Source organism: Lycorma delicatula, chromosome 5 (assembly GCF_047948215.1).
Source record: "Lycorma delicatula isolate Av1 chromosome 5, ASM4794821v1, whole genome shotgun sequence".
NCBI lineage: Eukaryota > Metazoa > Arthropoda > Insecta > Hemiptera > Fulgoridae > Lycorma > Lycorma delicatula.
Genome location: NC_134459.1, coordinates 82,086,502 through 82,208,397, shown reverse-complemented (window position 1 = coordinate 82,208,397; position 121,896 = coordinate 82,086,502). Strand labels below are relative to the sequence as shown.

At 28.6% G+C, this 121,896-nt stretch overlaps 1 protein-coding gene across 4 annotated transcripts; it reads left to right on the top strand.

Moving 5' to 3' along the window:
* The first annotated feature begins 3,179 nt into the window (after positions 1-3,179).
* On the top strand, positions 3,180-77,136 carry LOC142325131 (uncharacterized). Of its 4 annotated transcripts, none has more exons than XM_075366497.1 (9): positions 3,180-3,373; positions 5,080-5,783; positions 13,823-13,905; positions 27,721-27,762; positions 38,315-38,409; positions 39,528-39,644; positions 45,561-45,796; positions 71,150-71,288; positions 73,646-77,136. In XM_075366497.1, the coding sequence occupies exons 1-8, from the start codon at positions 3,354-3,356 to the stop codon at positions 71,239-71,241; spliced, it is 1,389 nt and encodes a 462-aa protein (XP_075222612.1). In that variant the 5' UTR covers positions 3,180-3,353; the 3' UTR covers positions 71,242-71,288; positions 73,646-77,136. The 4 variants fall into 4 exon arrangements, with proteins under 4 accessions (XP_075222612.1, XP_075222614.1, XP_075222610.1 ...); XM_075366499.1 differs by lacking the exon at positions 73,646-77,136 and adding an exon at positions 69,843-69,936 and having other exon boundaries at positions 71,150-71,235; XM_075366495.1 differs by lacking the exon at positions 73,646-77,136 and having other exon boundaries at positions 71,150-71,857.
* The last annotated feature ends 44,760 nt before the right edge of the window (positions 77,137-121,896 follow it).

Genomic DNA, 121,896 nt, shown 5'->3' with positions numbered 1-121,896 from the left:
GAAATGAATTGGACAAATAACAAAAATAAAATCTTGGCCATGATGTTTAATTGTACCTGTTATCTCAAAAGTGTTAATGTCAGGTAAAAGGGAGGAAAAATTGTAGGTAAAAAAGAAAGCAGGGCGTCACATTTTTTATTTTTTGTAATTTAATGCTCATCCTTAGTTCTAATTTAGTTGAGTAACTGGTTTATCTCAAAGTGTTTATTAAAATGATGGTTTATTTGCCTTGGAATCTATGTTATAAAGAAATTTAATACATTTAAAAAAAAAATATTTTTTTGGACTTATTTATAGAGCAACATTCAGAGCTGCTGAGAGTTAAGATTAAACAAATGAGCGTTGAAGGGCTCAAGCTATATATCAAGCGTGTGAAGCACACTGATAGCTGCTAGTAAGTTATATTACATAAAAGGTAGCAGTATAATTTAATAATATAAATAACAAAAGACCCTTGAGATTAAGGATTAAAAGTAAAGGTTGGATAGTGAAAAAGGAATGATCTACTCACAGATATTCACTGGTTTGGTCTAATGGTGAAGTTGTCACAAATCAGCTGATTTAGAAGTTCAAATCCTAATAAAGGCAGTTTATATGGATTTGAATACTAGATCGTGGATACTGGTGTTCTTTGATGGTTGGGTTAACCACACATCTCAGGAACAGTTGATCTGAGACTGTACAAGACTACACTTCATTTACATTCATGCTCTGAAGTAATACCTTAAGGTGATAACAGAGGCTAAACAGAAAAAGAAAGATCTACTCACAGATAGATAAAAAATCCACTTACAGGCAAGGCCCCTCCTATTACCCATAATTCATTACTGTGCATTTCTAGTAGGACATTTATTGGCGATAATAAATAAATCTATTCTGTATGGTACATAAAAATACATAAAGTTAATGTAAAATAAAATTATAAATATTAGAAGATAAAAAATAGGTGTGTTAAAAGTCCATATAAATTATTTAAATACGAAGGCTAGAAATAATGTTAAAACATTAAATATAAAAGCTGTTATGGAAATTTGAGACCAATATGAGCATGTTGAATGGAATTTAGACAAAGTTAGTTTTTTTGTTTTGTCAGGCGTGTTACCAATTTCCACCAGGCTATTGACCCCCCCCCCCACTCTTTCTATAAATCATAATAAAGTATTATGTTGAGTTTAAAGAGTTCTGTTGTCAGATTTTTGACTATTTTTTTTTTTTTTAGCAAATATGAATGTTCATAAATATAAAAAATAATAAGTTAACATTGAATTTTATAAGTTTAGATCAAAATGATTCATGTATGGATATCAGATAATGATATGACAGCCCGGTTTTATATCTAGAAAACCTTTTAAGGGAGTCCCAGAGGTGACATTTTAAGTGTTTCATTAAGGTGCATCAGATCAGTAGGTCTATAAATTTATTACAGAATTTAATTGGTTAATGCATAAAAACTTGTTAACTGATAAAACACAGAGAAATTTCGCATTAACAGGCTACAAAATTCATTAATGGGAATTCTATACGTGTGATCAGCAATGTTAATACACCTGAAAAGTGCAATGCATTGATTTTGCCCATACTTTTAAGTAAGATGGTTGTAATACATCCTGTAAATATTTTTTTTTAGCTGCTATTGTACAATTTTACACTCCAAGAGAATATGGTTGCCCAACTCAATCAGTTACACTGAAATGAATTGCTTATTTATCAAAGCTGAGAGAAGTCTAAGATTTCTCAAGTTAATGTCTTGCTCATCTGTTTACACAGATTACGATTAAGTCATTTATTTACCGGCTTCCGTGGTGCGAGTGGTATAGTCTCGGCCTTGAACCGGAGGTCTCGGGTTCGAATACCGGTAAGGAATGCCATTTTCATACGGTACTTGTCATTCATCTGATCCTCTGAAGCAATTGCTAACGGTGGTTCCGGAGGTAAAATTAACTTTATTTTATTATCTGCGTTGCAATGGTTAAGTTGGTAAAAGTTTTTGTTTTAAATTGCTAACGGAACGGAACGCAAAAGTGGCGGGAGTTTCACAAATTTCTCTCTTTGAATCGCAGAGCCTGGACAGTGCCCCTTGCTGCTGTGTGATTCTGTTAATCCGCCGTGTTTCAGGTGTTTATTTTAATGTTGGGTCTAAGTTTAAAGTTTTGTTTTAATTTTATGGACGTATTTGTGAATAGCGTTCCATATCCATTCGGACCAGCGTTCTCAAACCCATTTCTGGGTCCGACCGCGGGAGACGGCTTTTAAAACCTGTGCTCCTGACGTAATTCCCCTTCAGACCGTCCACTGAAGTCCTTTCGGTGCTAACGCTTCATAGGCTAGCAGGAATACGCCACAACGGGGCACTAATTGTTTGGAGGGAGCAATGCGCCCCTTCTCCGGAGGGAGTCGCAATTGCTGATTTGATTTAATTAAATTGCTAAGAAAAGTTGACTAATATTTAAGAAACCATGTGCAACACGTTTAACAAGGCAGCAATCGATGGTAGGATAAATATATTTTCGTTTTAGACTAGTTATGAAAGACCTTTAAGATAAATGAAACGGGACTAAACATTTTTACTGGCGCCTAGTTTTACAGTACTGAACTTCCTAATCTTAAAACACATTAAACACCGAAATTCTTATTTGTGCATATACAGCTATAATCAAATACTAAATTGAACATTAATCTACAAAAATGTAAAAATTAAATTATTCCTAAAAATACAATTTTAAAACCTTATAGTTCAATTGTGTAATTTTTATGAAATTGTAGCCTAGAAAATGAAAAGTTTTATCAGTGTACTGAGGTGAGAAATGTAGGAGCTGATGATTTCAGATGTGTATGTGAAAAAGAATACAGTTTTTGTTGTCGATCTGTAGGCTGTACTCGGTCCACGTAACCTAAATAATTTCATCTTACCACTCTTAATAGCGCTACTGTGAGTATCCTCTTTTAATAGTGTTGTTGGGGCATGAACAATGACTATCATTATCGGAGAAATTCATTTTTCGTTGCGGACTTTAATGCTCATTAACCATGAATAGATTGTAACATTTTTTTTTTAATTGATGTATTTTATTGATTCAAGATATTTGGCAGCGTATATTATTAATTCTTATTTACAGTTTCTACGATATTTTACTTTGTAATGTTGGCTATCATTAATTTAACTGAGGAAGGTTGGCGACTGTCTGGTATTGATATGCGTGTTGTCAGAAGTTAATTCATGTTCCGTTATTTTTGACTTTTATTTTAATTTACTGCACAAACTTTTAGGCTGCATTCACATTTAATAATATTAATTTTTTTCTACGATAAAGGAATGTTAAGTTTTTCAATTATTAACTAATTAATTCATCGCAATGGAAAAGTATGATAACAGGTTAGGATGGCCTTTAGTTTATTTTTTGAAATAATTTAATGAATAGTTCTGTTTTTTTAAATTTAGTTTTTCATGTCTATACTAGTTATTATACTGGTTTAACTGTTCAACGTTAAAGATTTCAGGTGTACATTTGTTTAACTACAAAATTCTAAGTTTTGGATTGTGTTACAAAAGAATGTATGAAGTAGTTAAATCTTCGAGGTAGAAAAATATAGTTATATTAGGCTTGTGTAAAGTGGACCAGTTTTGCATTATTATTTACCTGAAGATTCTGGGTATTTTAAAACTTGAAATATCTTAAATTCAGTTTTGTAAATCCTATTTAGATGTAGAATGTATTTAATATATTTGTCATATAATTTTGGATTTTACTTTAAAGAATTATGAATAAGGTCTTCATTGTTTTATTGGGGAAGGTTTTTTAAAAATATATTTCTATATGCTCATTGAAGTATTCAATATTCTATCATTTAATGTTGCTAAAGCCTTTTTATTGTTTACCTGAAATAAAAAGATGGAAACATGTAATAAAGAAAGCCACATGAAGATAAAACTTAGTGCAAGGAGCTAGAGATTGTATGTGTATATCTTAAGCAACTAATCCTATCACAGTTTCCTGTCAATGATCTTTGTATTATATGAGTCATTTTATGTATACTTGTTTTTATTTTTCCAAAAATTATTTTAATTCTATGATATGGCATGTTAAAAATTTATTTAAACATTTAGAAATAAATTTGTTTTTTCTCTGATAAAATAATTTTTTTTAATCTGGGATAAAGTGAAAATAATATATATTGCTGTATATCTGTAATAGTTAGTTAATCTGCAAATGTTAGTACGTGAACTCATTACCACGTAATTAGTACTCATTAGTACGTTATTCATTAACCACTGCTATGTTATTGTGTGTGCCTATGTACTGAATTGAATGTTTGATAAAAATAGACATTCATTGTGTTAAAATGATATTTTCATGAATTTTGTGTAATTGAATTAGAATAATGATTAAATATATTACAAGGTGTAACAGACATTTTTTTTTAAGCTATATTTTTTTTTTGTTATGATAAATATTTTTTACTTATCAAAATTTTTATTTAGCAAGATTTCTGTAACAATTTCTCTTTGATGGAAAATAACTAATACAAACATAACATTTTTACAAAAAAAAAGTAGTTTTGTAGTGAAATTAATTGATTATAAATTGACAGTAGACAGCAGCAGTGTATTTATTTTCATGAAAAAATAAAAGAGCAAATACTACTTGTTTATATTACATTATTTAAAATAAAGTTATTCAAATACTTAAAAATGTATTTGGATAACATAATAATAATTAAAAATTAAAATTATCTCATGAACCTAAATAAAATGTTTTATATTGGCCATACTGAACAGTTGAGTTATTGTACTCAACTGTTTTAGCACATATCCTTACAGTTTAACTGATTGCCTGATATGACAATGTTGTTTAACTGCACCTTTTCATTAATCTCTGATTTCAAACTTTAGTACAAAAAAGTGCTGGAAGGAGTTTGGTTGTTGTTTGACTATGTAAGTTCGACTTAATTAATTTCTTCTGTTTTAATTTTTTGTTTGAATTAGAGTTTTGTTAAAAAACAAAGTACAAATTGGATTGAAAATGTGTCATTTTGAAATGGAGGGAAGTTTTTTTACTGAGTGAGTTTTTTCTTTTTTAGGCAGAGATTGACGGTTCGTGGAACTTCACCAGCTAAAACATACCGTGAGTTGAATGGAGGTGGACAAGAAGTAGGGGGAAAATCTCGGACAAAGAAAAAAATTAAGAAACATTCATTACAGTCATCTCATAAAGACTGGCTTAATGATCCACTTACAGAATTTCAAGCAGGAAGTTGTTGGGTGCCTCAGGGTCAACAAAGGTTATTTACTGCTATATCAGATCCTGCCGTTTGTGGATACCCTATGTCATTAAGTTATTCTATTGATCAGTTTTCTCTTCCGATGTTTCCTGTGTATCATGCTTCACCATTGCCTCATAAAACCCCATACAAACCATCATTACCTACAGTTCACAAACAGAGAAGATCTAGAAATCATGAAAAAGTGCCTCAGGGTGTAGATGAATTTACTAGCCTACCACCAGTTAATATCACAGATTTTGAATCAGATCATCAGAGAAGGTTTAGTGATCCTGGATTGGCAAATGGCCCCTTATCTGATGAAGAATCTGGTTCTGGTGATGAATTTGATGATATATCAAGCAATGAATCTCAACTTGCTGACAGATTATCACAAGTTATAAAAGACAACAAGAGATTAGAGACTGAACTTCAAGAAACAAAACTACAGTTACAAGAACTTAAAATGGAAATGACAGAATTAAAACAGATTCGATCAGATTGTGAACCCGGAGTAGTTTCTGGTAAGTGAAAATTGTATACTTATGAGCTGGTTTATTTTGTTTTAAAAAAATTTCAATTATGGTTTTTACAGAGTTTGTATTTTGTTTTAATTTGTTTGCAGCATTTATTTATGTAATGCTGCTGTTCCCATGCCATGCATAAAAGTAATCTTGTTTATGTATGTTGTCAAAATTACTGGTAAATGTGATGTATTTGGCCTCTTATACATATTTATACTACATTCTTTTAGATACTTTTTAAAATAATTTGTGAATTAATAAAGCCTCAGTAAACATAATTTTCTGTAGTAATGTGTTCAAGTGTTTTGGTTAGTTACATTTTTCATCTTCCTTATTAAAATATGTGCTAAAAGCATGAACTAATTTGTAATAATAGAACAAATTTTACTTAAAACTTATCTTATTGTAATTTATACTTTTACACTTGTTTTTCTTATCTGACATGATATTAGTGAAATTTAAATGTGTTTTTTGGTTTAGTTATTAAATTCTGAAATCGGTTACATATGTTTTGTGTTTAAAGGCCTACTGTTGTTCTTTATCTGCTACTAAGGAAAGGAGCAGGTATGAAATTTATATCAAGGTGTGTAAATTACACATTACTGGAATTTTAGGTATTATTGTGAGGGAGGTAACAAACATGAGAATATCAACTTACTTTATACATCCTTTTATTTAAAATCTCAAAATCTTATTTTAGAAAAATATTTGGATGTTTCTATTTTATTTCATCACTTGAATAACAATGTTTGCAAACATTGCTATTCAAACAATGGTTTGAATAACAATGTTAAGCATGTAATTTTCCAGGTTTATTACTTTAATGATAATGGGAAAGAAACTAAAATAATTTGCTGACTTAATTGATTTTACAAATAAATTCGTGTAACTGAGTTTTAAGAGATTCTTAAAGAATGGCTTAATATAAATTATACCAAACTAACGTTGTTTTAATGCTTTAAACTCAGGGGCCTTAATAGTACTCATTGTAGATATACAAGTAGGATAGTTTCTAATTTCCACATCACTTCATGCCCTCTAGCCAAGTTCAGTTGTTGACTATCAGAAATTTAAAAAAAATTAATCAAAATCAATTGATTAGATTTAAAAAAAAATTAAATATTTTTGAAAAGTGTTTAAATTTAAACATAAAAAAACACTATCATTTTTATATTGTAAAAAGGTTTGCAGTTACTTTTATACTATTTCAAACTAAAAAACTATATAACAATAACTTATTTTTTAACTTGAGCAACTTAAAACGAGATTTTTATTTTCTCATCATACAGTTTTAAGAAGAACGTAATTTACAGACATTGAAATGTTACTGTAGGACAAAAACTTATATATCTGTTTGGACCAGTTGCACAAAAGAAATTAGTTTATTTGTGTGATCATGTTTTCATCACAGTATCTAGTTAAAATTTAATATTTCATTTATTCACCTTTCATATTTGAAAAATTTGTTCTATTTAGATGTGAAAATGTATTATTTGTAATTTTTAGGACCAAAAATTAGGTAGCAATGTGATAACACGATACAGTATATATGCAGTTGGGTGTGTGCATGTGCGTGTGCGCGCGAATATATAGATAGAATACATAGATGGTTAATCTGTGTTGAATAGAAAAAAATCAGTTTTTAAGATACATGTTAATGTATTTTCAAGGTTAGAATAAAAGTGTATTTTTCTAACATAATTTTAATTGGACTCAAAAAATGCATTTATATAAGTTCTAAAAATCATAAAAGATTATGTGACATAGAATTTTAGAAAAATATTGTTGAAACATTTCTAAATGCTCATAAAAGTTTCCAAATTACAACTTTTTTTATTTTAATTTAGATATTGTTAACTTTCTAAAGCAATTTCAAAATTAAAATTCGTATATCATTTTTTCCCTATTTGGCAACATTATTCATTTAATCAAGGCTATATTTAGCGAGAGAGAGCGTGAGCGAGGGAGAAGAATTTATTTATCTGATCAAATTATGATTTATTCTTGAAATATAATTAGAATAAATATTAATATAAAATTCAAAATAAAATTTAGAGTTAAAACATATTTGGAGTGGCTTAATAATGCAGAGAAAATTTATATATGAAAAATAAGCTAATTTAAAAATAAAAGATGCAAACTTATATAAACAAACTTAATGAACAATTAAAATTGCTTGACTGCTCTATTTTCTGTCAAAAATTTATTTAAATCAGACATTCCATTTTGACTTTTGATTCTAAATTTAGACATCAGCACATTTGACTTGAATTTTGGGCACTTTTAATTCGTACCCTAGAAATATACATTTGTAAGTTTTCTAAAAGATGGATTTAATTGCTGTTCGATCCAAATAAAAAAAAATTGATCTTCTTATAAAATATGAATACATTAATGTCAAAAGGTCAGATCTTACTTATAAGATTGGTTTAGTCTGCTATAAATTTTTATGACCTTTCAGGTTCTTTATGAATGTTATCTAGTTATTAAGTGAATAATTAAATATATTTTCTATATTTTCATTTTACAGGAATTTTGTTTAAACTTAATATATTTATATTTATAGCTTCATTTTTATTGTTTTGCACCAATATTTATTTAATTATTTGATTATTGTTTCTGATTTTTTCAGAATAGGTTTTTGAGCAATTTCCATTTTTGGTTTTATTTCAGTAACCTTTTAGCACAGCTATTTCTTTGCTTTCAAATAATTTAATACCTGTTAAATATTATTCTCAAAAAGTATTAGAATAGCACCAAACAATTTGTATTCGTGTAATAGTTAGATTTCCAAACAAAAGATTAATTACTGTTAATAATTACTAAGTTACCTACCAAGTTATGAAAAGGATAATTACCAGCTATTAACACCATTAGTATTTTTGTGTTATTTTCAGAGCAATCATTACGATAATTCTATATTGTTACAGACAACATCAAACAGTATGTCAGTGTTAGTGCCACATTTTCTGTGCCTCAGTTGATGGCTGCTTTGTAGTATCATATATCTTAATCAAATTTATTTTATGTTTTACATCGAATAAGGGGAAATCTCTCTTTTTTCTGTTTAGCCTTTGGAACCACCATAAGATTTTACCTCAAGAGTATGAATGAGGATGATATGTATGAATATAAATGAATTGTAGTCTTGTACAGTCTCAGGTCAACCATTCCTGAGATGTATGGTTAATTGAAACCCAAACACCAAAGAACACTGGTATCCACAGTCTAGTATTCAAATCCGTATAAAAGTAACTGGCTTAACTAGGATTTGAACCTTAGAACTCTTGACTTTGGGAAATCAGCTGATGTGCGATGATGAGTTAAATCACTATACCAGCTCAGTGGGCTGAGGAGAAATCTCTACGAGGCACCATTTGTCCGCTCAAATGATAGGGTCAAGCTCTCGCCAACTAAAACCTCTCTTTTTCTGTGACACATGAAGACCAGACCAGCTATAAGCGTAACACAGTCTCTGGTGGGATTACCTGTCAGAAAGGGGAACAAGAACTCAGCATCAATACCCATGGGTATTGACTGAACACATACATCTGCATCTGAGCCTGACCTGGCCTTATTTTTCTCTGTAGCCTCCAGAACCACCATCAGGATTACTTTAGGGGATGAATAAGGATGATATGTATGAGTGAAAATGAAATGTAGTCTTGTACAGTCTCAGTTTGACCATTTCTGAGATGTGTGGTTAATTGAAAACCCAACCACCAACGAACACTGGTATCCATGATCTAGTATTCAAATCTGTATAAAAATAACTGCCTTTACTAGGATTTGAACGTTGGAATTCTCGACTTCGAAATCAGCTGATTTGTGAAGGCGCATTCATCAACTAGACCAACTCGGTGGGTTAACCTATCTGGCCTAATTTAACCTAATTAACACCGAAAAACTCCCCCCACTCTTGCAGCCTGACCCCATCTCAGAGACCACATTCCATCTCAGTGCTAGTGAGAATAACACCAATTATTTTGTCTGTGTATGGCAGGTCAGTTACCACCCTACACCGCACCCTTGGATTCATACACCTGTTGCACAAGAAAATTACATGCTTGACAACATCAAGGGCGCGACAAGTCATCCTTGCTGCCCCCTCTAGTGTACAGATATGACCTCAAGCAGCCATGACTCTACAGAGACTGAGTAAGAAAATATGTCCGTCTCTGGACTCATTCAAGGGTCAATCTGTTACACTGTGTGTTCAGGGCTTGTACAGGCAGGTGCCCATACAGCAGGATTAAGTTCACAACACTGGAGTACACATTTCATTTCTGGGAACTTGTCCCATACATGTTTCTGAAAAGCCTGCTCAGCATGACCAGTTTCTTATCTACTTTAACCTTTGATCTTATGTCTCCTAAAAAAAACATCCCCGTCTAGCCATACCCCAAGGTACTTAACCAAAGTAGCGGAAAGTACAGAGACATTTTATACTTAGAAGGCGATGCCCCAGTATCTGTTTCCAGCCATGACCAACACCTTAGTCTTCTCTGGGGCCAGCTCCAGTCCTTTATAGAGTAAGCAGCCTCTCACAAACTCGGCTTCATTATCCCTGGCTATCACATTCTGCTCAGTCCTACCCACCATGATCAGAGCAAAGTCATTGGTGAAGGCGACTGGGGCAGCACCCTCAAGGAACTTTAACCTCAGGACCGTATTATTGACAATATTCCACTGTAGGGGTGACAGCACGGATCCCTGCAGGACACCCCAATCAATCATAAACTTGGCCTTGCCATTAATGCTAGATGCGATGATAGCAGTGATAGGATTGAAACACCCTCCTCACAGAGGTGTCAGAGGTGATTCGAAGATTGACAGCCATAACAGACCGTTGAAGGCATTCCTGATATCGAAGAAGATGAGCACCAGCATTTTCCTTTCATGTCGCGATCCAGCAACCGCACTGTCAATCATATTCATTAGGCTTTTGACAGTACCAGTTATTGAGATGCCTGTCTGAAAAACATATACGTATATTATTAAATTTTGCACTGTTTATGTATATAAGTTATAGAACATACATCTACATTAGAAATATCAACTCGTCATTAAAAACAGGTGAAAAAAGTAATAAAAGTAGTAAGATGAGTAATATCACAACTTTCACAAATAAAATTTGTTCTTGAGAGTTTATAGCACAGATAATTTTTGGCTTATTCTTATGTTCTTAAATATTTTAGTTAAATCCAAATATGACCTCAAAATTTACCCCAAGGGCTTCTTTTTTCTTATAATTATCACATATAAAATGAAAATCGTTAAAATGATGTATTTTCTTTGTTAAAACTAAACACTTGTAAAGGTTTGTTGTTAGCTAATGTTTGTATTGCATTAATAATGAAATATGAAAGTCTGAAAATATTTATAAAAGAACCATTTTTAAAAGTGGCTCACAGTGGAATAATTTGAAGGAGTGCCCAATGTGACTGATAAGCTACTACATCATAGAATGACATTGATACTGTCGTGTGTTTCGCGGCTCGATCAGGATATTGAGAAGTTGAGAGTTTTGAATGTTTATATAATTACAGTTTATTGGTTTGAAATGTTCATAATTACACCCAGAAAAATTAATAATAATAACAGTAATGGTAATAATAAGTGACAATTAATAAACACAAATATTAATATAGTAATTACAACCACAATAATAATCAGGATGATAGTAGTAATCGATAATGATATTACATGTCAATAATAACAAATGAAAAAATCAAATAATTATTAATACATAATATGGTGTATGACATAATATTTAATATAATCAAACCAGTAAATATGGCATAAAAACAGAGTGTAATCAACAAAGAATAAAAATCAAGCTATTGCATATCAAATAGTGATGAATGCCATTAGTAAATAATAAATAATAATTACACACAAGACAGAGTTCAAAATAAATAATTGTTCAGAATTTGTTCCAGGTAGATAAATGGAAAACTAGACCCATTAACAAAAGAAATTGCTAGTCTTAATCTTGACCACTAGCCTTATATTAACAATCCTATAGTGTTCACTTGTAAATACCTTTGCTATCTACCCTAACAGTTTATGAATGAAGTTTATTGCATTAATTTCTTTCACTTATACACTTATAGTTTTACTGTAACTCACCGATAGTATTTCTTATTTACTGGAATTACTTGTGGTGTCATCTTGCTTGTACTGAACTGGATTCAAGACCCTCCTCGCTGGACTGATGTCTCACAGACTCACACCTATACTCTCCCCATTGGACCGTTGTTGTAATGTCTTGCTGGACTGATGTGCAGATCTCTGCTGAATCCACACAACTTGCAGCCTCTCCTTACTGAACTGCCTTTGTGGGACTGATGCCGTAATGTCTCGCGGACTGATTCTAATAGAACTCTTTTTTAGCTGGTCTTAATGGGCTATTTATACTTCTAGCCTCTTTACCTGCTGGTCTAAACCCATCTACTAGCATGAGAACAGTCAACCAAGTCTTTTGTTCCCATGAATTCCAAACCTGGTCTCTTCTGTCCGTACAATAGGTGTTAATTATGTGACAGCGGGCATTGTAACAAGAGAGTTGTAAAACAGACCTAATCTTTATAAAAATGGTTCTCCTTTATGTCCCTTTCTGAATTCCTCCAATTATTATATTTTCTACTACTATCATAAAAATTGGTAGGAATCTGTTACTCAGGTCTGTTATATCGGTCTTGTTACAATACTAAATGTTTACTGTGACTCATTCCTTTTAAGAAAATTAATTTATCACAGTAATATGATTTAATTAATAACTTTTATTAATGATTTAATTAATATTGTAATTTCAGTCACTATTTTTACTTTGGAATAACCCAGATCAGAGAAATCAGTTTCGTTCTGGCTTGTTAATACCATTGCGATATGATCTGTTGTATTCCTAAATTTTCTGATACAGACATGTACTGTTTATTGTGCTTCATATTTATTGTTTTTTTTGTCTGTTAGTAATTTATATAAAAATGACCTGTGGTTTTGTAAATTATCCAAAAATGTTTGTTAGGGGCATGGTGAATTAATTTCTAAATCTCAAAAAAGAAATATTAATTGTTTAAAAAATTTCATTATCTCTTATTTTGGGTCAAAATAGGAGATCATGGGCCTCTCATATCAGTTATAGTTCTTATGTAACTTTTTAAGCAGCTGGCTAAGTAGGAAGCTGAACAAAAAACAATATGCCTTTTGCTGTTCCTATGGTCAGGAGAGATCCTGAGGACCACTCAGCAGACTTAACATTTTTTAACAAAAATTTCACACAGTTACATGTTCCAGTTCATGATGTTGAACAATGAATGATTGAAAAATCATCTCTCATTACAAATTAGTATTCTAGACTCATTATTTCAGAGTCAATAATATTTTTAAAATAATTATTAAAAGTGGCCTCATTTCATAAATCATTGTAAAGTCTAACTAAATAATTTTTATGAGTAAAAAAATAATGCCTAAAAAGATGTTGCAGCTAATTGTTTTAGTTAAAAATTAATACTATTTAAATTTTAATTAAACTGCTTCTGTTAGCTATGTTTACAATATATGGTTTTAAAGTATAGCATGATGCTTGATGCAAATTTAGACTGTATTGTGTGGAAGTATAATATATTGTATTTATAGAATATGAAATAGAATTTATTCTTGAAGCACCCATGTATTGTGTAAAATTAAATCTGTGATCGGTAAAACTGAACAGCAAATATGACAAAAGAATTATTTTTTTTTGGGAAGCTCAAATATGTATTGGGTATATTTGATTGAAGCTTATTATGTGCAATCTTTGGGAGGAACTGAGAGTGCCTGGACAGTTCACAGGCTGTAGAAAAAAGTGTCAGTTTCTTTTTACCAAAAGATACCAGTGGAGGGTCCTGATGGAGCCTGGGGAATGCTATCATATGGAACTTGTCCAAGAATAAATGAGTGGAGTATAGAGAAACCAGTGACATTAATTATATTTGATTTTGCCATGTGGAAAATTTGAATTAATTGATATTTTATTGTAATTAAATATTTTTCAGACCTTGTCCGTGATGTTCGAGAAGCAATGAAAATTCACCAAGAAGCATTTCTATCAAGATTGCATATGTCATATTTATCTAATGTAAGTACACTAACTAACCTTACAGGTTTATAAATTTTAGGTTAATGAGAAAATTTAAAGAATTTTTTAGAATATAAAATGAAAGTACAGTGTACATATAAGTAACTAGTTTTGAAAAAAGGGACTTTAGGATTAAATTTCTGAAAATAAGCATTCTACAGAATCTTAGAGGATAGAATGGTAAATGGTAAAATTTTACTATTTCTATTGCCAAAAAAAATTAATGAAAATGTTGTTATTAACATAGGTATCCAAACAATTTATTTCTGAATTACAGCTAGTGAAAGGTTTTGGCTCAATTTCTGCTGTAAAGGTCAAATGCTGTGCTTAAAGTCTACAAAGACAATTTATTGAGTAAAATTAGGATTTTATTCGCAATCTTATATGAAAAATTGAAAAAAAAAATGAGTTTCAGAATTATCTTTCTGTAGTTTCTGAAGAAATTGTTATGAAACTTCCAAAAATTGTTTGAAAAGCATGCATTTTTACAAACTTAACAGTGAATGTTTGTAGTTTTTTTTTTGTAGCGGGTTTCCACCAACTCCAAAAATATTTTATGTTAACTTAGTTATGCAGTAATGTGTTTATGGCAACCCAGTTGTGCAGTAATGAGTCCATGTTCTTTCAGTATGCTTGTCTGGGAGGGTCTAGTTAGTGGTGTGTTTGTGATGGGATGTTCATTTTGAATCAAATCAATCACCTCCGTTTGGATATTTCTCATCAGTCAAAGAAACTGGTTGACCACTGAGAAATTACCCGCAATATTTGCTCTACCACCTTCTGAAGCACAAAATGTTATTGCCTATCTACAGATTTTACTTCAGTCAATAGTTTCTTCATGACTGTGTATGTCGTTAGTGTTTGTTTTTTATCTATTAAAAATTAAATCACTGCATATTGTTTTAGACGCATTGACATAGAAGGTGGACTCGACCCCATAACAATGACGATTGAGACAGAGAGAGTGTAGATCAATGTATTTTGAAATGTTAGTGTAAGATGGAATGAAACTGTAAGATGGCAGCACCTTGTTTTGTGTGATATTTTAATCTCTTATTACATTCCAGTGTTCATTACATTTCACCTGCTCCTTATAGATGTAAAGTGGCAATCAAGTGTATTCAGCATCACAACCAGCAATGTCAACAAAAAGAAACTTAACGCAGTTGTTTCTGCATAATCTGGGACTTTGGTTAAACAACATTAAAATATATGATTGGATTTCAAAAACCAATTACACTGATAGACAAAAAAACGTTTTTAATGTTTCTCTAAGTGTGATACCATTTCTTGAATTACTTTTTTGCATACATTACAGATCTGTAAATACAATTTTTCTATCACTCTTAGTTTTAAATAAATTACACTTCAAAAAAAATTATGGGAAAATGTAGTTAAAATCTGTCAAATTTATAATTTTGCCTGGCCATACCTGTGTTAGAATGATTTTGCTGATGCTTTTCTTTTATAAATAGTCTCAGGCACGTCCCGAATTAATGTCCAGCAGTAATTGGCTAGCATGTTAGTATTTAATTTCTTTTTATAGTGGCTTTCCATCGCCGAAATGTCTTGGTGGAAATGTTCACTGTGTTTGTCACTTACGTCTCTGAGGTTGTCCGGGAAATAATCCAGATGTGAGTGGAGGAAATGTATTTTCAAACACATATTACATCCCATAGCTCTGTATGAAGTAAGAAGTTGATAGACAATAATCGTGGTAATTATCAGATTTTTGTTTGCCGAGAAAAGTTTTGCAAACGTCTTTAAATGAAGCCCAAGCTGCACTTTCTACATTATTTAACATTGAGTTAAGTACATCATCTTTGACCAACTCTTTTATTTGAGGACCATCAAATATTCCTTTAATTTTCCCATCAATTACATTTGGAAATTTCTGCCTGATGTATAAAAATCCTGGACTATCCTTATTCATTGTTTTTACAGAATTTTTCGTTAGTCCTAGCTTGATATTGAGAGGGGGTAAAAATATTTTTTTGGGTTCAACTAAGGGCTCATGAATAATATTTTTCCCATTTGGAGTTAAGTTGTCTTGTTTCTTACACTCTTTGGCAACGTTTATCTCTAGTTCAGCTGTCCCATTCGCAAAGAAAACACATGTACTTAGTATAGCCTAACTGCAAGCCAAACAAAATAACTATAACTTTCAAATACCACATATGTTCCAGCTATATTTTTTATAATTTATTTTTTCAAAATGTCTTTCATCACATTGTATATCTCTATCAAATTAATACCATAAGCGATTGGTATTGAATGATATTTGTTACCATTGTGTAGTAGAACCACTTTTAAACAATACTTGGACAAATCTATGAAAAGGCGCCAGTCTTCAGGTTTATGAACTTGTCTTAAGTGCATCATAAGCTCATCAATATTTGTGCAATAAATCAAATTATTTTCATCAAGAAAATACTGAGAAAGTTCTTTTTGTCGGCTTCGAAAGCCCAACATTTTTGTATTTTTTTGAAGTAACTTCCAATCTTGCAGTCTCAATCCTAATATTTCAGCTTGATTTTTTGATAAATCTAAATCTCTAACCAAGTCGTTTAATTCACCTTGTGATATAAGATGTGGCTTATTGGAAGATAATTAAAAATCAAAATAATTATTGTCTTCTTCAGTACTACCTCACCCTTCATCACTGCTTTCAAAACACATTCACAGGTGGCTCAGGAACTGGAATAATTTCACTGTGAGGTACAGGTCTGATTGCAGGTTGCAATGAAGGATATTTTACAGTATGATATGAGATTTTTTAGAAATTCCAGACACACTAGTTAAACAAAAGTAACAATCCTTTGTTATCCTTTTTTAACATGATCCTTTGGTTCATGCCATACCATAGGTACACCAAATGGCAAAGCCTTCCATGTACCTTTCAGCCATCCTCTTAATATACAGAACAATTAGTGCATACTATATGAGGAACTCACGTCTTATCCAGATCACCAATTTCACACTGAAAGTACAAATGACATGCTTTTTTAATTAAAGGTGTCATGTTTTTCCTATTTGATTTTACGGTAAATTCACCACATACATAACAAAAGGCATCCACATCATTTACAAAATTTTGAGGCATTATGATACTGCACTGTTAACAAACTTGACAGCAATAAGACTGAACAAAATTAATTCATTTCTAAATCCTGTGCGTAATTCAAACAACACAGCTTTGTTTGCAGCTACATGTTTTGACCTGCACAGACATGAACTTGTTAATTTTGTCCATGAACGCTAACTTCTCAGTATTAGATATGATGTAATATGTGACTATGATATGAATTAATTCTTTGTCTAGTATTGTTTATTTATAGTTTACAAATTATGTTAAAAAAGTTAAACAATAAAAAATGAACCAAAAAATACAGTATAGGAGCTTAAAATGCTAATTATACATTGAAAAATGAAAAAAAATCCTTTAATTAAAATTTAAAAATTTTTCAAAAATGATGGGTGAAAGAAAAATTCTGAGTTCATATTCATTTTCAGCATCGAAAAACAGATTAAAATCTTGTATTGCATGTTAGGAAACAAAAATTATGTTTATCAGTGTTATTAATTGTTTGTAAATAGAAAGTTTGAAAATAATTTGCCCAGATCATGCCACTGAAGCAGGCGGGAAAAGATATCATTACTACAATAAAAGTAGTCATAAAAAACAGATGCTATTGAATTTTGCTAAAACAAAAATTATAGTTTAAATTCTAAGTACGTTTGTGGCTAGCACAGTGTTAAGATGAATTTTTTGTTTGGTTTGTAATGAAAAATAGTCATGAATTTTTGGTTTTAGTGAGTACATTTGTTTTTATAGCAAGTGATTCAGATGCAGCACAGTATGGTTTAGAATTTGTAGTAAAATAATTTATGTTATTAATATGTATTTTGGTTATTTTTTTAAAGAGATTTTTATTTAATAGGTTTAAAAAAACTTATTCTATAACAATTTTCAAGAATGAAAACTATTTTATTATACATAGATAGTAAATAAATAAGTATTTTCTTTCATTCATGTTTTAGTTGTTTAAGGTTGTAATATCGTGTTTGTGTATTTATTTTATGATAGTTGTGATATCTGTGATATTTGTTTAATAACTGTATTTATTAGTAATAAAACTTAATTCAGTTTTTTTTGTTATTACATAAAAACTATAAAATTACATTAGTTTGTGACAGCTGCCTTGTTGAATGCTCAGTGTTTGAAAATAATGGATGATTTTGTACACAGTAGGCTTTTGATTCCTGGTGTAGCCTAGTCATTTTTTACCATTTATTTTTTAAATGTTCTAAATGCAGAAAAATTTGAATTTGAATAGAAAATTATTTGAAAAATTAGAGTGAAACTTGTGTATAATAATTTTTTATTATGAATTCTTTACTAAAGTTAACAAATTTGAATAAAATAATTGATTTGTATCGGTTTACATGAATCTGCATTACAGATAAAATGGATTTGTTTCTCTGGTATAATAAAGACTGGCTTGCTAATGAAGTAGTGGAAATAAAATGTAGGAATGTGGTTTGGCATTTAATGGATATATAGTGATACTGAATTTTTATAAATACTATGTCACTGAAGGGTTTAGTTTCATTATAGCAGAGTTGCCCTATTAATGCAAGCTTTACATTATATATTTTTTTAATACTTTTGTTGTCTTAATTTTTTTCTCTTTTTTACTTCCTTGTACAGGAACTATTGTAATCGCGAAAAATTTCGGTTTTCAATTTAAATGGAAATATCCATTTTGACCATCCCTGAACCCATTTTGGCTAGTTTTGGCATGACATTTGTATGTACGTAGAAACATCATACTGAGATACATACGTATTTATGCGAGATATGTATATATATATATGTATGTATCTCACGTAACTCAAAAACGATTAGCCGTAGAATGTTTAAATTCTGTATTTAGGACTATTGTAACATCTATTTGTGCACCTTCCTTTTTGATTGCAATCGACTGGGCCAAAAAAGCCCAAAATCCAAAACATTAGGATTTTGGACTTTTTCTTAACTGCAGAATAAGCCCTCTTTGAAAGCTTTTCAATGATATATCTCTTATTTTCATTGGTTCCAGAGTTATAGCCAAATAAAAGTTTAGTTAATGAAATATTTGGATCTTAAAAGGGGAAGGCACATCGGCTTGAATCAGACTTCATATACATGTATTTTTTTAACTTTTTTTTTTAATTTGAAAGTAAAGTATTTATTCATAATTATTAACCTCTGATTTATAAAAAAAAATAAACAATAAATAATAATAAAAGTTATTAGTGAAATGGAATTTTATGTACTTTTCATTTTAATTCAAAAGGTTTTTACAATCAGAGGTTGATAATTATGAACAAATCAATATATTTAAAATTAAAAAAGAAGTTAAAAAAATATGTATATGAAGTTGGATTTGAACCAGTGTGTGCATGGTTACAGATGTGACACTCACACCACATATCTAATTGAGCGACATGAAACAAAATTAATATATAAAGTAATATAAAATGCTGATATGGACTCCACAGAAAAATGTGATACAATGTGGTGTTCTTCACAATGTAATTGTGTAACTGTCCACTTTATTAAAGAATTGGAGTTTTGTATCTCACTTTCAAATGAAATAAATTTAAATGAAGTACAGCAAAAAATATCTATATGTAATTTAATTGGTGTACAAGGAAGTTATTGATGTGGACACCACATCAATTTTTTTATCTTGTATGGTGTTTATTATCTGTGAATCTTTTTGTATTACTATTTATAATTTTGTGTATTATTAGTTCATTCATTTATAATTTGGTCTATTAGAAGTCTTTGTTACATGTTTACAATATCAGGTAGTTATTGTACTAACAGTCTTACAGTTTGGTCAGTGATCATTTCTTAACCTTCATTAAGTGCTTATAAAAGAAAAGTCCTCAGTTTTTGAAAAAGTTTGTTAATTACTGAATTAAGTGAATCTTGGTTTTTCATTTGGAAGCCCCAGGTTCAATCTTGATAAAGCATGAATTTTTTTAAAATTATTAACTTCTGTTACATTCCTACACAAAAGCTTTTAAACTTTTGCATTGTACCATAGTGCAAGATCAAAGACTGAAGAGAGGAAACAAATGTGATGAGACAAAAATTAAACAAAAGAAATCAGTACTAGTATTTACTGTAAATTTGTATTTTATTTTAAATAGTATCCTTAAATATTAAATGTTTTAAATTCATAAATTATTTGTATAATTTATTATACCAATAATTTATGGGGGAAGTTCCATCAGACTTCAAAAAGAGTGTTGTTGTCATGATACCAAAGAAAGGAGGAGCAGATAAATGTGAAGAATACAGAACAATTAGTCTAACTACTCATGTATAAAAAAAAATTAACTAGAATTCTGTACAGAAGAATCGAGGGGAGGGAGTGAAAGAAGTGTTAAGAGAAGACCAGTTTGGTTTCAGGAAAAGTATAGGGATAAGGGAAGCAATTTTAGTGCTCAGATTAATAGTAGAAGTAAGATTAAAGAAAAACAGATCAACATACATGGCAAATATAGATTTAGAAAAGGAATTTGATAATGTAGACTGGAATAAAATGTTCAGCATTTAAACAAATTTAGGGTTCAAGTATAGAGATAGAAGAACAATTGCTGACATTTATAGAAATCAAACTGCCACTGTAATAATTGTTACTGTTACTGTTAAGAGCATAAAAAGAACAAGCACTAATAAAAAAGGGAGTCAGATAAGGATGTTCCCTATTCCCATTACTTTTTAATCTTTACATAAAACTAGCAGTTAATGATCTAAAGAACAGTTTAGATCCAGAGCTAACTGTGCAAAGTGAAGATAAAGATGCTATGATTTGCTGATGATATAGTAATTCTAGCTAGAGCAAAAGAGATTTAGAAGAAACAATGAATAGCATGGATGAAGTCCTATGTAAGAACAACCACATTAAAATAAGCAAGACCAAAATGAAAGTATTGAAATGTAGTAGAAATAAAGTAGATAACCACTGAATATAAAAATACCATGAGAAAAGGCTGGAGGCAGAAGAATTTTGTTACTTGGGAAGTAGAATTACCAAAGATGGACAAAGCAGAAGCAATATAAAATGCCGAATAGTACAGGTGAAATGAGCTTTCAGTCAGAAATATTATTTGCATACATCAAAAATAAATTTTAACATCAGGAAAACATTTTTGAAGTGTATGTTTAGAGTGTAGTTTTATATAGAAGTGAAACTTGGACGATCGGAGTACCTGAGTAGAAAAGATTAGAAACTTTTGAAATGTGGTGCTATAGGAGAATGTTGAAAAGCAGATGGGTGATAAAGTGACAAATGAAGAGGTGTTGTGGCAAATTGATAAAGAAAGTAGCATCAGAAAAATATACCTAAAAGAAGAGACAGACTTGTAGGCTATATCCTAAGGTTTCCTGGAATAGTCACTTTGACGTTGGAGGGACAGGTAGATGGGAAAAGTTGTGCCGACAAGGCAACATTTGGAATATGTTAAACAAATTGTTAGGGTTGTAGGATATAGGGGGTATACCAAAATGAAATTACTGGCAGTCTAGTTAGGGAATCTTGGAGAGTTGCATTAAATCAGTCACATGACTAAAGAAAAAAAATTCTTTTTTTAATAAATTACTTTTTTAAATTTTGAAAATACTTTAATAAACAATTTAAAGAAAGATGATAACTAATTTTGCTGTCATTAAATTTTAGATTAATTAAAGCATCTCAATAACTTATTCATTGTTTAACACAATTAAATTATACTATTAAATACAACAAAGATTAAATTCTGATATTTAATACAATAAAAATGAAATTGTAAATTCAAATTTTTTTTAGAAAATAGTTTTGGTAATGGAAATTTATTTGTTAACAATAAATTTGATAAAAACAACACATTTGATGGACAAACATACATAAATTTTTTTTTTTTTTGATTAGGTATTTAAAGGTTTTTTAAATCTTTTTAAGGTGTGGATGCCATTAAAAATGGTATTGTTAGAAGTAACTTTACTGAAAAAGATGCTGATGATTAGCTCTGAAAAGTCTTTGAAAAAGTATTTTCCAAATAATTTAAAAGCAAGAGGTTAAAATTCTTAGTTATTGCTTAAAACTTAGTTCTTCTAACACAAATACAAATCTATATAGACTTATGTAGTTCATTACTTCCACTGTGTTTTGATTGTAAGCTGCATTTTTATAATTAATGACACAGATTTGTATGTGCAATACTGTGTGCATATAATCATGTAGCATATACATGATTTTAATAATTAAACCAAATCTGCTAATAATTTTGGTGGAAATATAAGGTGAATGAAGTTATCAATATGGTATTGTTTATTAACTATATTTAAAAGAGAGCACTGAATGCGCAACTTGATGCTTTATGAAATTTTATTTTTGAAAAGATTTCTAGAAAAATTTATAAAACAAAAATTATAGTTAGTATAATTTTTTATTAATCTTTTTGTCAATATATAATTTTTTATTAATCTTTTTGTCAATATTTGAGTGAGAGTTCCTGAATTGCCATGCACTGAAATGTTCTAGAAGCTACTAAAAATAATATTTTGAATTTTTTTAGTATTAAACAAATTTGCTGTAGAATAACATTTAACAAAAAATAGCCTGGAATTAATAATTTTTATAATATTTAATAATTTTACATAACAAAAATGAATATTATTGTTAATATTAATAATTTTTTCTTTTTTACAACTAGTTAAAAAGTTTCTGTAAAAGTAATCTGGTAGGTTTTGGTTTCAAGTGTCTTTTTTTAATTTTAAAACTCTAGTTCGTGAAATAGAAAGCCACAGAAACTTGATTCACAGAGCAAGGTTAAATCTAAAATTAAAATTGCTCATTACTGAAAAATACTTAATAAATTTGCAATTATACTGTATACTGTTATGGCAGATGTATTTAAGGTAAAAAAACAAACCGTGAATTGCAAAACTTTCCTGCTTATGCTGGTTAAGTTATGCAATTCATTTTTTCAATTCAATCATTTTAAACTCTATTTGTATTTTTATGATAAAATAATTATTTTTTATTGAAAAAAGTAATCAAAATTATTAATTTTTTTTTAGATTTTTATGTAAAAATGTTTATTTATTTAATTTAAAATATATATTTATTTTTTGTGAAAATATGTACTTTTTAAAAAATAAAAAATAAAAATTGTTACCATAGATCATTGGAGTTGAATGAGCAAAGCATTTATATACTGGTTTGAAGGCCTACTCATGTAGAAAATATGGATACAAAAAAACTTCACCCATTAACTCCTTTTCTGAAGCAAGATAATAGTTAAAAAAAGAAAAAGATTTATAATCATTTGTTATTAAATAAATTTTTCTGTAATTTGTGATCTTGACAAAAAAAGCTTCCTTTTGTAAGAAAAATTGTTTGCTTAAATGCCCCATTAAAGATTTGGAATTTTATTACAGCCAAAACAACCCCTACTTCTTTTTCCAATTTTTGTAAAAAATTAATACATTCTTTTTCACTGAAGGTAGTACTAATAGTACCTGTCTATAAAATTTGAAGAAAATCAGTCACTGGAGTCCAGAGTTATCAGACCAAATATAGGCCATACATACGTATATATGCACAAACATCCATCTGACAAAAATAGATTTTTTGGAGTTCAGAGTATTGGAATAAAAAATCTTTTTCACAAGTACTTACAATTTGTTTAAATCTATTTTTTTTTTGTTAAAATAAAAAAATCTCCTTAAGATACAAAACTTAAAAAAGACCATTTCATTTTAAAAAAAAATCTCTTCTTGACTGATTGTTGTATTTTCCCGTTATTGCTACTGCTGCTTGGTATAGTAAGTAAAATATATTGTCATAGCTGGGAAAGTAAAAGTAAAAACTGAATTTTACTTTTCAAATTGTATTTTTTTAAATGTTGACTGCTGATTGATAATAGGAGAATGACGTACAAAATTTAAAAAAAATTGATTGTAAATTTTGAAATTTTTGTCATGTATTTTATTTTTGTGTAATTTATAAAATTGTATATTATAACTTATTTTTAACTGCAGTTACAATATGCGTTAATTAAATTCAGATAGTTACAAAGTAAAATATTCCATATGCACATTAGAGATCATCCTACATCTTATGTAATGCATGCAAGAACACCAGGTGTTAATAATTTACACTATGTGTGTACATAAACTAACAATACACTATTGCTATAACAATAAATGCAGTGTGTCTGTATTACAATTGAATTCAATAAAAAATAATAAAAAGAATAAATTTTAATTAAAATTGTAACTGAAATACTATATTATTAATTTTATAGTTATTCATTTGTTTTCGTATAAAGTGTTGTTAAAAATAAAGAACAAGGCTATATTGTTATGGTTGAATATCTGAAATTAACAAGCAGGACTGGTTACAATTTTTATTTTAATCATAAGTATGGAATTATATTTAAAGTGAGTAGTTAAAATAAACATTGTTTTTTTTTCAATGTTGGTTCAATAAATTTTTATTAGAATTCAATAGTCAATGACTTTACTTAATGGCCAAGCTATAAAAAATAATGTTTGAATTATTTTTGTGCCTGTGTTAAATGCCATAATTGTAACTGGGTTGTTGATGACCAGACATGAGATGTTAGTCACTTCGAAATGGTACAACTATTTTCTTTAATAACCAAACATTAAGTGTTAGGGTATCTGAAATCCAGGTAATGATCCACCTTGAAAGGAACAATTTCATTCTGTGGACAGGATGTATAGCAAATATTTAGCCAGTCCTGTGTATATTAACTATATAGGATTGGCTGAATAGTGAATGTTATTTATCTCTGAAAAAATTGCTTGTACCTCAGGTGCTTTGACTGTTTTCTATATATATATATATATATACGTTTAAAGCAATAAATTAAATGTACCCTTTTGTAATGAATATCTTATTACTCATATTGTCTCATAGAGAAGAAAAGTTATACATGCATAGTACATGCATAGTGTTTTGTTAAGGAATATAATATTGCTCTGTCCTACCAATTTAATATGCATTGTATATCTACTTAATTTGCCAGGGTTAGGTTATTTTGGTCTATACCCAAGTATAGGCTGTACAAAGTTGTGAAACAAAGGTATAAATACAAAAAAACTGGAAGGTCTTTATCAAAGTAGGTTAAGTTTTTGATGATTATAGGAAACATTTTAGCTTAAAATTGCAATTTTATATTTTATTGTTTCCTGTGATATTGATTATTATATAGAGTCTGGCTCATCAACTTATTTGTCTTTCTCTCCACTTGGGATCTGGCTAAGTCCATTATAGATCAGTTGGATGCTTCTACAGGTTAGGGATGAGTGAGGGTTTTCATTAATGAACACTGAGCCTTCTTGTCTAACTACTTATTATCTGGAGGTAAAGTAGCTTGTTCAAATATTTGAGCTTATTAATTCAGGCATTTGAGCTGACATATGTCAATGACTATCCTCAAACTGAATAAAAATATTCCAATCTTATAGGAATCTTGAAATGGACAGTATTCTTTGTTTGAAGGACCTTTGAAGCACCAATGAGTAGATTGTCTACCAAATTATAATAGGAAAAATAAATGAGAATATAAAGTTAAGTAGGAACGGTTTTGAGACTTCATCACTTTTCATATCTGATTTGTAGTGCTAGATGCTTATTAAATTCAGTTTGTTAGCTAAAGTATTATTATATATTCATAATAATTTAGCTGAAGTACAGTGTTTTTGTTCAAGAGGTTTCTTTTAGTTTGAATTTGTGTTTATAAACACTGACTTATTTTAAAATGACATTAATATCTTAATGACTTTTTTCATTTATTTTATGTACAATTTAATTTTTAATTAATTATATTCAACAATTAATTTTTTGTCTATTTAAAAGTAAAAGCAGAAGTTATTGCTGATATTAAAAAAATATAAAGCTGTTGTAGAAATTATTAAATGTCAACATTTCCATCACAATTTGTTCAGGATAATTACAGTTAATATAATTATTTATTTAAATCTTGTAGGAGGTTGATTAACAACATATTTCTGTTGCTTGTGAGGATTATACAGCAAATGCAGAATGTGGTTTTTTCAGTAAATCCAAATACATTCTGGGACTACATTAAGCAATTTAACCAATCTTCCAAACCAAGTCCTGATTTAAAGATTTGTTAGATAGTGTATTACAGAATAGACAAAAATTATTTGGTAAAGCTTTTCTTTGAGCAGATGAGTGATGGTTGATGCATTCGGTTGATTTTCATGTCTGTGTATGGGAATTGCAAGAGGATTTATATTAATAGTACCCTAAGTTTAGTCATGGTACCAGGTCTCATTAATTTTGTTGCTTCCATTACTACACACCATTACATTTTACTGTTTCCATTACTAGGATGAAATTAACAGTTTTTTAAACAATTTAAACCTAAGTTATCTGTAGGTCCAGATTTAATACCACACTGTGAAATTATACCCTATCCATATCTATTAGTTTATTCCCTTTTGTAATTTTCAGTAAATCTCTTCAATATTATCTACATCCAGAGGTTTGGAAAGTAATTGAGATAACTTCTGTCTTTAAAAGAAGTCGTGAGATATCAAATAATCGACCTGTTGCCATTTTATTTTGTAGAAAGTTTTTGGGACAATACTTTGCAGAGGGAAAGTCAAGTGTTATAAACTTTTGCCGTAACATGCCGTCAAGTTTGTTATACTGCCTTCTGCGCATGCTTGCTTAGAGTTAGTATGACTACAGTTAGATGTGCAAAATTTGATCCTAAGTGCATCATTTACCTTCCAGCCAATACATTGTAAAAATGTCTGCTAGCAGTGGCACCAAGGACAAACAATGAGCAGTGATCCGATTTCTCTGGTCAGTTGGTGTGAAAGGGGCTGAAATTAATCTTAGACATTTTTCACAATACGGGTACAATGCTTTATCAGTAAAAGTGTTTTTTTTAGTGAATTGAGAAATGGCTGGATGAGTGTGATGCACGAAGAGAGAGTAGGACACCTGTCAATCTCCACCATGGATGACAAGGTTTAGCAAGTTCGAGAAATGGTTCTGGTGAATAGTCAACTTGCCTAATAATGGCAGCTTAAATAATGTTTCTAGTCCATTTATATGTTTCATTTTATAATACTTATTTATATTAGGTGTTTCATGTTCTTTATTCTAGGCTGAATGAATGAGTGATAAAATTCCTTTCCCCTGATTCAGTTGGTAGACTTTTATAATGGTTTTATGCATAAATATCCTTATATGGATTTGCTTCAATAGGAACCAAATATTTTTTTAAACTACTCATGTTTGCTGATTTGTAGTGTTTTATAATAATTTAACTTTCAGTTCTATTGGATTTTCATATTTTATATTATTAAATGCTCACTTTTAAGTGCACAATGTGTATTATTTATTTACTATGCTATTATAATTATTTATAAAATGATTATATTTTATAATTTGTTATTCTTTGCAAGAGAAAGCATTTTAATGTTTATTTTATTTTATTTGTTCCATTTTGTTTTTAGTTGTTCTTTTTGTATTTCTTACGAAAATTGTTGTAAATAGATTTAAGTTTATTTTTTTGTTATTTGCATATTTTTTTTTTTCAAAATTTGGTTTTAATATTATCAAAGGTGTTTTTTACATTATTTTCTATTGATACTCCTGAATTTCTATTTTGGTGTTTTTTGTAATCCAAGATCCCCTCCTGTTGGTTTTTGATGGGAGGATCACTGTAAATCAAATAAATAATTAACAAGTTTTTGCTTTGTTTCAGGCTGCTAATAAAACTGTATCCAAAGATTGCGAAGACCTCAAGGTGAGTTAAAAGAAATACCTATTATTATTGTTTTTATTGATAAAATAGTAAAACTTTTCTTCAAGCAGGATGTTTCTTAATTTAGGGTGTTCAGTGTGTTAACATAATATGTTATTAGTATATTTATATATCAGTGTTGTAGTCAGAAAAATATACATATTCTTAATTTTTAAAATTGGATTTAAATTGTTTACCTCATTTCATTACCTATGGCTGAACGAAAACATTTAACTTTTAAGTCCTTCTGCATGTGGTCTTAAATTGTTGATTGCAAAATGCCTAACTCTGCAGAACGTTTTCGCATTGATTTCATTGGTGATTGTTGAATCAGCAGTGCCTCCACAACAGCACATGTCTCAGCTTGAGTGCTTGGCCTCCCACTGTGTGGTGCATCAAGAACACTTCCTCTTATAAAAGCCTTGTTCTCCCGTGTCAATAACATTTGCTGTGATGATGATGATGATGATGATGATGATTTCCCAAAATGCACAAGAAGTCACTTATAATGTTCTCCAATGTTTTACCAGACGTTTATGGACTCACACACAAGCTAACAAACACTCTTTGCACTTGTATTCCCCATTATTCCACACTTGACTATGACTAAGGTCATCCCACCATGAATGAACACACTGGACAATCCCCGTCAAGATTTATCCATCGTACCTATTCCAGCAGCAGTGAGCATTACCAATGGTGAGAATTGGCAGGAGTAGAGCCTGATTAAGCTGGATTTATTACAGTGAAAGGGTGTTCCCAACCACCTCATTTATATAAAATTTTTCTGTGTTTAAATATTTTATTTAAAATAACTATAACTGTACATAATTAAAACAAATGTGATTTCTGTTCATCTTGTAAACAACTTTATTTTATTTTGTTTGTGTGAAAAAGTTGTGATTGTTTATATGGTTTCAGATATTTTCCCTATTATAATTCTTTTTCAGTTCACTATTTTCATTAAATATGTAATATAGCATAAAAAGTAATAAAACTGTTACTACCATATTTGATTTTAAATTGTCACTGCCAATATATACAAAAAAATCTTGCTTAGTAAGGTAAATTATAGTAGTGAAAAGTTCTTCAGAATATCTGATTATATTATTTCAATATTAGCAAATTTTATTTATTGTATGATTACAAAACATCAGCTTCTTGAGTATTTTATTATTTTATTTCTGATTTTTGCATACGTTACCATATTGTATTTGTACATTGTTTCTTGACTATGTCTCATTTATACAAGTTGCTGTATTAGCTATTTTTTCTTCAAAAATAGCTAATATTATTTTTGTTGATTTATGTATTTCAAATCTATTTTTGATCACAATTGAACTTTACTGCAGAAAATATTACATTTTCGTGAAGTTTGTATCTGCATTCATATTTACGTATATAAATATGAGGTGCAGAAGGACAGAAGTGCTCAGAAATAAAGGTTGGTGAGGGAGACAGAAGTGTCTGGAGTGGGGTTTTAAAAAGAGTTTATTGACTAAGTTAAAGAGTTTATTTTAAAATTTCTCATTTGACTGTAGAATTGATGGAAAGTGTTGGCAAAAAGCTAAAAATGTGTGAACTTAGAGAGCAGTAATTTTTTAAAGGTATATATTTTGATTGTGTAAATAATTTATAAATTGAATTATTAAATAAATTTTTATTAAAAATGTTGGAAAAAGTATTTCTCTGACAGTAATAGATATTTCATTTTAATGGTTAATGTTTTAAATTGGCCACATTATGTTTCTCATCAGTCTAAAATAACCGCATTGACCAAATTTTATGCTAGTTTACTGTATTTATGTATAGTATTTATTTTCAGTAGTTTATATGCTGTATTTATAAGTAAACTGTTGAATTGGGATTCACTATTTAAGTACCTAAATATTGTCATACTTTTCATTACTATTAAATGATTTTATTGAAGAAACGTGTAGTAATTTTAGATTTTGTTCCTTGTTATTTGTTTATCAATTTTATTTGTTTATCGGTTAGTTCTTACAGATTATTGTGTGGCATAAATTACTTAATATGAAAATTTTACTTTATTTTTTAAGATTTATTTTAAATATAATAAATAATATTAAATATTATTTTCAGATAATGTATTATTGTATTGGCCCCTTTGTTTCATTTGAGGCAAATATAATAGTAAGTGATATAGATTGCAATGATCATCAATACCAGCAGCATGGATGTAGTGAAACGCAATGTTCTTTTAATTTTGGTGATTTATGGAAATCTGTTTTATAATTTGGGTTTCTGCTGTTGGCATTTTATCATTATCTCATTCCCTTTAGTTGCTAGGTATTTTCTGAAATGTTTGAGGTGTTTCAGGACCATAAGATTATAAGGCTAAAGTTTACCATTATTTCTGAGCACCCTTCTATCCTTACCCATCCATCTCTATTTTAACCTTTTCTTATTCCTTTCAGTTTCTAGAAATTCTCTGAAATGTTTTCAGGTGTTGGAGAACCATAAGGTTATAAAGCTACAGTTGTTTCTGAGAACCTTTGTAATGTTTTACAAAGTTTAATGATAGACATCATTATTTTTTTAATTCAGACTATCATCTAGCTGGACAGTTTCACCTTACAAATGAACATATTGTACATCCTAAGGCAGCTGTTTTTAGGACTAAGTTAATAGCTTTGTGTTTGGTTTTGCTTGTATAGATTCATTAAAGTATTCTTATACTTGGGCTGTGGAAGTTAATCAAAACATTGGTCTTGTTGGGATTCTCTTATTGCTTGATGGATTTTATGGATAGATTACTGATGTGAGAACTGGAAAAAACCTGTAATGTTGTTAGGTTACTTTAGTCTGATTTAAAATTAATTAAAATTAAAATTATTTTTGTAATATTCATTGGTTAGTACCTAGGTAATAGTTCTTAATTTTATTGCATTATTTTATATGCTTGCTAAAATTACCCAGCTGTTAAAATAAGTTTCAGTGAAATTAAACCATTGGTTTTTTATAATATGATAATATTATCTAATTAACAATTATCTATTTGTTATTTAAATTGTTGCTATTACATTGCAATAAGGATGGTAATCTCAATGCTAATAATTTTCAATTGATTAAAAATGCAGTATATTTAATTTCTCTCTCACATGAACCCATAAATTTTTAAGGGGGGAAGGTTTTACATGTTGCCACCCATTTTTGAACCCTTATCTTTGAATATCATTCTAATCTCTAAAATGATGTTATATTTCATGATTTATACTTTCATTTTCAGTTTCAGTTTAATAACATTAATTTGTTTCAAACTCAAAGAAAAATAGTAAAGAAAATTGATTATTTATAAATTGGAATATCCTATTTCTAAAATAATCCCTATTTTTTATTCAAAAATGATCGTCAATTTTAATCCTTCAGTTTTTGGAACTTTGTGATAAAAAGTAGAGTAATTTTTTTAATTTACGTTTTAAATCGGCCGTTCTTGTTTTTTTTCTTGTATAATTACTAGATATATCATAGGTCACTAAATAAAATAAAAGGAGAATACTGAATGTAAATATATATTTAAAAAAAATTTCTTTTAATGTGGAAACAAATATTAAAAATGGTAACAAATTTCCTAACAGTTCAACATAAAATAAAAAATTTACCATTATCTGGTATATATATTTTTTTCTGGACAATACTGAGTATTGTTACAGATAAACAGAACTAAGCTACTATTCTAATATTACACACAAATTAGAAAAGAAAAGAAATCATGTTCTACTGAAGAAAATAAAATATGGCCTTTTTTATTGCTTGTGTGTGCATGCGTGTGTGATAGATGAGTAATGAATTTTGTAGTTACGGCTGACTGGGATTCAAACCCAGAACCTTCTGGATGAAAGTCAAACACAACCACTCTGCCATGTAGTGTTGTAATAATTACACGTATGTAAACAATAAGAATTGACTTCATATTTAGATTTTATTCTTTTATGCCTGTAAAACAATAATAAGCTTAGAAAAATATTGAACCGGTACCTTTTATTTGACATATTTTAGATAGTTTTCTTAGGACAGTTCCATTTTTTGTGAAAAAAAAATTAAAGAAAAAAGTTAATTGCTCTATCCTTTTTTGGAATCTACATTTTAATTGCTCACATTAGTATAAGTTGAGGTACCTTGGTTATGAGAAGCATAAAATAATGGGCATTGTGCTATGTTGATATATTTTGAATTACAATTTTAGTATATTAGAAAGTGGTATTTTCTTCTTTTTCTTTTAATTATGTTGTTGTCTCATGGATTAATTTCATTTTTATTGTTACTCATATTTAGTATATGGATTGTGTTTTAAGTTTCCAAAGATAGGACCAAGTTTCAAATTTTGTACTAATCAAACTGTTGCTCTGAAGAAATTACAATTCACTGATATTTTTACTTTATCGCCTACTGCTATAACAGAGCTATAGCTACAGAAAGTCAAAGAATGGTAATCGGTCCAATTTGGGCATATGCGGTTTTCACTGTATCTTTACATTTTGACAACTAAGGAACCCAAAAACCCCAAAAATTGGATGAAAATTTTCTGGATGTTTGTATGTATATATGTTCAGTGTTGCCCTCTAAATCACTTTATATCTCCTGAACTGCTGAACCGATTTTGATAAAACTTTTGTCAGATTACTTCTTTGTATGGGGCATTGATGCCATTAAACGTTCAACTTAAAGGGGGTGAGGCTGTAGAGCAAGGTTACCTTCAGTATCTTGAGAATTTGCCTAATTAAGGTCTTGCATTTCTTAGGCACATTTGTTAACTATTAAAAAATAATATTTGTAAAAAAAAGTAAAATCACACCACCCCAAAAAATGCTTTAAATAAACTAGTGGCTAAATGGGTATATTGTGTCAATAGTACCTCCTTTCACCATAAGGAGTGTTAATGTACAGCTGCTGTAGTTGTCTGCTTTGTTGTGACATCACAGTTGAAAGGTAGAATTAAATAAATGAATAATATTTAAAGTGTAAAGGAAGTATTTAAAATAGTTGCTAGTAGTGCCATATGTGCGTGAATGAAATATTGGTCCAAAGATTTACTTTTAAAAGCTCCTAGGGTTGAATCCCTCAGCTTTTTATTTAAAACCTCTGTAAATTCTATATGTTCCATCAATTAGTGTTAGTTTATACTTAATAAAAGGTTGGAATATTTAATTCCAAACACACAGCATATACACAAATAAGTAGTTCTTATGATTGTTTATAGCTGGGTATAATTTCCTTGTTATTAGCACATTTGTAGTTAATTTCTGGTCTCTTTGTTTTTGTTATCTGTATTTTTTATTTTGTTTAAGTAGTGTTTAAAAATACCTTTTTTCTCAGTTGCGTGATAGATTTGCATGTTGGTAAATTCTACGGTTCATATTAATTTTTAGTGTGGAGTGTTTTCATTTTGTTTCTATAAACTGTATTGGGGTAACCTACTCATTCTAGTATTAAAAAAAAATTGTCTGGTTATTTATGTTAATGTAATAAAATCTGGATTACCAATAATTATAGAACTGAAACATACTGTACATCTCCAAAAATTATATATGTCTACAGCCTCAGGTTTTCCTGAACAAATGGAAATTGGCACAAACTGCTCCTTTTGATAAAAATGGTGATATGAGTTCTGTTAAAAATTAACATAGTTCAAATATACTGTCAAGAGGAAAGGTGGTTGATCATATCACTTTTGCAAAAATGTTTGAAACATTTATTTTAAATAAACTCTTCCCTCTCTTGAAAAATTCATATTTCAATTTTCTGAACATGGTGTTATTCCTAGATTGTCTGTTAATTGTAATTTAATTAATTTTTTCTACTAATTTGGATAAGGGCATACTAAACAGTAAACAACACAGTTTATAGTTTGGTGTTAATGTAAGCTTTACTGTACTTTTGTATATTTACGCTGTTGTTTATTTTTTATACTTTAATTATTGTTTTGTAAATTCTACGAGACATTAAAAAGACCCTATTGCTCTTATCTTGATTAAAATTTATTTGCCTCTCTTTTTTTGCTGTAATCATTGCTTATTTCAGCTTCATAATTGCATATTTTTTGTCTACCTAAATATGCAATTAAATTTTATAATTTTATTCAAAGGTAACCTGTCAGATTAAATCAGCATATAATGTTTTGGCAATAACAAAATTAAAAGTATGTCGTAGAATGTTAATATAATTTTTAAATAACTGCATTCATGTAGTTTCAAGAGATTAATTTTTTAAGTGTTTCTTTGCTTCATTAGTGTAATTTTTATATCTGCCATCATTTTTATAAGGTCTTTATTTTTAAAAACATTTTTTATTTTTACAGTTTTGGTTAAGTTAGCTTATCTTTACTGCAGTTACCATTATTTAATTATCCATAGATATTGTTTTCTGTTAATTGTTATCTACTTCTGTTTCTTGTAATCTTGTCCTTCACCATTGTTATTATCATGATGTGATTATTTATTATTTATTTATAATTCTGTTTCTAAAAAATATAACAAAACATTCAAAATATATTTATCAAACAACAATATTCAAAATTTACATAAAAACCTGAAAAATAAATCAGTATATAAATTTTTCTCCCATAGTGAACTTTTCCCAGCTTTATTATCACTATTTTTCTAGCCATTTTTTTCAATTCTGATTTAAATTTACTGGATAGAAGCAAATCTTTTTTAATTCTTTTGGAAGTCTATGGAAATTAACAGCTACATAGGATGACAAAAATTTCCAGATGAAGATTATTTATCTGTGCCATCATTTTATTTTTATTTTTTGCATTGTGGTGATGTTTACATTTACCAATCTGACATTTCATACATTACTTCCTTATGTTCATGGAACCATAGTCAAGTTGTTATTTCAAATAATAAGGTTTCTACAATAATTACATTTGTAATATTTAAATAATTACAGGTTTTATATTTTTACTGTACGTAAATTATTTTCATTAAACCTTTTTTTTAATAACTATTTTAAGGCAGTTGAAATACTGCATTTATCCTTTCTTTCTTACTTCCTACAAAAGTAAGCTGTAAGTAACCGGGGAGTAAATAAATGCATAAATCCTCAGAGCCACCTCTTTGTTTCCAAGTCTAGAAATAGTCTTAATTTAAATATATCTGAATCTGTTTTAGATGTAAGATGTATGTTTTCTTCTTCTACATCAAATTTCTGTCAAACAAACATGCTCAAAGCTTTATAAAATTGCCTGAATTACTACTATCATGTATAAAAATTATAGTATCTTATGCAGCAGTATCCCTCTTGCTTAATTTGAGGTGGATGAAATTAGTTAACCTCTTATTCATTTTTTGTTATTTTTTATTAAAATACTACACAGCGGAATTCAAATATGTATTTATATCAGTTTTTAATTTGTCCATAGCATTACTGTATTTTCTATAGCATCAAAAAACCAGAACACCTCACAAGAACTTTTCCTCTATTTCATTAATACGAGGTGTGGCTATTAAATAACGAGACTAATGCTGCTACAGAAGAACTGCACATGCACCAAATTCGTATGACCGATAGCTGTGTAGCATGAAGCCTTTTCTTTTGATTGTTGCTACTCCAGTTTCTGCAGACCTATTAGTTTGGCTGTGGTCTTCGTTTGGATAACATCTGTTTTTTTGTTTTGCCGAAAAAATTATAAGTGTTTTATTAGAGCAAAGAATTGTGAAATTTCATATGAAACCATATGAAACATGAAATTTCATATGAAATCGCTACTGAAACTTATCTTTTATTAAAAAAAGTATATGATAATGATTGTTTATCACATGCATGGGTTTTTAAGTGGTGTAAGCATTTCCATGTTAGCTGAGAAGACGTTGAAGATGAAGTTCGCCCTTCCATGTCAAAAACAGATAAAAATATTGAAAAAATTGGTAATCTGATCTGGTCTGACTCTCGATTAACTATTCTTGTCTTTATTCAACGTCCTTGCTCAACTCCATGAAATAATAAGAAAAAAATGACTCGAATTGTGGAAGAACAAGTCATGGGTTTTTCATCAGAGCAACGCACTGGCTCATTTTGCATTATCTGTCAAGATGTTTCTAGCCAAGTATAACATCCCAATGTTTGACCATCTGCCTTATTCGCTTTATGTGGCACCATGTGACTTGTATCTTTTCCCCTAGATCAAATCTGCATTAAAAGGAACAAGATTTCAGACTGTTGAAGCTGTGAAAGAAAAAGCGGCACGCGTCATGAAAAAGCTCAGAGAAGAAGACTCTCAGCACTGTTTCAAACAATGGAAGATTTGCATGGAGCTTTGTATGGATAAAGGAGGGATGTAGAAGGGGATAATAACGAAATATATATAAATTTAAAATAAATATTTTACAGCATTAGTCTCGTTATTTAATAGCCACGCCTTGTGTACAAACACAGAGGGAAGCCAAAAATTGTATGAGTTACTCTCATCCTCTGCCCAGATTACAATTGTCTTTGAAGGAAAAAAAATAAATTCATCTTTCTATGTATAATTCTGTACCAACTTGAAAGTGGATCAGAGTTATAAAAGAAAAGAGGGGTTTTGCAATATTATATATGAATGTATATAAAATATACATGCACATGTATATGTATTTTATATACATGTATATAAAAATACCTTGATACAGAAATGATACAGATATCTGGATCTCTGGATAAATGAAGTTGGGTTTTACTGTAGTAAACTTACTACGGCTTAAAAACAAAAATAATGTAGTATTCTCTAATTCTTCAGTTTTTTTTTTTGTTACTGTTGGTTTTGATAAATTGTAAATTATATTTAATAATTTTGAATTTAATTTTATTTTTTTATTATATTTAATAATTTTGATCGTTCTGAAACAAGTTTGTGCAGGGTTTGGCAGGGTTGTTATAATGTACTTGTTAGAATTTGTATAAGTTCTTCTAACTTCTTGAGGGAAAAATTGTTGTTTGATTCTGAATAAATTAAAAGTTTATAAAAATAATTCATATAAGCATGTGAGTGGTAGGTTGGGGGTGTTTCTACATTTTTTAATGTGAAGTTATTTTTCAGCATTAAATTTTTTTAAAAATGTTAAAAATTGTGTATTTATTTTTTATACTGAACTGTTTTCCATAAAACTGAATAATTTAGGAACAACTTAACATTCAACTGGATGTTATAAAATTAATTAAACAGTATTTAAAGCTTAGCTGATGAATGAATAATAAGTTTGACCGATTAATGATTTTATTTTGTTTACTTTTAATAATTAAAAAAAATAAATAAATTGAATATTTATTTATTATCATCTTTTTGTGTTTGTATTTGTATTATTATAAATTTAACAGTAGAAAATATAGTTTTAATAAGTGATGTAAAAGCTTTGTCTGTATAAATAATAAACCTCTATTTTATGAGAAGACTATAAAAAAAAGGAATATGCATCCGTGAAGTAAAGCTGTACTCAGCTTTGTTTGTTTAGGTCTATCTTGGAATTACTTTCCCTAAAAGATGGTAACAGGGATACTGGTTGAATGGGAGGGGATAAGAAAGAGAGGAGGAAGGCAATGAGGCTAATGGACAGATCTGGCGATGGATCACTCGGCAGTGAAATTCGATATAGCCACTACTGCTGCATGGCCCATATTGCTGATGAACACATCCACTTACATAGACCAATATTGACACGGCCATAACCAAACAAGATTGGTTGTGGCTTGGCTACCCCCTCCCACTATTTCCTCCCACTCATCACCTATGCTTTACGTAGGAAATTCTCTTTTACCCATCACATAAACCTATTTTCTTCCTGTCATTTTCCCTCCCCCCTCACCTCAAAACATAAGTTGCTTCTACTCTTATTACTTGCACATTGCATTTTATATTGTTTGTCTTTTAAGTTTTTTATTGGTTATATGTTAATGAATTTATGAAAAAAATATGAGTGGACAGTTTATATCTTTCTCTCCAATATTAATGATTACAATAATATTAAAGTAACTAGCTGTTATTTATATATTACTTGCTGTATAACCTGTATGTGATTATATTTTATTGAATTTTCTTAGAAATCTCTTTCAAAATAATTACTTATATTTTTGAAAATACTAATTTTTTTCTGTTGGCTGCAGTTTTATATCATTTTGTCAGAAACATGATTACACCTTAATTATTGCTAGAAAAATGTGTTGTAAATTTTATTTAAATCTACCTTTAATTCTTTAGGTATAGTGGATTTAAATTTGGATATGTGAATTTGGTGACTGGATTCAATTTTTTAATAATTCATTAGCTGCTAAAAAAAATATTATCTAAAAACAATTGCACATCTGTACTGTAATTTAAAATTTATACCCTTTGATTATTATTTTTTTAATTTTCTTCAAATAAGGCTGATGCAATTATAGTTGTATTGAGTTTGGGTTGTGTTATTATGGTATTGAATTGTATAGATTAATTTTACATAATAATTGTTTCTTGCTATGGTGTTATATTGTTCAAATTAAATTATTTTTTTTGTCCATGATTTTCAGTGTGCTTATTTTTAAATTGATTCTTTCAGTAACCTGAATTTAATTATTTCAGAAAAAGTTAAAAGAAGTTACCAGTGATCGAGACTTGTTACATGAGAGGTTGACAAGATTAGAAGAGCAAGTTAAAACTGTAATGGTTCATAATAGGTTGGTTAACTGATTTGCTTTATATGAATGATTTTTTAATTTAAAAAAAAAAATTGTTTTAGTTCTTTTGAGGTTTTATCCATCCTTCAAATTTTATATAAAACCAGTTTTACATATTTTGTTGTATAGTATATTATATATAAATATTAAAAATGTGTGTAAAATACTTAAAAATAATTTAAATGTAATTCAATGTTATTTAGGAAGTATTCATGTATGAACTTGAATGAAATGGTCTTAATCATCATCTTGTATTTTAGTTAGTATTAATACCATTTAGATAAAATCTAATTGTTTTCTTGCATTCAGAATTATTAGTGATTTATTAGGATATTTTAAAAATAAATTGTACTTTTTTTAATTGAGACTGGTTTTTATGAATTCTTCAAATTAAAACTGTTTTGTCGTAAGAGTAAATATTTGAGATGTGCCCTACGTAGTTGTGATTATTATTGATAAAAATACCATGTGCTTCTAAAAATTAGATTTTTTAAATATGTAAAACAAGGAATATTTTTATAGTTTTAATAAAACCTAGTTTGATTATTGAGAATGTTGATAATTTTCAGATGTTAACTGATTTGCATGTGCTGTTAGGACATGCATGTCCTCCAGATTCTCTTTGCAGTGGATGATATAAGCTGTGTTCAGTGCGAGCTGTATTTGTGCTGCTATTTATTTGCTTTAACCTTTACTTGATCGTAGTATGAGTATATTCATTCAGTTTATTAAATTCTAGGTTTTATTTTGGTATGAGTTATATCAACAGCTATGTACCTCAAAGTGTGACTGCATATTGCATATAATTTTTTACAGATATAAAAATGTGATACCAAACAATAAAACAGAGAATTTCTTAGATTTGGTGAATTGTTTGGAATATCCAAAAGCGATTTTCTTAAGTAAATATTTTGTAGTAATTCTTAGTGAAGATGTAGAGTATAAAAATTTTATTTGTTATATCTTTTAGGAAATTAACAGTTACAAAAGTTTGCAGAGATAAATTGCTATAAAACGTTTGTATGAAATTTAGATAAATTGCTTGTTTACATGTTCTTTGTTTTTGTATTATAACTGATTGGTTTTCGCTGATTTTTAATTTAGTTTAATTTTTTTAGTGTACAAGAATCAAATCAACAGGAACTTGTTATATTAGAAAATGAAAAGTTGCAACTTCGTAGAGAACTTCAAGAAGCAGTTGATGCCCGTAAAGCTGCTGAAGCTAAAGTTCAAAAGTAAGTAAAATATATTTTAGATTTTATTTATTAGTTTTTAGGTTTTATTAGGATTCTTTTATTATTTTAGGATTAAAATAAATACTTTAAAACATCTTATTTACTTATTTTAGATTGCAAATGATAAATTTTAATTTTTCAACATTTAGATTTCAGTTATCATTTTCACCCCTGAAATGTTTACAAATTTATACACTTGCTTTACTTGCTGTTTTTAATTACTATTTTATTTTTTTAATGATAACATATTTAAATTTTTAATTTTTGTTTTATATTTATATGATTAATATTTTGATGTAATAAATAAGTAATATTTTGTAGTATTTTATGAAATAACAAATTTTAATTTTTAAGATGTTACTGTATGTTGGGGTATGGATTAACTCAAGATTGCCTCTGGCAGTACCATGTATGACTTCCTTCAACAGGATATTAATATTGGTCTGGTGGTTTATGTAACTACATTTAATTTCCTCTTTGAGTGGATGCTGTCCCCTCTCCTTTACTCACCTTAATTTCTTACTGTTTATCTTAATTATTATTAATATTATTGCTGTTTTAATTAATGTGTGTGTATTGGTTGCTAGTTTTTCTACTTTTTACATCTTTTTTTTTTTTTTATAAATACAGATTTGTTGATTTATACTTAAAAAAAAGAAGATTGCTTTGTAAACCCTTAAATTATTATCATGGTAAATAATATGGATATTATTGTTTTAGAAAAAAGTAGGTAAGGTAATCCTTTACTGTGCTTATGTTGATGAAATTACTGGCGTTACCATGATTTATTAAAAAAATTAAATTGTGTAATCAATCAAATAAATATATAAAGATGTTTTAAACACTTTTTAGTGTTTATATATATATATATAGTGAGTCAAAATATGGAAACTCTTCAGCAACTTCAAAAACCATTTTAGGTAGTATATTGTAACTTTCAGGATAAGGTATCTGTCAACTCTTTACCTTTTGATAAGAAATAGAATTTCAACCTCTTCTTGTGGGATGACCCAGGGGTTGTAACTCAAATATTTTAAATATACACACAGAGGGCATTACCCTTTGTGTGTTGCATCATTTTAAAGGTCTCTTTAAAACAAGAAAAATACTATAAATAAAAAGTTGGTACAATGGCAGTGGATAAATTTGGATGGCGGATAAAATTTGGATTTTGAAAAAACTATATTGATAATAGCAATAATTTAAGAAACTGTTATTGCAAATAAATAAATTTATAAAAATTTGATTAAATGGATATTATCGAATAAATTTATTTATAAAAAAAAAAAATATTTATTAAGCAAAACGTTTGCTAATTTACTTGCATTTCATATTAATAAATGTTCGAAATGTTCTCCTTCTGTTGTTTGACAGTGTGCCAGTTGGTTACAAAATGATAAAACTACATTATTCAGTGATATTTTGTGCTGATTGGCAAATTCTATTTTGTAAATCATTGATATCTTGGAGAATATTATATGATAAACAATATTTTCATGGAAAGTAAACCAATGATGACAAGTTGGGTGATCTCGCTGGGCATTCTACTTGAGCCCTTCGGCCAATCCATCTTCCAGGAAAAATGCATTTAAAATTTCATGTACCTGAAGACTGAAATGAGATAGTTCACCATCTTGTTGAAATAAAATGTTTTGGAAGTTGGAGTCATCCCAACCCCCATAGGAGAAGACAACACCTGCTTGTGATGATTCTGATCGCCCCCCCCCCCCCGTGTCTAGCCCTGATGGGTTTTAATGGAGGGAAATTGGGGCCAACAATGTTTGGAATGATATGTTTGAGAAGCAAAGCCTCTATATCACTGTGTTTAAATTTCCATCAGTAAGTATAGGCCTTATCAATCATCTACTAACAAAACTGCCCCTACATTTACTTTGACTGGATACTGTGTATGTGCCTCACATTACCAGTATGGATTAATAATATCAGTCCAGTATTGACAATTATGGTGATTTACATTGCCATTATAAAAAAAAAGTGGCCTCATCACTAAAAACTGTGTTTAATAAATTAGGATCTGCTCAAATATTGTTCATCATTATTTCACAGAACTCAACTCTTTGATCATAGTCATCTTCATTAAGCTCTTGCACCAGACAGATTTTGAAGGATTTGAAATTTTCACTTTTTAATGTTTGAATAACTGAACTTTGGCTGGTGTTATGTTCTTTTACTGCTGTTCGAGTCCAGGAATGAGGATTCTCAATAAATTCTTTCTTAATCTCTAACGATTTATTATAGATTTAGGCCTCCTTGGGTTTTCCCTATTTTCAATGCTCCCTGTTTTCTTCAACTTGTTTGTTGGTTTTTGATACTGTACCTTTTGAAATAGCTTTATGATTATTAAATGTTGCATTGAACAATTCACAGACCTCATTATATTACTGAAATTTAACACTAAAGCTCCTCATCATTAAAAATGTGAACCTCTCCTGTTCACCAAGTGACATGTTGATAGCAATGTTAGCAGGTAGTATAGAAAAAATTAATTCAGTAAAAAACAATTACAAAAAGGTAAAAAATATGTAAATAACAAAAGTGGCTTACAAACATGGTAAAGGTAGACAAAATCAATTAGCCAACTGATCACAGTAAATTTTCATAAGAAACTATCAGAGTAACGATGAAACGCTCTAAATGGAATACTTCACAACAATGAAGTAAGCTTCATTTTTGCAACAATGGTACGAGACCATCAATGATAAGCTTGATCAGCATGATTAGGTGACTATATTTTCATTTATTTACTCATTAAATTGGGAACAAAGACAATTTGTTTGGTTAAAAAAATTTTTGTTATTTTAAAATAAATTTTAATTAAATTAGATTAAATTTTTAATTTAATCCAGTTTAATCTCTTTTTATTTAATTTTATTATTTGAACTTATTAAAATTAATAAAATTCAAAATCCAGACTTTATCCCGCCATCATTTCGGGTAGAGGTAACGTACCAGCTTTTTATTTATACTATTGTTCTTGTTTTAAAGAGACCTTTAAAATTATTATTTTACAAAGTTCATTACCATTTAAAATATTTTGAGTTACAACCCCTGGGCCACCCCCCAAGAAGGGGATGAAATTTTATTTCTCATCAAAAGATAAAGTAGTTGGCCGATACCTTGTCCTGAAAATTACAGTATTCTAACTGTTGAGGGGTTTCCATATTTTTGACATTCTGTATACAGGATTACTAGTGATCATGAATATTCCTCTAAACTTAGAAATACTTTACAATAAAAAAAAAATACTAAATAGCATTACATGAAAAGGATGTTTTATACATTATTGAAAAGTTATAACTAACTAGGTATCTACACAAAAAAAATTACCAGAACTAGTAATATTAAAAAGCAACTATTTAAATTTTTTTTGTGTAAATAGCTTACCATAAAAGATAAGTTTTTTTTTTGTCCTCAGTACCAATATAATTGACATAATCTGTGATTTAACATGAAAATGATTTTTTTTTCAAAAAACAAGACACAAAAATACATACTCTTATGTATTTTTGTGTCTTATTTTATTGTTATGTATTATTTGTTTATTTTATTCTCATGATGTATTCATTCTATAATAGAATTAATATAGTTATAATTGCATGATTTTCAGGTACTAAAAAAATAAATAAATATAGTTCATTTTTGTATTATGTTAGTAATGTTAGTGATGAAATTAAAGATAAAATTGTAAATTTTAATACAGCCTACATTATAACATAATATTCCTTAAAATGTTTTATTATATTTATTTAACATTTTTACTGTACAAAAATCACTTTTAGCAGTTTACATATAGTTAAAGACATAGTTAAGTGTCATCAACACTTAATTTACAAATTTATTCATTATTTTGTTTAGATGAAATTAAAAATGGCCTTGCTTGAGAAAAAAATTAGAATTTTGTTATTTAGTGGAACATCAGTTACAAATGGCCTTAATGGTTCAGCAAATATCGCCACAAAATATTAATGGAAAAAAATATCAAAGCCCCTTCTCGTGATCCTTGTAGGGGAAGCACTTGCCTTGTGATAATTCTAGTCACCACACCACCCCCTCTGTTCCTAGCCCTGATGGGCTTTACCAGAAGATCAAAGTCCTCACTTTTTATAACAGTAAGAACCCCATACTTTTATTTTGCTTTCTAAAAATAATTATTTATTTTTTAGTGCATTTTAAAGTAAAGAATTTTTAATTTTTTCTAATATATTGGAAGTTTTTCCATTTGTTTAAATTATTACAAATTTACAGTGTATTTGTATTATAAAAAAATATTTATTTTAATAGATAAGTACTTAGCATTTCAGATTATCTTTTGTTTAATTTATAAATCATGATCTTTCATTGTCAGTTTATATATTGTACTTTTTTCTCTTAATATTTATTTACATGAGGTGTTATCAAAATTTTGAACTTGGATTATGATATATGTATACTGGCCGTGTAGTGAAATGAACTACTGGGTGAGAATACCAGCATGTTTGGTGGAATTATGTCTGATGGCATGAAGCTTGCTGATGTGGGGAGTATTGATGTTTGAAATTTTGCATGTGTCATTTAGTGAATTTTGAGATTGTTTGTTAAAAAAAAGATGGGGGTTGCATAAAGTTATGTATTTTTCTTGGGGAATGTAAATAAATGTTTAATTCAGATTTGCAATTCGTTGCTGTTCAGCAGCAGTTGATGTTGATGACCATATGTGCACATCACAACCAGTGAAACTCATAAAAATATTACAGGATGTTTGCAGCTTATTCATGAGAATCAGTATCAAGACCATTTAGAATATTTCATAAATAAAGTGTTGATAATGTGCAGTGACTGTGTGAATTCCTGGGAAAAAACAAGTGACTGATTTAACAGCAACAGTGCCCTACCTTACAGTGTACTTCAAAACACTCAGTTACTTGGGCAACCCACCAGGTTGGTCTAGTGGTGAAAGCGTCTTCCCAAATCAGCTGATTTGGAAGGCGAGAGTTCCAGCATTCAAGTCCTAGTAAAGCCAGTTATTTTTACACGGATTTGAATACTAGATCGTGGATACCGGTGTTCTTTGGTGGTTGGGTTTTCAATTAACCACACATCTCAGGAATGGTCGAACTGAGAATGTACAAGACTACACTTCATTTACACTCATACATATCATCCTCATTCATCCTCTGAAGTATTATCTAAACGGTAGTTACCGGAGGCTAAACAGGAAAAGAAAAAAAGTTACTTGGGCAAGAATAACATGACTGTTTCCTATCTTTCTTAGTCATCAGATTATCCCCTACAACTTCTTTCAGTTTTCAAAAAATAAGAATAAGCTGAAACAACATTCTTTTGACATCTTATAGTGTCCATAAAGGATTATTAACAGCAGTACTTAACACTTCAAAGTGGATTTCTTAGAGGATTTTGACAATGAGACTATGACAAGTCCTTATACCAGTGTATATATATTAAAGAGATTGACTTGAGAACAATAATAGCCAATTATATAGACATGTTATTATCTTTTTATAGCTAGTATTCTAATAATTTTGAATATTATCTCAAATCGTTACAACCTCTTTCTTTATATTTGATCTAATATTGTGTGAAACAAAATTAGAAGAATATATTCTTTTTTGCGTCTTCTTCCCAAAACAGTTGCGTCAAATTTATAATTTCTTATGTGCATGGACTAAGAATTATCAAATGAGATATATATCCATGGCTTGAAATTGTTATGACAATTTATTTATTTTTTCATGTATTTAAGGTGAGTACCCAAAAAACTTTTAGAATTACAGAATTTTATAGATTTCTTGTCTGGTAAAGGTCTCTATGGATTTATTTTTACATTTTCTAATGTGTCTTAACTACTGATTAAGAAAATAAATGAAAGTGAAGTAATTTTTCTTCATTTCATTACAGTTTTGAACAGCTGTTAAGTGTCTTACAGAAGAAGATGCCTAATGGTTTAGTGTCTGAAGAAAAGAGTCGTAGTGATCATCCATCAGAAAGATGTGGTGGCATCACTGTTGGTGGTGGCAGCAATGGAAGTAGTAATGTTGGTATTGGTGGAGGAGTTGGCGGGGGTAACAGCAGCAGTGGTAGTGGTGGTGGAGGTGGTGGAAGTGGTGGAGGAGGAGGAGGAGGTCCTAGTTCAGGTGAGTCGTTGATGAGCAGTCTAAGCAGTGGTTCATTACATTCACCACATGTAACCATGTCTGGTCCTGTTACAGATCTTTGACCTAACTTACAATCTTATCCTTGGTTACCTTCTAATCTACACAGTTTACCTGATAATTATAGATACTCTAATAAGAAGGAATGATTGATCTGATTTTTTTATTCTCTTTTTTTTTGTCCTAATTATATATAATTTTGTTAGTTATCATTTCTTAATGTTTTATTTTGTTACCTATTAATCACATCACATCTTTTATATTTTTACATTTATTGATAATCGCAGTTCTTTATGTTAGTGTTATTGTTAATGAAAAGAAAACGAGGGATGCTCAACCTAATTATCTTTGTAACTTCTTAAAGGTGAATTTTTCTCAGAGTGACTGTAATGATGACATTAATCATTAATGCTCCAAGGTTTCAAATATAGCCTTTTTCTTATTAGAAAAACTGCTTCGTTTAAAAGTAAAGGGCAATATACTGCCTGTTACTTTGTGATGTTGCTAAGAGAACATTCCATTAGAGAAATTTTTTTTTGTATCTGATTAAAATTTGTCAAATGCTTTGTTGTTTACTAGTCATAATATTGAAGTCATAGAATTTTAGTATATTTAATATGAAGTATTTGACTATTTTTATACCTTTTTTAATACAAATTTGTGTAAATGTTAACTTATTTGGGGTAATTTTTGTATCCATTCAAAAAAATTAAGACTAGAGCTTTGAGTTAAAAAAAAATGGAAGTTAGTATTTTTAATATATATATATTATATATTAAATATATAATATATATATATATATTTATGTGTATTTTTTCTCGTATGAAATTTTTTCTTATTTTTATACTTCTGATAGTTGTATTACTGGGATACTGAAAATTCTAGGATTTTTATTGTCAGGCTTTATGTATTTAAAAAATCTAAGTACCTACATTACCTAGTCTTTATCTTTAGTAATGTAATTTTAACTACTGATTAATGATATTAATGTCTGAACTAGTTATCAGTATATCTCTCTTGATTTCTGTGGGTTAATTATTCACACCTATAGTAGTAATTTGTGCACTGTCTGCCATTATGTGAAACTTGAAAGTTTTACTTTGTAATTATAATTATTTTTTGTAGTCTTTTGTTTTGTTCAGTTACAATATTAATTGCCCTGGACAGGCATTAGCAATGATTGTTTACATTTCAGATCTTTAATAAGGGGTGGGTTACATTTCACACAAAAATGTTTTTTGTATCTCTCTGTGTTATTTTAGCCTGGTTATGTATTGTTAGTAAGATACAGTTCTTTACCCATGCTGAACCTGTGAGAAGGTTATTTCCAAAATTAATTGTTTTTCTTTGACTTTTGTGAGTGTTTTAACATTCCAGGTGCACTATCAGCAAATGTATTTTAAGAAACTTCTGGATGACTGATGTATTCCAATTAAGAATTTTTTCTGTTTTCTTTTTTTGTCATGTTTAAATTTATATTTTTTTTGTTTAATTATACTTTTTCTTCTCAATAAGTCTTAAATAACTTGTCCTGTATGTACTCTTGTGTTCTTTTTAGGGCTTACAAGTTTTATTATACCCTAGTTCCAGATAAATAATTTATTTAGAACTATTTTTTTATTGCAAGATTAAAATTCTTAATTAGTTTTTTAGGTATAATAACTAACATGCTGTTAGTAAAAATAATATTATAATGTATATCTGCCTTTATTTAAATTACTGTAGCTTTGTAAAATAATATCACAAGTAGCACTGTTAAATGAATTATCTTTTCTGGTTTGATTTGGATGATTTTTTAAAATACTCCATTATGGAATATAAACAATAAAATAATTAAGGTTTCATGGACATTAAGTGATGGATAATTATTTCTAATGATTAAAAATCTATTTTAATGTAAATTTTAGAAAGATCATTTCTATAAATTTGTATCTTAATTTATTTGATTTTGTTATTTTTTAAGTTCATTGGTGTTACTTTTTAGAAATCTTTAAGTATCACAGATACTTTCTTGCATTATTATCGGTTGAGTGTCTCTTAATAAATGAATGGATATTGTAATTATAAAAACTGATGTTATTTTGTTACAGTAGTTAATGGTATTTTTAAACATATATTGATTTATTAACAATATTATTCTTCTACAATATTCATATTTATTGAAGAAAATTTTGTAATAGTTTCCTTATACTAACAAAAAAATATTTTTTTATTGTTAATTAATTTTATTTTGACTTATTGTATCTTTTCATATTGATTACAAGCCATTGTTATTATATAATTTTTTTTTTAATAAGTTATGCATGTATGTTTTATACGTTATTTAAATTGATACTGGTAAAAATGATTTAAATGAAAATTATAGTTTGATTTAGTGAACGTAAAAAAGGTGATATTCCACATTCATCTGTTTGTTTACAAAAAGATATTAATGTTATTAGTTAGGCCTGTTGGAACAAATATCTTTTAATCATTTTTCTAGTCGACTATTTCTCTATTTTATTGTAAGTGCTAATTCTCTATTTTGGGAAGCTTGGTAAACTTATAGTGTAGTATATTAATCCAAATGTACTGTAATTTGTGAATATCTCTATAAAGTTCTAGTTTTAAAGACAGACCATACAAAAGCGATCTGTGAAAGTTGGCAAAAGTAACATTTTTTTATAATAAATGAAAAAAAATTTCAATCTTTGTCTAGTAAAATATTCTCTATTAATCTATTTATTTTGGTATATAATGCTTTCTTCTGTAATCCAAAATATCTAATTTTAATTACTGTCTGTAAATTAAATAGTTTAATATGTTTATACTATATTAAAATCAGAAGAAATTATAGAAAATAATTTAAATTTTCATAGTTTGTGTGTTTATTAGTAGTTTTATGTATTATTGACATCTTTTTTTATTCCCTCATTGATTATGTTGGCTCATTGTCATCAAATCTTAATGAATGCTTTAATTGAATTGCATTATTTGTATACATAATAATTTATTTAAAAAATCAATCAATTTTTGGAATATGGAAAGAATAGAAACTTTTTTCGGTATGGAATTTTTATTAATATAAAAAGATTTATAAATTATATAAAATTTTATTATGAATAGTACATTTTGAACAGGTAATCTGAAGATTTAATAATTTTGAAGTAATATTGGTTTTTGTATAGTCATATAATTATGTTAATTGTAATTTAAGTTAATTAATTATAAATAAAGAAATTGCTAATTTTTCATACATTTCACTCATTTTTGCAAACAATTTAAAAACTGTGCACTCTTGTTTTATAATTACATTTTTTATTAAATTCATTTATATTAATTTGTTTATTGTTTGTATGCACTCTATTTTCAAACACATAAATATTAACTTAGTAGTTTCATTATTTAAACAAATCTATTATTTTTGTTGTTGAGACAAGCTTCTTTCTTCCTTTTACTGGAAATCTTCTGTCAGACTACTGCTACCCAGCATGTAAATTATTCTTCTTTGTTTGTGAATGTTGGTATAATCTAAGACTAAGGAGACCAGATCATCAGAAGACCTTCCATAAGGAGGAGGAACAAAGCTTATCTCAAAAAATAATAATTCATGTGAAAAAAAGGAAATATTAAGTTAATTTACATATGTATATCTTGCAATAGAATGTTAAGTTTATGTTTGGTAATCAGTGTTTTGCATTATAGGTAAGCTATATTTTGGTTTTGTTTGAAGTTGTATGATACAATTGTATTTTATTTTAAAAAGGTTGGGTGATTATTGTAGTCTAGTTTTAAATAATATCTTCATTGATTATAGAAACAAAATAATTTTTTACAACGTGTCTATTTTGGTTTTTGAATTTCTTGGTATTTAATTCTAGAAACAATGAAAAAAAAAACACAAAAAACTGCTGGTTCCTTTACTATTGTGATTATTAATATTTAAAAAATTGACTATTCCATTATGATTTTGCTTGTAGAAAGTTTAGAATTAAATTTAAGCAAGCCTTGTGCAGTTTTCATCTTTGCATGGTATTTTTATTATTATATATTTTTTTTATTAAAATGTGAACAGTTCAGTTACATTTACAAAATTTTTATTACCTTATGGTATCTGATGTATATATATATATATATATTTTTTTTTTTTTTTCTTCTCTCTACAATGTGTTGTACATTTCACTGCAAATTCCTTAAGTACCTTTCTTTTTACACTTTAAAATTTATCAGTATGGTGTTTTTTCTTTTCTACAATGGTTATTTTTTTGCTGTTGTCATTTATGATATCCACTTTATGAATGACCTTAGCTGTTGTAAGAAAAAAATACCACCTCAACGTATCCTTTACCTCTGTAGTCAGAAAATTATAAATCAGATATATGTGGAAATCATATATTAAAAATTTCAGATTATTATGGATTATAATAATTGATATTGAGATAAAAATTTTACTCCATTTGTAATATCAATATAAATTCCATCTGTGCATCAGTTTTTTAAAAATATTTATCTTGTCATTGGAATATTCACCATATAGAAATAGTAATTATATTGTGCTTCAAAAATTCATTTACAGAATGCAGTAATTATCCAGGTTAACATTACTGTTACTAACAGTATGCTGCAATATTGTTTTAGTAAAAGAAGCAGTTTTAATTTTTTGTCTTTGTATTAGGTGGGTTCTTAAAGTTTATTCTGAGTAAGTAAATGCCAAAAATTATTTTTTTCTTCGGAAGAGGGTTGATTCACTGATAAATGTTTCAAGTGAAGAAATAATACGCATCAAAAATTTCAGACATTTCTATTATTTCTTATTAAAGTAAGTTGTATCTGAAAATTTGTTAAATCCAGGTTTTATAATTTCACACCTAAAACATTCAAATCATAAAAAAAATTACAAAATTCAAATGACATGAATTGATATATGTTTGCACAGTTTTATGTGAAACAGTATCATGAAAATGAAATTCATTATTATTTACAAATATAATTATTATACATTTAGTGGCAGGTTGTGCTTGGTATGAAAAATTACTTCCCTTGCCCACCTATAAAAATGGTAAAACAATAAAATTTTCTATTTAGTTAATAACTGATAGTGCAAGATTAGTTTACCGAGTTTAGATAAATGAAATACTAAAATAAATTGCAGTCGTTTTTCAAATTTCATTTAATGAGATTTATAACTTATGAGTGTAATTTAATCGGCGACTTAAATTATTACAACACAAAAAATAACATCTCACTATTAAAACCAGTTTATCTAATTATGGAGTTGTTTGGATAAATTTATATGTAAAACCATCCTTAAAATTATAAATGGTGGTAAAAAAACTATTCAGATTGACCCAGCAGTTTTTGAATTTTAATTGAAGATTTGTGCAAATGTTGGATCGTAATGTTGTAATAAAAATCGAACACAAATTGGATTTTATTATGACAGTTGTAATTTTTTTAAAAGAGTTTGTTTATATCCTCTTGGTTTTTCTAATCCTTAATAATTACCATCTTTCTTTAAATGCATTGAGAAAGGTATTGTCGCATGTACGTGGTTTGATCAGGATATTGAGAGATTGAATGTTTAGATAATTTAGAATGTTTATATAATTACTGTGTTTATTGGTTTAAAATGCTCATAATTAAAAGACAAATCAATATTAATGACAATGGTGATAGTAATAATAATAATGTGACAATAATAAAACAATTAATGAACAATAGTAAATACACAAATATTAATCATAGTAATTATAACCTCAATAATAATCAGGATAATAGTACTAAGAATAGTAGTAAACGATAATAATATTAAATGTCAGTAACAAACAAATCAAATAATTAATACATAACATAATACATGACATATAAACAGAGCATAATGCATAACATAATTAACAAAGAATAATAATCATAATATTACACATCAAGTAGTCATAAATGTCAATAGTAATAGTAATAGTAAACAGAGATTACACACAAGGCACAGTTTAAAATAATCATCAGAATTTATTCCAGCTAAATGAATAGAAAACCAGAATTCTGACTCACTAACAAAAGAAACTGCTAGTCTTAACTCTTTTTAACCTCTAGTCTTGTATTAACAAACAGTAGTACAGTACTAGATAAAAAAAGTTTAAAGTTCACTGCAAATACCTTTGCTCTCTTTCCAAAATAAAACTATCCTAACAGTTTACAAATTAAATTCAGTACATTAATTCTTTCACTTATTATTTTACAGTAACTCACTGATAGTATTTCTTGTTTACTGCAATTACTTGTGGTGTCACTTTAATCGTATCAAATTTAATTCACACTAGAAATTCATTCTTTTACTGTCCTCCCCACAGAATGCTCTCACTGGCTGACATCTCACACTCTCTTCTTGCAGACTCACATTGCAGACTCTCCTCGCTGGAATGATGTCATAACATTACGCTGGACTGGTTTGCAGAACTCCGTCGAACTCGCGCAACTATCTATCTATTCGCAGTTTCTCCTTGTGAAACTGATGTTGTAATATCTTGCTGACTCATCTCCCAGAACTCATTTCAAAATGGTTTACCCCAACTATTAATACTTCTAGTCTTTTTATGTGACAGACTGGACCCAACTTAAAGCATGAGAACAATGACTGAAGCTTTTGTTCCCATGAATTCCATAACTCAGTCTGTTAGCTTTTCTCATGATATAAGTCTTTGTTCATTGTGTGTCAGCGGACAGTATAACAAAATACAATTGTTAAATGCACCTGTTGTATTACTAAAAGGGTTCCTTGTTTGTCTTTCTGGATTCCTCCATTATTATATTTTCTACTACTTTGATAATAATTAGTAGGAATCTGTTACTCAGGCCCGCTATACTGGTTTTTTTTATACATTTCGGAGGGTTAAATATTGTCATCTTTAACCCTTTGCAGGCGATGATGTTTTATGGCTGTAGGCAGAAGACATTTTCAAAAAAAATGTTCATGCAAAAACTATTTAAAGTAACTTAAAACATGCATTCATGCATAAAAACAACATTTACATTGTGTTCTTGCTGAATTCTGCCATCAGTCTGGTTAAGGAACACTGTTTAATTGTCTTGTGAGAAAAAGCTTATGCGAAAACGGCACAAGTCTCACTTAGCACCCTAGAATTTGCAAACTACAGGTGATGATTTTGATTACATTTTCCATTGAGTTTTTTTCATGTAAAAGACACTGAATAATAATAGTAACAGTAGTAACACTGATGGTAATATAAAAACAGCAATTTTGAAGAAATAGTGCACCAAGGCCTGGAATTATAATTTATTATAATAATAATATAAATATTTTTATTCATTTCCTTCTAATTTTTTGTCTTGAAAATTTTGTTTGAATTCAAATGAAGCAAGCCAAAAATGAAGTTTTGGAAGGAACAATTTGTAAACAAATTACTTAAAAATGAGCAAAAAAGATGAAAAATAATGCACACGTCTTGTTACATATACACGGTCATTGAACTCAACTGAAAACTGAAGTTAAATGGTTCTCAATCATGTTGTACCAGGAATTCTTGTCTCAAAATGATTGAAAGAACATCTGCCATCTCTTGGAATTTATATGTAACTACATGAAGACAAATAGCTGGTCACATAGATGGTTCCGACCTCTAGTGTAAGTACAGGTACATGGGTTTCCGCCTGTGAAGGGTTAAAAGCTAGTGTATATTTTCTTTATGTAAATCTGATTCATTTTATCTTTTCTGTAGCTTTTTTTTTATTATAGTATGCTCTATAGTATTTCATGGTTATCATTCAATATAAAATGTGGTAATTGGTAATATTTTTTAAAACTTTATAAATTGTAACATACCATTTTACTAAAGTATAATAAAAGTCTTATTAAGAATGTTGGAAATAAACGCATTCTTATACTTATGTACCAAAAATTTTTTTAAAAAGAATTATGAAAATCATAGGTCGATTTTCATAATTCTCGGCTTTGTATGGTATAAAATAAAGTACGCTTTAGGTACGGTTATATCTTTACTTTCTTTGGTTTTCAAATTTATTTACCAATATTGTATAAATAAATAGTCATTCAAATAGGTTATTTTTCAAAAGCAGGAAACCCAAATTATTTTCAGTTTGTAGGTAATTATTATATGCAAATAAAAATAAAAGTAAGGTATAAAATTAAAAACAATCACTAAAAAAAGCTGTTGTCTTTAAGATGTCATCAGTCTTATAATTATTTTTTTCTTTAAAAAAATAACTTTTAAAAAAAATATTTTTAAAATTTGTATAATATTAATGAAATAAGCCTAAGAAGGTTTGTTTTTAAAAACTACATATGGTGCAAGATGTTCATTGAATATTTCAGAACTGTATGCAGATAATAATTTCTATTGCTGTTTATTGCATAATCTGTTTAGCTTTGGTAGAAAGACTTTGCATTGCCACTGTATTGATAACAGTGGAATGAGTTCCAGTACGGTATAAATTGACAGATTAATACGTGGTATCCTTATTGTATGATTTCTAATGAAATATCCTGAGATGATTGGGTATTAAAAAACGAAGACAAATTGGATTCTGTTATGACAGTTGTCATGTTTAAGAGTTTATATTTTCTAATATAATCCTTAATAATAATCTTTAAATAATCCTTAACAATAATTTCTATCTTTCTTTAAATGCATTGAGGGAAGTATCATCTTTAACATTACCATAAGATGGGGGTAAAGACCTTTAAAAGAGTTAGAGAAGTGGCACAATTTATTCTTTGTCACAGATGCTGATGTAAAATTAAACTTCCTGGTTTACTGCTTCATTGCAAACTCACCGCACAGAAATGGCCTTGCATCACGTTATTATCTCACTTACATGAGTTCTTTAAATCAAATCTTAAAAAGTGTTCTGATATATGTGCATGATGAATGAATTAATGGACTATCTCATGAAGTTAAAATTTGTATAATGTTACATTAGATTATTTCTCTTAATTCTTTTATGTATATGTATATAGATATTTTTTAGTATTTATTTTAGAATATTTATATATTTTTTTTACGTTGAATATTATTGTTTGTTAATATGTAGGTATTTCAGGAGAAAAGGTCAATGCATAGTAATTTTTTTTAGCTGAACAACCAATTGATTCTAAAGCAAAAATCAGAAAATGTGTAAAAAACATTTTTATGTGTAGAAATAAAAACTTCCCTTTCAGTCAACTTTCTTTCTAGATCTGGGTTTAATTCCTGCAAGGATTTGGCATTTTTCACATATCATTTCATTCATCTCATCTTAAGTAAAAATATTTGTGTAAAAAGTATTTTCAAGTTGTAGTAAAAAAAAGATTATTCTTATTGTTCCTGATGCTCACATTTTGATTAACAATTTATATACAGATGCAAATCCTTTAGTGAAACTAGAATTTTTTAATGCAGTAGTATATGAAAAGTTGAATCTATTTGTAGTAAATACTATAATGACAAACAGTTCCTTATTTTTCTTAAAAATAAATAAATAAATTTAAAATATGTTTAAAAATAAATAATAATAATAGTATTTGCTCTGTTTTTCAAAGAATTAAAAATCAATTTATAAAAAAATTTACAGTTTAAAATATTTACTTATTTTGCTATTCTATTTGCTTTAGTAAATAAAATTAATAAAAAAAATATAAGATGTGAAATTTTATTGTCTAAAATAATTTAATATAAAATTATTATTGCTTAGTAGTAAAATATTATAAAAAAAATGTTGTTATAGTCAATAAACTTTATCCTCATTGCTAACTTTGTTTAGGTCATATGAAATCATTACCCCGTTCCCTCATGTAATAGTAGATAATAGTAGCTTGGAAAAGCAAGCCACTTTCATCCTTCTTCCCCTATAAACAAAGATCTAATTGACTAAGGTCTGTTGGTTGATGGCCAAATAAAATAGATCCTCTGGCTCCTCATTAATGTAGAAAACATTTCTCCCCATTTTTAACATAGAATGTGTTTGGTTATATATAATAGATTTTATTGGAATTTATTGTAAATTTACACTGGATTATAACTTTGATGCTCTAAAATGAAGCGTTTTTCCAGACAGTTATGCTATACACTGTGTTGAATGTTTCATTTACAAAATGTCTGTTGATATAGAGGATTTTACTTTATTTGTTGTATGGCAGAGGAAATTCCTTAGTAAAGGAATTTCTGAAAAAAATATTGAAAAAATAATGGAAATAATTTTTTTTCTAATTGTATCAGAAAATTGGTGTAAATCACAAATATAATTAGCAAAATTATGTTAAAAGATTAATAGAAAATATCAGCCCACTGATTTAAGAAATTACATTTATGTATTGATGAGCATCAATTCTAGACAGTTACTTTCTTGAACATGAATGTTGTTCTATAAAGACCTATAGAAAGAAATGCTTATTTATGTCACTTAATTATGATAATTACTTGTTTAAAAGTTTTTATTTAATAGAAAAAATGAAAATCATTTCACTGATAAATCAGCAAATAATTATCTTTTTATTGTATTAAATGACCCAGGCGTAATCTTATCAACAATGTATTGAAAATAAAGTAATAAATAATATCTATTGCACATCTCTTCTTTTCCGTGTTTGATGTGGCTATATATATATATTGATTATTACGCTCATACTTTGTATCATACTTATATGCTCTCTGACATACATTTGTCCTTGAACTGATACACATAAATTTGAATCGATAATATAAAATTTATAACAAAATTACAAATTCATAATAAAAAAAAAAATCACTTGAACAAAATTAATATTACAAGAATTCTTGATGAACACATAGTAAATCAAATGAAGAAAAAAATTAATCAAAAGATCATATAATAACAATGAATCATATTAATGAATTGTTTGCGTTTCAGTAAATCTCATGTTAGCAGATTCCTGTATACCTTCATACTATTTTGGATACATTTGTGATGCTGTATATCGTTACAACATACCTGCTGTTATTTGGTTAAACTTTTGCAATTTCATATGGACCAGCGAGGTATGACTTTCGGAGTAGTACCTGCTGTATTATCAAAATTTTTTGGCATAACATAGTAACCACTATTGTTTACAATAGCTTCTTTCTTTTTCTTATCTATCTGCTATTATCTTAGTTGTAGCTTGTTCAACTACAATCTTTTTACTTTAAATCTCAATCATTCAAATTTCTTACATTTTCATTGACATGATCATTTACAAATTTTGCTAAATGATCGGTGTACTTTACCCTGCTGATTTACTCCCAACAGAAGAATACTAGGAGTCTCACTGGTTGATTTATGAACAGAATTAAAGTAAATTCTACTTCCCCTACTGCTTTAGTCCAACTTTTACTACAATCCACATCAGATAATTTACCATCATCAGAGTAAGCATTGTGTTTACTCTTTCAGTCTAACTTGGGGCTAACAGTATGATGATTGATTTGCTCATGTACAAATTTATTACTAGTAAAGCATAGTCCTTTGATGTAATACATCTCTTTGCTGTAGCATTGAAAATAAAATTTCGAATGATCAGTCACTATTTTCATATTAGTTGTTTTTATAGGATATAATTTAGTGAATTTCATAAAACTACACCACCAATATATGTTTCTTACTTTTTAGTTGTTCATACTTTATAGCAGTATGAATGGCATGCACAGTAAGAAATGGCTTATCACCTTTAGGTATAATGTATCCTTATCTTCAACTTAACTGCTAGAGGGATTTAAAGCAATACATTTGAAACAAGTTTTAAATATGCTGAGATACTTTTTTCCTTAAATTTGGAAACGAATAAGATCCACTAATTATATCGACCACCTTTTCTGATGCCATGTGACCCAGCTCATCATGATATTTAACAAAATGCTTTTTTCCATTTCAGCTGGAATGTAAAAAAGCAGTATGTCACTATTTTTCAGTAAACAACAGTTTCTCATTTCATAAAACTTCTCTTCCGATTTCACTAATTCGGCTTTGACTTTCACAAAATTGTTATCAAAATTTTGTGTGAGAATAAAGTTTTGTTTTGTGTGAATTGTCTGCTGGGACTTCAACAAAATTATAACAAATTGCTCAACAATTGTAATAATTTTCAGTTCAAAAAAAGCATCTCTACTGAAAATATTGAAAACCGTATAGTATCATCCGTAACCACATACAATTCTACGTCTCTTGTTTTGTCATAAAATTAGCCTTTGACCTGTATTTTAATGATTATATTCATCTTGAACTAATACCATTATAATCATCATCAAACTCTTCTATTAGTATAACAATATCTGCCATCACAAACTTAGTTTTGATAGAACTAATTGGAGAATCACTGTCAAGTAAGGTTGTTAATTTAATCTCAAAATGCTCATCGTCATTGTCAAAGTACAACACTTGTAACAAAAAATGTTTTGAATCTGTATCAACTTTATTATCAACAATACTTATATCAGGGTTAGTTTTTCTCCTTTTCATATTTGGGCATTCTAATTGTATGTTCTGTAGAGGAACAGTTAAAACATGAACTTTTTGGTCGTTTCTTGTTTCTAGAATCACTTGATATATATCCAATGTTGTTACCACAGTTGTAACGTTGTTTTATCATTTTTATTTTGTGTATTATTTTTTGAATTTTAATTATTTTCATAATTATTATTATCATGACTTGAATTTGTGTATTTTTTATGTGAAGATGATTTTGATTCGTTCTTACTTTTTTATCGAACCAATTTTTTTTTTTAAACTTATTTTCTCAAAAGCCATAATCAGTTCAATTTTATTAACAAATCTATACATTCTGGCTTAATCCCGTAGTATTTTATTCTCAATGCTCTCAGTTAAAAAATTAATCAATTGGCACTCATCATTTCTAGCCTTATTGGCTAATGTAACCTTCGAGTGTACATACTCACGAAAAGATTCATTCACTGTCTTTTTCAAATTTTTTATGTAACTCCATTCTACTTAAAGATGTAAAATACATTTAATGAATATTATACATTACATCATCAATTGAAAAATGCAAACATTCCGGCCACAAATGAAACAGTTCCGCAAAGTTTACTGGTTATAATTATCTACATTATATCATCACTTAACTTATATGTATTCCAAATCATTTGTACCTACGGTGGCCAGCTTTCAAAGTTTTCCGAATTACTATTAAATGTACCCAATAATTCCACAATCACACTCACAGACACATGATTCACTAAACCTATATTTAATGGTACTGCTATTGTCATTGATTATGAATTGATGCTACATGTGATAACCCACTAGTTGCTGCGGCAGTGTTGAAAGCCTGTCTGCTACTACACCTGTTGCCATGAAGATGAAGGCATGTTGATTTCTGCTGGCATCGACTTCCTGTTACACATCTCTTCTTCCTGTGTTCGAGATATATATATTTATGTACACTCTTAGATTATCTTTTTCTTTCAAATGTATGTTATCTTTACACATATATGTATATGTTTTAAATATATGTTATGTTTTTCTGTAGGCAAATAGATGTATCTTTCAAAAATATGTTAGCATACCAGTCTAATTAACTTTTAATGTTAGAGGGAATTTCTTGCACAAAATCATTAATGTAGATTGAATATTATACTTTCTTTTTGAAGTTTGAGTATTGACTTTCCGCCATTTTCCTCCATACATTATTTTCAACAAATGAACTGTTACTTTTTCCACAGTTTATATAAGATGTTGCTAATATTAAAAGTAATTTTTAAAACTTAATGCACATGCCATTTTAAAATTCTTAATTTTTACTTGCCATTTTAAATGTAAAATTTTCACTTTTTAAATTGTTTACCAAATATTTTCTTAACAGCATTCTAAAATGTGAATAAATGGGCTAAACATTTAATTCCATACTTGCATACATATTTTCTTAAGAATATAGATGAGAGTTGTAATTATTCTTAATAGAATTATAGGTGAAAGTAGTTTGTGAAACAAAACAGAATCAGTGGAAGGGTTCAGTAAAACATTAGCCCATAGTCAGACTGTTTTGTGTAGTCTCCTAGCCGAAAAAAAAAAATGTAGTAAATCTTTCAGAGGCTTTAATTAACTTTTAATAATAGATCACTCAAGATTTAATATCTATTAAACATTTTTTAGTATTTTTCAGCTGTGAGTATTGGACCTTTTCTCTCAAAACACCTATGAAAAATTAAGGATGTTTGAACAAGATTTATTAATATATAAAATTTAAATGACATTCTTTTTGAAGCAATGACTGATAACCATATTTGAGTAATAAAAACAGAGTAAAGTAAAAATCTCAGTTTTTTTCTATTATATGTTAAAAATAAAAAAAATGTATTTATCAGTGGGCAAAAGATTTCTAAGTGATTTCAGTTAGTAATGACTGTTATTTACACATTTTTAATTACATTGGGAAAAATATCATGTAAATTTTTTTTTCATCTTCACAAAACTGTGCTTGATGTGTAATATTTTCCATAGTAGTTCTAAGTTTGATTGGTTGTAATCATGTCAATAAGAATTTGATGTTGTCATCAACCGTTTAAGGGTTTTGGGTTTATTTTTGTACACCTTTCCTTTTAAATAGTGCTGTAGGAAGAAACCAGGGTTAAATTTGCAAAGTAAATCTTTGCGCAGTGTTACTTTAACTTAAAAGTTAGTCTTAGTCTCTTCCCAAAAGTGTGAAAATAGACCAAACAAATGTAGTTATTATTCATAATCTTTTTGAAATTCTGAAATTTCTATAAAGTTGGATCTCATACAGAAATAAATGTGCCTTAAAATATGCTGCAGTGATGTTCAGAGAAATTCCACTTGATCAGATTGTTTTCAAAGTTCTATTTTCTTCTTTGATGCTCTTCTATGTAGTGAATGTCTGAATTTATAAATTCCGAATGTAGCATAGCAGAATGAAGCAAGTGGAAAGCAGAGCCTTGTTGCTGAAAGTAATGTTGCATGTAATCATTTCATCCAGTGCATTTCTGATGAACAGCATGTCTGCGATATGCTGTTTAGTTCTGATTATTGAATGATTATTCTCAAAAAAATAACATTGTATAACTTTTGTTCTGGTTCAGTGAAAACCTCATCATTATAGATCCCCATACTTTTAGTTTTACAGTTTGGAAAAATTAGTCTAAAAATGTCAAAAAAGTTAGTTTTTAAAATCGCCTACAAAACTTTAGCTTATACTATTTTTATAACTTTGTAGATGTGAAGATTTAAACCACCATTGAGATGGTGATTTTCTGTTATTGAATAGCTGAAATTTCCTTAATATTATTACTATTAATATTACTGCCTTAATATTATTAATATTCCCTTCAGTTACTGCAAATTGAAGGGGTAGTAATTGAAGGGAAATCATATGTTTTTTTTTTTTTTTAATAATATAATTGGTAATCACATTTTTTACAACATTAGAATTAGTTATTTACTTATAAAACTTACCAATAATTTTTTTAAATATTTAATAATAAAAATAGAATAATAAAATTATAAATAATTAAAAAATATAATAGATAAGAATAATATTAGTTGTTAATAGTTTCATTTATTTATAATTTATCAATGCACAAGCAATATGTTTATTTTTCTGTTAATAATAATGATAATAAAAGTTACAATAATAATAATAATGACAAAAATGTGACTTACAATTTTGAAACAGAATTTTCTTAAATGTACAGTTTATAAAATATAATTCATAATTTTATAATTGTTACTGATAATAATTTATTACAGTAGAACCTTGATTTAAAAAAATGTAATTAAGGAGGAGTTATCAGTTTATCAGATTTTTTCTTTCCTCATTTATTTTCTAGTTTTCTTGGTGTAGGCTTAAAAAGTTTTTACATCTGGATGATCTTCCTAATGCCTATCTGTTAAATGTTATTAGGCAGCGTGTGATATAAATGAGCAGTCGCTTATATGTTTATTGACAGTGTTACATAATTTCATTGTTTTTTGTGGGAATGTGTGTAAAATATATTAATAATTAGATTCAAATATTTCAGGTGTATTGTAATATTAATCTATAAATATATTATTCTGTGCTTAAAACGAGTTTATTAAAAATGTATTTTTCCTCTGCGTGAGATGTGCCTGTCATCAGGTCTTTTAATATATAGGGTTTTTAGATTTTTAGGACAGGCATTTCCCAATAGGCACCTCAATTACTGATGCATTTTTTTGTGCAACCTCAGTTTTTAAACAGTTACCAGACAGTTCCACAGCAGTTGTCACCACTTTTTTTTAATCTGTGACTAACAGTTTCTATAGTGGTTATCCAAGGAAGGTGAAATAATGAATGATAATAAAAAGGAACAAGTCAGTGGTGGTCTTAGATCAAGTAGTTTACTGGCTTGAGATGCCAGTTTATATCTGTTATACATAGACCAGCATGATGGATTTATTTAATTTTATTTAATTCTTTTTCAGGCAGACAAGCTTAAAAAAAAAATCATGCAAATTGTACAACTAGTTTTTCTCTAGTTTTTTCTAACCAGGTCCTTTTCTTCCCAATTTTTCACTTGCATTTTTTTTATTATTTGCATTTATTTTTTCTTCATCTCCATTCATCTGTTTGCAGTATCTTTTATCAGTCCGTTAAGCTTTTTCAATAGTCCATTCTCAGTTGTTTTTAGTCTTTCTGTATTCTGTTTTCTGAGTGTTCATGTTCACAGCCATAGATTAATATTGGGGGAACTAGTGTCTTGTACAGCCTCAGGTTTGTGCTTCATGATAAGGTTCTGCTTTTAAGCAATTCATTTAAAACTAAACTGTGGCTTCAGAGCTCCTTTTTTTCTATAAAGACGTATCTCATATTAGAATTCTTTTACACTTTTCAATGTTCCTACATCTGAAATTAAGGTGTTCCTTTCATTTTCTTTCTTTTCCTTTTAATTAAGAGATTATGTCTTTTCCTATTTGATGTTTAATTCAACTTTCTTTGCATACTCTTCAAGGGACTCCACCATCTCCATAAGCTCCTTGGTTCAGCTGGCAGCTCTAGGTCATCTGCATATGCTAGCATTGAGTAATAATTCCCTCTGTATTAAAAAAATCCCACTGCATTCTTTTTGGAATTCCCTGACAACCTTGTCCTGCACCATATTCAACAGAATTAGTGAAATAAATACCTGCTTCAGTCCTGTCATACATAGGAATTCAATTAGTTCTCCTTATACTTTGACTTTTAATGTTGTGTTAATCAGGTATTCCTTCACTAGTTGATACTATCTTTCTTCCTATTCCCATTTCCTGCATTATTTTTACCAGACTTTCTCTTGAATACTGGTTTACAGAGGCATTTGTCTGTGAGCAGATCTTTTGGAAGTCTATGAACAGAATGCACAAATCTTGATCAAAATCCTAAACTTTGTCCATGATTTATCTAAGAGTGTAAAAGTCTGATCATTAGATCAATTTGGTCTTACCCCCCACTGATATTCTCTTATTTTCATTTCAGTTGTTCTTTGATTATATTCAGTAAGCTTAATGAGAGGTTATAAACAATACTTAAGAGAGAGTTGTCATGATTCTGTTACTCATTCTTTTTAGGAATCAGGCAGATTACTGCTATTTTCCATTCTCCACTTATCTTTCTTCTTTCCATATTTTACAGATTAACAGGTAAACATTTCCTTGTAGCTTTCCTCTGCCATGTTTTAACATTTTTGCTGTTATGGCATCTACTCCAGACTCTTATTATTTCTCTTTAGCTTATTTGACTACTGATTTCTTGTAAGATAGCTAGTTGTGAGGATGTTTTTGCTCGGAAGGATGTAACTAAGCCACTACCTGTAGTCCCGTATGGTATAAGTGATTTAAACTTATATCAATGAAGTAGACTGATTGATTTGGTGATCTACAATTGAACATTCATTAAAATATTCAGTCACACATAATTGAATGTTTGGGTTGGTTGGTTAAACAACAGATATAAAATGAACAGTATACAATGAATCTAGTTTACAATGAACTTATTTCCTTAATTTCGTTCTCTCTCACATTTAACTAGATGTGAGTTTTTGAATTATATTAAAGATTCAGCTTTATATATTATTTTTCTTAGTCTTTTTTAAATCTATTCCTTTTTTGAGTCTGCGTGAGAATACATTCCATTCAAAATATGATGTCTGTGAAATATTTCATAAATAAATCATTCAGTCGAGTACTTTTTGTTAAATGTTTAGCTCCTTTATTTAAAGTAATGCGATTTTTGAGTAAGTATAAGAAAAAAAATCATGTTGCTCTTCAGTTTATTAAGATTTTTGTTGACTAATTTTAGGTTATTAAGGTTTAGTTATGGTAGTTTTCTATTTATTGCATTATGAAAGTAGTGATTTTTTTTAAGTTCAATAAGTTTGTATTTTGAGTTGATTATTAAATTTTAAAACATTTCCACAAGTTTAATATTTTTTAACACAAATAAGATTTATTTTCTTTTAATTTTTATAAATATTAATGATATTTTAATTTCAATATGCCTAACATTTATATACACCATAAGTTTAAAAGATAGATTTAAAAAAAACAATATTTTAAACTCAATTAGTGTAGTTAATTTTATTATGTTCAGATATTTATATTATTATTTGTAAACATATATTAATTTTATTAACATAAGATATATTATATTAAAATTAAATTCAAATTATATTTCTTTTTCTTTTTGTATATTAAATATTACTGTATATAAGTACACCAGAAATATATCTACTACATTTCTTCTTGTAGAATTGAATAAAATAATTAATATAGATATATTTCTATATATTGAATAAAATATGTATAACCATAATTCAGAATTTAAAGGAGAGATTTTTTTTTATGTTTGTATTTTATTCTAGATTATTATTTTAATAATAGTTTTATTATTTTGTTGACAGTTTAATCAAATCATAAAATGTAAATAATCTGATTGAAAAGCTGTCATCATAAAGCATTTGTATTTACTTTTATTACTGTTAAAAATATTTAATATCAGACATGTATTTTCTATTTAATTTCTATTAATTTTCTAAATATGTTTTCTATTTGTTTTTTTTATTAATATTAGACAAATTATTTTATTAAAAAAAAGGTTTAACAATAATCTTTTTTAACTTAAATTGTGTGAACTCTAATAAAATATCATATGCACTTTTCTTAGTCATTCATGGGAAAAAATGCCACTAAGCATAATTTTGAAATAATATTGTTCTTAATTGATATTGTAGGTTTTAAGTTTTATTTCTATATTCAGTGTAAATATTTTTAAAATGTTCATTTTTTTCCAAAGGATTATAAATTTTATAAGAATAGGAAGGAATTCCTTTAATGTATGGGAAAATTTAAAAAGATTTGTTTATTAACTTTTCTAATTGTCACTTACAAAATGCAGTAAGTTTTTATTATTGTATAAACATCTTTTTAGAATATTCTTGATATAACAATTATAATTGTTTTTTAATTTTATTATAAATTAAAAAAAATATTTAATATATTTAAAAAATACTCATATTGCACAAGGGGGAATATTATCACTTTAGAATTAAGATAGTGTACTTTCTATGTTCATGAGTTTGCCAAGAATAATGTTGGTATATAAGTTAAAAAATTATTAAATACCTTATTAAAATAAATTTTAGTCACATTACAGTTTGACAGTTGATTTAATTTGGAGTTTGGTCAAGGTACTGCTAAAACATCTTAGCAGTGTCAATCGCAGAACAAGTAGCTTATGATGATATTAACTTCATACCACTGGCATGACCTCCTTACTAACCTGGAAGTATTAATTTATTCTGGAAGTATCATTCATAATTTGACTTCATTATATAATTTTATTTTGTTTGTAACTTTTCAGTACAAATAAAAATGTTATAATTGTTTTCTTTGTTTGCCTTCTTCATTCATACATTGTTGAAATCTTTATGGAATATTATGCATTACCATTTGAATAAGTACTTAACTCCATCGAATCAATTCTTGCAAGTACATTTTCAAAGTACATCTTAATTCACCTCTTTTACAATTACAAATGTTGCTTTATTACTGTACATCATGTCCTTTAGCTTTTTCTAAAAATCCACGATAGTAAGATCTGCCTAACCTATGCCCTCACAATTATTCTATTTGGGAAAGTTGCATCAAGATCGTAAATGATGAGTGACTAATGTAGAAGAGTCCCATCATGTTTGAAAACATTTCATTAGAAATTTTATAATAAACTATCTAGTATAACGTAATTGCTTAACATTTCTAAATCCTTGTTACTGGTAGTTCCGACACTACAGAAGTTGAGTTGCCTTGCTATTTAAGCTGACTTTCAGTAACTAGGTTTGGGTTTTCACTACCTCAGTAGCTACAATTGTGACATTCATATTCCAGGAAGAAGGAATGTTCTTCATGATAACAAAGTACTTTAGAAAAAAAATCAACTCTCCAAAACTTATTTTATTTTTTCATTTATTAGTAAACTCCTATCATCAATTAAATTATGAACATGGGCAGTAAAATTTAAAGTTATGTAGTCACACATTATAATGAATGGACCAATTTTTGTAATTCAATTGTTATACTCCACAGACAATCTCCTTGCTGACAGTGTTTGGATGTCTACATTTATTGTTTTATCCTATGATTTTCAAATTTCTTAAGTAAAAAGTGTTTCTTCCTGATGACATTGCCCATTTTGAAAATCATCTTGTTTTTGTTAATTATTGTAATCACAGCACTTAGTTGTCATAAATAATTTCTCCTCTTCTGTAGTAGATATATTATATTCACTTACAGTATTTTAAGAACCAAACTTACAAACCAACGAGCACTATAAATGAATTAAAAACAGTCTGTAGAAAAAGTAATAGTTTACATTCGTCATCACTATTTCTCTCTGTCGTACTACTAAGATTGCCAACAAACAAAATAAACTGTCCCATTTTTTTAATATAGTCCCAGTATTTATTTTGTGTGGAATAAAAATATATATATTTTTTATGTATTATTATTCTGAACAGAAAAGTTTTGTTTTATAGGTATAAAATATATATATTTACGTAGGTTTTAGTAAAAATTTAGTATTGATTGTAGATTTTATAACACAATATATGCCACAAATGCCCAAGTATGTTCAAAAAATTACACCAGTTTCCTGAGTTTATGATTGCCATGCCTGTCATTATTTTCAGTTACTAAAGAAATTTTTATTCATATATTGCTTTTTTTTATATAAGACAACTGGTTTATTAAATGGGCTTTAGTTGTAATTTTGTGTTGACATCTTTTTTGTATTTTTTGATGCAAATTTCTCTGATGTTTCAATTTTAGTAGTATCTAAATCTCATTGTTTATACTGTATTCAGTATTGACTTATCTGATGTGGTTCCGTGTAATAAAAAAAATATTCCAAGATGTGTCTTAATTACAACTAATATACTATATTCGTATAATATATATATATTGGTATTATATATTAATGTATTGTACAGGATGCCTATTATATTTTCACCAACTTATTTACAATAATGAAAGTGTGACATTAATTATTCATTAAGTTTTTTTTTTATTTGTTACTCAACATTATCAGATAATTATGTAAAACATTTGAGGCTGTCCATATTTTCAGTTCCCATGCTGAGTTAAAGTTTGTATATAATGCTTTATTTCTCTATAGAAAAATGTACATTAGTGTATCAGTTTACACTATTTATCCCAGTCTGTCATTGTGTGACTTATGTAAGGCAGCACTTGAAGAAAAAGAGGCCCAATTGGAGTTTCTTTCTCTGAGAGTAATGATGTACACTATCCAACTAGTTCCTTTGATGAATTGAGTGAAGGGTTTACTTCTTTTTTTAGAGCATAAATCTACTTTAGTGGATGCTTCATTAGACCATTTGCACTTAAGTGGGCTTGAGATGCTCTTATGCAGTCATATATTTGGTTTATAAAGAAAACAAGAAAAAACAATTTCACTACTCAGTTCTAGTAAGGATGACATGGGTTGCTTGTTATTCATAAAGATGGAGGTGACATTTTTGGTAGTGACTTGATTCATGTCAAGGGTTATAGCAGTGTACCTATACATACTGTACAGCACTAGTTGTTTCTAACAGAATAGCTGTTATGCTGACTACAGTGTAATTATAAATGTATTCAAAATATCTACTATACTGCTGTATCCAGATGCCAGTTTTATCAATAATTATACCTGAAGAATATTCTTGGAAAATATGCATGGTTGTGTGTTTCAGCGTTTTATCTTTTATTGTAATAGACATTTAAAATAAATGCAGATGAGGGATTTAGAATCATTAGGCGGTTGTGTTTAAACTTTTGAGGCCATTCTCCTCTGTTCTATAAAGTATTACATGTATTTTTCACATTAACTTTTACAAAAACACATGGACAAACACACCTTGTAATACACTCATATATAAATATAATTTGATTACAATATATCCGTCCTGTTAATGCCTTATTTACAATGTTGCCTTAAGTAATTTATATTATTTATTTACATAATGTATTTAACCTGATATATTTTTCTATTTATAATGTTGTTCATAATATATTTTATATAACTTTATGTATTTTATAACATTACATGTTTAAAATTCTGTTGTATCTGTTATTAAATTAGTTTAACTTTTGTAGTATTTGGAGTTTGTTAGCCAATTTTAAGCTTTTTTTAATGTTAAAATTATTCTTAAATTAATTTTTCAATTTAGAAATATGCAATATTGTGTTTTTTTAAGAAATTAAAAAAAATTAAGTGAATTAATATGTGTGTGGTCCATTCACAGTACTGTAATAGAGTATAATAGGTTAGTAGCTGTTACATATGTATTAATAAGATTATGACCCAATATTAATTCTTTGAATAATCTGTAATGTTTACGTAGAATATTTGTTTATGTGGTTAGGATGTTTTTTATATCTATATAATTTTTATGGAAGGTATTGGAATAGGAATTTTATATTGCATTTGGCAATTGATAATATTGGTGTATTAAACTCTTTTCTATGTTTGTACACTAAAATGGTTATGTTTGTTACATATATAATTGCTTCAAAAATTATAATTATACCTTAATTTTTACTTTATATTATACCTTAATTATATACTTTATTTTATAAAGTAATTAATTTGTTATTAGATATTCGTAATGGTATCTCATGAAATGAAAGAGTGTTTATGTTTTCTTAACTAATAATTATCTAATGTTGTGTGAATGTTGTATGAAATGCTACAGGAGCATGTTATGTAGGGTATTTCTTGATTTAATATGATATTCCACAGTGTGCAGGTAGCTAGTGTGATCTAGTTGATTTAGGGTCTGTAGGCAGCTGAATCCCTTGTACATGTAGTTTGATAAAATGATGATTGCTGGGCCAGGATGTATTACTTATTAAAATCCAAAAACAGATTAGTGGTTTCATGTGTCTAGGCCATCGGTTCTCTATACATCAATTTTACAAAGTAATTTTTTTGTAACCATTATCAGATTTCAATTCCAGTTTGGTTAAATTAATTTTTTTCATTGAATACAATTTTTTGTATTATTTCATAATTATGTAACAATGTTTAAAACAAATTTTTTTTGTACGTTCATGTGCAAAAATCTGATTATAAGTTTTTTAGAGCTTTGTTAGTGAGATGAAATAGTTTTTTTGTTGTTCATAAAAATTTTATATTATTAATTAAGATTATTGATTGATACAATTTTTATATATTTTAATATTATAAATTGAATTATGTACACATAAAACACATTATATTTCAGATTTTATCTTGTTATTCATCCAGGTGGTATGGTTAGCTTTTAAATCAACTAGTTTCAGGTTTTATTCTTGACAGGAGTCTGACTTCTTTCACCTGTCATTTTATGTATCTCTTCATCTGTGTTAAAATATGTGTGTAGCTTGCCTTGAATTTCTAATAATAATACTAAAACTTAACAAAAATTAATTTTTTTTTATGTGACATTCACTGTTAAATCAATGTTAGCTGCTAAATGTAAGCAGCATTCATGCAGAAGCAGACTGCACCCAGCATTATTTAATTTGTTATTTACAGGAACTGGTTTGTTAAAAACGGCTTTGGCACTTGGCATTTATTCATACTACTCTTCCTGTTAATTTCCAGAAGGCTACTTCATGGCATAATAAAGGTGTAGTAGTTGAACATTCTGTTTATAAGGCTCTGTGTTTAAAAACATTTATTTTCCAGTTGAATTAATATGAATTACTGCTGTTAATAGTTGAAAAAATGTGTTTTAATTATGTATGTGTTATCAGTGTTTTTTTGGTTGGGGGGGGGGGGTTAAATAATATTACCTTTATTAACTAACATCTATAAAAATATTAAAAGATAGTCAAGTTTTATTTATTTATTTTTAATGTTTCAAGATCAGATGTGGATTTAAGTTATGGTATTTGACACAAATTGGTAAAGATGCATTGCATGATTAATTCTATATTCAAATACAAAAAGTAAAATCTGCCCCTCCAAATTATAAATATTTCATCTTTGTTTTTAAAAGTATTAGTTAATACCTACCGGCATGTTTGTATGTAATTGATAGATGCTATTATTCACTGGTGAAAAATCAAATCATTTTAAAAGTAATTTTCTTTTGAACCATCTAAAAGAGTTTTGAACTATCTGTTGCAGTTAATATACAATAATTTTAAATCTGATTGGTTTATTTTACTTCCAATGTCAGTTTTGAAACAATCCTCTATTGTGAATATTAACCTGATCAGTGGTTACTTCATAACTACTACTATGATTGCTAAACTACCAAAGTGACAAAATCATTTTAGTCTTTGATGTCAAAACATAAATCCGTATCAGATAATGGTATGTTCTATAATTGTAAATTAAAAAACATAGAATTAATGACAATTTAATTTTTTTAACTAAAAAATGATATTATTACACTACTTTTATTATTTACATGAACATATTAATGGTTTTAGTGTGATGCAATAAACCATTAGGTTATTTGTTATCTAAATATAATTACATCTAGAAATAGCGATCATAAATTTATATATTTTATCATTTTTAACAGTTTATTTTCTATTAAATTTTTTTCTAATGTGCCTTAATATAAATGAAGTTTTGAAATATACCTTTCGGTAGTCTATATTTTATTACATATTGTTGAAACATAACAATTTAGTTGAAATTAATAGAATGTATATCTTATTTCAAATTTGTTTAAGTTGTACAAAGGGATTTTTTTACACCTTAAAAAAAAAATATATATACATAGATTATTATTTTTAATGAACTTTATTTTCTTTCAAGTATTTATTATTGTATTTTATTAATATTTAATTTGTTTTTAATATTTAATAAATTGATTGATATACTAGGCATATGGAGTAATCGCTCTATGACTCGTGCACCATTCATGGGCTTATTTAACTGGGTTAATAAAGGATATTCCAAACAACAATATAAATAATATTATGAAAATATTTGGTGTATTTTTATAGAAAATATTCTTTAAAGGTCAGTGAAATTTATGTAAATATTGCTTCATTTAATTTCTTTTTTTTGAGTTAATAACCTGTAGTAGTTGCATTAAAAAAGAAGTTTATGTATTTTTTTTAGTTTAGTTATAAATTTTGTTTAATTTTATACTAACTAATTATTAATTAAAACTAATTAAAAGTTGGTGCATTAGTTAATAAAATTTTATTAGCACTAAGAAGTTGACAGACTTGTATTTTTTTTGTTTTGTTTAAACAGTGTTAAAATTTTTATGTGTATTTTCTTTCAATTTAAAAAGAATATAAAAGTTTTAATTTAAAAATCGATACTAACTCATGCTGAGTAAATTAATGAGTTCTAGACCCATGAGTGAATTTTATCAGGGGGTACCGAAGGGGGAACCATTTAATGGCGTTTTCTTTTTACTAAAAATATAAAAAAAAACCGTAATGAAGATTCTGTAATTTGTTTTTCCTTTAACAAATGATATACTGTAACCATTATTTATAATAAAACATACAGAAGTCAAAAAAATGTTTGTGTATTGCCTCTCTAACAGTGACTTATTAAATTTGACTTTGTTTGTACTTATTGATGTGTTATTAATTTTTTCCTTTTGCATCTAAAATGAATTTAGTGTGTGGCTAGATGTGTTTTAACTTAATTTTTGTCTTTTTTATATGGCTTTTTAAAAAAATATTTTTTCACAAATATAATTTTTTTTTTATTATCCACTGCATACGCTTTCAGAATAACCCTAACATTATGGAATGGGATTCTCTGTCTTTCTGACAGAAATTTGATTAATTACTAGATGAGGAATATTGTAAACATATATATATATATATATATAGTAGAATTATTAGTCGTAATTAAAAAAAAAAAGAAGGCACTGCTTAATGCAAAAAATTATTAGTAGTAAGTAATGTTATGTTTTTAATTAAGACACAACTATTAATGTAGGTAAATTTACGAGATGTAATAATGCATGAATCTTTTTCATTCTATTTTTCCCAAGAAATATGCTATTACCAGAGAGTGTTCTCGGAGTTTAGTGTTAAAACTGCTTGTTTGGAATTTCCTTTCTATGTTTGCTCTATGTTTTATCAGATACTTTTGCACAGAAATTTAATGCTGTTGTCATAACTAATGTTAACCCATATTATCTGCTGAATTAGTTTTGTCAGAGTATTAATAACTTTGTTGTATATTTATTTATTTATGTATAATATAAATATTTCAGAAAATATTACTAAAAAGTATTTCCTTGAAGTTGCGAACTTCTTCATCAGTAAGTAGTCTTTTTTTATTATTTTTTCGTCATTATTTTTTAATTTGAAGTTGTATTTTGTGTTTTATAATAATTGCCTTATTAAAATTTTAAACAATTGACTGCTTTAAAATATAAAGATTGTAAGAAGTCTTGTAATTTTTTTTTAAGAGACAGAATGGCTACTGTAACTTGCACTTATTACTATTTTTGGTTACATGTCAACAATTAAATTAAAAATTCCTAATAATTGTTATTTACAGTTAAGTGTTAATAATTATACTATTCAGGTAAGAAGAATAAAAATCTTTCTTCTATTGCTACCTTTTCATATACTTCTGACCATTCGGAATGTAGAGAAATGACTAGTTGTATTTTTTTTTTTTAAACTCTTATCTAGCTCCTCTCTAATCCAAGTTTGAAACATGTATGCTATGCATTTTATGTTCATTGTATGTAGTGTGTAATTTTTAATTTATAATAAATATATGTAATACATAAGTTGAAATAAAACTTCCAGATCATTATATTATCCAAAACTGTTATTTGATAATGTAGTTCTTCAACTACAACTCATCAATCGGTCATATTGTTATTATTCAACAGTAAACTAGTCATTTTGTACAGTTTCTATAGATTTTAAACATAACAGATTTAATACATCTTAAATTATCCGATGCATCATTAAATCTTTTCATTGAAGAATTGCATTTTTTTTTTTACTTTGCTGTATTCCATAAAAAAAGAAGATTTTATCTAATTAACTTGTCAGTTTTTGATTGTGTTCAGGTTTCAGCTTATATGCTTTCTATTTGTAGAGCATGCTCTATCAAAAATCTATATAATTTTTTGATCTTGTAAGGCAATTTAATATATACAAATTTTGTAATTACTTAGATTGAAGCAGAAAAATTATTTTAAAACACAGCTGTTTTAAAATACTTTGAATATAAATGATTAAAAGTTTTTTCTCCTAGAGATGTCTATGAATGTAAATTTTTTTGTTGTTTCATTCTTTTTTGATGTTATGATTGTATGAATAATTCTTATATAGTGAAATTCTTGTTTTATTTTCCATTTCTTAATGTATTTTTTTTATGTACAGGCTTTGCTCAATCAGTAAAAATAATCTACTGTACATCAAGGTCATATTAAACAAGTTACTACTTGAATATGTTTACCAAAGAAATTTCAATAAAACACATCTCGCTACTTATTTTTGGTATATTTGTTTTAATATGTTACAAATTAAAACAATTCGTAATCAAAATAATTTTTTATTAGTTTTATTGTGGTATTAAACATCTTTTCTTAAAGATAAGTTCAATTTTATAGAATCAGAAAAATTAATTATACTGTCGTAGATTAGAACTGTAAATTATTTAATTTTGAGTCGTAGTCTCTTAAGTTAAAAGAAAAAAAATGTAAAAATTTAGGTAAAGTTTATGTATTGTTTAATTGTAGAACATTTAAGGAAAAACTTATAAAACTTGATATCTTTTTCAACTTATGTTGGTACTTTTCACAGAAACTGGTTTCTATTTCAGTTCCTTTCCACAACTTCTAGAAGAAAACATTTTTTATCCCTAATAAAATTTAATTGTATGTGCATGTGTATTTTAGATCCCACAAATTGTTTTACTCTGGTGAGAGTTGCACTCTGTATACAGAGTATTCAGTTTAGAGTTTTCAGAGTATTCAAATTTAGAGTTCGTGTTTTATTCAGTGCTTCTTAATTTCATCTCATTATATAAATTTAATTATGGTGGGACTGTAGAAAATATGAGAGAAATTCCATTCTTGTGGTTTAAAAATAAAGATAAAAAAAATTGATTTTTTCCCCTAAATGTCAAGGGACAAATATCAAATAAAAAAATTTGTATTTATTTTGTAAAAGTGTAATTATTTTCACTTAAAAGGAAGACAGAACCAAAGGTAGTAAAAATATTTTTTTTACATAAAAAACTTAGAACCCCCAATATTTTGTTCTTTTAAAGGAATCATCACAATGCTTCTTTTACACAGGTTTCACAATCATTTTTTTCCTTGCACTAATTGTGTATTAGAACAATTATTATTTAAGAAGTAAACACATTAAATATGACATGCAAGATATTAATTGGAACGAATCATTTTCACAATATTTTATATTTCTACTAGGATTAACATGATTGATTTGAGTGTTTTTCTCTACCATTCCTAGCATTGTCGCTCACAACATTTGTAGTTGATGTGAATTGGAATACCTCCATTCCATTACTTTTAGCACTGTGTCTTCCTAAGTTGGGATTGTCAAATAAATAGCAATATTGAGCTTCCCCTGCTCCTCATCCCTACTGTCATGGCCTTTCTGATCCTTTATTTTAACAATTAAAAATTTTTAATTATTACATCAGATCGAGTGTTATTTGTTCATTAATTATTTCTTGTCCTTTTAATTTTAGCTTGAACATCTCCATGTTTTGTAGAATATTTCTAGAAAAAGGAAAATGTTTAATTATTCTAGAAAACATTGAAATATTCAAGCTAAAATTAAAAGGACAGGAGATAATTAGTGAATAAATTAACACTGAATCTGATGTAATATGTAAAAATTAGAATTGTTAAAATGAAGAATCAGAATTAGTTTCAGAAATTGTATATTGGTTAGAATGGGAGGGACAAAGCAGAAGAGGCCATGACAGTAGAGATTGTGAATGGGTGGAGCTTAACATCGCTATAAGACAGAAATATTGTTATTAAAAGTAGTTTTGAGAATGTAGGTACTCTGAAACACATCAATCAATTATGACTGTTAAAGTGACAATGGAAGAAAGTAACACTCAAATCAATGGAATGAATCATTTTATCACTTTTATGAATGAATAATTTTTTACTATAAGAGTTAAATCACATACAAGAATTTAAGTGATAGTTTAGAGGTTTTTATTTATGATTATTTAATGGGATTCGGAAAGAGAAGATCAGATTCAGAGATTGATTAGATTCAGATTAGAAATTTAGATGACTGAATCAGTTTAAAAAATAATTAGGGTCAAGTAATTATTTAGTTTTTTATTTTTATTAGTATTTGATATTTGGAAGAAGAAAAATGAAATTCAGTTAATCATGAAGAGTTCAGCTATGAATAAGTAATTAATATATTGCTAAAAATATAAAATATTGACTTTATGATACTTTGTGGTGAAGTAAAGAGTTGTTCGTGAGCAAACAGTCAACTGGTTCAAAATGAATAACAGAAAATCTCTTACAGCACAACTTATTTAAGCATGTGGACCATTTTATATCATGTAGAGGTGTTACATAAGTTCATCCTTAGGCTGAAAGTATCTAACGGGTGATAAAGATTTTGTTTTGGTTCGGTTCTTCAATTCTACCTGGCTCCTGTTTAAGTGAGGAAATAGATGCGATAAAAATCACTGTTCTAGGTCGTATAAGTCTTCTCATGAAATGTAAATGAGTCTTATGATGACTCATTTCACCTGTTTATATTTTTTTCTCATAAGTGAGTTCCTGTTTGGTTACATGTAAGTTTTCGTAATAGAAGACATCTCCTTTCTCTTCACTTTGTCTTGATGGTCAAACAACTTAAAAAAAGAATAACATGAAGTTGATTTTTATAGAATTGTAAATTTGCTAATGATTCATCAGATAATCATTTTTATACTTTATTTTATATACAAAAAAACTATAATTAATGTCTACTTTCTATCACAATTTTATTTCTGTTAATTTTTTTTATCATTAGAAAGTATTATAGAGTAAAATCATTGATTTTTATGTTGTATTTATAACAAAACTTTTAATTAAGATATAATTATTTGTAGGGCAGTTTTATTTTTCTCATCATCCAAATTAATTTAAATTCCTCATCATAAATATTTTTAAAATTACAAGAATACTTGACGGTATTGAATTGCTATTTCTTGTGTCATCAGAATTTCTTAAATTTATTAAAAATTCAATATGTTAACTGTTTAAAATCCTGTCTTTAATGGTTTAGAGTATAATTAATTTAAGATGAATTACAAAAATTTTAAGTATAACGTGTAGGTTATTTTAAAAGATGATTATTTAAATAATCCATAAGCTTAGTTTAATTTAATTTATTGAAATTTATATCTGTTATCTTTTGAATAATTTCCATGACATCTTTTAATATCCTTGTGTAAAATGAATGATTTTTTATTAATTAATTTAGTGGATTTTTTATAATTAGATTAATTAGAAAGAATTTTTACTAAAAGCAAAAAAAAGCAACAAAAAAAACAATTATTGACATGATTTGAATAAACTTTGTGAGTTATGGTATTCAATTGCACTTCACGCTAAAAAAAAAAATATAATAATTTTAATCAACTTAATACTGGCAATTGTGTCATTGTTTTATTAATTTTTTTGTGTCATATGAAAAATCAAAACAACTAATATAATTATTTAATAATCTTGTTTACAATTATTATTATTACTTATTTATTTTATTACGGTGTATTATATAATTATTTTATACAGAATTAATTATATTTTTTATTGTGCAGCTTAATACTGTATTTTATTTTATATTTTATTATTAGAAAGAAATTAATAAAATTTGTTACTGCAGTTTGTTTCTTTTTCCTTTAAACTTGTTTGTATGATCCTTTTTAGTGCATGTAACTGACAGATGTATTCAGGAATACTTTGAATATGGGAACACCTCCCCTAAATACTGTCCTTCTCACTGCTACTCTTTTTTTTTTGTAATTAATTTATCACATCACCATATAAACCTCAAAGTTTGTGTGTGGGAATATGAAATGGAAATTTTGTAGCATGTGAAAAATGGCATATCTGACCAGGATTCAAAACTGAGACATCTGGACGAAAGGATGAGACACTACCGTTCCGCCAAGGAGATTAGTAAATTTACAATTTGCGATTATATATATAGATTATAAATGTTTTACACTTTGAGACAGAGACAGATGACAATCTTATCATTTTAGTTTTAGAATAAATATCTGACTGTTTAGGTATTCATTTTTTTGAAATTTACTGTGTTGTTGATTTAAAAAAAAAATTGAAACATTTTTTGTACATCTAACATGAACTTTCTATTCATAATTTATTCTGATACTACTTTTTTTATTCTAAACAAAATGAAATAGATTCTGGTTCTTGGTGATATTAAGTAAATTAAAAGTGTATTGCACTTTTCACCATTCAAATGATAGTATGTTTTTAACAATTGATCTATGGAAATATTTTTAGTTTCAGGTATGGAAACTTAGTAGATTTATGGAAATTTTGAAGGCTATTTGGTTATAAATTGAAATACTTTTTTGATAATACAAAATAAATTAATTAACTCATTTCTTTAATAATTTATTGATAAACTATTTATTTAGAAATTAACTCGACCCTTTTGTACAGACTTATATGTATATTAGGGACTATAACTGTAATGGTTGATTGAGCTTGATGTCAGATGTAGGTCATCCTTAAAAATAGCATGGCCAATTAATTACTTATAATGACAAGCTTCCCTGTGTTAGCCTTACTAGGGAAAGTGAATAATAAAGTGGTTTCCCATTACTTTCTTCTCTGAGTGGAATATATCATTATATATCAGCATATCATGCCCATCAAATTACAATTGATACACCACTGGATGTAATGGATTATCTGCATAATGAACATTACATTAAAAATTATCTTGTTTTTTTAATTAATGTAAAGAAATAATAAAAATGAAAAAAAAATTAATGCAGAATAAAAAAATTCCTTTGTAAATGTGTTTTCTATATAGGCTTAAAAAATATCTAAATTGTATTTTTTAATATCTAATCTGTTTGCTTTTTAGCGACTTAGTTATTTCAGTGAGTAGCTACTTGAAATGAGAAAAGATAAACAAACTTGGAAGATGGGAAAGCCTGAACCATTTAGACACTTACGTATGCATTTTTATATTCTTTCCTCATGTGAAACGTATTTTAAAATATTACTGGAATATTGGAATATTCCAAGTTTTATTTATGAGATCCATGGAGGCCAGAAAGTTTTACTGTCTTTGACATCTACATAGTTTTTGAATTTTTCAGAAGGTATAGTATATTTTGAAAAGGAACAGTTTGCTTGTAATATTTTATATTTTGTTTAGGGTTGGGTTGCAAGGTCCACTTAGGTAAATGAACCTGAAAGTCTTAGGCAATATGATGTATCTTAATATATTAAACATAAAAAAACCTAAATATCATTACATTTCAAGAGGTCTAGAAGAATTGAAATCTTTGTGAGACAAGGAGTGATTGTTTGTGTAATTATAAAATTTTTTTGAAGGTAGAACAGATTCTAAAAGAAATATGCTTCATGTTTGCAGTATTTCAGTTTTTGTTAATTTAGGTGACGTGAGGGGACTAGAGGCCCAATGGAACTCCCCCTTATTTTTGATATGGCATATTTTTTTGTTGAAATGAATTCTGAAAAAGAATCTTGAATAATGCAATATTTCAGTATTTTTTGGGAATAAATCTGGGGAGGGTTTTGTGGGTTATTAAAATCTTTTCAACTCCAGATATGGTGGTTATTGCATCTTAAAGAATCAGATTCTTAATTTTGATAGCTGAATGACAAATAATCTTCTCACAATCACGCTTAATTTTCTAACTGTATATTATTAATTTTATTACCATGAAGGAATACCAAAGTAGGAGAAATTAGAGGTTTTGTAGCGATCACGTAATTATTATATAGCCATTACATTAAGGATGAAGTAAACTTTAAAAAAAGTGTACAAATTGTTTATATCAGTTCAGTGGTTTCTGAGATTACCTCGGACAAACAAAACAATAAATTGTCTATGTAATAATGTAGGTGTAGATAATTCCGTGTTTGATATAGACCAATAAACACATATGATACATTTAACTCGTGTACAAGTATGTAACTTTTACGTAGTTATGTAACTAATGTAATTAATGAGACTGAAGAATTTTAAATGTGAGAACTATTGCATTATTAGTCCGATATCTCATTCATTACTCCCTGAAATAGTAATAAATATAAGAAACTTGTGATAGAACATATACTTAGTGTAAATCACCCTGGTTCTGGAAAGAGCATGAGCATAAAGTAGGTTATTTTATCCTCGTGAGCAATTTACAGGGCAGGGCAGAGAAGTAAACCCACCGGGTGGGTCTAGTGGTGAACGCGCCTTCTCAAATGAGCTGATTTGGAAGTCGAGAGTTCCAGCGTTCAAGTACTAGTAAAGACAGTTATTTTATACGGACTTGAATACTGGATCGTGGGTACCGGTGTTGTTTGGTGGTTGGGTTTTCAATTGACCACACATCTCAGAAATGGTCGAGCTGAGACTGTACAAGACTGCACTTCATTTACACTCATACATATCATGCTCCTTCATCTGAATTACCGGAAAGGTAATTACCGGAGGCTAAACAGGAAAAAAAGAGAAGGGTAGAGGAGTAAAGCTACTTATTCTGGACCTTTAGATCTTGAACATTTCATGGTGTGGACTGAAATAAAATGGTAAATTGTAAAGAAATTAGGACTGAATTTAAAAAGTAATTTACATCATATAAAATAAGTAGATGATCTATGAAAAGAGTTGAAAACAGGAAAAGCAAGCTTTACAAAAAGGAGTGAAGCAAGGTTATTATAGCCTTAACTTGTTGATTTTCAGTTTATGTAAAGAAAAGCAATAAATGAGTTGGATAAAGAATTTGGTATCAGAGTAAGAAATCAAGGAGAGAATATTAGTCAGGTCAGTATGCAGTTATGTCAGGAATAAACATGGCAGAAGATATGGAGCTACTCCCAGGATTTGCCTAAATAGGTAAATGAATACATGAGAAAATCTTGGTAAGAATAGCATACAATATAAATATTTAAAAAAATAAACAAGCGATTGATTGAACTCCATATTAATATATAAAGATAATATATGAAATAATTATAAAGAAAGTTTATGAAGATAAACCAATAAAAACAAGTTAATTAGAACTAATTAAAATTTCTTTACATATTGTACGTTTAAATTAAGGACGCAGAAAATTTAGTTTTTAAAATATTGTTTAAAAACTTATCGATAGAGAATATTGGTTTTTTAAAGGAAATCTTGTAATTTAAATGGAATTAAGGGACATTTTTTTAAATGGATTGCTAATTTATAAACAGTGGCATCTTAATATTTTTAAGACTTAATCTTCGGCCGAAGTACTATTTTGTGTTATGTCGTCTGGTTTGATCGAGTTAGATATTGGTTTATTTTGGAATGAATGGCCGTATTTTTTTGTAAGTGAAGGTAATATATGAATTTAATCCCACGGAAGTGTGACATTTAACAATATTTATTAAAAACTGCGACTTTTTAGTAAAAAAAAAATATTGTTTTACACGTTTCATATGCGTAGTTACCAAATCACAGTCATTTTTGAATTTTGAGAACTCGTTTTGCTTCTTTGAAGAAGCTACAGAATTTACGTAAATGTACACCTGGTTTCATGGGAATATCTAAGCATGATACGAATAAATATTTAATAATAATGACTGGCTTAGTAATTATTAAAACTTTAAATCAAGAAAAGTTTTGTTGCAAATGAAATTAATTTGATCGTCCAATTAAAGTTTGTCATTTAAAAAGACCCCGAGAAATTTCTCAAGAAGTATATGATAAATAGCTAACATAAGTTACCTGAAGAATGGGGTCTGGCGAATCCCCACTAACGAAACCGTATACAAATCAGCACATTGAAAAGAAGGATTTCTCATTTTTTCCACATCTTAAGAATGCCTGAAGGCCGAATTCTGAAACAACTGAAATTTGGAAAAGAAAACTATTGGAAAATACTCAGAGAAATTAAGAAGGATCTGGAAGAAATTGGACAAGATCGAGAACGCTTTCGGCAAGACAAAAATTAAAAAACACTCCCAAAGCACACAGATTTTCTACTGAAAAGACCTAAGTGGAGGTTACAGACGAAATGCGGAAACAAAGATCAGACCGTCCTAAAAAGTGTTGGCAGAACTGGAAGGTTAAGGTAGTGCGCTCTTCGAAGAACACTGGAAATTGATTATATAAGTGGTCCAGTGTGGCCTCAAAAAAAAAAAAAAAAAAAAATAGCTAACAAAAACTACTATTATTATCATCAATGGTTAAAGCACACGGTTAGCAATATTGTATCTTACCTGAAAAGACCTTAACGAATTACATAGTTACCGATGAATGATTTTTTTTTTTAATATTAGAATAGAATTTTGTAAATTTATTAAGTAATTATATTTGTAAGTATATACTTGTGCAGTGATGTTCGATCTGTGAAAGGATAACGATGAATGATTGGAAATTTTAAGGAAGATTTTTTTTTTAATGACAAGGGTCCGATGACGTTTCTCTGAGGTACCCTGACCTCTGTGTCTTGCAATGAGGGTGTTGGATTTTATATGGATGTTCTTACCGAAAAATGAAATTTCAAACGCATCCGTTAACGATTGATAAGGTAAAACCGACTTTGTAAGCAGCTAACCCACGAACGGAGACTGACTGTATATTCGTTTGGGGTAAGAGATTGTGTGTGTGTGTCTGTTACCATTTCCCTCAAAAACTACTGGACCGATTTCAATACGGGTTTTTGCTTTATGTAGGTATCACTTCAGAGCAGCTTCTTAGATATGTTTTACGGTTATAGGCCAGCAGGGGGCGCTGCAATGGATGTGTTTCCTAAAATGGCTGGGCCGATTTTGATGCGGTTTTTTGCATTACATAGGTATCACCTCAGAGCAGGTTCTTAGATGAGTTTTACGGTTATAAGCCACCAGAGGGCGTTGCAGAATATTTGTTTTTTCAAAACGGCTTCATGGGTTTTAAACATTTTTAATTTTATCTCTTATAGTGTTTTTTCATAAGTAAGAAATAGAACTAAATCGATTGTTTAATTGCGGTAAGAAAAAAACAAAGGAAAAAATAATGTTTTTATTTAAATATTTATTCAAACTGGGAAAGACATTTTAAGAACATTTAAACACGTTTTAAAAACTTTTTCATACAACCGTATGAAACATTGATTTTCAAGAAATTAAAAAATTTAATTTACTGATTTTTTTTCACATTATTTAAAAGAAAGATTATCGGTATGGATTTATTGTTAAAAGAAATAATGTAACAGAATATGAAATACCAGAAATCAAAGAATTTTACGATAATAGGTTCTTTGAAGAAGCTGCAGAATTTACGTAAATGTACACTTGCTTTCATGGGAATACGAATATACCTAAGTGTAATACGAATAAATATTTAATAATAATGACTGGGTTAGTAAAGTCCGTGTTATTCCACTGGAGTTAAAAGTCTTCGACTTTTGGTGTACAGTTGTATTGAGATAGTAAAATTACAAAGACGTCAATGAAAAGTTGATATAAAAAGCAGATTAGCACATAAAAGGAGTTCTTTTTGCGAAGAAAAGAAGTAAGCTGGCATCAAATATCGATTAAAGAATCCTTCATAAAAATATTTCTATGCTGCAAAAGCTTAGTGACAGCAAAACGTGAACAACAGAAAAACCAGAAAGGAAGGGATAAATGTTTTTAAAATATGTTACAAGGAAATATTAAAAATCACGTGGGTTGACAAAGAGTGAAAAGAGGATTGCTATAGAATCTTATAAATAACGGGTTGGCGGGGCGAAACTTATATTTAGACGACAACCAGGTTTACTTCATTTGGTGATCGAATGAAACGTAGAGGGAAAAAGAATTTGAGAGGGAAGATATCAGAAAACAAGATTAATAAAAAATCAGAACATAATAAAACGTAAAATAAATATCATATCCTTTGATATTTATTTTGTGGTTAAGAGCGCAGAAAAGAGCTATTTGTTTCTTCTTGTTGGTTTTGACCCAAGAAGAAATTATAGACTGCTTTAACTTAAACATGTGTATTAATTATGTGTATTGGATACGTTTAATATTATTTTTCACGCCGGATCTCCTTATGTTTATATTACCGTACTGTAGATCGCAATTATTTAAGGATTGTTTCATCACCGGCGTATAAGTAATCCTGTATTTTTAACTTACCACATCTTACACAAAATGTTGATTATTACCACTTTTGCGAAGAAAGAAAATAAATGTAATATCAAATTCTCTAATTTATCTTGCTTTGTAGAAATTCCAAGATTTTTTATCATCTAAATGAAAAACCACATAAAAGGGTAGAGTGAATAAGAGCGAGATACGTGGTCAGCTTAATTGAAAAGAGTCTGTACCGCTGCGGCTGTTGTTCGTAAAGTGGTTTGCGGAAGGAAGATTGCAGGGTCGCGTTTCATTCCACTCGGACAAAACGGGTATCACAGGTCGTCGTGTAATGTTAGGGGGGGTAGTCGGGGGGGTCGCGCTGCGGGCGTGTCAACATGGCATCCATGTGAATGACGTCAAAGGGGCGCCAGGTGTCGTCCGACTGATTCAACAAGCATTCAGGCATAGTGTGCAGTTTTATCTTGTAAAAAAAAACTCTCACCGCTTTAACAAACCTCACACATAAATAAGAACGTTTTGAGGACGGTATTCTTTTTACTTTGACACTTAATAATTTCAGTTGTTGAAAATTTAACCTTACTGAAAGTACTTACCGTGTGTCAATAACAGGGAACGCATCCCGAGACCAACATCTGTTTTAAAAGAAACTTTGTAAACATAAAAATTCAGTTTGGCTAGTTATAAACATAAAAGATAATACGTATGCCTCATCTAGAAGAGAGACAAAAATTTAATTTTAAAACCTTTTATGCTGGAGAGAATTACCTTATAACCATTTTTTAATTTTCATTATAAACTCACGTTGGCCAAACGGAAAGTGAAAGTTTTTATTCTTGTAACCCTATCGTCCATATTTGTCGTGCTTAAGCCACAAGTAGTTTTAATAATAAACTAAAATCTATCCCTTTATTATTAAAGGAACCCTCTTAGCCTAATATTTTCGAAAAATACGGCGAAAATATTAAAACTTTTGTTAAGAAGTTTTTAAATAGTAAAAATTCCCTTTATTCAAACACTTGCTAAATGAAATAATAACTGGTAAGATGTAGTTAATCCAGAAGAATGAAAATGAGTATTTCGAAACTTTAAAAATATTGTTTTTAGTTGTATACGATATCGCGAATCGTAGCATTATAAAACGTATTTTTACCGCATACGCTCTCGATTACTAAGTCTTCAACATTACGACTGATTGATCTCGTCAACCTGTCTTATTCGGAATATACCGTAAATCATAAGCTTACACAAGCAAAATTTCGATCAGATTTGTTTAGATATTGTCTGGTAATTTGGAGAAGAAAAAACAGAGCTGAAACTTGAGCGCGCTGCTATTAATTATCTGGTTTTTAATTTAGTTATTTTGTTAAAAATTACTTAAATATTTTATATTAAATACAAAATAAGTTTTCGGAAGAAATTATTTGATTTATTTTTCAGAAATATTTCGGGATTTATCATTAAAAAAATTGACAAGATTTTTTCCTTATTTAATATTAATTTATGGTTTTAAAATTTATGACAAGTATCGCAATTTAATCTGTGGCTAAATTGAGTTTCTTAATATATAAGGATATATTAAGTTAGGTCTGGAATATTACTTTAACAAGAACAAGCTTACGTAATTACTGTATTTTATTATAATTTGAAATATCACATTTAATTTTAGGTTATATTCTTTTAATTTTAGGTTATATTGATAAAGTATCAATTATTTTACTTAAAAAGTAATTCATTTTCATTAAGTAGTAGGCGTATAATGATTGAAGAATTAAGTAAGTGTATACGAAACAATTGTCATGTACAACGCACTTTTTTTAATGAAAAAAAAAATACATAAATAAAGTAAAAAATAAATAAACGACCAGTGTTGAATAAAACCCTTTTACGATTTAAAAATGGTAAAATTTTTATTTTTATACATTAGAGTAAATGACATCAAGTTATTCTAAATTAATAAACAGTTGAGTAGTCGTAATCAGTTGAGATGGTAAAAGATTAGCAAGACACATATGTTTCGGTCAGTGTAATTTAACCTCTATGCTAATCCGGATGACTAGATCTTGTTTACAGTTACGCTTGTTGCAGCGTGCACGTCTCTTATTATGTATTGCTTGTCGATAGTACAAGAGGGAATCATGTGCCGGTATCTTGTTTTACTGGTAATTGTGTTTTTATGCTTCAATAATTTCTTTTAATGTAAGTTTTTTCTCTTTATGTATTAGTGTATCGGTATCATATCTTGTTTAGTTTTAAATAACTTTTTAATGTAATTAACAGTTTACTAGTAGGTAGGTTGTAATATGTATTATATATTGAAGTATTTAGGTTAAAATTTTAAAACTGTTGTAATTTATTATTATAAAGTGATGTATCTTTGAGTTTTAATATATCTTTTACGGGTTCCATTAGTGTCTGAATATGTTGTTGATTTAGTTAAGTTATCAACCTTTTATTATTTCTTTGACCAAGTGGATGTTTTTAATTGTAATTAATTTATCCAGATAGCATAACATACTTGTTTGTGTTCTTTACTGTGTTTGGCTGTATGTTTGCCTTCTTTTTGTGTATAATTATTTGCCAAGGTATGTCTTTTTTGTATTTTCAGCTATTATTTATAACAGAGGAAAAATAATGTATCTGTTAAAAAACTGTCACCAAAGATTTTTGTATTTCTTGAAGTTTGGAGTACAAGAATTCTGCTTTATTCTCGTGAATTTTGTGTATGTATATGTGTATAAATATGTATGGTGTGGTTTGACCTTTGTCAAAGTATGTTAAATTTCTTTTATACCTAAAAGAGTTTAACCGAGAGCCGTATCTATGAATTAGGCGGATTAATTTTATTAACTTTGAAAAAAGGTATTGGATAATTATTGGTGTGCTATATCTTGAAACGAATTTATGAAAAATTTTCTCCTTTGTATTTATTTAGATAATAAAAGAAAAATATCATCAGACATATCGAAAATAAAATTGAAAAAAAAATTCGTAAAGGATCGTTACATCTAAAGATATTACTTTCTTTTCGTGCTTGATGAATTAATTAACCGCAGAAGCTTGAAGTTTGGGTACTTACGTATTAACGCCACCGCAGCTACAGCTTTATTTAAAAACAAAGTAGTCAATCGGATTTCGGTGGAAAATGAACAGTCTCTTTATTAATTTTAATAAATGGTTATTTATATTTATTTTTTTTATAAATATAATTTAACCAAACTTAACCTACGCTCGCTAACCTTGACTAATTAACACCGTAACTTTTTGAGTATTTATTTAATAAATTCAGTAATTATTGCAATTATTTATTAATCAAAACACTCCTGTTAATTAGTCAAGGTTAGCAAGCGTAGGTTAAGTTTGGTTATATATTTATAAAATAAATAAATTGTAACCATTTATTAAAATTAATAAAGAGACTGTTTTGAATCTATGTTAAACTCTATATCGGCCCATTTTCCACCGAAATCCGATTGACTACTTTGTTTTTAAATAAAGCTGCAGCTGCGGTGGGGTTAATACGTAAGTACCAAAGTTTGTATGTGGGAATACGAAAATGGAATTTCATTTTGTTGAATTGATATTTAAAACGTAATTACTCTCTAGATAAGGTTTTATCAAGGGAAGAACATTTGTCAATTTTTATCCCAGATAGAGGATACATTTTTAAAAGTTGTTAAAAATTAATAGACGTTTTTTATTGCCTTACAAAACGAATAAATTTTTTATCATTTTACTAGTTTAACCAATCGTTCTAGAATTATTGTTGTTATACACACTTAGGCATAGTGAACGGTAATTTTGACCTTTCTCCGATTTTGATTAAATTCAAATTATATGTAATTTAAAATCAACGTTTGATATCCGTTAATTAATAAATAAATAAACGTTGTTTAAAATCAGTCATGATCCGTGATTGTACAGAAACCGGAACACATATTTCATGTGTTTATGTTAGATTAACCGAACTAATGATTTCGTGTTCGCAAGCGGTACGTTATACGCGGTTAGAAACAAGCGTACTACAACTTCGTCTCTGTTCATAGTTATTTCAATAATGACAAAAGTTAAAAGCAGGTAAAAGATAACCGAATGGTTTTCGACATGGACAGAACCAAGTAATTGAAGTAGGAACACCTTACTGTACATTTGAGTTTCCAAGCACGGCATTTTACGTCTCGTACAATCGATGTAATTAATCTATTTCAAAATAATTAAATATTGTTTATTTATTATTATTTTTAATAATATTTTATACGTTTAATAATAACATTTATCGTTATTATACCTAAATTCAGAAATTAAACCTAATGCCTTTGCGATGATTAATTTCTCTTTTATAAATTTATTTTGAGTTTAATATTTATTATCATATTTCATAAGAATTAGCGCCAAATTCGTGTTGATTATTATTATTTTTTTAATCCCCGGGGCCACCTTTAGGTATTACTTCAGAGGACGAGATGAATGACAATTTTTGCAGCGTGTGAAAATGCCATGCCTGACCGGGATTCGAATCCGGGACCTCCGGATGAAAGGCCGAGATGCTACCACTTGCGCCACGGAGGCCGGCCGTGTTGAGTACTATGCAAAGTTAACGTTACCGTGTGATTTGTAATGGATATATCTCGGGTATAATGCTTTTACGATGATTTTACAATGCTTTTACGAAATTTCACTTTTATTAGTCTACCTATTATATATATATAAATGTAGTGGTGTCTGTGATTCTGGTACTCTTTCGCGCAAAAACAACTCAACCGATTGAGCTGAAATTTTGCATGAACATAGGTTTTATACCTGGAAAGAACATAAGACTATTACCGTCACGAAATTTTTCACAGTTTCATGATGGTGGTCGTCTTAATGGCTTCGATAACAGCCGGATTATATTTCCTGCTGATATTCAATTTTATTATGGCCAAACCGTTGGTCAAATCGAATTTAAAGACTACTTGCAATATTTGAAATAAAATTTTCTACAAAAAAGTCTTTATCGATATTTTTTTCGATTATCGAGAAAAGAAGCTGTAAATGTGCGACGGTACATTCCTTTTGACTTGCTCTTCACTTTGAAGCACTTCCAGTTCCCGCGTAAAAGTTACTTTTTGATGACAATAAATAAATCAGAAGGACAGGTGCTTCAAGTGGCTGGTCTTTACTTAGAGAGTAAATGCCTTTTGTGTGTGCAATTGTATTAGTCTTTCTCTAGGATCTCTTGTGAGAAAAATCTGTGTATATACGTTCCAGTAAGAAAAGCTGTAATTATAGTATAAAAGTCCGTTCTCTAGATTATGTTGTTCCACAAAAATACAAAAAAAAGTTAAAAGTTAAAATAACAAAAAATATTAAAAAAAACAACAAAAAACCATTAACGAAGTAATTAACACACCTTAACCAACACACACCTTCTTGTGGTGTGTGTTGGGTAACGTGTGCAAAATACCTTTTTACCCAAACGAAGGGCGGGTAGCCACTATTTTGAAACCCGTATATTCAAAGTCTCGAGTCTTGTGCCGACTAGTCTGTTGCTCTTTTCTTTTTTCCTGTTTAGATTCCGGTAATTACCACTCTGATAATAACTTCAGCGGATGAATGAGGATGATGAATATGTATGAATGTAAATGAAATGTAGTCTTGTACAGTCTCAGTTCGACCATTCCTGAGATGTGTGGTTAATTGAAACTCAACCACCAAAGAACACCGGTATCCACGATCTAGTATTCAAATCCGTGTAAAAATAACTGCCTTTACTAGGACTTGAACGCTGGAACTCTGGATTTCCAAATCAGATGATTTTGGAAAGACGCGTTCACCACTACACCAACTTGGTGGGTTGGTCTGATGCTCTAAAGAAATTACAATACACCGATAATTTTTACAAATTTAACAGGGTTTAACTGTTATCAATATTTTACTCACAAGAGTGAGGATAATGAACACAGTGGGAATCCAGGGGGCGGAGCCGCCTGGCTAGACTTGAATAAAGATAAAATTTATTTCAAATTTCACAAAACACAATCGCCTGATATTTTTAATTTTATCACTAGAAGAAAGGATACATTTCAAGGTTTATGACAACGATGGGAACGCTCACTAAAATTGTTGTTTCCTTTATTACGTTTTAGTGAAATTAACATAGTATTATATTTATTTCATTTAATTCTTTCCTGGATGAAATTTATCAAATAATTTTCATCATTAATACTGTAAGGATATAGAAATTTTTTCATTCGATATTTGGTCTGAGTTTTTTTTGACAACTGAAGTAATATAAAAAAAAACATTTTCTCTCTTGGATAACAGTTTTCTTCAGTTTGACCGACCGATTTCATTCAGTATACCCGTAGCAAATACATGTTACGTTTTGATTTGTTGCTTTTAAATATCATATTATACAATGAAAAATATCATTTGTAAACATTTTTACATATGATTACTTTTTTGTTTTGAATTTCTCGGTAATTTTTTTTGTTATAAATTTTATGTGATTTTTTAATATCTTCAATTTTGTTTTAAAAGCCTTTTTTATAACTATTTTATTCACTTTTCTTTTATAATTTTTTTCTTATGAACCTTTTTATTAGGTTCATTATAAAAATGAAATAGGCTGGTAATTCTCAACACAGTTTTTTTTTTAACTGCCTAGTTTCCAAATAATATTTCTTTTATTGAAGGGAAGGTTTAATGGTTAAATCGTCGTCTCATTGTCAGTTGTTTAACACTGGATTTTCGAGTCGAAGATTCTGAGGTTCAAATCCTAGTAAAAGTTAATCGCTTTTATACGGATTTGAATACTAGGCAATGGATATTGGTGTACTTTGGAGGTTGGGGTTCAGTTTACCACTCGTTTCGGTAACGGTCGGCCTATAAGACTACACCTCATTTACAAGCCATACATATCATACTCATCTGATTGGGACGTGGAGGGGTTGCTTATTGTTCATTAGTTGATCATAATGCAACGTACCAATTAAGAAAATAATAAGTAAATATTGAAGGAATATTCTGTTTATTTGATCAATTGTACAGTTAAGATTAAAATCTATATCACTTAATTTTGATTATTTTGCTCCATTGTTTGAAATAAGTGTTTTTAGTACCAATAAAGTTTTGTTTTATACCCCGTATTACCATTAATATTGAGAATTTATAAACTGTGTAAATGAATCACTAAATGTATGTATCAATATTTACATTAATATAGGCAAGCACGTGTGTGTGTATGCATATAAAATAGTTGTTTACTAAAATTCGGTTGGACGCTGGTGTTATTGTTAATGAGTAATTTAATCTATAGTTGATCAATATTTATAAAAAATTTGGGCAGCTTTAATTATAAATACATCTCTAATGGAATTTATTTATTTTCCTTCCAATCTGAAGTAATAAATGAAACATAAAATGTATTTTAGTATCTATAATTTTATACAAGAAATATAATCATACATATAAATCATATAGTTTTGGTGTAGTTTTTTCTTAGGATTCATCAGAAAATTTCCATATGATAATTTTATAATACTAATTTTAAAATAATTTTTATGTTTTTGTAATTTTAATTATTATTTGAAGATATTACTTGTAAGTATAAATTTAATCTATAGTACTAAGCTGATTATTAGAATCTCAATTGTTCAATAAAGCCGACCGATTGAGTCTCATTCTTTAGAACTCTCACAATCACACTATTAAGCATCATATATGGTTTTTTTAAGTTCTCTATACGAATGTACATTGTAATATTTTAATTAGTTGGTTTATTTCCGTTTTTAATGTACATATATTCAAGCTTTATTCTTCTCCAAATAAACAGATTTCGATAATTCTTTTTTATTTTGTAGAGAAAGTTTTACTGGTTTTTCCTGCGTAACTTTTCAATTGAATTTAAGTGAAATTTTTTTTAAAGAAAGAATTATGTTTTAGAGGATTTGAACGTCAACGTTCAGGAGGATCCTGAACGTTAGAGGATCAACGTTCAATATTGGATTATAACAGCACAATAACATAGAATATATACTGATATCATTTTCATATCCTAAGTATTAATCGGCAAAAATTTATAAAAATTAATGGAAAAACTTAGGTAAAATATTCATACTATCTCACACCAGGCAGTTCAAATCAATTCACGTTCCATAGCAGCCATGGTAATTTTGTTTCTCTTCATTCCTTTTTACTTCCCTGTACGAAATAAAAGGAATTATTGTGATCGTGAAAAATGTTGGTTTTCAGATTTCAACGGAAATATCCATTTTGACCATTCCGAAATCCATTTTGACTAGTGTGCGTACGTCTGTATCTCGCATAACTCTAAAACGATTAGCCGTAGGATGTTGAAAGCTTGGATTTAGGACTGTTGTAACATCTAGTTGTGCACCTCCTCTTTGATTGCAATTGAAAAGTGTCCAAAAAAGACCCCCCCCCCAAAAAATGGATTTTTTTTACTTTTTCTTAATTGCAATAATAAGCTCTCATTGAAAGCCTTTCAGCGGTATATCGTAAATGGTACTTATTTTCATTGGTTCCAGAGTTATAGCCAAATAAAATTGTAATTAATGAAATATTTGGATCTTACAGGAAAGGCAGATCGGTTCGAATCATACTTTTTTTAACATTTTTTTAAATTTAAATATATTGATTTATTAATAATTATTAACCTCTGATTGTAAAAAATGTTTTACGATAAATAATAATTAAATAATTACAGTAAAAAAAGAAAAGAATACAATAAAAAAGAATACAATAAAAAAGAAAATACAATAAAAGATTACAATAAATAAAAATATCAGAAGTTATTAATGAAGTAAAATTTTATGCACTTTTAATTTAAAAAAAAAAAAAGAAGTTATATAATTTAATAGGCGTACAAGGAAGTCATGTGGTGTCTACATCAGATTTTTCCTTTTTATAAAAATTTAAGCTTTCTGCCTTCGCATCTAATATGAGTAACATTTTTTCATATGACCATAGGTTTTTCTGTAAATCTTTAAAAATATAAAACTTTACATTACAAAATAAAAAAATCAAATAGCAATAATCGACTTTGAAAAATATTTTAAAAAAATTAAATGTTTTTGAAGTCGGCACCAAATTAAATGATAGTGAACTGGTGCTAGTTTATTTTTTATTTGGCACCGGCTTTTAAATTAAAAAAAAAGAAGGAAACACATTTATTTTTTTTAAATTTTTAGTATAGATATTTTATTTTTTATTTATTTGTTCTATTTTATTTTTTTTTTTAATTTAAACTATTCCTGTTTGAAACGTCTTTTTACTATGATAATGTCGGATAATAGAAAACATTTGACCCAAAAATTTCAAATTTGGTGAGGATAATTAGAAACATTTACTTACTATTAATTAATAGAAAATTTTCCTTTAACTTTTTTTTATGTACCTATAGCGGGCGTAAATTCGAGTAAGGTTATTTTATTTTAATCAGTAAAAAGACTATAATTTTCATTCAATTTTCTGAAGTTAAATTTCAATAATGAAATTAAATCGTGTAAATTAAAAAGCGATTAGGAAGATAAATGAAGACCGACCATGATTTAAAAAAAAATTATACTATGAAGCAAATTATTGAGCTTCAAAGTTATCAGAAGAATTATAACTAGTAAAGCCCCTCGTTCATCGCCTCTTTAAAAATATTTAATTTATGTGACTGAAGTTAGTCGAGAGATAAAACCCAAAACATGCATTATTGATACCGATACAATAAAAAATAAAGTTTCTTTCTGTGCTACACGGTTTAATCAGTTTACGGAATCAGGACACGACAAGAATAACAAATACGTTTTCGCGTAGATGCAATGTAACTGAACCACCGGACCGAACTACCACATACATTTGATTAATTCAAAATACAGTAGTTTGTTTTGAAATGTTATCAGTAAGCAGGACATGAAGTCGGGTAGTTTTGAACAGAATACATGTTATATACGTTAAATCTCTCAGAATTATTGTATAAATTTAAATAAATATTCAAGTTAGAGCTCTTATGTCACTTCTAAAATTTTAGGTAGATTTACATTTAGTCAATAAAAACTAATTTTTTCTTTTTGTTAATAAAAACTAACAGGATTCATTTGCATTAAATATGACTCCAGAACCTTTTTCCTATTTCGTAGCATAATGCTTCGGCCCATGAGAATCTGTTTATTCTTCGATTTCGGTTTTTAATAAATTACCTAACTTTACAATTGTATTCTGATGAATAATAGTGGCTGCTTATTCGATATAGTAAGTTTTCTATTCACTAGTTTAACGATTGCTAAATTAAATATCCATATAATTATCAACTGATGATTAAAATATTGTTATTTTGTTGCGTACCGATTTTATTTATATACTAGCCGCTCAGGACTCGCTTCGTTTGCTCGACCATCTAGCTAGGGGGTCTGCTTCCTGGAACCCCGATGCGTTCGTTATCCTCATGGTTGTGAGAAACGTTTGTATTTATATGCTCGTTCAACTTCTTGGGCGCCGATTTCTTTCCTCTTTAGTTTCTTGTTCTCGTGAAACTCAGCTACGCTTAGCGACACTTGATGAGCGTCTTAGATTCCATTTCTTCTTAGATGGCATAATGAAAATAAATTGAAAAATACTACATCGAAGGAAGAAGAAGAAGAATTAAAAGTGAAAGGGAACGTTATGTACAGAAACAGAAAAGATAAGAGGAAACGACGAAGGAAGTATACAGACAATATAAATACTTTGAGGAAAAAACTAAATTACAAAAGACAGAGTACTAGTAGTTACAGTAGTGTGAATATTAATATTTTACTGATAATCATTAAAGAAAAATGATTTAATCATTTTATTTAATTATATTTCTGTTGTCGTAGTGACATAAATATAACGGTATAAAAGGATTAATTTTTATTATTACTTCCTTGTACGAAGTAAAGGAAATATTCTCATCGCGAAAAGTTTGGTTTTCAGATTTTAACGGAAATATCCATTTTGACCATCATTGAATCCATTTTGACTAGTTTCGGCATGAAGTCTGTACGTACATACGTACGAGATACGTATGTATCTCGCATAACTCAAAAACGATTAGCCGTAGGATGTTGAAATTTTGGATTTAGGACTGTTGTAACATCTAGTTGTGCGCCTCCCCTTTTGATTGCAATCGACTGAACCAAAAGTGTCCAAATAAAAGTCCAAAATTAAAAAAAATCTTAATTTTGGACTTTTTAACTGCAGTAGCCCTCATTGAGAGCTTTACAACGGTTTATCCAGAACTTATTTTCATTGGTTCCAGAGTTATAGCCAAATACAATTTTAATTAATACAATATTTGGATATTACAAGGGGAAGGCATATCGGTTCGAATCAGACTTCATCTCCTTTCTTTTTTTAATTTAAATATATATATTATATATTAATAATTTATTAAATAATATATTAATTTAAATAATTATTAACCTCTGAATATAAAAAAAATTACGATAAATAAATAATTCAATAATAACAATCAAAAAAAAAGTGAAAAAATATCAGAAATTATTAATGAAATAAAATTTTATGTACTTTTCGTTAAAAAAAAATCTGTATATGTAATTTATTGACGTAAAGGAATTCGTGGGGTGTCCACATCAGATTCTTTTAATGAATATCTTCAATTCACAATTTCACCTCTAAGGAGGCAAGGGCCTCGATCTACGACTTAAAACCTTTCCTGGGATAACATAACTGTATCCTGAAAATTTGAAAGCAACCTGTCGGTTGGTTCTCGCGTGACGCTATTGCAAACAAATCTTTACATTTTTATATAAGATTATCTTCACGTAGATGCATCAAAATTATCTTATATTATCAACAATATTTTTTTTAAATTTAGATTGATAATTTTAAGTTTAAAAATCTATTTTTAAATTTATAACCATCTTGCAGTTTACTAATTGTATTTAAAAGTATAAATTTTAATTTTTTAATAGCCCATACTCATTTATATTTCTTGAAAAAAAAAATATATTAGCCAACAGTTTTCACTCTGTCGTAGAAAATTTACAACTTTGTTTATTTAGAGTTATGACTGGATCATATGTTGTGTTCTCTATAAATATTTATTAATTATTATCTCTTTTAAAGTTGGAGGAGCATCGTTAACCAGAATTTTAATAATCAGAGTTCCGATTAATTCCAACCTTGGGAACTCAATTCAATTATAAAAAATAAAAAAAAACTCGGTAGTTTTATTCCGTATTTTAGTGGCTTAGAAGGTAAATTTAGTTTTTCAATGTATTTGTTAAAGTAATGCAAAATAATGAATAACCCCCATCTGTATAAATTTGATACGCACTGAAGATTTAATCCAGCCCATGTGAATCAAATTGGGGTTGTTTCTACAGAAACCATGCTAAAATTTTCTGTCGACCCAAACTCTTTTTTTCTTTTAAATAACTTTAATTACGTTCAAATAATAATTCTACACTTACGTTTTACATTTCCAATCGTTCGGTAAGTGTTGAAGGCGTGCATAAAATATATACACGCGGGATATGTTAAAATCTGATCATTTTTATGTTGCTTAGGTAATTGGCCTAATATATGGCTAATATAATATATATATATATATATACATACTTACATAATATATTTACTTACCATTTCTTTTCTTTGCTCCAGATGAGGAAAACACATTTATTATACAAATTCTTTTAAAAAATCTACATCAGGACACCACAAAAAAGTAATAATAAAAAAGATAAAAACATATTATAAAAAAGCATATAAGACAAAAAAATAGATATAAAAGAAACTAAAAAACTTTTAGGTTTCTTTTTTTTCTTCGTCTATGAATTTTGAATAAGTATACCATACACTACATAAATTTCTCACCACAAGCTGAACAATTAAACTTTAGGTTTTTTCTGTAAAGCAAACTTCAATCATATTTTTTTGCTAAATGAGAGTAGCAAACGGTACATCTTCCTCGCTTTGACAGTTCAATCAGTTTATGCTCAACTTGATTAGTTTGTTGAATCAATACAGATATTGCTACTCCAGCAATAACTGTATTATTGATGATAATTTGTTCTGCTAACATCTCTCGAAACTGAACAATACTAATTTTATTATTAACATGTTGTTTATAAATGACATGTGCATTCACAGTTGCTATATTTAGCAGTAGTTCAAATAGAATCTTCCCGTACCACTTGAATCCTCACCTAAGGGCACTGGAATAGGATTCCACGTGATTAAAGTCTAAGCTTCATTTTAATCAACTATTGTTAGTGGTGTTTATACTGGGCTTCTTTTGGTTTTTACTGAAATCATTTCTGGTGCAGATGTAGTAGTTAGAAACATTACTAAATCATTTCGAAGTCGAAAGTTGTAAGGTAAATAATCAATCCTAGTAAAGGCAGTTCATACGGATTTGAATACTGTAGAGATAGTGGATACCAGTGCTCTTTGGTGGTAAGGTTTCAATTACCCACCATCTCAGGAATGGTCGACCTGAGACTGTACAAGACTTCACTTCATTTACATTCATATATATCATCCTTATTCATCCTCTGAAGTAATACCTTACGGTGGTTCCGGAGGCTAAACAGTAAAGTGAGAAACATCACTTCTCTCTTGTCTCTCCAGTTTTCTACTATACCTTTTGCATTACTTATTTTGGATACAGTTTATATTCTTCTTAGTTTTGGTGCCTCTGTTGCTTATGGTTTAAGTTTTCTTTTACACCTAGGGGTTCCAACAAGATGTGTTTTGTTACGTTTATGCGATAAACCAACACTGGTGTAGTATTTATCGCAATATAAGATTCGCTCTTCACCAACTAAAGGTTCAGCTAACATAACAAACCTAGTTGCAAAAGGTTCTCCAAATTTTTTGTTTTTCTTACATATACTTTTAATGACCAAGTATAGGCACCTCTTAAATATAATTTAAATAATTTTTATAACATACTTGTGTTTTTTATTAGGCATAAACTGATGAGAGAAAGTTTATCCTCTAGCGGGTATCATACTTTTATCTACACAAAAAACGTCTTCTGCATTCAAGGACTTCTGAAAGTTTTTTTTTTGTGTATTAAGAACAGGTATTATTTTAAAAAGGCGATCATTATTCATCTTTTCATTGTCAGATACGTGCAACATACTTTAGAGAACCTCAAATCTTTTTGCCATCATTTTTTAGACTCTTTTAGAGCTTTTTAAAATTACACATCAAATGATCATTAATCGCATTTGAAATTTTTGAGTTGCCCCATACCCCTCGCCGCTCAAAAATCAAAAAGAGTGAAATGTACGGTCATTGAAGCAGCCCCTCGGTACAAGGAAGATTACCGCAAACCGTACCCAGTTATCTCAATTATAAAAAATGTTAGAGGGAGGTGTAAGTTACTTTTCAGCCACCCGGAATATACTCGTATATTTAATAATATATATTCTTAAGATGTATTTTATTAACTCTTACTAAGAAGATAGGAGGTTGACAAGTAATTTTCCACGCCATCTCCGTTCAGCCTAATATACTATAGCACATCAACGTGCTAAATACGATGAAATTCATCTGTCATTTTCAATTCTTCTGATCATATTTTCACTTTGAACAGCAGAGTAGCTAGGTGCATAATTAAGATTATTGCTTCCAAAGAAAGCAACTTTGACTTGTCAGTCTCAGTTATTTTACATGTGTTGAACCTTAAGAAAAACTGGGATGAACAATTTACAAATTTAATAAAAAGATCTATTTTTGTTAAGAAGTAGTGGATTTTACACTCCCTTCTCTCATTAGGAAAAACTGGTATAAATTATTATTCTGTAATAAATGCATAATTTTATATTATTAAAAAGAATTACGATGTCTTAATATTAGAAACAAGAATCCTTTCTAAAACATCGTATACACAAGTTTTCTTGTTTTGAAATTCGATAACTGGATAACATTTATATCAGTCGCATAGTTTAGTTATTGTGCGTGAATGTTCAATGTTATGAAGGACAATTATTTCTTTTTCATAATTTGTTTTCAATTATAACATTTTACAGTTTATTTAAAATATTCTTACAGTGTACTTTATTATTTATTTGTTGCAGGTTCATATTATTTTTACTTTTGGGATTCTCTGTTTTCATTTCGTTACAGGTAAAGAGAAAAAAGCAAAATTTATTTGAGTTTTATTATTATTTATATTTAATTTTTTTTTAAGTATATTTTTAAGTATATTCTAATAAAATTATATTCAGTAGATATATGTGTTAAAAATAAATATGTTTTAATTATGTTATTTCAGTAACTTTATTAGCCCAACTGGTTTTTTATCTTATGACAGCTTCCTTTGTAACTCCCCCACTCTTTTGTGGTCTTCTCTCACTTTATGTTATCTCAGCTTTGGTCTTTTGAGTAGTTACCTTGAGTTCTCCCTCCAATACTGTTTTAATCAGTTTCTTCTTCCTCAACATTATTCTGAAAGTATTATCTGACTACCGTTGCGTCTCCACCGTCAAAGATGAGATGGAGTTTATTTCATATCGTCTTCCATTATCTAGCTCTGAATTAAAGACATTTTAATTACATTGATGTGTTATCTAATTTTCGACCTTATTTCAGAAGCGGACACATTTTCCACATTGCTATTATAATAGTAAAAAAAGTCTTCTTTTATTCAGTGTTGTGGAGACCAAAACAAGACGATGTTCTGCAAAATTTAATCGAATGAGTCCCTGTCGATGCCCACCGGGCTGGTCTAGTGGTTAACTCATCGCAAATCAGCTGATTTCGAAGTCGAGAGTTTTAAGGTTCAAATTATAGGAAAGGCAGTTACTTTTGTGGGATTTGAATACTAGATCGTGGATACCGGTGTTCTTTGGTCAGTTGGGTTTCAATTAACCACACGTCTCAGGAATGGTTAACCTGAGACTATGCAAGACTATACTTCATTTACATTCGTACACATCATCCTCTGATGTAATACCTTACGGTAGTTCCGGAGGATAAACAGAAAAAGAGTCTACCTAGATCCTGGTGTACTAAATTCCGCTTCTCACTGCTGCCCATAAACTCTCCACGTGCATGCGCCCCGGTATTGGACGTCAAAAGTTAACCGGGTGATTAACAGTTTGTTGCGTAAAACCGTAACATTGTAGATTAGATATATCATGATTCTTCCGTCAACAATCCGAAATTATGTTCTTCCAATTCTAATACACTACTTTATAACATTTATTAACGTGTTTTTCGTTCGATCGGGAACGCATATACAAAATATTTTTTTGTTTCTCTGCAAATTCCCGCAAACACCACTGCTAATGGTAAATCGTCCTCATATTGTAATCGTACTCTCGCCTTGAAAATAAAGATTTGTCTCTTTCCATGTCCAAACCATTCCCGCCTATTATTACTAGCTTACGGAGTAATACGTCTCCACACACTTTCCTTAAAACATCTTTCCAATCGGTTACAACGACACCACCTAAAACCTAAAAATTCGTCACAAAACTTAAAACTGGTATATTTTCTTATCCACGCGTATAGGAAATAACGTTCTGATCCCCTGTAGGGGAAGACACCAACTTGTGACGATTCCGGTCGTCACACCATCCTTCCCTTTCCTATCTGGACTTTAACCATATCACAGTCATCAGTTTGGCTACCATCAAGATGCCACCGATACAAGTGCTTCGGTAGATATTTCCATCGGTGTGTTTTAGCTCAACTTTGCTATCGCCCTCGCTGTAGGCTTTTTGCAAAGCATTTTCGTTGGCCTACTGTAATTTATTAGCCTCTCTCAACTACGCAACCGTTTCGCGGAATCGCGATCTCCGCGCCTCACTTCGAAGAACAAACACAAAATAATTATTCACAAAATAAATTCAAAACTGCCGGTATCAGATAGTTGAGTTTACTATAAACAATTAAAATGCTATTCTTATTCCTCATAAATTGTTGACTGCATCAACGACAATTTTATCCTACAAATACCTAGATAGATTTGTTAATTTGTAAAAAACAATTAAGAAGATTTCACAAGGATACAAATACTAACTTAGTGCAATCTGGTTCGTTTTCGGGAGCGAGGTCAACGCCTTCAACCTCCCACACAATTTCCAATTTCAATTTTCTAGATTGTAGCCACGTAGCGCTCCTTAACGAGCAGAATTGCGACAACTCGCCTTTGCACAAACCCATTTATTTTCCTTGTCGCTTAATAAAAGACGAATTTCATTACCCTGAACGCAAAACCTAGGGTTCTGTAAAACCCCTTTTGGCTTATAAAAAACAAACAGCATGTTGTTTACCTGGTGGTACCTCGCGGATTAGTTCAGTTAAACCCTTTTCTTTTTCCTGTTTAGCCTCCGGTAATTACCGTTCAGATAATACTTCAGAGGAAGAATGAGAATGTTATGTATGAGAGTAGTCTTGTACAGTCTCAGTTCGACCATTACTGAGATGTGTGGTTAATTGAAACCCAACCACCAAAAAGAACTCCAGTATCCACGATCTAGTAGTATTCAAATCCGTGTAAAAATAACTGACTTTATTAGGACTTAAACGCTAGAACTCTCGACTTCCAAATCAGCTGGACTTGGGAAGACGCGTTCACCACTAGTGCCAACCCGGCGGGTCAGTTCAGTTAAACCCATGACGGATAAAAATAACGGATAACAAGCACAACAGTACACGCAATACACGACAGAAATAATTCATTGCACCGATTATTACACAGCCAGCGATATAAATTATAAGATAAGACAAAGTGAAATATAATAACTACAAACACAGAAAAGACAAATATTAACAATTTAATATTGTATCTTATTACTTAATATAATGCATAAATAATTTACATAACGATATTAGAAATTCAGAAAATAAAAATTAAGGGATGTGTCCGCTTTTGAAATAACACACTTAATTTTTGTAATTACTTTTCATTAAAAAAAGATTTAATATGATTTTTCAGCGATGGATTATATTAGATATAAACGCGAGCTGATTTCTGCGGCAGAATGGTGGTGTCTGCTTTTCATTCGGAGGTTCTGCATTCGATTCCCAGTCAGGAATGGCATTTTTTCAGACTGAACAAAAATATTCATTTCATTATCACCCGTCGGTTAGGGTACAAATAAGAATAAAACTGAATTCAGAGAAGTTCATTCCCGTTGGTTTACTCGCCTTCAAGTCAATTATAGACTTAAACACATTAATCGTTAATCTGAGGGAACAGATTGTAGATATGTTTAAAAAAAAGAAAGTATAACCGTGTTTATTAATTGTTACTGTTATTATTTGTTTTTGAATTTAAATGATTTAGGCTACGGGATAGAGGAAAATAAAATAGGTTTTGTTAGTATACAATTATTTTTTCATTAACTTACTATTGTTTATTTCATTGTTTTTGAAAGATTATCTTAGATATTATATTTTGATAGATCTTTCGGGCAGCAGTAGTTTGGTTTTAACAGTTTAATATTGATGAAAATTGATGCTATGTCTAAAGATATTAATTTCGTGGACTTTACGCATACTTATGAGTTATATACGTATGTATCGTTGTTAGTTAAATAATTTTATTGATGAATTTAATTATATATATATATAATATCATATATATCCTGTTACATTGACTGTAATGAATCTTGCATTTATTTATGGATTGTTTATCTTTCATAAGTTGGTGTCCAGACTATGTTGGATGAAATTTCAAGGTTGGTTTGTTTTAACGTGATTGTTTATTAATAATTGTGTGTGTGTGTGTGTTTACGCATTTTTTATGAATGTTTTTTTCGCACGTGGTTTTACATTAATTAAACAAAAGCTTTACGTTATAAAAAGTAACAGTAATAATTTTTCTCTTATGATTATACTCATAACGCCATAAAATAAACTTTAAAAAAATAAAATTGATTTAAAAATTAAAAAAAAAACATTACTAAAAATTAATCCCGTTTTAATTATTCTTTAAATTCTACCTTTAATATTCTTCGACACCAAATGAATATTAACTACCGGCTCCTTACTAATGAATCTAACTTGAGAGTACTAAAAGTGTGAATCTAAATAATACTTGAGAAAGCAAATTAAAAATTCTTTTTGTCAGAATTTTGTAAAAATGTTTTGTTTGGTTACATTTTGCAGTGTTATTTCTACCTTAAATGTGGATAAGCGTTTAAAAAAAAAACATTTCCCATATTAAAATAAATAGTTTGAAATAAACGCAAAGGCAAAAACGTGTGTTGATTAAAATAAAAAGAATTTAGAGAAACAAAGTAAGAAGACTGCTATCGAGCCTGAAGAAAAGGGGTCTCTGGAAGCGTAAATATATATTACATTTTTTACGTAACTCTACCAGTTAATTTTCTTGAATTTTCGCAGGAAAATACTTTGAATATTTGTTTTACTTCAGGTAAATTATCATTAAAAATCCAAAACCAAACGATATCGATGGCAGAAAAAGAAAAAAATATTTTTAAATCGTCTACGTAAACGATTTAAGGTTTTATTTGAAAAATTATAATATTATGTAAACGGACCACCATAGGGACTTTGTCTGAAAAATAAAAAAAGGATCATGGAAATCGGTAAATCTGATGAATAGTAAGACTTTAATAAACATAAAAGATCATATGGATCTAAGAAACTCGTTTTTTAAAAATTAATTTTGATTAAAAAATACAAAAGAACATCTTATAAATTAAATATTTACGATTTGAAAATGTAGCATATAAAAAAAAGAAGTAATTTTTGCCAAACGGGTACCAAACGTTTCATCTATACCACATAAGATACAAACCAATTAAAAAAAAATTAACTTTTAAAACCTAACATCGTATTGAGTACTTAAAACCATAGGTTGGTTATATAATCACGAATCAGAAATCAATAATGATTTTCTTCGGTTTCTTTCGTAATATAATTATGAACTTATTCAACTGATGAATTGAAATAATAAAAAAGAAGAATGTAATGAGGGTTTTTTTAAAGTGACATTCGTTGCTTTGTTAATTTTTAACTACCGGCTTTTTGATCTTTTTTTATATGATATAAAGTTATTTTTTTTATTAATGATGAAGTGGAACAGTTTATGCAAACATTCGGTTTAAATGTTTATTGTTATTATTACTTTTTTTTTTAGGAATACAGTTTGATGTTTATTTTGGTAGCTGCATATTGTAGTAACAGTTATGAGTAATGCATTTGTACAAGCTTAATAAAAATTACAGTACAGTTAGTACGGTCGCTGACTTTATGAGGTTAGGGGGGTCCTGAAGGTTTTGTTGAAAGGGGGATCATGTTTAAAGGGGGGGGATTCCGCGCGCGGATAATTCGGTTTGCATGAGCCAGCAGAGCATGCATGGAGGTATGTTTGTGATTACTCGCGCTGTTTGTCCTTCCATAATGTTTAACAGCGACCTCCGTTGGACAAATAAACCGTTTGCAATTTGCAAAGCCCGTCTGCACCAATCAATTATTTGCGATACAGGCGCAGAGTAGAGCGCATTCCTCTCTCTCTTTGTTTGTTTATTTGTTTATTTATTTGTTTGCAGTAAAGCTTTGCTGCTAAAAATGAATTGGCTCCGGTATTGTAGGCTTGTCAATTGTTATTAATTATTGCTGTTCACATCGCTACAGTCCGGTGCTTAGATCGCTATGCGATTGCCCGTCAGCGCAAATCCGCAACGGTAGGATGAAGAAAACAAAGCTTTCTATCTTCCTCTAGTTTCACCCCATCGCTTTTTCTCTCTGTCTGCAATCATCCCCCGATATCTCTCTTTCTTTTACATTTATCTATCGTGTATATTCGTACTAATGGGATTGAACGGCCGTTGTTATTGTTGATGTTACTGCGAATCGACTGTCAGTCCTGTTTTACATGAGAGGCAATAATTTTTTAATTAATCCATTAAAACAGTGGTTCTTAACTCCACTATTTTGTTGCCGCGGTCTAAATACATTACATTGAAAAAATTATTATTCATATGCTAATATTGTAAATTACGGATAGAGAAATAAATATTTTTAAATTTATTATTTACTCTACGATTATATATAATCGTTTCGCAATGTATAAGTGTAATAACCTAAGTGTTATATGCGACCTGACATGAGCTGCAAGTCATTCCCGAAAACGACAGTCCGTTCTAAAGAATGACAAGCGCCCATGCCACGCTTATTGAGGAATGTTCGGAATGAAGCGGTTTTCCATCGCTTTCTTTATTTAACCTTTACTGACACACATCAGGTTATTACAAATTAGTGATATTCAGACCTTCCAAGTGGCATCTTCATTCTATTCATCGTGGAGACTGACTGTACTGAACATTATTACTCTAAGAAAAACAAAAATAAAATAAACAAAATATTATTTTATTTTCATAATATTTATTTAAAAAATCATGACAGCTGTTTCGACATACAGTACCTTTCTCAAATGAAAGGAACAGAAACACCCAGAATTCTTTTGGTTGGTTGTATTCTGTTCCTAACATCTGAGGAAGATACTGTGTACGAAACAGCTGTCGTGATGTTCTAAATAAATTTTGTGAGAATCAAATAACATATTTTGTTTATTTTTTATTTTTATGGTATGATGGATTGTCATTCGTAATGGCTTCATTAATATTCATCGATTATTATTCTGAGAGAAATCGATTGCGTCTAGTGCTTCTTGTCTAAATAAGATAATTTGCATGGTATAACTACTCGTAAAAGAAAATTGCGGGAGATAGTGAAAAGCGACAAAATAAGGGTCTTTCTGTTATGCGCCCCACACTCTTTTAGTATGCATTATTTATGAATTATTACTGTTTCATCTGGATATTCGCTGAATGTGATGAAACCTACGACTATCCGGGCAAAAACCTAGCACGTTTCCACTTGGACACTGCGATTTTACAGTAAAGCAGGACAACCCTTTAGCTCATGTATTCGTGTCAACCATAATAACGGTTTTCAACAACGGCAGTTAACGAAATATACCTTAACTTCACAAAGAAACATACAATAGTAAAATATAAATAAATGGAAACTTTTTCTTACCATTTTGTAATTAGGTCATCCAAAAGTAGATTTGCTGTACGGAGAAAAGTAACCTATAAAGTACCTCTAAAAACTATACTGTATACTTAACTCATAAATTTAACATATTCTACACGCTTAACTAATTAAAACTAACCAGAACAATACCTTGAATTACGGAATATTATTATGCAGCTCATTAATTTTTGTACACAGAAAACGAGATATTAACATTTCGTATAAATAGGCAATACCAGATAGCTATCTTAGCTGTTAAGTCGTAGAAGCCAACAAAGGTAACAGTTTTACAACTTCTACATTCTTTAATAATTTTTTATAACTTAAACGATATTACAACATAATTTTATATAAATCCATGTGAAATAAAAAAGAAACAGGATGCGGGGCGCATAACAAAAAGACCCCAAAATAATATGCGATTTTCTGTTACAAATTCGATGTATACACTACTTCAACTATGAAAGGGAAAGTACTTAATAAACAGTTATAAAAATCAACATTTTCCAAAACAATTTTGGCCCAACTAAAAGCAAAACAAAACATATATGTTAGTGATATATGCGGTTTGCTTTATACACACACACACACACACACACACACACACATATATATATATATATATGATAGCAAATTATATGCCTTGTTTCCTAAAGACAGGGGCCGTCTCGTCTTCCTTATTGCAAAACTATCTTCTGAAGTACAAGTGTTGGAGTCGCTTCGCTTTCTTCGAGAGTAATTACATATTGTGCAGCTAATTTGTATTCTACAAATTTCCAGATATCTGTTACAGCTATCTTGCTTTTTGGGACCGTACGCAATTACATCCTTTGGTTCATCTATCAAGTATTCTGGCTGTTTATGTATCCAGATCACGCCAATAATGTGTTAATTAGAATTCAACAGATTGATAACAGAGAGTCGTTATGGAATATTAAAATACAACTGAAATGCTGAACTGTGAAATATGCGACGAGAAACTAATTCATTCATTAATCTCTGTGGTAAACCGAGTATGAAAATCTTGTTATTCTTGAAAACGTTGAATAATTTTCTATTCTAAGAAAATCTAGTCATGTAGGGTGGAGGAGCGATAGAAGGCAGAGCACCCTCTTCCTAAAGGCGAATGAAACCAAAAGTTCTACGGCATAGGATGTGGAAGGCAAGGGGAAACCACCGCATTAAACAACTTTTGTGGTATCCCTAGTCCCATTGATTATGCTCTAAAAAATATGGTGTGGAAACTACAAGACTTCCTTGTACGCCTATTAAATTACATATACGCATTTTTTGAAAATGAATTGGTACATAAAATTTTGTTTCGTTAATAACTTATTAATTTTTTTTTATTGTTATTATTGAATTATTATTTATAGTAAAAGTTTTTACAATCAGAGGTTAATAATTATTAATAGATCAATATATTTAAATTAAAAAACAAAAATTAAAAAATATGTATATGAAGTCAGATTCGGGCCGATGTGCCTTCCCCTTGTAAGACGCAAATATTTCATTAATTACAATTTTATTTGGCTATAACACTGGAACCAATGAAAATAAGTACCACTTATGATGTATCATTGAAAAGCTCTCAATGAGGGCATATTACTGCAGTTAAGAAAAAGTAAAAAATCCGGATTTTTGGGGATTTTGGGCTTTTTTGAATACTTTAGGTGCAGTCGATTGCAATAAAAAGGAGAGGTGCATAACTAGATGTTACAATAGTCCTAAATCCAAAATTTCAACATCCTACGGCTAATTGTTTTTGAGTTATGCGAAATCATACGTTCGTACATATGTCAACGCCGAAACTAGTCAAAATGGATTAGGGATGGTCAAAATGGATATTTCCGTTGAAATCTGAAAACCGAAACTTTTCGCGATAATAATAATACTCTCTTTACTTTGTACAAGGAAGTAAAAATTGAGAGCATCAAATTGAAACCTGTCATAAGACAGAATTACAAGAGTGAAAGAGAGAGAGTGAGAAAGTCTATAATAGTATGGTTATAGGATGTAAAGTAAAAAAAAAATCGTTAACATACATACATAAGTAAGTAACGTTCACAGGAAATGGAAATTTATAAGTGAAATTTAATTAATGTAATAATTGAATATTTTAAAGGGTAATACAAATGTGGGAAATTCAGATTTAAAAAGTGTAGGATTGTGATTCAAATCACGTGTTAAAAGGGGAAAAATATTTCATAAGTGATCTGGTTAATATGTAACCTTATTAAATGATATTCTCTTTATTTTTGATAGGAAGATTAGTGTATGCATTTTATCGAATAATTCTTAGAAAGTTCTTGGTTATGGAAAATAATACAGATTACAGCAGTTATCTTCTTATCCTAACGACCTTTGTAGTGAGGTTATTTTTAGAAAATAACAAAAATAGGGTAAGAGACTGCTTATTAAGTAAATAAATTACGGTATAGATTGTTGTACTACATATACAGAGTGTTATAATTAATACAATATACAAAGTGATTCAGGTGAAAAGGGAAATAGTTTTTTATTTTATTATTATTTGTTGAATTATTTGTTACTTATAGCTGTTGGTAGTACAATAAATTTAAACCTTTGAAAAATTAAAATACTTTAAATTTTTTTGTTTTTACTTAAAAAAAACAACATACCCGCTTTGGTTTACACTGTATTAATTTACAATAAACTTTCAAAAATTCCACCATTGATATTGATGCACTTTGCTACTCGTTTCCTTACATTTTCTATCGCCAACGTAACGATATCTTCTCGTTCATTGATGAGGGCAGCTTAATTTAGAATGCGAGCGATCAGTTCATCACGACGGTCTATTTTTTCCTTGTATACCTCGCATTTCATCCATCCTCATAAACAATGTAATGTATGGGAGTAAGGTCCGGTAATCTAGGTGGCTAATTTACCGGCCATCTACGTCCAGTCCATTCACCAGTAACTTTTTCATCTAAGAATTGTCCTACTTCATTCGTGAAATATGTTAATGCTAGAGCAGTTGATAGTACATTTCAATTCGTCTTAGCCAATGAGAAATTTTCAAACACTAAAAGAAATTCATGTTTAAAAATTCCAGATAATTTCTTCCCTTTACATGTTGTTATAGTACGAAAGGGCATTTCAACAAATTCATAACATTTTTACTTCTTTTTACGAAGTAAAGGAAGTATTGTTATCGCGAAAAGTTTCGGTTTTCAGATTTCAATGGAAATATCTAGTTTGACTATCACTGAATATATTTTGACTAGTTTCGGCGGGTCGTATGTATCTCGCATAACTAAAAAACGATTAGCCGTAGTATGTTGAAATTTTGGACTTTGGACTGTTATAACATCTAGTTGTGCACCTTCCCTTTTGATTGTAATCAATGAACCAAGTGTCAAAAAAGGCCAAAATCCCCAAAAATTGGATTTTGGACTTTTTGTTTATTAAAAGAATTTATTAAATGAGGGTTTATTAACTGCATTAATAAACCCTTATTAAGGGGTTTTCAACGATTTATTGTAAGTGGTACTTATTTTCATTGGTTCCAGAGTTATAGCCAAATAAAACTTTAATTAATGAAATATTTGGATCTTACAAGGGAAGGCACATCGGTTGGAAACAGACTTCATATCGTTTTTTTTTTAACTTTTTTTTTATTTAAATATATTGATTTATTAGTAATTATTAACCCGTGATTGTAAAAAAAAAAATGCAATAAATAATAATTCAACAATACTAATAAAAAAATATGAAAAAATCAGAATTTTTATTAAAGTAAAATTTTATGTACTTTTAAAAATGTATATATGTAATTTAATAGGCATTATTACATGTGTGTATATGTACGTAATAGATTTGGTGAAAATCTGATTATTTAATATTCATTGTAAACTATATTTTAGAATCTTATTATTTCCAAGTTTAATTTTATTTAATTATTTTGGAATTTTTGTTTAATTTTATTTACATTAAAGTTGACTATAGAGTGACTGAAAAATAGACCCTCACAAGCATAACATACGCGTATACACCGAGACACAACATGCCAGATCTTTAATAAATAGCAAAAAATTCTTATCTTTTAGTTCATTACTCCTCTGATATTGTCGGACAATATTCTCCTTAAGTCGGAGTTGATCATCATTTCCTTTATTTGTTTTTTGTTGCCAATCATTTAATCGCTCTTTGGTTTGATATAATTCTTCGGATCTTAATTTGTGTACACGTTCTCTAGTTTTCAAACTTTCTCTGTCTTTACATTCATCATCCTCTCTTAATCTTTTTATTCTTTCCTTGGTCATAACGTATATTTCTTCTATATATTTATCATCTTCTCTTAATCTTTTTATTCTTTCTTTGGTTTTAACATTTTCTTCCTCTTTATGTTTGTCATCTTCTCTTAATTTTTTTACCCTTCCTTTGTTCTTAACATTTACTTCTTCTTCATATTCATATTTTTTATTTATTTATTTATTTTTTGTTTTTCTTCATATTTTCTTGTCGGTTTTTTGAGATATATTTCTTCATGTTGTCTTTCTTTTTCTTGTTTGATTGTTTATTTTAAATTTTTGATTATACACCAAATAATCCAATAATAAAAACTGAATATTTTACACCGTAAGGTTGAAATTAACATTTGTAACCAGTATGCAGGAGTTTACTAAACGGAATAGTTTAATTATTACCTTTTATTTATACTACACACCAGAAATCTAAAACCTTTGTTAATCAGCCACTCATGAAGATACGAATAATACTGATCTAGTAATACGAGTAAAACAAGAACTTTCACTCTATCCTAATATTTCATTCAAGATTGCTGAATTAATAATTGTATAATTATTTGATGTTAATAAAAACTAATATTTCAGCAATTGTGTAATTGTCCACTTTATTAAAGAATTGGAGGGTCGTATCTCACTTTCAAATGAAATAATTTTAAGTGAAGTGCAGCAAAAATGTGTATATATAATTTAATAGGCTTGCACGGAGTCATGTGATATCCACATCAGATTTTAAAAAAAGTTCTCTTTTTATAATAAATTACAGTTGATATGTTTTTTGTTTTTTATAGACTTCATTATCTCAGTTTTCCAACAATTAATTCTCTACAAGTTTTAAAAATAAAACTTTTGTATTTATAAGACATTTAAAAAAGTTACTACACTTTAATCCTAAAAAAACGTGTTTTTCTTCACCGAATTTTTCTGTTTTACGTTGAATATCATGAAAATTATGGAAAATACAGTTCTGGAACTTAGTTTATTTGATTTTTCAGGTCAAAAAACATAATAAACCATCAAGTTTGTTACCTTATTTGAAGCGTTAAAAATTTCAGTATGATCTCATTTCACCGGGGAAGCTGAATCCGGGCGAAAGCTTTTGCTAGCCCGTAACTCGAACAAAGCGTTTGCAGACATATGTTTGTATGAAGTTTTTTCCTTATTTTAAGCTTTAGCATTAGTTTCCAAATTATTTCACTTTTTTCCTGAATCGGTCTGTATAATTTAGTATTGAAGTCTTGTATTATTGTCTTATACTATGTAATGTTACTTATACCGGTTAGGTTTTGGTTCGTAAACTAAAAAAAGCAGAATACAATATGTAGCTTTACTTCAATAAAATCTTTCGGATATAACGTGTGTTACATATAAGTGACATCGTATGTCGTATTGTTATGCTCCTCGACAAGCAAAACCGTTACGCACAACGTATGTGAAGGCGTCTTGAATTTCAAATCGATTGCAACCAGCAACCAAATAGACGGAAACCTTAGAGATTTCATTTCTCTTTGTTGATCCCTCTTACATTCCAACTACCGTGTTATAATAAATTTAAAAAAATTCAAGTTCTGATTTATATTAATAATGTTAAATATCGATCCTGTTACGTACGCTTTAAAAGGCGAAAATAAACGTATAATTTTTAATAATTCGAAAGATTGGTATTCTAATTGAAAATAATTTTGTGTTAAATAAAATATTAAAAAAAACTTTCTTGTTTAATTCAATAAAAGAATGAAGCTAGCTTAAAATAATGAATGAATAACTTAAAAATGATTGCCTTTGTAATTATTCCATTTAAAAAACAGTAGAATTTAGCATAATTTTGCAGCCCTGAAGGTCTATAACAAGTATTATGTATAACTCAAGTTTTAGTCTGTATTTACGACTCAATCGCCGCAGTGTAGCGACTTTGAAGTTCATATTATTACTAGCGTGAAATAATTACGTGCGGCCATTATAACGAGCGGTAAGTCAATTGTTGTTGCCGAATAAAATTCTATACGGCAACAACAATAAATATGAGTATTTAACATAATATGAAGTAACTTTGAAAAGTATCGCAATGTCATCTACCGCTTACCGTTTGTATCGTAGCTACAGCTTAGTTATGATTGCGTAGAATCGTATACAGAATTTGAATACTGATAGCTAAGACTCGGTAAATTCTGCGCGATTATGGCTCATCTTCAAATTCGATCGAGGTACTAATTAATAAATTAACACGCAGAAGAAAATTTCATGACACTCATGAATTATCAAATAAACGTACTGAAATCTATGATGAACAAAGGAAACCGAAACTATTTAATGCTTCTTGAAAAAGAAATGGAATAATTATTAATTTAAATTATGAAGAGAAATACTTTAAAAAAATGGCATACTGGATGATAATAGAGAAAACAACAATCCTTTTTTATCTTATAATGTACTTTTCGGTTCTTAAATTTTTATTTTTTAAAGTCGGCTTTAGATTGAAATTTGAAATCAACTACCAGTTGTACGAACAGATGAAGTTCGGCGCTGATTCTTAAATAACTAAAGTTATTAGTTGATGGTATTATCAGTTCTTTACCATATTTGAATATACTTTTGTGTGTATAAATTGAATGTTTAATATACTGGAAATGTTAAATGAATAATTTGTATATTATTAAATGTTTATTATAATTGAGTTACGAATTGAACTGTTACTGAATGCGATTGTACAAGAATAATGCGATTGCCCTTTGTAGGCAACTGTTTTGTAACTGGAACTGAACAAGAATGACGACTGAAAACTGAATAATGAATGACGACAATAATGACGGTGTACTTGTTTAAATAATGTTGCTGGAGTCGCTGCTTCGTCAGGAGCCGAGTGTATCCGAAAGGAGCCGTGTGAACTGTCAGGAGGCGAGTGATGTCGTCAGGAGTCGAGTGCATCGGAAAGGAGCCGAGTGATATGTAAGGAGATGCTGAATTGTCAGCAGCCGAATGCGTACGAAAGGAGCCGAGTGTACTGTAAATATCCGAATGAATCCGACCGGAGCAGAAGATATTTAAATTTAAAAATCCTATTAAATACATTAAAATTCCAACATTTAAATGACAATAACAAAATATAAATATGTAAAGAGTATTTAAAAATTAAATAAACCTAAGTCTGAACACCAGTAGGTTTTATTTTTTCCTGTTTAGCCTCCAGGAATTACCGTTCAGGTATTACTTCAGAGGATGAATGAGGATGATATGTATGAGTGTAAATGAAGTGTAGTCTTGTACAGTCTCAGTTTGACCATTCCTGAGATGTGTAGTTAATCGAAACCCAACCACCAAAGAACACCGGTATCTACGATCTAGTATTCAATTCCGTATAAAAGTAACTGCCTTTACTAGGACTTGAACGCTGGAACTCTAGACTTCCAAATCAGCTGCTTTGGGTAGACGCGTTCACCACTAGACCAACCCGATGGGTTGAACATCAATAGATTACTATTTAATGATAAAATTTAAAGAATTCTGTAGTATTATTTTAACTTTTACTACGTTTTTTGAAGTCATCATTATTATAAAAAATTACTTTTTTTAAATATTAGTTGCTTATAAATAAACTAACACCAACAGTTTGAAAAACGTCGTTCACTAAAAAATCAAAAAGCGAAAATCCTGCTTCTTGTTAAAAATAAGAAAAGAAATGTAGAGAGATAATGTTAAGAGACTATTTCCGATACCGAAAATCAATACTCTTTTTTTTTGGATTGAGTACGCATACCACTATTTTTTTTTATTTCTACTGTAATTTTTTCGACAAATTTTTGTGAAGCTTTGCTTAAATATGCTTTGAATATCAGAATGTCTTTAGACAGTAAATCATTAAAACAATCCATTACAAAACACTGATGACGAAAAACAAGTAACAAGTTACTTTTTAAGTAATGCTGTTATTATGATTCGAAAGATTGTAAAATTTTCGAATCAAGTACGTGACCATGTATTTTTTTTTATTAAAAAACAAAATCTTCCGCTATAAGAAACTTACTTCCTTGTTTTCCCAAAGTAACAAACCTACTTCGGGATTGCTAGAGAAAGTTGCTTTAGAAAATAAAAAGTGAATGATCACAAATTTGATTGGAAGTTTTGAACATACATAAGAAAAAGAAAGAATTAAAAACTTTTTCTGTTACATATAATAATGTTTTTGTTACATTTTAATTTTTTTCTTTGCATCGATTTAGAGAGATAAGTTTCGAATAGAATTAATTATATCTTGCCGTGAAAAAATTGAAAAATTCATATTGTTAGTTGGAATTAAATCAGGTACATTCAGTTTTGAACCGATTAGATTTTTACAATATTTGAAAAGACGTGAAGTATCGAAAAAAATTTAAACTGAAATAAGGTTTAAAATTTATGAACTTCAAAAAGTTCTTAAAATGTAAGGTTATGGTATCGCTCATATACGTCTACCTATCTATAGATCCTTGAAATTAAGGTCTTAAAGTAGAATATTAATAAAACACTTCACAATCATTTTGATTTTGATTAAAATTGTTTAATTTTAAGGTTGCTTATTGGAATTATCTGTTTGAAAATATTTTCAAACCTAAAGATGCCGATTGATTTAAACTATTAGATTCACAGGAGTTCATAAATACAAGGAAAAAAATAAAACAAAACTGGTAAATTTCAGTATAAATTCTACAAAAATTTTCCACAAAAATTAAAAACAGTAAAATAAAATAATTAAATTAAAACTTTAAATTACCAATTTATTTTCACAGTAAAGATAAATCTTTTAAAATGAGCTTAATTAAATTTTTGATTAGTATGTCGTTTTTAAATAGATGAATTTATCTCCTCTAAAAACAACGAGAAGATACGAAAAATTATTGTTACCATTCATTAGATTTATTTTGTTGTTATTATCTTTAAATAAATTTATTTGTAATTAGAAGTTGACAATAATTAATATAATTTAAATTTAAATATTTTAATAATTAAATTAACTAACTAGTTTTAAAAGTATTATTTTATGCTTATAAAAACTCCCCGTTTCGGAGTCGAGTTAATCTCCGCCAAAATTTCAAACACAAGAGAGAAAAAATACAAGGAAATGTCAAATGGGGATTATTTTCAGAAATGGTTAAGCTCCTTATGAAAGGCCGCGACTTTTCGTTCGCTAAAAAAACATACACTAACATGATAACCGATAATATCGCTTGGTTGTGCATTTTTCTTTACATAAAAGCTATTTTCACTATTAAATTTATTAATTATCACTATTTAATTTATCACTATTTATTTATTTTCACTATTGATTGACACATACACGCGTTTTTGCTGTTTTCTCATAGCACAAAATGAAACCGCAGTTTTCATTTTTTTTTTGCGACAGCAAGCAGGCGTACGTTTCTTTTATATTTCATCAGATCAAGCCATCATGGTGGAAAAAAATTACAAAAATTCATTTGACATGGGGCTGTTCCAAAATATAATAAACTGGTTTAGAAAAAACACGTACTAAACAAGCAAGCTACTCACTCAGTCTTTAAGAGCAACATCTATTTAGGGTAACCTAATTTTGCTATCTATTGTACTGTAATTATATTAATGTATAATATTAATATATTATTTTGTATTTAAAAGCCCCGTGGCGAGTGAATTTTTGTAATATTATTCAAGTTTTAGCACGACTTAATCTATTAAATATTGATTCTCTTCATTTGAAGTTAAAATTGTGTTTTAGAGAAGTCTGAGAGTGGAAAACAGTATTCAGTTTCTTGGTTTATCTATTTTTTTCAGATTCAGGCCAAACATTTGGTTTTTGAGGGGATCTTCACACTGTACGTGTTTTTCGGGGGTTGTGTTATTAAATTTTTTTTATATCATTCTGTTTTTGTGATAAGGAGATTCAAAGACACTTTACAATCACATTATTTTTTTGGTATCTCCGCGGCGAAGAAGTACCGCCTCTTCCTTTTATCCAGAAGTTGAGGATTCAAGTCCCGGTAAGGTATGGCGTTTTTTCTGTCGATAAAAAATTCGTTATAATTTTACAGTAACTGTTATTAGGCGTCAGCGTGTTATTACCGTATGAATCTATCAGTAAATCGTTATTCTTATAATGACGAGACAATAAATTTTTATATTTTGGGAGAATAAATGATAATTATTGATTTAACCTTACGGGTTGGTCTAGTGGTTAACTCGTCGTGAATCAGATGAATTTGATACCGATTTGAATTCTAGAATGGGTAAAAGTGTAATTTGTGGTTGGGGTTCAATTAAATACAGGTTTCAGGAATGGTAGACTTGAGTTTGTAAAGAGTAAAGCTCCTTTATATATATAATTCTCAAGAAACAGCTTTGTAAAAGTCCTTTAGTGTCTTTTTTTAACGGGCAAAAAAGTAAGTAAATAAATAATTTATTCAAATTATAACATAAAAAAACGGTACGTATGTTACTTCAACAACTACAAAGAGGAACTACGTCGGAATTTTCCCAAACTGTAGAAAAATCTTAGTCAGTGCTGAAGTATTAAATTATACACTGAAAAAATGTGGTATTGATAGTCTTAATTGATACATGGTGTTAGTACACGAAATTATGAAAAGATGATAAATAAAATCGTTTTACAATAAAATAAAAATTTCTTAAGGCGTTTTATACCAAATATTTCAGCACGTTTTTTAAGTACACTTTAAACGAGTATGAAAAAATTCACAATTATCTAATTAGTTGAGATTTTTAACTCATCAGCGGAGACTTTTTTTAATCCTTTTTTTAAAGTACAGTAATTATTCTTTAATATAGAAACATCGTTCGTATGTAAAGGGCGTAAATATGAATGGTATGATATTTTGGTGAAAATCATTTATAATTATTAAAAAAAACAAGGTACCGACAACACTTCCTTGAAGTATTCTGCGTTCAACATATTTTGAAGTGAGAACATTTCCCACTTTGGAAATTACAAATTTATACGATTTGCGTCACCGATATTTTATTATTTATAAATTTATTATCATATGATTACTGCCCGAGGTAAATAAATATATGACGATGTTATTTTTACTAAATGTTTTATTATTTTTATGAAAACTTTGTTTTATGGAATATGTTTAAATTAGCTTTCCAACCCAGTGATTCTTCAGTCTTACGGCCTAAAGCATGATGATTTAGAAGCTGTTTTTATAATTTATTATGTATAAATTGTAGAAATTTGTGTTTAAAAGAGAGAGAGTGAGGGGGGAGAGAGAGAGATAGAGAAAGAGAGAGAGAGAGAAGGAAGAGATATTTTAAACCGTTACTGTAAATTGCTGCTACTATTGCTTCTCCACTTATTAGCATACATTGTAAACAACACTAATTATTATTGATTCCTTATGTTATGCCATATCAATAATTATTTCTGTATGTTTTCTTAAATATAACGGTGTTATCCTCTATGAATACAGTTTATAGGATGTTTTCTCGTAGTTGATATTAGTTTACTTGCTATAAACTTTAACTTATCTTTTAAGGGTTATAGGCTACTATTATGCTATTAGTTAATAGTGTAATAATAACATGTTAATGTTATTATAGTTAACTAAAGTAATAAACATAAAATTATAGAAATAATTTAATAATGTGTGCTCCTATGTGTTGGAACAAGTTTCATTATAAAATTTTCATAAATATATAATGTGTTTGTAGTATCGTATACCGTAACCGTAGGAAGTCTATGTTTTTCAAAGTAAAACAAAACGAGTTGTTTAAAAACCATTTTATTTCCCAGTAAATTCGTAATTTATTCACCAGTTATTAGTTTATTATAATTACTGTATACAGTTTTATTGATTTAATAATGATTAGGTTGCAATTTCCCATTTTATGTTGCGATCACTATAAAAGTTTCCGAATATATTTATGACAAGCTGAATTACTCTGTATTCCTCCGGATGTCAGATCTAATTTTTTTTTTTATCTTATATTTTTTATTTGACTAAGGAATCCTCAGTCAAATAAAAAAAAAAACAAAAAAAAAAAAATTATCGTACGAAAACATTTTGAAATTTTATTTGCTTTAAGTTTTGTTGTTGAAATTTAGTTTATGAACTAAAATTCATACGAAGCATATAAATTGTAAAAAAAAAGTCTCCGCAAGATGGAAAAGGAAAAAGGAATCTACGTTTGAAATAATAATTAAAACAATTGTGTGAAAGTCTTATTTAATTCTGTTTACTCTAATTTTCATTGCTTGAGTATTTTATTAAAAGGAATCATCTTGAGCGTATATATTGAAAGCTCTTCACCAAAAGGAAATAAATTTTATTTTTTATTTTATTAAGTTTTTAATTTTGAAGTGTATCCTGAACTAGTGATAGAAAAAATTGATCTTTTATTCGTAAAAACGGCTTATTTCAAAATTTCAGAAATAGCAACCGTTGTTGAAATTTCAGTCTTATACATTTCCATATCTATTCCTAGTTATAAAGATGATATTCGTTGCATTTTTTTTGAAAAAAAAAACACATAAATCAAATATATAATTCTAGAGAATGGGCACCAATAAAATATAGGAAATAATAGTCTTTTGCTTTAATTTTGTACGAAACGCGAAGTTAATATGAAAATAAATCACATCTTTTTGCAGATGTTAACTTTAATTAAACATCATAAATAGTATCCACTACGAAAATGTACATTATTTTCCTTATAAAAATCGTCGTACGATATAATTTTCTGTTAAAAGTAAGTAATAACTCCATGTTAATTAATTTATTTTAATAAGTGAACTAAAATTCAGTCTTTTCTAAATTTCTCCTTTTTTTAGGATTATATACCTATTTCTTAGAGAACATAATTTACTCAGCGATTGAAAATATAAATATTTAAAAAAGACAGTGTAAAATACGAAACGCTTTCTGTTTAAGCTTTACTGCAATAATGGATCAAATGGGTGTAATGATACAGTCAAGTACTCTAAATTATTTAACGTACGTTCAGTTTATCATTTTTACTTCCTTTTAAGAAATAAAGGAAGTATTGCGATTGCGAAAAATTTCGGTTTTGAGATTTTAACAGAAATGTTCTTTTTGGCCATTCCCCAATCCATTTTGACTAGTTTTGGCGTGACGTCTGTACGTACGTACGTATGTACCTATCTCGCATAACTCAATAACAATTAGCCGTAGGATGTTGAAATTTTGTATTTGGACTGTTGTAACATCTAGTTGGGTACCTTCCCTTTTGATTGCAATCGACTGAACCAAAAGTGTCAAAAAAAGCCCGAAATCTTAAATATTTGGATTTTGGACTTTTTCTTAAGTGCAGTAATAAGCTCTCATTAAAAACTTTTCAACGATGTATCATAAGCGGTACTTACTTTCATTGGTTCCATAGTTATAGCCAAATAAAATTTTAATAAATTAATGAAATATTTGAGTCTTACAAGGGAAGACACATCGGTTGCAGTCGGATTTCATCTCCTTTTTTAACTTTTTTTAAATTAATTTTTAACCTTTTTCTCTTAATTTAAATATAATGATTTATTAATAATTATTATTTACCCGTGATTGTAAAAAAAATTATAATAATTATTCAATAATAACAAGAAAAAAAAATTAGGAAAAAATCAGAAGTTTTTAGTGAAATAAAATTGTGTGTACTTTTAAAAATGGGTATATGTAATTTAATACTCACTATTACATATTTGTATATGTAATAGATTTGGTGAAACATATGATTATTTAATATTAATTGAAAATTATAATTTAGAATCGTACTATTTTTAATTTGCTAGTTTTATTTTATTTAATTATTCTCGAATTTCTCTTTAATTTTATCTAAAGTTAACAACAATTATGTTAATTATTGTTATTGTTATAATTAATTATTAGTAATTATTAACCCGTGATTGTAAAAAAAAAAATGCAATAAATAATAATTCAACAATACTAATAAAAAAATATGAAAAAATCGGAATTTTTATTAAAGAAAATTTTATGTACTTTTAAAAATGTATATATGTAATTTAATAGGCATTATTACATGTGTGTATATGTACGTAATAGATTTGGTGATAATCTGATTATTATAATTTTATTTACATTAAAGTTGACTATAGAGTGACTGAAAAATAGATCCTCACAAGATCAACATATACACTGAGACACAACATATGCCAGTTCTTTAATAAATTGCAAAAACATTCTTATCTTTTAGTTCATTACTCCTCTGATATTGTCGGACAATATTCTCCTTAAGTCGGAGTTGATCATCATTTCGTTTATTTGCTTTTTGTTACCAATCATTTAATTGCTCTCTGGTTTGATATAATTCTTCTGATCTTAGTTTGTGTACACATTCTCTAGTTTTCAAATGTTCTCTCTTTATATTCATCATTCTCTCTTAATTTTTTTATTCTTCCCTTGTTCTTAACATTTTCTTGCTTTTCATATAATTCTTCTTGTCGTTTTTTGAGATATATTTCTTCATGTTATCTTTCTTTTGCCTGTGTGAATGTTTCTTTTTCATTTTTGATTATTCACAAATAATCCAATAATAAAAACTGAATATTTTACACCGTAAGGTCGAAATTAACACTAGTAACCAGTATACAGGAGTTGACTAAACGGAATAGTTTAATTATTAACTTTTATTTATACAACACACCAGAAATCTGAAACTTTTGTTAATCAGCAACTCACGAAGATACGAATAATACTGATCTAGTAATACGAGTAATAAAGAAGCTTTTACTCTATCCTAATATCTCATGTAAGAATTTAGAATTAATAATTGTATAAATATTTGATGTTAATAAAAACTAATATTTCAGCAATTGTTTAACTGTCCACTTTGTTAAATAATTGGAAGATCGTATCTCACTTTCAAATGAAGTAAGTTTAAATGAAGTGAAGCAAAAAATGTGTATACGTAATTTAATAGGGGTACATGAAAGTCATGTGTTGTCCACATCAGATATTTTAATTTCTTTCCTCATAGTTTGTTTTAATTGTATTTTTTTTCTACTTTGTAAAAAATTTATTTTTTAATCATTTTTTCCTCTCTTTTGTCTTTTGTAATTATTTATAATTTTTTAACAATCCTCTAAATCTGACAAATTTTTGAATTACAAACACTTGAAAAGCTTAGCTAGTTATTGAATGCAATTTATAGCGATCGGCATTATTACGTGTTATAAGTTACATTTTGTAATATCAACAGAATTAATATTTTTTTTCTAATAATAGATATAAGATTTAGAGAAGTTATTCGGTAGTGTCTTCATGTAGAGTACCTTACATGAATAATAATAATAATAATAATAAAAAAAAAACAATATATACTTTTAAAAATATTGAAATAGCGTTCACATATTAATTATTTATAACATTAGGTAACTGGATTTATTAATCAGAGCAGAAGCTAGATCGTAACTGGAATGTTTTACCATAATAGATACTCAACATTTAAGTCATACGAAACCGATTAGTAACCAAAATTATTTTATTTTTCTGTAGGCATTTTGTTGTAAAATAAATATTATAGATTTTATTTTGTTATTCATCGGTTCGAAACAAGAAATAAATTTGAATAAAAAAGGCATACTGTATTAAATTTAATTTTAACGAATTTTTAAATGAAGTAGTAGCTTGTAAATAGCAGGATTAAGCCCTTAGTCTACTGATCACATAAAACTCACTCGTTTATTTGCGTGCGATTAAATTACTTAATAAAATTGTTTTAATAATATTATATTGTCAATCACGTAGTCTAAACAGATTTAACAGTTTGTATTACCTGACATGTTACACTGTGATCGGTTGTGAAGTTGTAAAAATATTTTCAGATCGGATAGATATAAAGGGGCGGGGGTATATAGCGTTGTATTCCGTATAACTCGTACAGTAAACACTAACAATCAGATAATGGTAAAAAAAGTAATTTTTTTTTTTAGTGATTTTTTTTCATTAAATACTGGATGGGTTGAATGAAGGGGGTGTGGGTTGCACTTGTTATAATTGAAACGTAGTACAACGGTAGAATCTGGATTCGGTTCTATATTGTGGTAGGAGGA

Excerpts from the sequence above, each read along its gene's own strand:
- LOC142325131 (XM_075366497.1), top strand. The coding sequence starts at position 3,354 with ATGGAAAAGTATGATAACAG. Across the intron at positions 27,763-38,314 it reads AAGATTGCGAAGACCTCAAG|AAAAAGTTAAAAGAAGTTAC; the intron begins GTGAGTTAAAAG and ends TAATTATTTCAG. Across the intron at positions 38,410-39,527 it reads ACTGTAATGGTTCATAATAG|TGTACAAGAATCAAATCAAC; the intron begins GTTGGTTAACTG and ends TAATTTTTTTAG.